Source organism: Amphiura filiformis, chromosome 13, assembly GCF_039555335.1.
Source record: "Amphiura filiformis chromosome 13, Afil_fr2py, whole genome shotgun sequence".
In the NCBI taxonomy this organism is placed as follows: domain Eukaryota; kingdom Metazoa; phylum Echinodermata; class Ophiuroidea; order Amphilepidida; family Amphiuridae; genus Amphiura; species Amphiura filiformis.
The window spans coordinates 39,966,753-40,097,934 of NC_092640.1; the positions used below are offsets into that span (position 1 = coordinate 39,966,753).

General features: G+C 37.6%; 4 protein-coding genes across 5 annotated transcripts; 2 read left to right on the plus strand and 2 right to left on the minus strand.

The window, feature by feature from the left end:
* Positions 1-6,138: 6,138 nt before the first annotated feature.
* LOC140168338 (lamin-B2.L-like) lies at positions 6,139-52,378 on the minus strand. 2 transcript variants are annotated; one of them, XM_072191709.1, is made up of 16 exons: positions 52,139-52,378; positions 49,298-49,438; positions 48,335-48,519; positions 46,951-47,139; positions 46,122-46,215; positions 42,342-42,527; positions 41,228-41,353; positions 38,621-38,841; positions 37,446-37,630; positions 36,763-36,943; positions 32,280-32,466; positions 23,296-23,415; positions 22,585-22,763; positions 19,905-20,083; positions 17,962-18,050; positions 6,139-6,878 (listed from the first exon to the last, which is right to left on the minus strand). In XM_072191709.1, exons 2-16 carry the CDS (start codon positions 49,418-49,420, stop codon positions 6,732-6,734), a joined length of 2,391 nt encoding a protein of 796 aa, XP_072047810.1. In that variant the 5' UTR covers positions 49,421-49,438; positions 52,139-52,378; the 3' UTR covers positions 6,139-6,731. The 2 variants fall into 2 exon arrangements, with proteins under 2 accessions (XP_072047810.1, XP_072047809.1); XM_072191708.1 differs by having other exon boundaries at positions 52,129-52,378.
* An 18,790-nt stretch (positions 52,379-71,168) lies between these two features.
* Positions 71,169-85,801, plus strand: LOC140168339 (uncharacterized). The gene is made up of 4 exons (XM_072191710.1): positions 71,169-71,295; positions 76,976-77,434; positions 82,422-82,567; positions 84,188-85,801. Exons 1-4 carry the CDS (start codon positions 71,235-71,237, stop codon positions 84,449-84,451), a joined length of 930 nt encoding a protein of 309 aa, XP_072047811.1. The 5' UTR covers positions 71,169-71,234; the 3' UTR covers positions 84,452-85,801.
* An 8,528-nt stretch (positions 85,802-94,329) lies between these two features.
* Positions 94,330-95,184, minus strand: LOC140167654 (uncharacterized). The gene has a single exon (XM_072190951.1). It carries the CDS (start codon positions 95,182-95,184, stop codon positions 94,330-94,332), a length of 855 nt encoding a protein of 284 aa, XP_072047052.1.
* A 3,315-nt stretch (positions 95,185-98,499) lies between these two features.
* On the plus strand, positions 98,500-115,290 carry LOC140168340 (uncharacterized). The gene is made up of 4 exons (XM_072191711.1): positions 98,500-98,731; positions 112,377-112,488; positions 113,008-113,109; positions 113,765-115,290. The coding sequence occupies exons 1-4, from the start codon at positions 98,705-98,707 to the stop codon at positions 113,848-113,850; spliced, it is 327 nt and encodes a 108-aa protein (XP_072047812.1). The 5' UTR covers positions 98,500-98,704; the 3' UTR covers positions 113,851-115,290.
* Positions 115,291-131,182: the final 15,892 nt, after the last annotated feature.

The window sequence follows — 131,182 nt, forward strand, 5'->3', positions numbered from 1 at the left end:
TTCCTGCGTACGCTACTGCTAAGACTTGAATAGCGAGGTCACCGCCGGGGGTCAGAGATCAGGCTCGAGGTTTTACTCACATTGATACGCATTGGTCACGTGTCCAGAAAATTTACCTATTAATGTTGACTGTTAAAGGCCCATTCAGTGATTTGCTCATCCAGACGATCGTAAAAATCAACTAAGGGGGGACTTGTCCTGCACCGCATTGACCAATTCAGCATCAATTCTGCGCCCCTCCAAGCGATAAAAGTCAAAATATCATTTGAAAGATCAATTTAAGACATTATATAGTGTCACAGATGCGCTAACAAAGGCTAACATAGTGGTTTTAAAAGCTGAAAGCTGTGCATGAAAATTGTAATATTTTGCACCCTAAAGGGAATCACTATTGAAAACACGAACACAATGACTTGTTTAGCCAACAATTTGGGCATGGTATTGGTGAAAAGCATAACAAAAAGTTTTGTGTGGGCAGTTAATATAGAATAAAATTCTTCGAAAAGTTGGATTAAAAAATTATTTATTGGGGCATGGAAAGCATAGTGAGCTATCATGCCTGAGTGAACTTCTGCATGACACAGCTAAATAGACACTTATTTGTGCCACAGTCAACAGCTCAATGAACCCTTATAATCCAATATGCATGGTTGAATCTATTCTATTTCAAAAGTAAAATGATCTTAATATATATACAAAATGATACTTTTTGGACTTGAGCATTACAAAAGTAAAAACAGATCTTTTATACGCAAAATGATATTTTTACAATTAGACAACAAATGAAGAGTGCATATATTATCACAATTTTGAAATTGTAATGTCTGATAATATTGACAACAAGAAAACAAACAAATAAAAAATAATTAAACTACTATCACAACATCTGTCACAATTGCCCTTAAGAATACTGTATAGTATAAATACTGAAAAATATATACGTACATAAAATAAAGATAGCATTATTAATAATACTTTAAAAGACCCACTTGCAACAGTGGGAGTTCTTCATGTAATTTTAGCCTCGATATTAGGGTTAGGGATAAATTAGGGTTAGGATTAGGGTTAAGGTTGGGGTTAGGACCCGGGGGGATCACTCACATAAATGGTCTGTACGCATGCATGACCAAAAAAACAAGTAAAAGGGGGTGTTTTTTTTAGGCAAGGCAAGTTACGCGCATGACTTGTTTAGGGTCTAAAAAACAGTGGTTTTCAAGAATAAGGGTAGTTTTCTGAAACTGGACAACTTGTTTAGGGTACCTTTTCAAATTTTTGGTAAATTATGAGTCCAAAAATGGTACATTTGTTGCATTTTCCAGTGTTGTAGTCGAGTCCTCATCATCCGAGTCTGAGTCCTAGGTGTCCGAGTCCGAGTCCAAGTCCCTGCCAATTTCTGATGTCCGAGTCGGAGTCCTCAATGTTCGAGTCCGAGTCCTTATGTATCAAATTCAAGCCCCGGGGTTTTCACCATACTTTATCAACATAGGCCTAAGCAGAATTTTAGTTCTATATTATATTCTTGTAAGTACATAATTTGCTAGTCATACCTAGCATGCCAGGTATTGTTTTGGGGCTGTGCAATAATTATGCGGAGCCCGGGGAGGGGTGAAATTACACAAAATGCTTATCCCCTCTCTGCCTGCCAAAAATCGCTTGCCCCCCTTCCCGGTCTGCCAAAAATCTTTGCACCCCCTTTGCACATGTCATTTTTGGGGATCCCAATTTACAAACTTAAATCAGACATGAGAATTTTCCTGCTTTTTTTAGGTCCAAATTTCCGTTTTTTTGGCCTTTTTACGTGCTTTTTCAAACTTTTCAGGTTTTTTCATGGATGATCATAATATATGTTGCGAGCGCAGCGAGCAGGGAAATTTGCATATGGTCATTTTCACGGTAAAGGGTGTAACTTTGGATTTTTAACATTTTGATCCGTAGTTTTCTAATAAAGCCACAGAATTTCATGATTTTTGGCCACATAAGTCATCTAGTTAGCAGCTACCTTGGGTAGCATAATCATCTTCGGGAGTTACTGCGTTCAGTTTTAGCAGGCTTAAATGTACCTAATATTGCCATTTTGAAAAACTGTAAAAAATAGTAAAATTTTTGTAAAACCCTGTGTTTTCTTCAGTTAGTTCATGGATAATTTTTCTTATCCTGAAAGTACGGTCATATGTTCAGTAAACACTGCCACATTAGATTTAATTGTGAACAGCCCTGTATTTTTGAGAACCGGACTTCGATATTTGTCGTTTCGGAGTCTTCATTTTCCGTTAACAATTGTTAACAAACTTAATGGGTATAGCTTTGGTTCATAATTCTTGGTTATTTCTTCACTTCTTCTTGATTCATAACAGTTGATATCTTAACTTGAAATGGGTAACAAAAATTAGTTGATTTGCAAGCTTTTAAAATTTTTATAAAATCTTGACTTCAAAGAGCCGATTTTCCGTTAACTTTTTTGAAGCCTCCGAAACAAACTGTTCAGCAAGCTTGGGCAAATATAAATAAGAGAGCTCATCCAATCTATTTATCAAAATGTAGCAAAGTAGATCCTCAAGTCACTTGTTTTTAAATCATGGAGATATATATCACCGTTTGAAAATGGGACCCAATACAAACTTTCCGTTAACAATTGAAGCCTCCAAACAACAGTAAGCTTAATTATCATCTATGCATATCTAAATTGATATGTTCCATATTGATATCTGCATTGTAATTGTTGCATGATATGTGCAGAATGTCATAAATTTAAAAAAAATTGATATTATGGTTAATGCTTGAAAAATATACTGATATCCAAGAAAGCCCGTTTCGGAGGCTTCACATGCAAATAACACCATACTTAACAAATGGGTGAAAAAATTACCATGTTATAAATCTACAATATCTGCCGCATAGAATCATTGATTCAATACACACAAGAAAATAACAGCTTAGATGATCCCAACAGTGTTGTTTTCAAAAAAACACTTCTGCAATGTTTAACCATTGTTAACATGAAGCAAAAAAAAAAAAAAAAATGACTTGCTGTGATAATTTAATTTTTGTCACAACTGAAATTCAATACTTAGAAGCAAAGCATGAAAATTGGTAATTGTGATATTTTTTACCTATTTTTTCATGTCAACTTCTAGTAGTTAGCCAAATATTTTACTTTTATGATCACCTGTGTTGTTAACTGAAGCCTCCGAAACACAAATCGCTTGAATTGTTTTTTCTAAAAAATAACTCCAATTTCTGTGAAACTTGGCTGGGAGGTTCCTTTCATCAAGTAGTATTTGTACATGAAGTTAGACATTTAAATTATTTTAGGAACCCAATTAAAACTTAAAAAATATGTTTAAGGTTGGGAAATTTCCATTGCAAATGACCCTTGATGTTAAAAATTTTCAAAATTGCAATTACAAACATAGCAAAACATGGTATAAAATTTAACTTATATCTGTTGACTTACTTTGGAATGGGATTTCACATGTATTCCAGCTTTCATGTCATAATTTTCTGAGCTTATGTAAAATACATTTTTTCTTAGATTTTAACCAAAATGTTATGGAAATGTCAAATTTTTTATCAGAAATCAAAAGGTTTAAGCCTTGAAACACTATTTTACTGGAATTTAAGTTGCTTCTATGCATGATTACAGTAAACAGAAACATATTTAAGTGGTTTGAAATTTTGACCCTAAAAATCAAAAGTTACACCCTTTACTGTGAAAATGACCATATGTAAGCGTTTCCGTACTGTTTTCTAAACCTTTTTAGAGCGTTTTATTTGAAAGGTGCCCCATATGTGCCAAAAATTGCTTGTTCCCCTCTCTTGGTTTGCCAAAGAATGCTTCCACCCTCCCTTTCGATCGGCCAAAAAGTTCTTACCCTCAATTTTACCTTCCCCAATGCTCATAATTTTTGCTCAGCCCCTTAGGTAGCATACCGTGGAAACAGAGTATAATCACAGACTCATAGTAACTTATTAGGCTTGTGATGCAATAACATTCAAAATATGACGTCACTACCAAACTTCAGGTGCCAAACGAAGGGGTGTTGGATCTGGCTGTAGGCCTATGCAGTATTATTCCGGGGGTGGGGGTCACTCACATGTAAGGTGGTACGGGTATGTGCGGCGGTCAAGGGTCCCCTTTTCAGGCTCTCCGGCAGTTCGTTAGGACCCACATTTGCATCATACTACAGTTCATTGAGCCTAACACTCTGAAAATTATATATAGCTCTTTAAATAGATCAAATTTGGAAACATTTTGAATTTGTTAGCTCAAAGCCTATATTTGGCCCAATTTTAGTTTACAGATCTCCACAAAAATGTTGAAATTTCAGTTCATCAAACCCCTATTTTGCTCACAAATGAGTTCTAAGTTCCCAAAGTTCGGTGCCGCACACCCAAAATTTAACTTGAGTCCCCCAGGGTATTATTATTCATGTACATTCTAGACTTGCGTCTAACAAAGCAGTCATGTCAATATGATTAAAATCCATTTAACCAATTAAAGATATAACTGAAAACAATCTTGCTTTTTGGTTATACTTTTATTTACAATTTATTTGCATGCAAAATTACTTAAATTACACAAGTTTACAATGAAGGAAAATAAAAGACCTAAATAGACCCTATTTTGCCGGACTCGAGGAGGACTCGAAGCCGAGTCCCCGAGTCCTTGGGGTCCGAGTCCGAGTCCTTAGCTTCCGAGTCCAAGTCGGCATTTTCACCAGCCAAAAACTCATTAGGGGGTAAATTCTACACTAAATTACCTTATTAAGGGGCTAAATTTGCTGGTAGGGTAAAACTCGTTTAGGGGGTGTTTGAAAAAAATTTGGTCACGCATGCGTACACTGTCATATTTGAGTGGCCCCCCTGGGGGTTAGGATTAGCTTACACAAAAATAATTACATGAAGGATCAACCTCTCTTTTGCAATTTTTGCTGCAGCTCACACTTACAACTTTCAGACCTACAACATTAGGCAAAAAAAAAAGGTTTGTCTCAAAGCTTGTGTGCGCGTTTTAAAATCGTGTGATTTGGAAAAAAAAGAAATGCTGAAATTTGTTTTATTTCAACAAAAAAAATCGCATTTCGCATTTGTTTTCAAGCAACTTGTGAGCTTTTTTTTTTTTCCTTATTAGAATAAGGCTATTCCAGTTGAAATCCATATACCCCCTGTGGAAGACATGACCTTAATATCCCACACAGGGAGTGTAAATTTCAAATGGGGTCACCTGAACTCCATTTGAAGTCTATACACCCTGTATGGAAAATTACGGTCATATCTTCCATAGTGGGTGTATGGATTTCAACTGGAATAGGCCATTGTGTCCCCATGCACATATATGCTTTTCTTTAAGCCACACATCTGAATTCACTATTTCCCAGGAAAATGGTAAAACAGTGTAAATTTCATTAAATATCAGATTATGTTGTTCAAGTCCAGAATTTTACTCACGTTTTGCGCGTTTCATCTTCCGTGCGGACGATTTCCTCCGTCATGCGCTGCTCCCGCCGCTGCGTCGCCTCTGGTCCTCCTACTCTCATCCCCAGGGTGTGTAATTGTTTGCAGTAGCTGATCAGAGGACCAGAGGTGGTGCAGCGGCTGTATCGGCGTATGATGAAATCTTCCGCACGGAAGATGAAACGTCTAAAACGTGAGTAAATTTCTGGACTTGAACAACATAATCTCATATTTAATTTAATCATATCAGTCCTGATGAACTTATTCAAAGAGTGTAAATTTCACCTTAGCACATGGATAGTCTTACAATTAGGGTCTGATTTTCGCTAGGTCACCTACGCCCTACATTAGTAGGACTACAACTGGTCAGTTGACTTCCACATGTTTTTCAAGTGATGGCTTTAAGGATGCACTGTCACTGAGTGTATAGTGTAAATAATTGTGCAGATACATACATATTTGTCTCCAATACAAGAATAATGATTCAATATAGTGGCCTTCTTAAAATGAAGTTACAGGAAATTTGATTTTTTTTTTTGTAATTTTTTTCGAATACATGTACTACATATAAAACTGCATGTTATGTGTATATACTTTGGTATATCACAAATTTGGCTTTCACAACATTCTGAAAACTCACATTATTTGGACAATAAAGCACACTGCATATATATTGTGTTATCAAAAATGTCAAATAAAGTTAAACTTTTACAAGTATATAGTAAATATCACACACATGCCATATTTTCAAATATTGTTCAGTCAGGCTTTCAAAATTTTTTCTCAAAATATATCTAAAATATGATCTGGGACAACTCACTGACGATATCATCATGACCATAGGCCAATACAGGATTTTAAAATGGGTCATCTTGGAAAGGAGAAGCTAAATTGCCTAAAATTATAGGCTGAAAATACATAAAGGTTGATTTTGAGCGATTTTGCCAATATCAGGGGGCACATGCCCAGCTTGCCCCTGGCTATATGTTTGCGAATACGGGCATAAAGCCATCCGATTGGGGTGCAGGCTGTTTCATCACATTCACAATATAATTTGTTCTATATAACTCTTGTTCTGGGGCATCACTTATTATTATCTTTTGACAGTATCCACTCTCTGGATAAAAATATGATATTAGCCAATATAGTCATGATAGTGGCACAGTTTGCTCCAAGAAATTTCCCAAGCAAAACTTATAAAAAAAAGCAAAAAAAATAGCCTTTTATGGACGGAATCAAATATGGTACCTTTTTCTCACAAATTTTGCCCATTTCTGTTACCATGATGATATGACTGGTGTCCTTGGTAACGGTGGTTGAAAGCTTACATGATGTTGAGCTGTGACTTTGTTGAGTCCAGAATAGTGTTGCTGATGAGGAGACATAAACGGACTAGGCTGTGCTCCGTAACGAATTGACCCGCCCTGCGGAGAAAACAAACAATGAAACCATGAGGAATTCAATATATCTCCCCATACAAATCACAAACAAACCATATAAACAAATCACAAATAAAATAAAATAAACCATATACATGTATATCTTCTCATTTCCCAATTGCTGCATGCTGATATACGATGTGTGGGGCATGGCCGGCAATGTGGATGCACCACCTAGTTGACTTTAGTTGTAGTTGTGACCAGGTTCCTATGGGGGTGTGTTGGATGTGGTTTTGGGCTTTTTTGGGGTGTTTTTTGTTGTTTTTCCGATAAAGATGTTTTTGGTAATAAAGTATTCAAAAAGTCAAAACAGAAAGGGCCAAATTTAGGGGGTTTAAGTTCACTTCTACAAAAACATCTGCACAAGAGAACTTTTCTTTTGGAAGACCTGCACCCCAAATAAGGGGTGTGCATGGACCTGGTTGTTACTATCTATTAGCTGAAGAGTCTCAACTATAAACTGGTGACAGTCAACTATCTACTGTGTTTTCAAAGAAAATGAGTAAAACAAGAGTGTTTTTTCATACTAATAATAGAAGTCTACCCACCTGAATATGTTGATACAAATACAAATTGCATTAATCTACCGATTATGCGAAACACAAAAACCCTCTCACACAGAGATTTTTCTGACCTGTCCCTAAGACCGACCTATCGGCGCCCTTTGAGTTGAGCGCATGCGTGCAACGATCCCTGTTCACTCCCCACCGCCCAGAGAAATAACATACCGCAAGGGGGTTAAGGGAGGCGGGATCAACATATTCAGGTGGGTAGACTTCTATTATTAGTATGAAAAAACACTCTTGTTTTACTCATACTTATACATAGAACTACCCACCTTCAATGTTGATATAAATACAAATTGCATTAACATTGACTAGCACCGCTAATAGGTGGTAGAGGTGCGGTCTGTTATTTAGACGCGAGGTCAGGAAAATCCCATTTTGCTTAAAAAGCAAGATACCAAGAAGATTGCTTAAAAGCAAAAACCCTGAAAATTGCTTGAAAAGCAAAAACAAGAATTGCTTAAAAAGCAAAACATAGACTAAAAAGACAATAGGATTTCAAGAATGTCTACAAGTAAAGTTATTCAATACACTTATGACCTGGTCATTCCTGAAAACAAATAAGGTTAGACAATCAATGATTAAGACATTAATGCTAATTGTTATCTTACCCTTATTGTCTGTTAGTCAAGTCCTCGTCAAGACTGCTTTAGCGAACTTGACCCTGGAGTCTTCCTCTCCGACATTACGCAGATATGTATCAGTAAACGAGAGGCGGTGCTCCAAGATATAGTTTCGCAAATCTCGTTCAGAGTGACCCCTTTCTGAAATGCCCACGAGCCTGAAACTGCTCTAGTAGAATGTGCCGCAGGGGCACATGTTCCTTCGAGCGCTTTAGCATCTACTATGAGCGAAACCAACCATCGTGCTAGTGTCTGTTTCGAAGCTGCCTTGTTAGGTTTAGCATGGGTTATAAAAAGTTGGTCAGTCGATCCCCTAATATTACTGGTCCTATAAATATAGTGTTCGATAGCCCGCACAGGGCACCATAGTCTATCTTCTCGTCACGGATGACTTAGTGCCAATCCTCGGAAGCAAGATGGACCCGTGTTGAAACGCTCTGGCGTTCATTTTTAGCTATGAAACCTACTTTAAAGGTCATAGAGACGCCATTGCGTGAAAAAACAAGAGTTTTGAACGATAAAGCTTGCAATTCCGACCTACTACGGCCGGTTGCTAGCGCTACCAAAAAGACCGCTTTGAGAGTGATCTCTCGTAACGTGGCAGATTTCATCGGTTCATATGGTGCTCCTTTGAGAAGCTCCAAAACTTTGCTTAGATTCCATGCAGGAACGATTCTACGTTTAGGGGGACGAGAATTGTACATGCCATTGAGGAGAAGACGGATGTAGTCATTCTTATATAGAGTTGATCCGTCCTCAAATCCCCCTATGGATCGCTGCGATAGCCGATTTATAGTTGCTAACTGTGGCTACCTGTAAGCCAGAGTCGAACACTTCCGTGAGGAAGTCGGCTATCTGAGACTGAGTTGCTCTGGCAGGAGAGCAATTTGTCTTTTCGCACCACTTGTAGTATCGACCCAGACGTCCAGAATAGATTCCGAGTGTTGAGTCTTTTCTACAGTGGGCGATGAGGTTAGCAGCTTTTTGTGAAAAGCCGCTCTCCTCAGCGTTGCCTGATAACGCCATGCAGTTAACCTCAGATGACCCAGCTGAATGGTCGGCACCACTGTCTCCAGATCCTGCTGTCTCAGGAGTTCTGGTAACTGTGGAAGAAACCGAGGTGTACCTATGAGAAGGTTCACCATGGGCCGAAACCATAGATGCCTTGGCCAAAAGGGTGCTATGAGTATTATGTTGCAATCTTCGCTGGCTATTTTCTGTATTACTCTCTGTAGCAGCGAAATTGGAGGAAATGCGTGGCCAGTCATTCCTCTCCAGTTCAAGTGTAGTCGTCTACCGCCAGTGCTCTTGGATCTCGCATCCTGGAGCAATATACTGGTAGTTGGTGGTTGCTTGCTGATGCAAACAGATCCACTGTCGGATAAAACATTACTCGGAAGATGGTTTGGACCACCTGAGGAGACAGTGCCCATTCTGTCGGGCCCGCACCTCGACCTCGAGAGAGGTCGTCCGCTAGAATGTTTGTGACCCGGCTATGTGGATAGCCTTGAGTGACATTCCTCGATGGTGACACTTCTTCAACAAGCGAAGAGTGTGCATGCACAACAGGGGAGATTTTGTACCTCCTTGTTTGTTGATGTATGCTACCACCGTCGAATTGTCCGACTGCACTATGAACTTGCAACCCATCAACTGATCTTGAACGCCTGGATCGTTCTTTCTACCGCCCAGAGTTCTAACAAGTTGATGTGAGACTTGGCTTCCGTTGGGACCACAGGCCCGGCCGTCTGATCCTGAATATGACCCCCCAGCCCATCTTCGACGCTGCGTCCGTCGTGATGGTAAGCTGAGGAGGGGGCAGGAAATCTGACCCCTATGTTCAGGTTGGCCGTCGTGGACCACCACTTGAGTTTGTCGCGGATCAGTTCCGACATTGGAACCATCCTGTAAACTGAGTGGCAACTGGGTCTGTACAACGCCAGTAGGTGCAGCTGAATTGGTCTCATATGCATACGACAATTCGGCACCAGGTCTACTAGACTGGCCATGAGTCCTAACACTCTTAGCCAAGCAGTGGCTGGGCGTGACTTTCTGCACTGAGAATCTTGGCGCATTGTATTATGTTCATAATTCTCTCCGGAGAGGGCCTGGCCAGGCCCTCCGATAAAGTGCAGACGGGCCCCAGAAACTGGGGATCTGTGTCGGGACGAAGTTTGATTTCTTCACATTTATCACAAAACCCAAACTCGTCACGGTCTCTTGAACCATTTTTATATGGTGCAGAGCCTCTACCATGACCGACTGTATATCAGCCAGTCGACGAGGTAAACGCACAGATTGACGCCCTTTCGTCTGAGATAAGCCGCCACTGTCTTTACTATACGAGTAAAGACCCGTGGGGCTGTGGAAAGACCGAATGGAAGACATCGAAACATGTATGTCTGGTCTTTCACCCTGAACTTGAGCCATTTCTGGTCGTCGGGTGGATGGGTACATGAAGGTACGCGTCTGTCAAATCTCTTGACGTTGCCCAACAATCTTTGATTGGACATGTCAGAACAGTGGCGAGAGTCTCCATCCTGAATCTTCGTGGTTTGATATATTTGTTCAATGGTTTGAGATTCAGGATGGGGCGCCAGTCTCCAGTCTTTTTGGGAGCCAGAAAGAAGCTCGACCAAAACCCCCCTTGAAAGGGGGGGAAGACTGGGACTATGGCATTTTTCTGAAGTAGATTTGAAACTTCGGAGAGCAGTACCTGCCTCTGAACTAGAGAAGCTGGTAATCTTGTCTCCCTCTGCAGGTTCTGCGGCGGAGGGGTTGTGGTAACCTCTAACTGATAACCCCTGCTCACTACCCCAAGCACCCATGAGCCCGGGCTGATGGTTTCCCATGCCCGGCGTATGTCTGTAAGCGCCGCCCACCTGTGGGGAAACCCCTGGTGGAGGGTTCACCAGTAAAGGTGAACACGCCGCCGCCGTGCCCTCAGGTGCGAGACGACTTTCCCCCATGAGCGTGCTTTGCTCTTGGAGGATTGCCGCCCGCTCCTGTGCCTGCTCTCTTCTTACCCCGAGGGGCGGAAGACGCGTCGCGGGCAGGTGCTTGAGCTTGTGGCGTCACATTGGAAGAGGCTTGTCTGGTCACCTTGACTTTGGCATGACCTCTTGACCTCCTCTTCCTAGACTTGCCTTTCTGGGTTAAAGACGAAGTCTTTTCCTGCAGAGCTCTCTCTTGGGTGAGTTTAGTTGCGAGTGTATCAACCACTGAACAAAACCCATCACCAAAGAGTGAGGCTTGTGCCACCGAGTCTCTTTCAACTTTTCTGACAAGTCTTTGTTGAAAACGAGATTCAACGAGGCACAAGCGCTTCTCCCGCTTAAGTAGGACTGCTCTCAGTCAGTAGCATAGATTCCTCCATGATAGTAGAGGAAAGCTTTGCCGCTAGCTCACAATCCCGATAAAGATCGGAATCCTCCCCACACAGCTCCTTCACTTGATGACCTACACTCGAGGTCAACAAAGAAGAAAAGGCTGAAAGTCTGGTAGATACTCTGAGAGAATTATCCACCGACTTTAATTGTTCCTCCCAATATGGGGAGAACGATTGTGGGTGGTTCTTATTCACTTGGTGAGGTAAGAACTTAGCAACGCCCCTTCTATACCTGGGCACCGGAACATTCCGTTATAGTCCTTCTCAGACACACGGAACGTTTTCCGTGAGGTCGGCCCTCTATAAGACAAGGATCCACGATGATCTCCTTTCTTATCAAGAGCCTGCCAATAGCCAAGTATTTCGGCAGGAAGAGTGACACCAGATAATGTGTGTAGTCCACTACCTACCCCCAAGCCTCCTAGAAGGACGCTTGGTGTCTCCTCGTTACCTCAGGACCATACGTCAAGTCTAAGTTACGAGCTAGACGACGTAACGTGTCCGGGTCTCCTTCGAAAACCGGGTGGTATAGAATCTACCCCACTAGACGTTGACTCACTTGCGCCCTCAGTATGGGCCGGAGGAAATGACGTCATCTCATGTGACATTCCCTCCTCGCCAGAGTCTTCCTCACCCTCACTGGTATCTGAATCCGACCCAACACCGATCTGTGATTCATACTCCTGTGTTTCAGAAGTGTTTGTCATGGTCGATCCCTCAGTGTAACCTGATAGGAGACCCGACATAACGCCAACTGAAGGGGAGGACACGCCTGCACCTTGCGATGCATTAGGTGTCACTGGGAACGAGGCTCGCTAGTTACCGTTACGGTGTCGACCGCCTACTCGGCTGCTGTCGCACTGGTACCGACCTAGGTGCTCTACGTTCCCTACCCGGCAATACCCGAGTATTCTGAACTTGAGTCTGTCCAAGTCCGAACCTCTGCGGGTTAAACCAAGGAGGAACACATCCCCACATTGCTGCCGGATTCATCCACGGCCCAGCATTGGGGAAATTCCCTTGATTAACGGGTATACCAACTCCTGGCACCCCCCATGCTTGTTGCCACCGTCCGGTCTGTGGTACAGTAGTATACAAGTTGGGATTGGGCGCGAAGTTAGCCGCGGTTGGCAACTCTCGACCTTGGGGAAAGTTGAATGACCGCTGGGTCCCTGCTGACTAGTTGATTGATAAACACTAGTATAACCTCGAGGATTATCGACCGTATTGGGAGAATCCGAGGTCAGCGCTGCTTGATTGAACACTTGATGTAGTGTACTTGGGGAGTTATTCATCATTGAATAATTCGACCCATCAAGCATGACCCTAGGTGATCGACTATCAAAAGGATGAACATCCTCTTGAGACCGCTCATGAGTAACTTGAGCAGTCGGATCAATACCTGATGATAATAACTTATCAGGAGGGGCTCCGCCCATGTCCACGCTACCCTGGATATCCCGGGTTGCATGTAACGGGGGTGCCAATGATAGGCTCGAGGTAGCACCTTCCGCATCTACCGATCCTTTCATTACTGATCTAGTCTCGCTTCACGGGGACCCCGTTACTAGAAATTGGGTCTACCACTGGCTCCGCTTTCTTCGAGAGGTTTCCCCTGTACTCCGAACTAAGCCTAGTGGGTCCCTTGTCACTTTCGGGATCGCTCCCTTACTGCGTGGCAACACTAGATCCTGGCCCCCGTGTTCAACAGAACATACTGTTTACTAGCGAGAGAACCAGTATCAGATCCTCCTATTTTCCGGGGTTATTCACCCCTGTACTAATGGGTAGATCTTTGGAACCAACTACTTTCGGGGTGACCCTGTACTCATGAGTAAGTTCGATGAACCCTGCACTTTCCTGGGGTTTCCCCTGTACTAATAACTGGGTTCATTGTATCGAGACCAGCTGTGTTCCCCGGCACTTGCGCACCTGTACTAACTGCTGGTCCCAACTCTGACATTTTCTGTGGCACTACAGTCGCACCCCTACTGTGTCTGAGCCTTTAGACCCCAATTCAGGATTCCGGGGAACCTGAACCAGAGAAAAGGGCAGGAGCCCTAGCATCGGTAGCCCCTTGCCGCCTAACTTAAGCGGTAGCGGGCCTCCTTTGCTATCACGCCGCTGCTTTCTCAACTAACTTACCCGACTTACCACCTTTTGAAGGTCTCTGCTTGGATGGTCTAATTCCCAACTGCTGACCTCGCTCCAAAGCGCCAAACTGCTCCTCTGAAATCCCTATACATATGGTACATCTGGCGGAACGCGAACACTCACGATGAACATAACAAAGTAAATGAGGGTCCCAGCCAGGAACCGTGATGGGCACTTAGCACATCGACGGGAAGACATAATATGGTGTCCTCCCGGAAATCAAACACTATATATAAACAAGACCAGTTATATAATATATAGAGGATACAGGTCACTTCAAAGTACTAGTAAGATGGTATAATCTTTATTATGGTAATTAGATTTCGATTAAATTTTATTCAATCTACACAGAGAACGGCACAAAATAGAGATTATATAGAATATATCTCTATAAAATATGACTATAAAACCCGTCACTCGACTTCGATATAGCTTCACTGATAGTAGCAATCCACCATCACACAACTTTCACCTACTGTACGCCTCTGGTATGTTGTCACTAGTCTAATTCTAACAACTGCCAAGAACAACAGGAAAACGCTATATGAGTATAACAAGTTACGGATATCATATATAGAATAAATTGTGTGATTAAACTATACAGCGGACGCCTAGCAATGCCTTCCGAAAAGCTAGGCAATCACACGGTAACAAAGGGCGTATCCTTAGGTTAGCGACCGCCATGTTTTGGGCGATCGCGGGAATCGAAAAATTCGACTAAAGGACACATCCCGATAGTTTAATGAGTTTAAAAGTTCCCCATGATACTTAACACTCTCCGCTATAACTGCTATCCTTCCGATTGCAATACACGGCTGTTTTAGTACACAAAATCGTTCACCAACAAGCACGACCGCCGGAGCTCATAAGCAACACGCCTTTCTTGGGCGGTGACAAAAATTTTGAACGGGATCGCTTGCGCATGCGCTCAACTCAAAGGGCGCCGATAGGTCGGTCTTAGGGACAGGTCAGAAAAATCTCTGTGTGAGAGGGTTTTTGTGTTTCGCATAATCGGTAGATTAATGCAATTTGTATTTGTATCAACATTGAAGGTGGGTAGTTCTATGTATAAGTATGAATAGTTTCCATCAAAATTCCAACAGTTAGTGTGTTTGGGAGTTAATGTTGCTTGCACCAGTGATCATCTATTCTTTTATCATGCCTTAATTATTTTTGTATTTTGGGCACTATATAGGTTGCCTATAACTTTTATCCAGCGTTTGACCTGGGCACCAAGGAAGAACAGATGATTAATTGTGTTTTCAACTGATTCAGTGTCATAGGTTAAAGAAGAAATAGAACAAACAAACAAAACTTGCAAATAGTCTGCATACAATAGCCATTGCAGTCACGGCTATTTGGAGCCTGCTACTCAATTATTAAAAAGCTGATCGTTGTGTTAGTCTATTTTAGTAGCTCCTAATTTATCATCCCTGCAATCTGGCCTTTTCCTCTCTGACATGACAACTAAAATCTTTTTTCTCCGGCAGCACAGTTTTTGGATTTATAGTTGTCGGGTCAGATAGGGGAAGGCCCGGTTGCAGGGATGATAAATTAGAAGGAGCTACAAACTAGACTGAAGTCATGCAACCTTACCAGGTAAAATATTAAGGAGATAACAATTGCAAAGTCGTCCATCCCACTGAGCTATCTTTTTAAACATATACATCAGGACAAATGCAAGTTTAAATTGGCTAATAGATATGAACACTCTATTTTAATTGGCTACTGGTTACATCATGCAATTAACCAATCAGAGACACTCTAAGAAAGGCAGTTATCGTCCATGGGCAGGAAAAACCTCCTATATGTGTTTTGGCCCTTGAACATGTTTAAAACAAAACTGCAAATAGGTTACATAGGAGGTTTTGTTTTAAACATATTCAGGGGCCAAAGACACATTTTTCCTGCCCATGGATGCTATGACCCATGAGGTAAGCTTGTATAATTGTCTCTATTAATAAGACTAAAAATAATTAAACTAACAATAATTCTCATTGTATTATATAAAATGTGACGCGTCATGTCAAAAGGAGACACTTTTGGGCAGGTTATCAATTTTGAGGTTTTTACATATCTTAAATATATAGAGATATTTTGCTCCACAACGCCGTTTTCTCAAAGAAATTGGACATTCCTAAGTGAAGATATTGAGTAATTAGTAAGTTATGGTATTACAAATTTGGAAATTGAGATATTGGCCTTTAAAATATTATTGACAATGTTGAGAGTAGGAATTACCTTGAAAAATGTCTCAAAAAATACAAGATGCCAGTTATATTCTGGTCTGAAACTCTCAGACAATATTTTAAACATTAATAACAGTACAAATTCACAACAAACCCAAAATATAAAAAAATCACCCTCGGGCAGATTTTTGGCTATTTCTCCATTTACGATCCTGCCCAAAAGTGTCTCCTTTTGACATGACACGTCACAAATATTTTCACATTTTGCAATTTTCATTGCAACTCATTATATATTGTTGCATGATGAATAGATCAAAATAAAAGTGATTGATTGATTGATTGATTGTTTACATTTGAATTCCATTAAAGAAAATAGAGAGCAAGATATGAATCTATTCATATCTTGAATCTATTCATATCTTGAATCTATTCATATCTTGAATCTATTCATCCGCTGTATATCTATACATTCAATCACAAATAATTTACATAACGATAACCTAAAAGTAGCTAATTGAATAAAACACTTTTGAAATAAATACAGATTCCATCTAATCTCATTGTATAACTAATTTTTTATGTTCTTATGTGATTTTTTTAAATTTAATTCTGTTAGGATGGTCAATGCTGCATGGCCTTGACTTTGATTATCTTTCTTTTATCATACAGGGTGTCCCTGAAAGAACTGTATCGTCAGAAACTTAATTGTTTGGGTATTTTAACGCCACAACTAAACATAACTAAATAATTGGTGTGGTTTAGGAATAAATCAGCTGTCACATACTTTTTGGACTTTGACAATTGACCACACTGTTCTTGAAATATAAGAATTTTACGAAAATCCCTCATTTTCACATCTTTCCACAGATTCAAATAATAGATGATATGTATTCGGAGTGCAAATCACTGCGCATCATCAGCGCATGAGGTGCTGATAGATATTTGACTCTGTGGAACGGATTGAAAATGAGGTAGTTTCATAAAATTCTAATATTTCAAAAACGAAGCGGTCAATTATCGAAATTCAAAAAGCATGTGATAGCTGATATATTCCTCAACCATATCGGTTATTTAGTTGTGTTTGGTTTATGCGTTAAAATACAAAAAGAATTCGGTTCTCGATAATAGAGTTCTTTCAGGGACACCTGTATAATATTTTGATGTGTGATTTCAATGTATTTTGCTTGTTTTTGATTAGTATGGAAAATAAAGAAAGATTCCTTTTTGATTACAAAATAAAGATTCCTTCCTCAATTTGTATAACAGCAATATACATGTAGCGTGAGAAATATTGGCGACAACTCTCTAGTCCAAAGGTTCCCTAGTCTTAAGGTTCCTTAGTCCGAAGGTTCGCTAGTCCAAACACGTAATCTATCATTCGCTTGTCCGAATTCTGAAAAAGGTTCGCAGTCCGAATATCGGGTTCTCTAGTTAAGAGGGTTCGCTAGTCCGAAAAATAAATAATAAGGTTGCCTCTTGTCTGAATACAGAATAAAGCTTTGGATTAGTGAACTTAATTTAGTTTTTGGACTAGCGACCCTTCAGACTAGAGAACCTTCAGACTAGCGACCTTTCAGACTAGAGAGAAGTCACAGAAATATTAATGTAATAACACTGATTACACCAGGGACACTCACTACAAATAGGAGACATGGATATGGGGTCAATTGGACCCCTTTTCCCAACTTCAACCCACAGAAATGAACTCTTTTTTGCCCTAATGACCCATTTAGATATATTTCTTTCACCAAATGAATCTATCTGCATTATCTGCCAGGTGCCATATTCTACATGTGTACAGTATAGAATGCAGAAATTGTAATGACTATAGGGCAGCTATTTCAGATAGGGCCTACTTTACATACTTTCTACAATTTGTCCCTGGGGTACTCAAGTTTGGTTTGGCTAGGGGTGGGCCACTAAAAATGTGACAGTCGACCCATCAATAATACCAATTTTTTCAAGAAATCTGGACATTTTTTAGAAAACATTTTGAAAATTTTGGCTACAGTAAGGCAAATTGGCTATTTTGCAAAAAAAAACCCATCTGTGTACCAAAAGGTAGAAAATACATCCCATGTTTGCATCACTTCCCCGTATGATCATTTATACTGAGTACCCCCCCCCCCGGCAAATAATGCTACTTACAGCTGATTGTGGTTTAGAAGGCATTGGTCTACGCAGTGGCGCTGAGCCAGTTCTAGATGCACTGATACCAGATCCAGCATACAAATCACCTGAAATGGGAAGAAATAAATGATGTCAATTTCATATTGAGGGTTGAGAGCCAGAAAGCTCACAATCACCTGCTCCCACAAAAGGGGTGCACCGCTCAGTCCGACACGCCGTTCGCCTGACACGCCGCTAGTCTGACACGCCGCTAGTCCGACAACACAAATTCCCTATACTTAGAGGTACGTCAGTCCGAAAATGAAAAGCATGGCGCTAGCCCGAAAAAAAGCATGCGCTAGTCCGAAAATGAAAACCACTGCAACAGTCCGACACGCTGCTAGTCCGAATCTGAAAACACAGTTTTCAATCCGACACGCCACTAGTCCGAATCCAAAATACACTGCGCTAGTCCGAATTTGGAAAACATTTCTTCAGTCCGACACTGCGCTAGTCCGAAACTGAAAACCATGGCGCTAGTCCGAAACTGAAATCTACAGCGCTAGTCCGAATCCGAAATCTACAGCGCTAGTCCGAATCTGAAACCGCTGCGCTAGTCCGAATATCAGACTAGCACAGTGTTTCCCCCAATTCAAATTCAGACTAGCGCAATGTTTTTTAGATTCGGACTAGCGCAGTGTCGGACTGAAGGAGTGTTTTCCAGATTCGGACTAGCGCAGTGGTTTTCAATTTAGGACTAGCGCAGTGGTTTTCAATTTCGGACTAGCGCAGTGGTTTTCATTTTTGGACTACTCCTAGCGCAGCCCTCGAATTAAAGATCTGAAGGGGCACGGCAACTTTTTTAGGGCAAGTTGAAAATTGCCTTGGATTTTCACTGAAAAGGCAAGGCAGCACGGCAGTTTGTAATACTTCAAGAGGGCATCATGGCAATTTTTGAAAATATGAGAAGCGCACCAAGGCAATTTCTCAAAAGTGAAGAAAACACACACAAACATAGATAGATGATTTTATAATGAAGGGGCAGGGCTGGGGCACCAACGGCAACTTCAATAGAGGGCACAGCAAGTGACTGCCTTGGGTAAAGGACATATTTTGAGGGCATTACGGCAGTGGGGATGGGCACCCACGGCAAAATGCCATGGGTGCCATGGGTTAATTCGAGGGCTGGACTAGCGGCATGTCGGACTGGCAGAGTGTATTTTAGATCTGGACTAGCGGCGTGTCGGACTGGTGCAGTGCATGTCAGATTCGGACTAGCGGTGTATCAGACTAGCAGAGTGTCGGACTAACGCCCTGTACCCCCACAAAATGAGCACAAAGTCGTCAGGGCACTATAGAAGATACAGTCCATTGATCATGACAAAATTCAATAGAAAACAAAAGACATTGTGGAGGAACTATTGATCTTTGGAGACCAAAGCTAGGAGTCAACTTTATGCTCCTTTTGTGAGACCTGGTCATAGTGAGTTACGGCTTTCTGGTTCTGAACCCTTGATATTTTAAGTGTATTTTAAAATGTGCAACTTTCAGGGGGTAGAACCAGGATTTGAAGTTGTGAACCACAGTGGGGGAGGAGGCAAAGGGGACAGCTTCAAACCAAGGATGCACAGTGCTCACGTTTACAGATAATTGCAGGGTTTATATGTGAAAAGTCTTGCGTGTGTCATCGCTTGTAGGCATACACTAAAATGTAACATACACCCCCAACACACACACCAGCGTAGCCAGCTTTCTTGGTCGGGGGGGAATAAAAAATGTTGGGAAAAAAATGAAAAAGATTCACGGTTGCATCATTTTGACCTTCCAAAAAAGGCCTTATTGCCCCTTTTCTTTTCCTTTGCCGTCCCGATTTTCTCTTTCATTTTTTGTCTCAGGGGCACTTTTCTCTTTCATTTTTTGTCAGGGGCCTCTGCCCCCCTGGCTACACTACTACCCCACATACACAACACACAAACACTTACCTCCAATGACATCAGGCACAGGCTTATTATTCTGTGATCTTGATTGACGGCATAGACTACTATTATCATTCCCCATACTCAAGACCCTAGGCTCCCCTGTACCTGGGTGTGTGCCATGACCTGTGTACTGACCATGAGGATGTCTCAGTGGTGACAGACTTGGAGGGTCTTGTTTCTCTCTGAAAATAAAATATTAAAGTAAAAGAAATGGTTAGCAACAACACCAGGATTGCCAAAGTGGGAAGTGGGGGGGCAAGACAAAGACCATGGTTTAAGTAGAGTAGAAGCGGGAGCATTAAAATTGAGGTTGGGACGGGATATTTTGTTCCGGTCTTACTGGGATTTTTTTGCACACGCAGGCCAATTTCAGACTATTTCAACCCAAATGATGGTGTGTTTTTTCTACTTAAAGGGCCAGTGTGTGAAGCACACAAAATTGAAAATTTTTACCTTATTTGGCCCTAAAACAGTGTTTTACGTGCTGAAAACAAGATTGCTTTATTTTTTTCATGATTTTTGGGTTGGATGACGTTCCTCTTAAGGTGGCTGTCTACTCTCAGACATGCATGTAGTAAAAGTGCAATAACTTTGTAATTATTCGCATAAAAACATATAAAAGTATACATTTTATGAAGGCAAGACATCAATAAATCTTAATATAAATACAGATTTGGGGTAAAAACAACAATTTTGAAGAAAATCACAAAAAGTGAGTTTTTGGCAATATTTGTTAGGTACATCATAACAAAAAAACACTCTTTCCAAAATATTTTATTTTGTTTTTAGCTCAATCTTGAGGCTCCATTCCACAAACGTTTTTTTATTTTTTGATATTGGCCTTATTTTTGAGATATTGACCATATAAGGCATCAAAATGAACTTTTAAAATTCAAAACGCCTATTTGCACAAAATGATGCCCAAAATCGGAAATAGACCAAAATATAAAAAATGAGAAAACTGTTTCTTGAGTCGATCATGCTTTTTACGATGATCATATTTGCTTACCTATAGATGCTGTATTTATTGAGTTATCGTAGTACCTAAATCGTCATTTTACCGAGAAAATGAACATTGAAATAATGGCCGTTGAAGTTTAAAGTGGTCACATTTTGCACTTTCATCGAATCTCACAGGAGAATGCGACAGTTTTCGCTTTTTGAAACTTATATTACGTGAACATCGGGTAAATCCACAGCCCCTTGAGAAGTTTGAGCGAAATCCATTCATAACTTGATATTTAAATCGGGGAAAGAACTTGAAAAACCCACATTTTATCAGCTAAAACGGAGCCATTTGACCACTACGTTTTTGTGAAATCAGTGCTTCCGTGGTGTTTCCATCAGATGCGCCGCGCATGCAGAAAAACGTCGCGCATGCGTCGCGTATATTTGTGCGTTAACAAATTGCGCGATACGCAACGCGATGAGTTGTTGCTTGCGTGTACCTTGCTGGTACAACAAAGATTTTCTTTCCTTTTCAATTTCAAACACGAGTGGAATAGTGAAATAAAATCCTTAAAATATTGCAGTTGGAGTTTACAAATCTGGATTTTCATTCCTTGTATTTATAAAAAACATAACAAGGTACAAACATATCATAAAACCTCAATTTTGAGAAATAAACAATGGCTAGAGTACACAGCCGCGTTAAGGGGGAATGTGTTCCCCCGCTTCCGCCGCCTATATGTTTAATCATAAACTTATGATTAATTAAGAACTCCATTTATTGTTAAATCCCTAACTCATAGTCTCATCATGTCAGTATCAAATGATTTCTGTATTTTTATTCTTAGGCAATAGAAACAAATTAGTTCGATCTTTCGATCGACTATCGATGCTTGGTCGATCTTTATTATTTATGAAATCAATTAATTGACCACTATTAATTATGATAACATACAAATATTTGCCTGTATTGATATTAAAAAGTAAAAATTAAGCACCAATTCCGATTAATTAGTTGTCATTTCATTAATAACAAGCATCGAAGCAGCATCGACGGTCGATCCAAAGATCGAACAAATTTGTTTCTGGTGCCTTAACAATTTCATTGAAATTTATGTTACGAAATGAGCAATGAACAACAACAGAAAATCGGATCTATTTTCTTCAGGAAAACATTCGAGACCAAGACTTTTGAGGTCCGAGACCAAGACCAAGACCTTGATATCCAAGGCCAAGACCAAGACTGAGACCTGCAAAACTAGGTCTCAAGATGGTCTTGAGAACAAGACCTACAACACTGCTTCCAACATGCTCTGCTATTCCAGTTGAAATCCATGCACCCCTTATGGAAGACATGTCCATAATCTCCTACATACGGTGTATAGATTTAAAAGGAGCCACTCATTCAGGTAATCCCATTTGAAATGCGCATTCCCTGTGTGGAAGTTTAAGGTCATGTCCTCCAATGGGGTGGTGTATGCATTTCAACTGGAATAGCCTATTTCTTTGAAGCTATGCCAGTTCTTTTCCATATTTATGTTTCACTTCCTTCCACACAGATTCCACAGGGTTTGAACTTCCTGTGGCATATGCTAAAATGGCACCAGGTTCAGATGTTAAGCCCATTGCCAGTACCTCAGGAAAATAGTTTGCCCTATTTCTCCTCTTAGAACCATGTAGTATAACCAATTTACTATTCTACCTTTCAAATGACTGACAATATTGACAAACCTACCTTTTTAAAGCCGTGACAACTTTGCCATCCATTTCTGTTTCAAATTCAGGATTTGGATTACTCATTCCATTATCTTCCTCATCTTCAGTGCCCCTAGCATTGACCTCAGTATCGGAATCATTTGCATAACTCCTAGCTGTCTTGGTGAAACGATGGGCTGCTGTTGTCCATGCTATGGCCTACACACGGGGAAAGTCAAGATTGGGTAAAAAAATAAGTAAAATGTATATGCAGGCATGAAAACTGGTCTTGAAAAAAACAAACACTGAAAACCATGGTTTTTTAACATTTTCTGTAAGTTTGATTCAGAAATAGGCTGAAAAACACTGAAAACAATAACAAAAAATGCTGAAATCAGCTAAAACGTGGAAAATTTTCATGCCTGAATATGCTTTTGACTACTTTATGGCAAATTAAAAGGACAGTTTGTAAACCAAGTGTAGCTGCAATTAGACATGCACAAACTTTTATAAGTGCTGCAGAATTGCCCTCCCTGTTTAAACTTCCAACTTTGTTTTTTAAATTGCACCAATTTTCATTCATCATTAAAATGGATTCATTGTTCACAATGCAGAATTTCCTTATCCAAATTGTTCACATATCCAGCCAATGCTTAGTCCCATTATGGCTGGATAAGAAAGATAAGACTGTTTGCCAAAATAGACTGATCGGTTATAAAAAGTGTATTTCATTTCTTGAGTTGCTTCTTACCTGTCCATTAGGTTTACATAGTATAGATGTACACTCTGGTCCAGTGCCCCATTTATTCTGCTCCTTCCATAGATAATCTGTAGGTGGGTTATGTTGAGCTAGACTTGATGCACTCCATACCTGAATAAAACAAATCACAATTACTAACGTTTACACATCTTTGCACTAAGGCATATATTCCGCTTGCCTGACTATGAGTATGCATTGTATGTCGTAACTCATGGCAAGTGGAATCCCAGATGGCAACAATCTTTGTTCCAGAATTACATCCAGTGTGTTTTGGGGGGAAATAGACAGCATGCTGAGTCAAGATCAACTATCAGCAATGGCTCAAGACCAATGTAGCTGGAGGAAACTTGTGGTTGCCTGCTCCGCAGCCGAAGAGGATGATGATGCACTATTGAGATGCCCAAGGGGCATGCAATGGGCTATTCCAAGTGAAATCCATACACCCCAATGGAAGACATGACCTTCAGGTGGTACTACACCCCCTGATAAATTTTGTGACTAATTTTGCATTTTTCTCACAAAATAACTACACACTGGTAACAAAAGTTAATATGTATATTATAGGGGCAAGGAATCCAATTACTTCACTGAAATTTCAGTGATTCAAGACAAGTGGTTCATTATATGAAATGAGGTACATTCTAGCGGTACCTCTTTTCTTATCATAAATAACGTATCGCTTGTCTTGAGTCACTGAAATTCCAGGGTAGTAACTGGATTCCTTGCCCATAATATACGTAACTTTTGTTACCGTACCAGTGTGTTATTATTTTTTGAGAAAAATGCAAAAATAGTCACAAATTTATCAAGGGTGTAGTACCTTAATTTCCCAAACAGGGGGTGTTGAATGCAAATGGAGTCACTCATTCAGGTAACCCCATTTGAAATTCATACTCCCTATGTGGAAGAATAAGGTCATGTCTTCTATAGGGGGTGTATGGATTTCAACTGGTATATCACAATATATAGAGTGCACAACTTATAAGTTCCCCCCTACATACTTTTTAGAATAAATCGTAAAATACTTGACGAAATGCAACCATGTAAAAAGGTATCGGTAGCCTTATATTTTGTTTTACACATGTGGACCAAATTATAGCGCACACATCATTATGCTCAGTCACAATGGGTTATTATGTAAAAGAAAAGACCGTTTTTAACAGTGTTAAAACCAAGGAGGTTACATATAGAAAGGAGGGGAAATAGATTACATAACGCATATTGTTCCTTTGTGCCTATTAGAGTTTCCGCCAAGCTATTCATCGAGAGGTACCTTTTGTTTGGGACAAAGTGCTTCCGCCATTAAATCGGTAACTGACCTGACAGCGTATTAACGCTATATAGGCAGGCCACTGTCATTAAGTGATCAAATGAAAGTCACGTGAAAGCGTCTACATCGACGAGAGGTACCTTTTGTTATAATACCACACAAGGGTGTGCTCGAGTTGTCACATACACCCAAAAACACACTTTACCGTCGACATAGAATTATTGACCGCCCATCTTAATTTAGGCGCCTCATTTAAATAAATTCAATAGAGTTGCTGATCGATTACCCGTAACAACGTGTCATTGCTGCCAGGTATATAGGTCTCACTTTCTATAATTAACTACTTCGCAGCTATTATATTGTTATCATGGTTATATATTTGGTTATATAGGCCTGTTCAATAAAATCAAATGGATTTCTTAATATCACGAATATCCATTTTAAAAGCCAGGTCCAATTGAATACCTGAGTGGAAGAAGGGCCCAACTCCATCAAATCTGTTTTTGAGATATTAAGAAAAAACTTAATATTTGGAAAAGTTTTATAGACAGAATGTTTTCATCTTCAGGGGACCTTTAATACATGAACATACAATATTACATACATTCAAAAGTATATATGATGTTTCCATAGCAACGGTACAGGTCTTAATACGAGTTGGAGTTGGGCCCTTCTTCCACTAATATACTGAAAGTGCCAGTTCCGTAAGCAAATGTGTTATAAATAGCTACAGAAATTTGGTAATTATCCATTAATTGCACAAGAGGAAGCATGTACATAATAGCAAGAAAGTTTATTGTAGTGAAAAGCAGATTTCATGGATGAACAAAATTCCTCTTTAATCCAATATTTGTGAAAGAAGGGCCCAACTACATGGAGTTGGGCCTTTCTTCCATGAAAACCATGATAAAGTGTACTATTTAGAGAGTGAATTTTGGCTCATCTTTCACACACAAGGAAGAACAGTCTGCTGGCAATAAAATGCTGGGTCGAACTCATTTTGGTAAAAAATTGGAGTTGGGCCCTTCTTCCACTCAGGTATTCAATTGAGGTAGTGAAGGAGGGTCGAGAGATGAAAAGAGGAGAAGCGGATGGGTGATCGAGATTGTAGGGGAGGGGCGGAAGACAAAAAAAGAAAGGAAGAGGGGGAGAAGGAGAGCGATGCAGTCACATGGCTCTAGTACATAGGCGTAGATCGGAGGAGGGGGAGTTGGGGGGGGGTAAATCCATTTTAGCGCAAAAAAAGAAAGGAAAAGGGGGAGAAGGAGAGAGAGGTAGAAGGAGAGCGATGCAATCACAGGGCTCTAAATTACATAGGCGTAGATCGGGGAGAGGGGAGGTGGGGGGGGGATAAATCCCCCCAATATTTTGCCAGGGGGGTCGATATAATCACCCCCCAATATTGACACCTGTGTATTGGTTTCTGTCAAAATTAATTCGCGCGAATTAATTCCACGTTTGTCCCATATTTCACCAGTTTAGTTTCAATAGGCCTAAGCTAAAATTTTCCCGTGCATTTGTACCATAAGGTTCATTGTACTGGGTACTTACCCCCCCCCCCATGTCAAAAATAAATCTACGCCACTGCTTAAGTGTGTGCATAGGAAAGAATAAGTGCAGAGAAAGGAAAAGAAAGGAATGAATAAGGAAAATAATAATTATTATTACAGAATCTAAGCATATAACAGCACTAGGCAGCCATTTAATGATGCCAAAACCTTAATAGATTACGTAATTAAAACACCCAGTCAGATATATTTCACATCTGGCCAAACACATGTCACCCAATTTCGATAACTGGACGTTGAATGTACACTCTCATGAATATTGATTGGCAACATTTTCCAATATGTCAGCGCTCAAATCGGACACAATAGAACAATAGACCCTTCAGTGCGTTGGTTAAAACAGTATCGGAGTCCATAGGAGTCAACTCTCAAACAATACAGTAGGCCAGGAATATTCATGTGTTTGTTTAAGAAAAACTCAATATTTGGTTTTCAAAAGCAAAGCAGTTGTTTAAATCTTTTCTTTTTAAATGATAAATGGCTGAATTAGGCAGAATATGTACTGCAGTGAGAAAAGACCATACATCGCCAGTTCATCACTTAAGAAAAGTCACATTTTAATCATGCAACGTTTGTCCGATTTCCTTCGCGGTCGAGCAATATGTTTGCTGGATAAAAATGTACCAGTGAAAGAAATTCCTCGTCGTATGGGAGGTGTGCCTAATGCAATTCGAAAATTTAAAACAAAATTTCAGGTGACAGGAGAAGTAAAAAATCAGCCGAGAGCACCTCGCTGACGTGTCACGCCTGTTCGCCAGAAGATATCAATAGTAAATCTGGCTGACCCGATCCGGACTTTCGTAGACAGCATGCGCTGACGTTGTAATGCACTTGTTAACAGTGTAGGAGGACACATTTCCTACTGCACATCTTAGACGTTAAGTTTTATTTCCATTACAAACTCATGAACAGGCCTGACATACTGTATTGTTTGAAATTTGACTCCAAATGGACTCAGGTGCAACTTTTAAAACTGCCTATTTTTTTACATAATGAACCATTGTGACCGAACGCAATCATGTGTGAAACTACAAATTGGTCCAGATTTGTAAAACAAATAAGGTTATTCATATCTTTTTACAATTTTAAATTTCGTTAAACAATTTTAGATTTATTTCAAAAAGTATTAGGGGTAACTTATAAGTTGTGCACTCTATACATAGCACTTATTCAGTAGAGGTTATGTCACATGTCTGCCATGTTGTACATACAGGCCTTTAATTGGTGCCTTCAGCTTTTTATCCTTCAGGCACAAACGCAAAACACTGTGCCATCGCACAAGAACATTATTATGTGATGCGCTGCGTTTAACGCATAGTGTCCAACACATATATGTGCAGATTGATTTGTACCCACAAACTGGCATATTCATTGACTTGGTTTTACCTTAAAATACTTTATTATATGAAGATACTTTTATTTTGTTATTTATAAAATTAAGTGGAAGAAAATGAATTTATATATGAGTTATACAAAATAAATTGAATGTTTTTATTTGTTCAATGTAAAAATCATTTTCATTCATTGAAATATAAACTGTTCCATTCAACTTGGCAAAGCTTTGTTGAATGGCACAATCCATATTTCACCTCATGCAAATATTCTCACCATAACATTCAGTATTTGCATAGTTGGCCACATCCATATTGATGGCATGATTCCAAAAATCTGATGCTCTGAAAATTCACCTTATACTATGAAAGTATATTCCTGGAAGTTTGCACCAAATGTGTTTCCGTTTCCTGCAGACGGAAACATGCAGGAACGGACATGTTTCTCAGTGTGTGTGGTTGAGTTTATTGTCTGTTTTAGTAGTAAATAATAAACATGTGTTTTTTCGAGAAATATGTTAAATTGGGCCTGAAACAATATGTAGTGCCCTGAAATTATGCAAATTTAGAATCATGCCTAATGATAGCACCCGTCAAATCAATTAATGATAATCTTTGGGCATTATTGCAAAGTCAATCATGACATTTGCTAAAGTTTGTTCAGCTTATAGTAAGCGAAAAAAATTAAGACTCATAACACTCGTGTATCGATATAGAAAGGCACACACGCAGTTGGGTGTAGCACTTAAAATGTGTGTCACTGGCGCATGTTTATGTGAATTTATGCAAGCGTAAGTTCTAACTTTATTAATGAGCGTAGTAACAAAAACTGAATACTTTTAAGCCAAACAAATGTTAATGTACAGCATACATGACAAATGAAAGTTCAGATGCAGAAACTATTCTAGATTTGAGATATAGACAAATATAACTAGTCAGAAAATTTTACAAATGATTTGTGCTACTTTTATTCATAAATTAACAAAATTATCATGGGATGTTCACTGTAGGGTTCATCAAAGCAAGCATCATTTATGGGCAGATGTGCTTTAAGGGCTGGGGTATGAACGTTTGGACAGTATTTATTGTGGGACATTAGAGCACATCAGACATATCGAACTGCATTCTGAATACGAAGAATATCATTCTGATATCAAATAATTTTGATTTTTTGAAATTTGCAATGTAATACACATTTTATTGCAAATCATTAAAAATTGATATTTTTTTCTATTTAACAGTACTCGAAGTAAACTTTATAAATCTGATGATTTATACTTAAAGTGTATGTAGGTGGGATGAAAAGCTGACGATCAATTGACAATTTTGACCTTTCGTATTGAAGATATGGGCAATTCCAAGCAAAAGTGGACATGACTCAAAAAAATGAAATTGCCAATATATATTTCTTTTAACTTTTATATTATTCCAAACAGATGTAAGGTTCAAGTTATAAACTTTTTTTTTCATTTTTCTAACATTTTGGTTTTTTTTAAAAGTTTCTTTGGAGAGTGTATTTTAAGTGAAAAACTCCTGTTCAACTTAGATATTTTCCAAGTGGGCCTATTTTATTAAACATGGGCACTTTTCTTTTAAATTTGATACATTTTATATCTCTGAAATATGTTCTTCAAGAAACATCCAACACATTTTAAATAATCCCCCACTAATTTTTTTTTTTCTTTCATTGCATTTTCATAGCACTAAATATGGCGTAGCACGAGTTACCGAAAAGATGCATTTTTTTATGTATTTTCAAAATGTTGGCAATGTAATTGATGCCACTTATTATTTTCCTTCTAATAGTAGTGCCTTGAGTAAAAATAAGAAATTAATATACAAAACACTATCCATCACATAATAATGACCCATTAAAAACTGTAGCACGAGTTACCAGTAGCACGAGTTACCGATGTAGCACGAAAGTTACCATAGCCCACTTCCCCTGTACCAGCAAAGGTAATGCAAAATCTACCACTTGGCAGCAATAGAGGATCTCCCAACTACATGAATATGCATTTATATGTGACCATGGTATTGGTAACTATTTTTTTCTTTCATTATGCTTTTCATAGCACTAAATATGGCGAGCACGAGTTACGAAAGATGCATTTTTTATATATTTTCAAAATGTTGGCAATTTAATTGATGCCACTTATTATTTTCCTTCTACTAGTAGTGCCTTGAGTAAAAATAAGAAATTAATATACAAAACACTATCCATCACATAATAATGACCCATTTAAAACTGTAGCACGAGTTACCAGTAGCACGAAAGTTACCGATGTAGTACTGAAAGTTACCATAGCCCACTTCCCCTGTACCAGCAAAGGTAATGCAAAATCTACCACTTGGCAGCGATAGAGGATCTCCCAACTACATGAATATGCATTTATATGTGACCATGATATTGGTAACAGCTTTCTAGCAGCAGTGTAGCCAGTGTGTGGGGAAGGGGCAGCCTGCCCCATGACAAACTAGAATTATGCAGTTCAGTAATTAAGGTGCCTATACACACACACACAAAAGTGTGTAAATAACAAAGGTTTGTAAATAAAAAATAATATGCAATATGCAAATAAGCTCATTAATATTCATAAATATGCAAATAACATGACACAAAATTATACAGCACATCATGCCACCATATCCAACCAAACCAAGTTTGAAGTTGATTGGTTATTGTGTTTATAATGCTGCAAAGTGGATTAATGAAAATGTAGGCAAAATTTGTAAATAAGCTCATTAATATTCATAAATATGCAAATAACATAACACAAAACTACACAGCACATCAAGCCACCATTATTCTATCACCATACCGGTACCAAGTTTGTAGTTATTGTGTTGGAGCTGTACAGTGGATTAATGAATTTGCTTCCGCCCGGAAAGACAAACAAAGAAAGAAACAAACAAACAACCAGGCAACCACACATGTGTGGGGCCAAAAATTAAAGAGAAAAGTGACCTCCTGTCGCAGGAAAATTAAAGTAAAAATATGGAAGGCAAAGATAGAGATAAGATTCAAGGAGCCAGTTTCCACCCCGATCATGTGCCAAAATAGTGTAAATTTATTTATACCAAAATTTTGCACACACCAATAAAGTCCTTTTTTTTAAAAAAAAGCTCAAAGACTTTACATTGTACAGTCTCTCTAAAAAAACATGCTATTTAGCATATATCCCACTATCAATACCTGGTCAAAATGATGCAACCAAAATTTTTAGCCCTCCACCCCTAGGATCTAGCCTAAGAACCAATCAATTAATATGGGCCTCATGGAAGAACAGAGGATACCAAAAAACATCCACTGAATGAGTAACCGAGGCAAAAGAAGAAATAAAACAAACAAACAAAATAGATACTGGAAATCCTGAGATTAACAGCCACAGTGACATTGGTGATACTGAGATGTGTGTGGTTCTGAGATTTGTATTGAAATTGGTTTGTTGTTGAGTGTAATGAGGCTCATTTTCCAGCTTAGTGAAGTGATTGAAATCGGGCAAACTAGAGTATTTGCACCAAGCAGGAAATGGTCTCAACCAAAAGATGACCAAACATTCTATAACTCAGAAAGCAATTTTAAAAAACTTACAGAGCAAATAACCATGAACATTACAAGTTTTGTGAGGGAATTTAGAGTCAAATAACATGGAAGTAAAAGTTTTATCAATTGTTGACTGTTCAATTTAACTGTTTAAATTTAAGCCCTAGAATAAAATATCCAAACAGGATCAAGCAAGGCGTATGTAAGGCTGGGATGTTTGTATGTAATGTGTGTGTACATTGTATGCTGGTACATACACTGAATAGTGTTATTTGTACATAGATGGGTTATTTGGGGGTTATTTGTACATAGATTGAGTTATTTGATCATTACACCAGTTGTTGAGGAATTGTTATCAAAAAAAAATTGACATTTAGATGAACAATACCATTTTATATATGGCCGGACAAACTGTAGCACGAGTTACCGTAGCACGAGTTACCATGTTTTTTGCCAGTCAATGTAAAACTATGAGGGGCACAACTTTTTAAGATATACCAAAACAAACCTTATTATAGCAATTACTTATCATATAATCAATAAGGCTTTAGTGTTTTTTGTTTTAGCACACAATCAAAATAAAAATGAGTGATTTTTAAGCATGTCCTCTGCTCGTAGTACGAGTTAACGAATTTTACAGCTGTCCCATACATACAAAAGTTGATATCCTGAATTAGCAATACTATGATGATCTAGCCTTGAATGTTGGGTATTAAAATACAAAAAATACAGATTCCAATCAAATCAATTTAAAAGCTGGAGCATAAAGTATGTAAAAGGACGCCATAAAGTGTAGCACGAGTTACCGTGGAATTGCCTATATAGATTTTTTTCCCAAAACACCAAAAAAAAAAAAAAAAATTAGGACTTTTTGCGAAATAAATCCATATCTTCAATATGAAAGGTCAAAATTTTCAATTGATCGTCGCCATTTGCTCCCAGCTACATACACTTTAAGAATATATCATTAGATTTATAAAATTTACTTCGAGGACTCTTATATATCAAAAATGTGAAAAATATCAAATTATAATAATTTGTCATAAAATTTGTATTATATAGTGAATTTCAAAAAATGAAAATTATTTGATATCAGAAAGACATTCTTCGTATTCAGAATGCAATTCGATATATCTGATGTGCTCTCATGTCCCACAAAAAATACTGTTGAAACGCTCATTCCACATCCCTTAACTCAAAAAGTTCGAAAATGGCGTTATCGACTTTTGCGTCTGAACTGCAAATGTTTCAGGACTTACAGTAATTGTTGAGCCGGCCCTAAACCTTGTCCTGGGTGCGAATCTATACACAGCAACTGGATGACCTCCTATATTCTGCTGAATCATGTAACCTCCGACCTCTACATCATTAGTGGAGGAAGTATTAAACAAACGTATAAACTTTCCATCTTCATTAACTTCAAGGATTTTAATGTCACCCGTGGTGCTGTAGAAAGAAAAATAACAATTGAAATTAAAATATACAGCATAAAGAAAGCAAATGTTTAAAATGCAGTTTCACAGGGTTCCTGCTCCTTGACGCCTTTAAAATTCAAGGACTGTCAAAATTATACTCTTGGTCAAATTCCAATTTTCAAGTACTTTCAAGGACCTTGTGCAAATTCAAGGACTTTCAAGGACCCTGGGAATCCTGGCAGTAGTCTGACCACATTTTCAATAAGATCCCAGGGGGGCCACTCATATATAAAAGTTGTAAGCATGCGTGTGAATGCACTTCAGAAAAGCACCCTTACCAAGGACAATCATTGTGTCTTCAAAATGACCCTTAACAAGGATAATGGTTTGTTAACCATACCCTTAACAAGGACAAAGTTACAAGTGGATTAAATCCAACCCTTAGCAAGGATGCATGATCAATTTTGAAGAAAAAAGTAAAAGACATCAACTTTCAAACGGGCTTTCAAGGTTTCTTATTTCCTTTATTATTATACTCTAATTGGATACTTCCTAACTGGATTTGGTATAGGCTTAGGCCTACTCAGTTATCATTATTCAACATAATTATCGCCTGCATTATTAGGGCAGTATATCTTATTATGACGATTGTAGGGGTAGGAATGTGATTAGATTTAACTACCCTTAGCATGGACACATGGTGTCAAAAATGACACCCTTATTTGCTATAATCAATGATTTTGAGACCCTTAACACGGGCCCGTGTTGCAGTAGAAAAAACCACCCATATTCCGCGTTTTTGTTCACATGCATGCTTACAACTTTTTATATGAGTGGCCCCCCCTGGGAATAAGATTCAACAATCAAAGTTATGACATGAGATTTTTGTTCTATTAGGGAGGGATCATTATTTACGCCAGGGGGGAATGGAGGATTTTCATATATTTTCGCAAAAATTTCGCAGCGCCGTCATATGAAGGAAAAATTTCACGTCCCCCCTCCCCTTGAATCCTCCATTCCTTGCATATAATTTCATGTCCCCCTCCCAATATTAAGGTCAAAGTTTCATGCTCAAGTCAAGTCAATCAAAAAATGTTGTGTCCTCCTAAAATAATGGCATATGGCGTAAATAATGGTACCTCCCTTATGTATAAAGTAAAGTTCTTTAAAAAATAGCTTTGTCTTGTTTGGAAAGTTTCAACATTATCAACATTTTTTTAACAAATGAAATTTATCTTGCACCACATCCACAGACAAAATGTTTATTCTGTGGGAAGTTATTTGGCAAGTACTACACTTGCTAGATTTAATTATGTGTACGTGCCTGGCATCACATTCATACTTAGGCTTTAACAAAATGTTTGATTGACGTAACCCAACCTACTCTAAACATGTTGCTGGCTCTGAATATTTTTATTTTGAGGGAGGGAAAAAAGTCATTTAAATTTAATATTTTATAATAAATGCTCTAAAATGGAACCAAGTGGCCGTTTTGAAGTTAACAAAAAATCATGCGTGTATCACCGTCTTTTAGTTCGAATACAGATCAGATTTAGTCTTTGACAAAAAAATATCAATAAATAAAATAAAACAGCCTATTTATGCCAATCAAACTATTTCTTAGGCCTTTTTAAGGACCCGCTACTAATTGGTGACAACATTTTGTAATGTAATTGGTTAAGGCTAAGCAAAAAAATTGTTATGTCTCAAAGCCCACATGCGCGTTCATTTTTCTTTGCACGTCCATGTCAGCTGAAACAGAAAATTCATTTTTTATCTCCTTTTTTTATAGAATTGCCATAAAATCATGAAATTCTGTGACAAATTTGGAAGCAAAGTTACTGGATTCGATACTTGCATTTGTTTGGGTATTAAACAAGTTAATATTTGTACTTCACTTGTGTAAATCAACCACAATTTTAAGCAGTGTCCTTTTGAACACTCGGAAAATGATATCTTAATTCAAAATTAAGTTTTAAAAAAATCTTTTAAAAAATAAAAATCTTTAAAAAAACCCTCATAATTACATTCCTTTTTAAAACTGGCATGGGCTTTGAGACATAGCATTATTTTTAGTGTGCGTATAGTTTACAGCATCATTCACTTAGTTGTTACTTTCAAATGTACATGTGTCTGAGCATTAAATACATGTATAGGAACAGTACCAACCACAGACAACAACATGTATTGTTTGGGAAATTACTGTAAAAGTAGAAATTTTTGCGCTACATTTATTTTCGCGCTTTTCGTGTTCCAAGCTGCTAGCGTGAAAATAACAATGCGCGAATATATTCCTTTTGTGTTTAGGTCAATGTAAGGAAACTTAGAATCATGAATTTAAAAACAAGGGAAACAGTTAAAAATTGGCAAAGGGCGAAAAATTAATCACACGAAAATTTCCACTTTTACAGTATTTGGTAAGTATTACCAACGGACTATTCCAGTTGAAATCCATACACCCCCTGTGGAACAAATGACCTTAATATCCCACACAGGGGTGTAAATTGCAAATGGGACTACCTGACTGGGTGACTCCATTTGAAATCTACACCCCCTGTGTGGGAGAGTATAAGTTCATGTCTTCCACAGGGGGTGGATGGATTTCAAATAGAATAGCCAAGCCACAGATAACATACATGTGCATTGTTTGGGAAGTTATTTTTACCAACAATAGACAAAATCTGTATTGTTTGGGAAGCTGTGAGTAACAACATGTTTGTTGTTTGGAGACATATTTGGTACATATCATATTTACAAGTATATCTTCCCCATCCTTAAAGCCATATTATAACATTTCTTTTTAAAATAGATTAGTATTTATTGCCCATAAAATGTTAGCTTTTACTGTCAGATATGTCCCCTTTTAATTTAACAAGTGAGGTAAAGCAAAGAAAATTGGAATTTACTATAGCGCCAATGCATGTTACTCCGCTAACTCCGGCGGTTGTAATACCGTCACGATCCTCTGACGTGTGGGTGTGTCCTACACGCCGTGTAAGCAGTACTGTGTTATGAACAACACATACGTGTTCGACTAATATTTCTATCGTATTAATAAAACGACGGTTCCATCGGTTTATTCAAAATCACAGATTTTGACTACAGCACCTAAAGTCTTGATTTTTGCAGAGAATCTTTGTTTACTAAAGTACATTACAATTGTGTAAAAACCTGAATTAAATTTTTTTTTGAGGACGTTCTTCTTAGCAAATGTTATAATATGGCTTTAAGCTAAAAAAATAACAGCAAGTATGTTCCCCGTAGGTGGTCTGAAAACCGAACTGCGGTAGGCTTATGTAGTTGTTTTTACTTTCTACAGTTTAGAGATTTATGGTAACATATTCCTCAAATCACAAATATTTAATGTCAAATCAGTGCAGAGTAGGTTAGATATGACAATTATTATGAGTTTTAGGAAAATTACAGACTGATTTGAATAGGATTTATTGATTTCATATTTACTTGTAAAACAAACTGTAAGAGAAATGTATTTTTTTCTGGGTTTCTCAAATAAAAAAATATGGCAAAATTGCTTCAAAACAATATGTGCAGCCTATATGAAACAAACTTCTTTTTTTTTTATAGCCTAACAGGCCCAGTACATAGCCCAAGGAAATTAAGTCAATTCTAACAAAGTTTGTCCCAGTCAGTGCACTTGTCGAAAAGGCCCGAATTAAATTTTCGTCATGATTTTACTTTGAAAATATATTCTGCATTGATGCTTACACACCCCTCCCTCCCTTGGCAAACACCACTGCCTATAATAAGTCAGCGAGAGATAAAGAAACTAATTTGCATCTGACATCATCTGTCAATCAAACTCAGATATGGTTTTTACGATTTGTCCTTATGATTGAATATCTCATCTGAACAAAGTGGAAAAGTGTTTTTGGTTAGTTTTCATCTTCAAATGTACAAACCGTCTGAAAAGTTTGGTTCTATTCGCCTATTGCATGGTTCCGCCAGGAGAGCCTCGAACTGGCATGACATGAAAGGAAGAATTAAAAAACTTCATGCAACTTATGACTGGTTCAATTCCCATTCATGCATGCTGCCAGATCGAGGCTCTCCTCACACATGGCAGAACCATGCAATGGGCGAATTAGGAAACTTTCTTTCCGAAGGCACCGTGTCAATAATTCCTAGAAAAGTTACTTTTTGCCTTGTAAAAGTACTAACATCTTCTGTGATTTCTTTTCTCCAAAGGCGGCACCAGATGAAAAGGAAACAAGTAGTGAGAAACTCTTGAAAGCATATCCTAAGTTTTCCCCTTAATTATACCAATTTGTCTCAATCACCTAGAGATTAATTAACTGCCAAACCATACCTTGATGTGCAGGTGGTGTAATCATGTGATGTTGATGATAACCTGGGTCCAGGAGGACTAGACTTAGGATGAAGTCTTGGGTAGATGGCAGTATGCTTCTGTAGATCGCCAAATATGGAATCAAAGTAGTCCTTCCCTTGGCCCATGGTTCCTACAGGTACAGAAGCTGGTCTCTTGGTCGCTGTACAGGGTGTATGAAAATAAAGTATATAGTTCGAAAAATGCAACTAAAAGAATGAGGCATTTGGTTAAAATGCTTTAGCTTTAGTTAATAGCTGAATCAACATCTTGGCCTCTCACAAGTGTAAAATCAGTGGCATGTGACAAAATCAGTGGCTATTTTTAAGGTTTAATAATGAAGTTACCTTAAAGAGGAGTGGTCCGATTTTTCATGCTCTGTTTTCAATCTTAGATAGAGGCCTACCACCAAAACAATAAGTTTATAAATTTTGAGTTGTATTGTTCCAGCGGTTGTGATATTTCCCTGGTGTAATGAGAAAAGTATGAGTTTTCTTCTGATTTCAAAATTTCAGTTTTGATGAAGAATAATGGGTGATGAGGCTGTCAATCGGGTCACGGACCTTTAAGTACTAGAAAGGGAACATCTTAACTGAAGATAAGTTTTGCAATTTAAGTGAAGCATCCTTTATCAACATGGCTACCGACCAGTTACATAGACTTACATAAAGGCTTAGGACTTGTCATACTGGATGATAATCCTGTTGTGTTCTCGTAAGGTCTTATAGGCGATGACATGGATGACCGTGAAGGCAGGGGACGGATTGGTGACACACTACGTCTGCTGTTAACAGGACTTGGTACAGGACTAGGAGAGCTTGGTATGGGTGGTCCTGGAATATGGACAAGTCTGAAAAACAAAGTAAAAACAAAAAACATTATCATCACCCCCGGTCATCACCCGCATAACAAAATTGCCTAATTCATTTTTACATGTTTCTCATTTGCAATTCATTAATTTTTGATGTTATACTTCATTGTATTAACACATCCAAGATGAACAATTTATTGGTTTATTACTCAACAGGGTCAAAATTCCAAAAAGTAACATGGAAAAATGTCAATTTTGTTATGAGGCTGACGATATGTTAATTCACATATCAGTTAATTGTGTGAAAATACATGCAAGTTGTAATAATTGGCAGTAGATCATGGTTACATAGACTTACACAAAGACTTTAATAGGACTTGTCATACTGTAGAGCAGAATAGCAGTAGAGCATAGACTGGTTATCATAACTAAGACTTCCGGTTCAGGTTTGCATTAACCTCAAATTGCTGCTCTCCACCCAGGTGTATAAATGGGATTGTAAAAGTTAACAGATGTGTTGAGCAGAGGGCTAGTGGACCTTATAGCACTGTTACACAAGATATATAACTAGAGGAGTATGACCCAACTGCTATTTTCAATGGGGGGGGGGGGGTTACACTTTTCACAATTAAATAGGCAACCATGAAAAAAATTGCAAAAGAGCAAATGAGAATTTAAAATCCACCAGGTTTGCCATTGCATGAGCTTTTTGCATGATCTTTTGTCTTGGTCTAAAATAAAGGGAAAGATAGATTGAAATGGCCAGTTAAAAAACAGATTTTAATAGCCTTGAAATTCCTACCCTAAATGCTGACTTGTACTTGTAGTGTGCCATATGCCTACCCTTTGTAGTAAAATGGCCCGAAATAGGGACCCTTTTACGTGAATATCTGCTTGTGTAACACATTGAGTCGGAGCACCCCCCTGGTGTATACCACAAATCTTGTTGACAATAACAGTATTCAAATTGAACACACTAACCCATATCCAATTGTTGCCAGGGGATAAACAAAATGATATAAAACTTACTTCTTTTCCTCCTCTTGCAGCATAGCCTTCATAGCTTCCAACTCAGCCCTGACTGGCTGCTTAGAGTTAACCGCATATGATATGTCCCTCATCTTCTGGACAAGACTGTCCTGCATGTCCCGCAGTTTGTCTTCCAATGCTCGTATGTGTGCAGATGTACGCTCACGTTCCTGACCGAGACTGCTTGTCAGATTGCGGTTTTGATGCTCGGATGTTGCAAGCTGAAAGTGGGAGAAAATAGTATGAAATATAAGTAAGGAGATATGCAATAATTATGAGCACTGGGGAAGGGTAATATTAGGGGGGGGGGGTTGGCAAGCCAAAAAAAGGGGGAAAGCAATTTTTGGTAGGACAAAAGAGGGGGAAAGCCATTTTTGGCACACATTCATGGGGTACCTTTTAAACAATTGATAAGATAACCCCATAACAATATTCTTTGAGGTCTGATATATAAATGATGCTTCTCAGTACCTTCAATTTGGCACATGGAAAGTGCATGACCAAAGTGCTAAAGCGCTTTGACACTGCAAGTGTCAGTTGATTTCTTATAATTTTTACGAGCCTCCCGATGACTTGAGCGTGGGTAGCATCCCTCACCTGATGAACTAACTAAATAGCAAAAAAAAACTCCCTCTAGAGCTTATTAAGGTTAAGCCCTTCATATTGAATTATATATAGAGGGCAGTATTGCATATACGTTTCTTGAAATGCAGGCAGTGGCAGCCAAGATATCCTCAATTTTGACATTGACATTGTTAGTAACACAAATACAAAACTTTTAGTAAGGACTAACAGTTAAAATACATAGCCAACTTGATCTGAGATGTTGCAATGTTGAAAGGGGTTGCCAGCTTGGCATACATTGTTTGATTAAATTAAATACCTGAGTGGAATAAGGGTACAACTCCATCAAAACTGTTTTTGAGATATTAAGAATATTTGGAAAAGTTTTATAGACAGAATGTTTTCATCTTCAGGGGACCTTTAATACATGCACATACAGTATTACATACATTTGAAATTAGATATGATGTTTCAATGGCAACGGTACAGGTCTTAATTTGAGCTGGAGTTGGGCCCTTATTCCACTACTGCAAGTGCCAGTTCCGTAAGCAGATGTGTTATAAATACAGAAATTTGGTAATTATATATTACAGTACTGACGCGAGTATAGTCCCACCCCGTTTTCGGGTGAACATTTTTCAAAATTGGGGGGTGGGACTATACTCGAATTTCCAAAAAAAAAAAAATTGAATTTGAATGCATTTTGAAATCATTAATAGAGTATGACATGAATACAAATTATCAATTTTCATATTAAAAATACAAAACATCTTGAAATTTTTTTAATTTTTTTTTTTAGGTCAACCATGAATGATCCTAGCATTTAGGTCTAGGTCCTGGGACACTCCAAAGCCGAAAAAATAAATAACTTTTTAGGTCAACCATGAATGATCCTAGCATTTAGGTCTAGGTCCTGGGACACTCCAAAGCCGAAAAAATAAATAACTTTAAAAAAAAAAAAAAAAAAATTTTTTAATTTCTGATATTTTTCGAAAATTTGGGGGTGGGACTTTACTCGAAGGTGGGACTATACTCGCGTCAGTACGGTAATTGCATGTAGAAGCATGTAATATGTTAGCAAGAAAGTTTATTGTAGTGAAAAGCAGATTTCATGGATGAACAAAATTCCTCTTTGGGTCTTGGAGTTGGGCCTTTCTTGAAAATCATGATTAAGTGTACTTGGAAGACTATTTAGAGAGTGGATTTTGGCTCATTTTTCACACACAAGGAAGAACAGTCTGCTGTCAATAAAATGCTGGGTCTAACTCATTTTTGTAAAAAAAATTGGAGTTGGGCCTTTCTTCCACTTCTAAGGTATTCAATTGCACAACATGGACCAAGTGCTGATGTGAGCTTTCAATAACTACCGTATTCGTCCGAGTATAGTCCCACCCGTTTTTTTTAATAATAATATACACTTTTTTTGGTGAAAAATTGTCAAAATTGGGGGGTGGGATTATATTCGAATTTCTTTTTTTCCCTTTTTTTTTAAGTTATTAATTTTTTCGGTTTTGGAGTGTCCCTGGACCTAGGATCATTCATGGTTGACCTAAAAAAAAATTGCATGATGTTTTGTGTTTTTAATATGAAAATTGATAATTTGTATTCATGTTATACTCTATTATTATGATATCAAAATGCATTGAATTTGAATGCAATAGTTGCTCCAAGTGTAATTGAATACCTGAGTGGAAGAAGGGCCCAACTCCATTTTACAAAAATGAGTTTATCATATTTTAAAAGACCTATACCGTTGCCATTGTAACATATATCATTTCACATGCATGTTATAATGTATGTTCTGTACCCGTACTAAAGGTCCCCTGAAGATGAAAACAGTCTGTTTCTTAAAACTTTTCCAAATATTGTGTTTTTTGTTAATATCTCAAAAAAAGTGTTGATAGAGTTGGGCCCTTCTTCCACTCAGGTATTCAATTAGTTCTTACTACAAAGCAGGGAAGCTGAGATTTCTCAACTTTCCTGCACTATAAGTATACAAAGCAGCCAGTGTAGTTAGAACCATTATGTATTGTCATCACTAACCTTTGTTTGTAAGGAATGGTTTTCTCTCTCTAAATCTTCAATAGCTGCTCCAAGCCTCTTGTTCTCATCAGAAAGTTTAGCAAAGTTAGCAGCGTCTATGTCCATCTGATTACGTAATTCTTCCAGCTAAAATAAGTTAAAAGAATGTATCATTTAATGCTCTGCGTGCTAGCCATGCGCTTCAATGGAAAAAGTTCAAGTTTTGAAATATTTTCTTAAAATATCAAGAGCTATCTTAAGAACTACTGAATCAATACTAGGCTTGTTTGTACTCATTTTAATGCATTTTTCATGCCGATTCCAAATATGGTCATGAAAATTTACATTTCTGAGATTGTTGAATTTTTAAATTTTTGTTGAAACTTGTCATCTGCAGTCGACACCCGTGTGAAGAGAGTTAAGTTAGATAAAGGTGAACCTTCATGCCTATGTCTCAGTTTGTCAGGAAAGAGTGTCCATCTTCTCTTTTGAAGTGAGTAGGGCAAGACCACGGTTGTTAGATGTATTGAATTTTCTAACAAAACATTATATAATGTTCAATTCTAAACCTCAGGAGGGAATTAAATTTTTGATCAATTCTCTTCAGGTTGTGAAATGTAATAAAATTCCATACCCATTGTAGACATGACCTTAATCTTTCACACAGGGAGTGTGGATTTCAAATGGGGTTACCTGAATGGGTAAGTCTGTTTGAAATCTACACTGCCTGTGTGGGAGATTTTAAAGGTCATGTCTTCCATACATGTAGTAGGTGTATGGATTTCAACTGGTATAGCCATTAGGCAAGTTGATCACAGAGTTGGGATGCCCAGTTTAAAAAGCAAGCATGAAATAAGGTCTAAAAAAGAAAATTGTTTGATTGGTGTAACATGAAAAAAAAAAAAATTAGGGTAGGTCGGTCGGCAATTTTTTTTTTTTTTTTTTAAATTTTTACACGCATTTTAAGCTGAAAATCACGAATTTTTTCTCTTTTTTTAAATTTTAATCTTTTTTTGATTTTTTTATTCATTTTTTGCAAAAATAAGAAAAAAAGTCTAGGGTCGGGCCTATTTTTAGGGTTGGTCGGGTTACGCCAATCAAACAATTTTTTTAGGACTAAATGTAAGACTCTTACATTATTATGATAGGCTTCCTCGGCTTCGTCTTTAAATTTCTGTAATTCGGCAGCGGCGGCTTCGCGCACATTGTTCAGCATGTCATGGAGTGTGTTGTCCGGTTTGCTCAATTCACGTATCTTGGCTTCCAACGCTAGGATGAGGTTAGTTTTGTCCTCTAAACGATTCTTGTTTTCTTTGGTTTCCTGTGTAAACAAATGCAATCAATTGAAAAAGAATAAAAGTTATAATGTAAACAATACTACACACGAACAAACAAACTGTTTTCAATTTCTACTTTTAAACTTCCCAAATCACTGTTTTCATTATTAGTATTTGTGACGTGTCATGTCAAAAGGAGACACTTTTGGGCAGGTTATGAATTTTGAGGTTTTTACATATCTTAAATATAGAGATATTTTGCTCCACAACGCCGTTTTCCAAAATGAATTTGGACATTCCTAAGCAAAGATATTGAGTTCGAAGTTATGGTATTATAAAATTGGAAATTGAGATATCGGCCTTTAAAAATATTATTGACAATGTTGAGAGTGGAATTAACTTGAAAAATGTCTCAAAAAATACAAGATGCCAGTTACATTCCGGTCTGAAACTATCAGACAATATTTTTAACATTAATAACATCACAAATTAGCAACAAACCCAAATTGTGAAAAAATCACCCACCAGCAGATTTTTGGCTATTTCTCCATTTACGATCCTGCCCAAAAGTGTCTCCTTTTGACATGACACGTCACATTTTGTGATTCTAGCATCTTCTCTTGATACTATTCTACAGATATCCATGAAAAAAGCTTATTTCCAAAATTTCATTTGATTTGGACGATTAAATTTGTGAGTTACACATAATTGTAGTGTAGGTTTGCCATGCCCCGTAGCCCACTGTGTTGTAATTTTGGGCAGTTGATAGCTTGAAAATACAAATTGGATGCAGGGGTAGCGTTAACCCCCGATCGGGGTGAATGACCCCACAAATTTAAAAAATATTAATTTTTTACCCTCTATATTGGGAATATGTGCAAGCTCGGGGGTGAACTCTGACCCTCTACTTTTGGACCTTATACCCAGTCTCCTACCCCTGACTACACTGCAAAATATTTTTCACCCCCAAGATTTAATTTTCACCCCAAGTATTTGGATTTTCTGCAAGCTCTGGAGTGAAAAACACGGGAAAACAACCCCCGACTTTCAGGCCTTAATGCTACCCCTGATTGGATGCACACAGATTATGTAGTCCTATAGGTTTCTGATGGTACATATAAAAATTTCAACTTTTTTGGAGTAGGCTGGGGAGATAAGATGGAACTTTTAATCCATTGAGTCACTAAATCTCAACATTATAATTGTATTACTAGTCAAATAACCATTTCCCTCTGATACATACACCCAGGGGTGTGAAATTTCAGCTTTTAAGCTGATTTCAGCTTTTTTTATTGCTAACATTTACATGTTTTTTTTATTTTCAGCCCATATTTGACGTTTTTACCCTGCTTTTACGCTGTTTTTCAGCTTTTTTTAGCAATTCTCAGCTTTTTTGGTCTGAGGCCTCTCACACCCCTGATACACCATATAGGATCTGCATTTATTAACAACATAAAAAAGCATGCTATGTGTCATGCTCAAATCTGAACAATTTCTCAAGCATTATCCTAGTAATTTATAGTATTTTGACATATATTCAAACCTTGTACACAATCAGATCATATTAATATAATTTACGATACTAAATAAAAACAGTAAAACCAATGTCAGTAAAAAACAAAGAGATTTACCATCTGCCTGGCAGATACAGTCAATTTATGCTGCAAAATGTTTGTGACTTAATATTTTTACTAATATTAAACCTCAGTGTATGGAATTTATTTTCATATTAAGGGCTGGGGTATGAACGTTTGGACAGTATTTATTTTGGGACATTAGAGCACATCAGACATATCGAATTGCATTCTGAATACGAAGAATGTCATTCTGATATCAAATAATTTTGATTTTTGAAATTAGCAATTTAATACACATTTTATGGCAAATCATTAAAATTGATATTTTTGATATTTAACAGTACTTGAAGTAAACTTTATAAATCTGATGATTTATACTTAAAGTGTATGTAGGTGGGATGAAAAGCCGACGATCAATTGAAAATTTTGACCTTTTCATTATTGAAGATATGGATTTTTTTCCAAAACACCCAAAAAAATTAGGTCTTTTTGGGAAAAAAATCCATATCTTCAATATGAAAGGTCAAAATTTTCAATTGACCGTCGGCTTTTCCTCCCTGCTACATACACTTTAAGAATATATCATTAGATTTATATAATTTACTTTGAGGACTGTTATATATCAAAATTTGAAAAATATCAAATTTTTATAATTTGTCATAAAATTTGTATTATATTGTGATTTTCAAAAATGAAAATTATTTGATATCAGAAAGACATGCTTCAGTATTCAGAATGCGATTCGATAGGTCTGAGGTGCTCTCATGTCCCACAAAACATGCTGTCGAAACGCAATAAATGCTCATTTTAGATCCCTTAAGCGATGAAAAAAAGAAACCTGTTTCCAAGTAGGATCAGTTGGTCAGGTCATTTTTTTGGAACAGACTAAATAACCATAAAAAAATAATTTTTTTCAAAAACATTCAGTCAGAATCAATCCACTTCAGCAACAACAAAAAATGCTTAAAGGAAATCTGTACCATAAACTAATCAATGGCTAATATAGTTATATACCCCTAAATTAAACATACCAGACGGTCTATATGAATTTCGGATTCCTAACAAAGAAAAAGCACTTTTAATCCTTCGTTTCTGCGATTCATGGAAGCCGCCATGATAGCTCCTTTCTGCCACAAGCGGTACAGTGTAACCTTTCACACAGACCCGCAGCGAGCGTGTGTTGCTATGGCATTCGCGACCCCACAGCAAATTTTGGTTTTTAGTGCTGTTTTTACTTTTCGTTCTCAAAAGACATTGTTGATCATAAATATTACTTAAAATACATTTTTTTATGTTCTTCTGTAGTTTTATGGGTAAAATTGTCGCGTTTTCTTTTGAACGAATGTTGAATCTGAACTTTGGTCGTATTCGCTTCGTGTCACCAAAGTTCACGAGCGCGAGTGCTGGTGGCACGGATTTCGCTGGTTTCAAAATCGGGGTACCGTTACAGCATAATAAAATACATCGGGTATCAATATGGCCGCCGCCATGGATTGCAAAATGACCGTTGATCGTCGTAAGGAATTAAGAATTTCTCCTTTATTTGGATGTATATAAGCTTGGGACTTTTACTGTTTGTCGTTTTTATTATTACTGCAACTATATAGCCATTGATTAGTTTATGGTACAGATTTCCTTTAATTACTTGAATACAGCTTTAAAAAAAATTCTCCAAAATTCAAAATCTTGGTTACTCTGACCCGTAGAAAAGGAGGGGGGGGTTCTTCAGGGTTCAAATTACCATGGAAACACAATGTGCTATTCCATTTAAAATCCACACTACCCCTGTGTAAGCCCGTGTGGAAGATTTATCTATCTAAAGTCTTCCACATAGGGAGTATTAGTTTTGAATAGAATAGACAATTGGGTAACTTCCATTTGAAATACTCACTCCATTTGTGGAAGAAACATGTAAAGCCATAATATAGGGGGAGTATGGGTTTTAAAATGATTAACCCTGACCAATTACATTTGAAAAGCATACTCCCTCTGTGGAAGATATTTCCAAAATCTTCCACAGGGGTAGTGTGGATTTTAAATGGAATAGCCCAGTATACTTACCTGATCATGAACCTGTTGCTGAAAGTCTGCTTTATTTTGTAATGCTTGCTTCTCATCCTGTGCCTGGTGCTTCAATGCCGTCTCTTGGTCTAACCTGAAAATGATAAAAATGTACACAATTAGTGGGGTTTTAGCGGGTTCGGCGTCGGACAAGTTTAGAACTGTCAAGCTTTCGTCAGGAGTAGCTCTGACTTCTTCAGGACAAGGTACCTAAGAATGAGACATGTAGGCTGCCCCTTGCCTACTGATGGCTCTGAAAAGAGCCGTTCACTGAAGCCTGCCCCTTGTCAACAGAGAACAAGCAGAACTTGAAAAAGCCTATCCCACAACAAATGTACACACATATTATACAAAAATTTCAACTGTCTGAAAATTGAACAATGTAGATTTCTCCCTCATAAATAACAACATTTAATTTCAGGGGTCGCAAATACAAATTGTTTTGTATCCAGCCAGCCAGTGTTTCATTGGGTGAGAATATTTTGTGTTTTTGCTTTGCACTTAAAATGTTCAATACAGCATTCCATGTTTCCAGGAAGAAAATAATATTTCTAACACCTGTTTTGTTTCTGTGCCTCTATTAATTTGTTGTACCACCGCACCAAATGTATTTGATACATTGTAAACACTAAGCTGCTCCCACAAAATGAGTATAAAGTCATCAGGGCACTATAGAAGATTCCTGAAGAAGTCAGAGCTACTCCTGACGAAAGCTTGACAGTACTATCCGACAGCGAACCCACTAAAAACTTACTAATTGTTATGAACCCCTGTCATAAAAGCCTATCCCACAGGGAAAGATGATGAAAACACTTTTAATTTTGCTAACCTTCTTTCCGTATCATCACATCTCCTCTGCAATGCAGCGCAGTCATCCTCCAAGTCTCTGACCTTCCTCTTCAGATCTTCTCCTTCCGCCTTGGCTTGTTGGAGATCACCTTCTTTCTGAGCACACATCTGCTGAAGACCGGCTACCTCATTTGTCAAACCACGATTTCGCTGATTCTCAACTGTCAATCTAGAAATTTAAAAAGCCTTATTATTATGATTATGTCAAGCTTTTAAATTGTATTATTCTTTTACAATTAGTCAAAACTGATAAAATAATATTAGCAATACTTTAGAAACGGGACTTTTAAGAATGTTTTGGTTGTACTCCTTCATGTAATTATACACAAAATTTAGTGTTAGGGTTAGGATTAGGGTGAGGGTAAGGGACTGGGGTTTAGGATTAGCAATAGGCTTTCTTACACAAAATATTACAAGAAGGATCAACCAAGTTTCTATCCATTTTATGCCAAACACTTTACAGGGTTAGGTTAGATTAGGGTTAATAATCTTGTTAGGGTCAGGATTAGCTTGGGCTTTCTTACACAAAACAAGGATCGACCAAGGTTTCTATATCCATTTTATGCCAAACACTGTACATGGTTAGTGTTAGAGTTAGGGTTACGGTTAAAGATTAGGATAAGCATTAGGATTAGGGTCAGGATTAGCTTGGGCTTTTTAGACAAAATATTACATAATGGGTCGACCAAGGTTTCTATCCATGATTTTAAGCTAAACACGGTACAGACAGAGGTGCAATTAAAGCACACAATATGGGAATCATAATTGATTCCCACAAACTCATCTCGCGAGAATAAAGGATCTTATTGCGTGCTTGATTTTCAGGAGAACAAATCTGAATCTCATAAACGAAATTGTGAAGAATATCATTGTGAAAGGCGAGAATCGATTCTCGCAGAATTCAAATCCCTGCAGCAAAAGTTAAAAAAATACTATCTGGACTATATCATCATATATGTATGGTTAATCAACACTAATCTCAACTTGTTTCAGGCAGACAACAATGTGCTTAACACTCAGCAAAGTTACTTTCAAAGCACTGTCATCATGTTTACAAAAGTGATGGGTATCGTTCAATCAGCTTTCTGTAAAAGTATAAATTTAGCTTCACAGATCATCTTCTACTCCGGGGTACTCAAGTTTGATTTTGGTTGGGACGTGCTGCTGAGAATTTGAAAGTGGACCAATAAATATACCAATTTTTCAAGAAATTTGGACCCATTGATATACCAAAAGTCTAAATTTTCGGTCAAATTTAACCCAAATTTCTTAGTTTTTACAAATTTTCCCAATTTTTTTCAGAAAATTTCACAATTTTGGCTAGATTTTGTACTAAGTACCCCCTGGGCTTCTATTACATTTACCTATCTTGTAAATCTGCAGCGAGCTGTCCATTCCTGCTTGCTTGTACCTCAGCCTGGTTCCTTACTGCTGCTATATCATCCAAATCTCTCCTCTTATTCTGTAGTTCTTTATCATAAGTATTTTTGATACTTTGGACCTCATCTTCCAAGACGTTGATGGCGTTAAGAAGCGCGGATGAGTCAATCTGGACATAATATGAATCAATTTAAGAAAAAAAAATTCATACTGATGACCTATCAGAAATTCATTCAACTTCAGAGTTTCTAAAAATCTCTCCAAGAACCTAATCCATAAAAATGCCTGAAACTGTCTCCTTGCAAAAAATCCCAATATTGCATGCATGACAGAATAAATTTGTAGGTAGCAGTGTGTTTTAACTCTTGGTTGGTAGTATAGCTCCAGTTTCCAACTCAACTGAACTCTACTTTTTTGAAAAGTATAGTTAACTTTTGCTGTTCAAAAACCTCACTATTTTTTGTCTTGTTAACCAAGCCTGTAGAGTTCCTAAATATCTCAACTGTCTCAACACAAACCCAACCTAATTCATAAACATCTATTTGCAGGGAAAAACTAATTTTGACAAAAAAATACTAGCAGTTGCCATTTTTTTTCTTATTTTCATTTTTATTTCTTTTTCTAGTACTTCGTAGGCATACAACAGGTTCTCTGCTATGCTCCAAAATGGATCTAGGTGCAGCTAGAGGTACATTGAATGTATGTATTTTGAATTTTTTGATGAAAATAATTCACACGCCAGATTGGCAAAGTAATAAAAACTAGTTGACACAGGCTCTGTGCTGGAACTCTGATCATACATGTATACCTATATTAGATGTCAATATCCCAATAATAGCTCGTTTTGCTTGAGCCATTCAAGGGGCACCCGGTTTCCGTTTTCTCGGGCTATTTCGAGGACATTACGGTTTGCAAATGGAGCTAGATAGTTCTACATTTAAACTTACATTATTGGCACCTTCTCGCACTTTGCGATTTTTGCCAATGTAATTCTGAACCCTATCTCCCAAGTGTTGAAGCTCTGCTTTCTCCTGATCCCTTGACAATGGTGGAGGAGGGTACACACTCATCTTGCCTGCTGGTGGTTGCTGAAATGACATAAAATGCACAGTAATTGGTTGAAAATATTTAAGACATTAATGAACATTTATGATGCTTGACAAAAAATCTTTGCCCCCCCCCATACATGTACATGTAATTAATTCACCACCTCGGGTACTTGCATAATTATTGCACTTATAAGGAAGAAGAAGAAAATGGATGTTCTAAAAATGTATTTTGTGGCATTTCAAAAAGCAGTACATTGCAATCACTTGAGTATAAATTCAGCTTCATACATATATACATGTATACGTGGTGTACATAAAGATATTTATGACATGGTAGACCATGTGGTGTGACACCCGGTATTTCTGTCAGTGGAAACACAACGCCAACGGTTAACAGTTGAACTTCTTTTGTACATTTTGATGTAGATATCACATCGTGACCTTGGGGTCAGGAAAATATTTTCAGTACTTCCGGTACACACCACAACCTTTATTTTAAGCATCAGTAGAAACGTGGATGGTGTTGCCTGAATCGGATTGTGGGTTACCAGGTAATACCGGGTAAAAATACAGAGTGCTCAGTGTAACAGACAGATTGAGTGCATGTCCGGTAATTACAAGAATTGCAAATTGAGTATTTTCATTTTAAAAAACGCTCAAAATCAAATCTGTCGCAAAATGAAAATGTCTGCAAGTGCAACACAATGAACATTAACATTCAGTGTTCGATTTACCACCTGCACATATGCAGACTGTGACTTTGATTCTGTGCAGGTAATTTTTCAAATGTACTCCGCACAAGTAGTTGTAGTGACTACAAATTTCGAACTTTTGAGGACTTGTTCTCAAGTTGTAGATACTCCTGTAGGGTGCCTCCAGGGTTTTATTTTGGCAAGTTTGCATTAGTATATCTAGTAAAATACTCACTTTAGAAACTTGTGTCACTGATGTATGTCATCTGTGAATGCTCAATTTATTCTATGCATCAGCTTTTGTCCAAAGTCAGAAATATTAAAAATGTGAATACCGGTATGTGACATGACAAGGGGAATGAGTCACATGTCGGCCCTGGTCGAAAATGAGTTTTACACATGTTGCTAAAGCACATTTAAAGCTTTCAGAAACTGAAAACCCCATGTTGATACGACTTTTCTTTGTGAAGTTACGTCAATTTATCAATCGCTGAAAACAATATAAAACAAAAGAATTTTAACACTTTTTTTGCCAATATCTCAAAATCAATATTAGCGACATCCGACTCATTTCCCTTGATCGTGTCACATATGGTAATGAATGCACGCTAAATCGCAGCGACACATACACATAGCTCCTTGGAACTCACGGTCGGAGCCGTGAGTTCCAATTATTGGAATGCACAAGTGCATGTAGAATTTTAGTCGAACGGTAAATTACACAGAAATCAGAAACATACAATGTGCCTCTAAATTACTAAAAATCAAAGAAGTACCGTAATAAATATTCCTTACGAAATATGACACCAATTTTTTACTTTTCATCTGTAAAAAAGATGATTAGTTTCATATGGTTAAATAAATTGTGTGCAAGTTACTTTCACTTTGTGCAGATTGATTTTCTATGTTACAAATGTATGTTACCTGCACGATTACAGCACAAATACAAGTACCGTAACTTTTATCTAATAAATCGAACACTGATCGAACACATTCAATTATATGCAGAACTGGGTAAAGATGATTAGAGCACTGATCACTGTTTTGACATGGTCTTATTATTTGGTAATATACTAAAGTAAATTTTTTGTTACTTCCGTGGTCCGAGCTGTGCGCCAAGCGTAGACAAGCATACACACAGAAGAAATAAACAATCACGCTGATTGGCTGATCAACACACTTGACAACAAGCCGGTTGAACCATTGTAGGTATCCCAGGCAAACCTTAGTTAACACATTTGCTAGTCAGCCAAATTCGCCGACAATGTCAATGCATATTTACATAGAAATTTAAAACAACTGGCGAAGAAGGAAACCTACATAAATATGTTTTCTATACTTCACTTGACCCAAATATATGATTTTTATGGTGATAAGACAATCGCACATGGAATTTTAGAGGATTTTGATAGCAGTTCCATTAAAAAAAAGCTGCTATCATAATGAGACTAAGATCTAGAAACACCACCGAAATGCCGTTTTGGGGAATTTTGATAGCTGAATCTTTTTGATGAAAGTCAATCTTTGACAAGATGTAACTTTGCTACGGAAAGTGCAAAAAAAAAAAGATTTTCAGTTTTGGCTTTGTTTACTCAAGAGCTTTAATTTGATATATAAAATGATGCAGTTTGATGGCAAAGTTGAATTCACCTAGCATACCTAACCATTGGTCGTCGGCGCGGCACGTAGTAGGCGACCTTGTCACTTCTGCGATCGCAATTCACCAGCGCTGCATCTCGGACCACTGAAGTAATAAAAATTAACTTTAACAAGTAGTACAGTAGTCAAATTATTTAAGCATGAAGCCATGCCCATGACCATGATGACTTGGTATCATCTTTACAATTGATGCTTTATTTAACATTATGACATTCAATGATTCATGGCATTATAGTAAATGTCAGTATGTTAAAGGATAGGACCGAACCGTGCAGGCAGGTCTATGAATCCATGGACGTACTTAGTACGTCCATGATGAATCTTACATGACATGATGATGTTAATTATTAATTATTATGATTTTTTAATTAAGCTTACCGATATTTACCAACTTAAAGTTGAACTTTTTGCAGTGCAGCTAGAGACTGAGCGGCTGAATGCGAGTCAATAGATTAGTACTAGTAGAAACGTCTTTAATCCTAAACTCGGGTTTTTCATTCCAAATACGTTCGCTGCCTAATAATTAGTAATAACACTGGCCCGACACTGGCATCCCGGCATTATTTCGACCACGTTCATCAGTTTGTTGGTAGGCAAGTTGTCTTCGGTTTCTAGGGTCGATCGCGGTCGATTTTGTTGACACACTTCATGACCTGTACACCGGAACAACTTCAATCAATCAATTATTTGGGTTCCCGATTTCTTCTGTATGCATGTTGTGGGCTCGTTGAGAGGAAGTGTAAACCATCCAAATGAAGCACCGTGATTGGTAGAAAGTTACAATTAGGGTAAATTGGGGGTAAATGGAGCGCTTAAAGATGAAATCCCACTTTGGTCTAAGTTTCTTTATAGTCAAGGTTAAAATGTATCCATGTAAATTCTGTTCTGTCTATCATCAAAGTAACAGGTGTAAGTCAGTTCTTCACAGAAGAACTGGCCAAGCGGGGCTTCCTCTTTAAGCAATATTTTGTGGTCGGGAGGGTATCTATCCATATATTATATTTTTTTTGTTTCACTAAGAAGATAGTATGTTTTTACAACTTGTTTGAACAGATTAACTCCCATTTTATGCTTTGTTTCTTGTACTTGGTCAAAATATATGGCGTTCCAGTTTTTAAACTGGAATACCCCAATATTGGGAACTGGAACAAGTGGCATTACTTGAAAGGAGCCTATACATTCATAGCACACATAGCGATATTTACACTGGAAAGGCGTCAAACATTTTTATTTAATATATATTTTGTTTGTGACTAAACAAAAGAATAACAACAAACCAAACTAATTAATTAGCTAATTTACATAATTTCATTATTAAAATCTGCTGGGTTTTTGTTGTTGTTGGTTTTTTTTTTGGTTTTTGTTGTTGTTTTGTTTAAAACATTTATGTTATTGTAGGTAACAAACATATTGCCAATATTGTATGACAACCATGACAACTCTCAGCACAATATAATATATTCAAATATTTAGGAATCAATACCCTTAATTAGTATTGTTCACTGAACCGTAGCACCAATTCATGGTCAGTGACAACCTTGGAGATTTCTTTCACTCCAATTAAACCCAAGTTTGGGATATGAAACAAAAGCGGAGCGTATGGCGTTGGTGTAAATGATGTTGCCCAATTTTGTTCTTGATTGAGGAAATTGTATTCTCAGCGTTCCATTTACCCCAACGTTCCATTTACCCCAATTTACCCTACATGATATTTTTGCGCAGGGAGTGTTCATAAATACTTTGGTGGGGGGTTGGAAAAGTTGGAACCTCGGACGACAACATTCTTTTGATCCCCCTAAAAAGGGTGAATTTTTTTATCCCCTTTTTATGGTCTATATATGTTTTGCCCCCCCTTCATGTCCTAAAAAGAAACCAAAAATATACATCATTATTAACAGTGGCATAGATTTATTTTTGACATTGGGGTCATTTCTTGAAGTCCAATGAATCCAGCACCTTTTGCCGACAAAATAAGTTTATGGTACAAATGCGCGCGAAGCGGGCAAACAAAATTTGCCATATTGAAGCTAAACTGGTGAAATATAGTACAAAACTGGAATTAATTTGCGCGAAGCTTAAAAAAAAGATTTTAAAATGCAAACTTGACCTTGTTTAAATGTGTCTCCAGGTCAAGTTTTAATTTAAAAATCTCTAAAGTATACCACATTTTTATGAATTGAGACACAAAAAAGGGCAAATTTTTGCCATAACAGACATGGCACACACAAAAGTGCCTGCTTCCTATCCCTTTAGGTATATTCGTCTCAGTTCATACCCATAACATTTGCGGCCCAGAAGTCAGGTCCGCAGGAAATTTGTTATGAATTACAGGCCTAACTTTCATAGATATATGCCTATTATAGCAGATCTCCCTCAAGCACCCCTTGCGTTAAAACAAAAAGGCTACACTCAGGCTGAATTGTAGGAGTTATTGAGCACAAGTATTCATTGAAAACTGTAAAAAGTATATGCTCCGAAAATAACCAATAAACATGTTGCACCAAATGGCTCCATTGGGGCCTTCACATTGAAAAAAAATTGTCTAATTTGGAGTGGTGAGGGGGCACGTCGCCCCTCAGACAACCCTAACGGCGCTGCCGCGCCGATTTCAACATTTTGAAATTTTGTTCAGTTCACCCCGGCGGCAGGGTTTTCTTTAAGCATTTTGCTGAAGGGGTATTTTCAAAAATTGTTGACCCTTTCAATTGTGAATTTTTCCTCTGAAGGAGTCAAAAACATTGCCCAAGGGGTATTTTTATAATATTATTTTTGAAGACATTTTTAACAATATGTGTGTTTTTGGAGCCATAGGCGTAGATCCGGATTGGGGTGGTGGTGGGGGGGGGCTTCTCGCGAATTTATTCCACTTTTGCACCATATTTCAACAGTTAAGCTTCAAAATGGCAAAATTTATTGTACCATAAACTTATTCTTTCTCCAAAAGGTGCTGTATTCACTATACTTTCAAGACACCCCCCCGAGTCAAAAGAAATCTACGCCACTGTTTGGAGCAGTGGCGGATCTAGAGCAGTCAGAAGGGGGTGGGAGCAATTTTAGAAGAAAATATTAATATTTAAAAATGCCCTCTGAGAAGTAAGAAACTTTTGCAAAATGAAGACCTAATTGAAGCAATTTGGTGGATCATTTTGGCAATATTAATGTGTAAAAGTTTAGTTTAAAAAAGCCGAACATTTGTGAAATGAGCAGTCCATGGAGTTTTTCGTGGACGGCAAGTTTTCACTATTATGGTAGGCCTATAAATTGTGTTAAACATAAATTGGCAAATGTCGAAAGCAGAAGTAAAAGTGGCCATTTGTTTATCAACTACGCAGGGTGATGTTCCCCCCTTAGAACTTGGAAAATTTTGCAAAATGAAGACCTAATTGAAGCGATTTGGTGGACCATTTTGGCACTATTACTGTGTAAAATCTAAATTTGAACAGTTGAAAAGCTGAAAATTGTGAATGCCGGTCCATAAAGCCTTTCGTTGTCCTACATATCGGGAGTATAGGTCCTAAATGCCAAAAGCCGAGAATAAATACACAACATCAGGTGTTTCTCTATTCAATTCTTGCAATATCTGAACGCGTACGTTTTCAAGATTTTGTACGCATTGGACTTTCGAACTTGGGATTTGAAGGAGTCAGAAAAGTGCCTGAACGCGTAAATACGCGTGTTTTGTGCGTTAAAGAAAACCCTGCCCGGCGGTCTCGGAATCTAGAAAGGCCCTGTAAATAATAACGATGATAATAATTTTAGGAAATAAAAAAGGTTTTAATGAAATAGAAAATAAAAATGTTTCTAGTTTCTTCTTGGTATTGGTTGAAATTGTTTCCATGAGTCGGGGCCTGAACAATTAATTTACTACTCCCCATATAATGTTGCAGTTCATGTATAGGCCTAATACTCCATGAAATATTAATGTAAAAGTTTTCGTGCATTCATCACCACATGTTGAGTTTTGATGTGTACGGAGAATTAAAAGTCTGCAAAATGTCGTCGAGGAAGCAAAGTTATTTTGCAGCATTTGAGCTCAAAGTTATGAAAAAGAGCAACAACAATTTTTTTTTTAAAGAATTCCCCGATTTCTAACGTTTACTATAAAGAGTGTACCCCGAGCCTGCGCTTTAATTCATGAATTGGATAGTAAAATTAGCAGGCACTCAACTTGGGCTAGCTACAACCCTGATTAGGCCTACTCGCAAAATAATTCCCGCTGCGCCGGTTCACGTTCACCAACATTTACTAATATCGTTTGCGGCTGGGTTTTGAGACTAGGGAGTATGTGATTTATGAGACGTCTCTGAATTATGATACTGTCAGGTGTCTCGGCACTGAAGAGTCTTTAATATCAGAGACGTCTTTGAATTAGCAGTGCCCCCGAACTGATATAATAGTTAGGGGCCAGGATACCTCAGTAAAGTAAAATGAGAAAGGTTTGCTATGTCAGTTCGGGTAGGCCTGGCCTAATCAGGGTTGTAGCTAGCCCAAGTTGAGTGCCTGCTAATTTTACTATCCAATTCATAAATTAAAGCGCAGGCTCGGGGTACACTCTTTATATTAAACGTGAGAAATCGGGGAATGCTAAAAGAAATTTTGTTGCTCTTTATCATAACTTTGAGCTTAAATGCTGCAGAATAACTGTGCTTCCTCGACGACATTTTGCAGACTTTCATTTCTCCGTACACATCAAAACTCAACATGTGGTGATGAATGCACCAAAACTTTTACATTAATATGTCATAGAGTATTTATACTTGAACTGCAACATTATATGGGGAGTAGTAAATTAATAGTTCAGGCCCCGACTCATGGAAACAATTTCAACCAATACCAAGAAGAAACTAGAAACATTTTTATTCACTATTTCATTAAAACATTTTTATTTCCCAAAATTATTATCATCGTTATTATTTACAGGGCGTTTCTAGATTTCGAGACCGCCGGGGGCTGAACTGAACAAAATTTCAAAATGTTGAACATCGGCGTGGCAGCGCCGCTAGGGTTGTCTGAGGGGCGATGTGCCCCCTCACCCCTCCGAATTAGACATTTTTTTCAATGTGAAGGCCCCAATGGAGCCATTTGGTGCAACATGTTTATTGGTTATTTTCGGAGCATATACTTTTTACAGATTTCCAAATAACTCCTACAATTCAGCCTAAGTGTAGCCTTTTTTTGATTTAACGCAAGGGGTGCTTGAGGGGGATCTGCTATAATAGGCCTATAGGCATATATCTATGAAAGATAGGCCTGTAATTCATAACAAATTTCCTGCGGACCTGACTTCTGGGCCGCAAATGTTATGGGTATGAACCTGCTCAATTAGGCCTATATTGATACTTGCAAGTTAGCCTTTTCTTTTTGACGGAGAAGGGTACCTGAGGGGGATGTGCTCTCTCAGAAGTTGGGGAACTTTTCAAAAAATTAATGAAAGGCACAATAAAGTCATTTTGTGTAAAAGTTTACACTTATTTATTGGTATTATTTTCGGCATAATAGATTTCAACGGACCCGAGTTGTGAGGGGGGGGGCGTATTATCCTCAAACTAAAAGCCATTTGGTGCAACATTTTGCATTAGGCCCCTATTATTATCTTATTTTTCCGACCATCATGATTAAGCATAGCCTATAGGCCATTATAATCATGTCATGCTAATGCATAATATGTATTTTAGAACGGATTTCCAGTGGATGCGATTTCCGTGTCACAAATTTCAAGCATGAACATTATGATGCGCAATAACTCAGAACGTATACTCTTCTTCTTTTCTTCCTTGTTTTCTTTCCACTTTTCTGCCTTTCTTTTGCCTAAAAATGCCCGGACATTGAAATGAGGCTGGGTGGCTGTGGCAAAACAAAATTTTCATCCCAGTTTTGCTAATATTTTGTGCCGATTTTTGTAACATTTTCGTCCCGGTATTGGTATTATTTTATATTTGTTTTCAGTTTTCGGGATATTTCTTTCTTTCAATTTTTGGGAAATTAGACCGAAAAAGTAGGCCTTTTCCTTTTCCCTCCTTCGATTTTTAGGGGCACTGTCTGTATACCTTACTGCCCCACTGGCTTTGCCCAGGCCCGTACGCAGGGGGGGGGGCGTGCAGTGTGGCAAAAGGAAAAAAATAGTTTTTTTTATGCTTTTTTAGTCAAAAAAGTCCAAATTTTTAGGTAGAAGGTCCACTTTTTACAAAATCGCACCACCCCCTGGAAAAAGGTCCACCTTTTAAAATCAACCCCCCCTAAAAGAAATAATGCGTACGGGCCTGGCTATGCCACTGCTCTGTCACTCCCCTTCCTCCCCCCCCCCCTCTCTTCACTCTCCCTTCTCTCTCTGTCTCCCTCTTTTTTAAGACCCGGGGCTGCAGGCCCCAAAGCCTCACCCCCTGGGTACGCGCCTGGTTTACCGTAATTTGTTGATCTATTTTGAGCCACCTGATCATAACATAACCCCACCCTTATTAATAAAATACAAGTGTCCATATTTTATCCAAATTCATCCCATGCATGTGTACAAGAGTAGTCAGGCCACGAGGTTAGGCCTGAACGTTTCCGTAGGGGCCTACCATTTTTCCCCAAGTAATTTTTGAACATATTTTTGAAAAGGTGCCGCCAGCATGCCGCCACAATGCGTGCCAAAAATCGCTCCCTTCCCCTCGTTGACTGGCAAACAATTCCTTGTCCCTCAAATTTTGCCTTGCCAAATTATTCACCCCCCCATGAAATGGGATTTTTTTACTTCAAAACGTTGGAATTGGGCCGTAAATGGCTCGATTTTGCAATCTAAGTATTTTCTGAGACCATTTGTCAGAATTTGCACATATAGATATGATGTTTGCACAGATAGATATTTCCTAAACATACACACTTAAAACTACGGGGTCAAAAATGACCCAAACGGGGTCATTTTTGACCCCAGCATAGTTATCAACTAAACACCATACCACTAACGGGGTCCTTTTGACCCCATTGGTCGGGGTCATTGCAATGACTACGTATTTGGGTCAAATAGTAACCCCATTGGGGTCAAAATATTACCACATTTCGGGGTCAAATGAAATGACCCCTTCAAAAGGGTTGCCTTATTGGGTTACTTAATGACCTCATTTCGGGGTCAAATGAAATGACCCATTTGAAAGGGTTGTTTTATAGGGTTACTCAATAACCACATTTAGGGGTTGTTTAGGGATTTTTTTAGTAGGCCTATGGTCATGCTGGTCCTACCAGGACATAAGTGTGTTTCTGCACAGAGAAAGCATTACATAAACAGCAAACTGCAAAATGCATCTGTGTATCACACTCACACAGTCAGTCATCGCCTATGACAGTTCACGTATTATAAGCTTACATGATATAAGCTTATAACAACTGCAGCCAAGACACCAGCCACGACAGCATGAAATTGAATGAATCTGCGTGCATAGACAAGGGTCTATGCATCCTTGCAGTCTCACTTTTCAACTAACTTTTCATATTCCATCATGCAGACAAGCACACACGACAATCCGCTGAGCTGCACAATCAGAACAAATATGGCGCTGATGTGACCACGTGAGCCGATGCACACCGTGTGTGCAAATAGTTCCGAAATGCAAGTCATTATAAAGTTGACAAATTGTGTAACTTCGGTCAAAAAATTAGTTTTATTTATTAATCAACAAACATTAATTGCAGCTCATGTTTAAACTCATTTATGAATTGAGATTTTCAAAGCGGAAGATTGAAACTGATATCAATGCGCGACGGTATCGGCAAAATGACCACTAAGTTTTTGACCACGTTCGTCGTGGCTAAAATGACCTCGTGAATGTGGTCAAATTAAAACAGTACAACCCCCTTGAAGGGTCAAAACAACCCCAAACGTGGTCAATTCAAAATGACCACGGAAAATATAACCCCGTAGTTTTTAGTGTGTAGGAAAGCATGTTCTGATACATTCACCTTCGTGCCGATGTGCTGCATCTAGCGCCGAACTGTCAAAAAAGCACGACGTATGTGATATCACAGACCCCCGTATGTGAAATCATTGACCCGTCTTTGATATCAGAGGCGTCTTTGAATTAGCAGTGCCCCCGAACTGATATAGGCTGTAACTTTTTTACCTGTCATTTTTGTTTTGCACAGGCGTTTTGTAATGTTGGTTTGCATTTTAATTCTGCACTGCAAAAGCAGCAGAGCAACACTTTAATGGCTAAGGGTTGTACAGTGAATGTATAGGGGTGTTAATTTATAAACACATAAAAAAATATAAAGATGTTTGTTTTTTAACACGAGATAGTGTTAAAGAGCACACTATTAACACTATCTTGTGTTGCCATGTTTTTATGTATACTATTACTTGCAAGTAAATTATTTTAATGATGATTGTGTAGCTTTTTTGTATAGACCTATATATAGCATTTTCTCTGTAAAATCACTACCATGCATATTCCACGTTAGCTCTTCTCATCAAAGAGTGTTTAAAGCACCCCATTTCTGTGTGAATTTTCAATTCTTGTGTCTTGCACTGGTATGCCTATACACATTTCCAATTTTGGTGCAATTGCGTGTGCTTTTTTATTTTTTATTTTCACACATCTTTGTAACTATGCAATATACATGAACATCTTTTGTTACCTTACATATACTGTAGATCTTTTTTTTTGCATTTTAAAATGTTGGCTTGTATTTTCTGTATATTGTTGCCATGCTTTTATGTATAATTTGTAACGCGCATTGAGAACATGTTTGTAATGCGCTATAGGAGATGTTACATGTGTCGGAATTTTAATCGTCATCAGCATGGCTAAATTTTGTGCACTTACATGAGTGAAATGAATCGATAAGGTTCGAAATGTGTATAGAAAATCTTAATAATAAAATAAATTTTATCAGTGAGTAAACCACGCAATTCAGTCTTTGGAGTGGTGTATGATGTATGAGAGTTGCGTGGTTTATATGACTCCGAGTCTTTTTGTCTTGAATGTTCATAACGTAATGAGAATATATTATATATTCATGAGATGACGTCACCAACTTGCATATTCATGAGATGACGTCACCAACTTGAATATTCATGAGATGACGTCACCAATTTGCATATTCATGAGATGACGTCACCAATTTGCATACTCATGAGATGACGTCATCAATTTGCATACTCATGAGATGACGTCATCAATTTGCATATTCATCAGATGACGTCACCAATTTGAATATTCATGAGATGACGTCACCAATTTGAATATTCATGAGATGACGTCACCAATTTGAATATTCATGAGATGACGTCACCAATTTAAATATTCATGAGATGACGTCACCAATTTGCATATTCCTGAGATGAAGTCATCAATTTGCATATTCAAGAGATGACGTCACCAATATGAATATTCATGAGATGACGTCACCAATTTGCATATTCATGAGATGACGTCACCAATTTTCATATTCATGAGATGACGTCAAAAATTTGCATATTTATGAGATGACGTCACAAATTTGCATATCCAATTTCCATATTCATGAGATGACGTCAAAAATTTGCATATCCATTAGATGACGTCATCAATTTGCATATTCATGAGATGACGTCACCAATTTGCATATTCATGAGATGACGTCATCAATTTGTATACTCATGAGATGACGTCAACAATTTGCATATTCATGAGATGACGTCAACAATTTGCATATTCATGAGATGACGTCATCAATTTGCATATCCATGAGATGATGTCATCAATTTGCATATTCATGAGATGACGTCAACAATTTGCATATTCATGAGATGACGTCATCAATTTTCATATTCATGAGATGACGTCATCAATTTGTATATTCATGAGATGACGTCACCAATTTGCATATTCATGAGATGACGCCACAAATTTGCATATTCATGAGATGACGTCATCAATTTGCATATTCATGAGATGACGTCATCAATTTGCATATTCATGAGATGACGTCACCAATTTGAATATTCATGAGATGACGTCACCAATTTGAATATTCATGAGATGACGTCACCAATTTGCATATTCATGAGATGAAGTCATCAATTTGCATATTCATGAGATGACGTCACCAATATGAATATTCATGAGATGACGTCACCAATTTGCATATTCATGAGATGACGTCACCAATTTCCATATTCAAAGATGACGTCAAAAATTTGCATATTTATGAGATGACGTCACAAATTTGCATATCCATTAGATGACGTCACAAATTTGCATATCCATAAGATGACGATCAATTTGCATATTCATGAGATGACGTCACCAACTTGCATATTCATGAGATGAAGTCACCAACTTGCATATTCATGAGATGACGTCACCAATTTGCATATTCATGAGATGACGTGTGCATATTCATGAGATGACGTCATTATTTTGCATATTCATGAGATGACGTCGCTAATTTGCATATTCATGAGATGACGTCAATTTGCATATTCATGAGATGACGTCATCAATTTGCATATTCATGAGATGACGTCATCAATTTGCATATTCATGAGATGACGTCACCAATTTACATATTCATGAGATGACGTCACCAATTTACATATTCATGAGATGACGTCACCAACTTGCATATTCATGAGATGACGTCACCAATTTGTATATTCATGAGATGACGTCACCAATTTGCATATTCATGAGATGACGTGTGCATATTCATGAGATGACGTCAATTTGCATATTCATGAGATGATGTCATCAATTTGCATATTCATGAGATGACGTCACCAATTTACATATTCATGAGATGACGTCACCAACTTGCATATTCATGAGATGACGTCACCAATTTGTATATTCATGAGATGACGTCACCAATTTGCATATTCATGAGATGACGTGTGCATATTCATGAGATGACGTCAATTTGCATATTCATGAGATGACGTCATCAATTTGCATATTCATGAGATGACGTCACCAATTTGCATATTCATGAGATGACGTGTGCATATTCATGAGATGACGTCAATTTGCATATTCATGAGATGACGTCATCAATTTGCATATTCATGAGATGACGTCACCAATTTACATATTCATGAGATGACGTCACCAATTTACATATTCATGAGATGACGTCACCAACTTGCATATTCATGAGATGACGTCACCAATTTGTATATTCATGAGATGACGTCACCAATTTGCATATTCATGAGATGACGTGTGCATATTCATGAGATGACGTCAATTTGCATATTCATGAGATGACGTCATCAATTTGCATATTCATGAGATGACTTCATCAATTTGCATATTCATGAGATGACGTCATCAATTTGCATATTCATAAGATGACGTCACAAATTTGCATATTCATGAGATGACGTCAATAATTTGCATATTCATGAGATGACGTCACCAAATTAAATATTCATGAGATGACGTCGCCAATTTGCATATTCATGGGATGACGTCACCAATTTGACGTCACCAATTTGCATATTCATGAGATGACGTCAACAATTTCCATATTAATGAGATGACTTGATCAATTTGCATATTCATGCGATGACGTCACAAATTTCCATATTCATAAGATGACGTCAAAAATTTGCATATTCATAAGATGACGTCAAAAATGTGCATATTCATTAGATGACTATATCAATTTGCATATTCATGAGATGACGTCAATTTATATATTCATGAGATGACGTCATCAATTTGCATATTCATGAGATGACAAATTTTCATATTAATAAGATGAAGTCAATTTGAATATTCATGAGATGACATCACAAATTTGCGCATTCATTAGAAATTTAGATGACGTCAAAAATTTGCATATTCATGAGATGACGTCATCAATGTGCATATTGACGTCACAAATTTGCATGTTCATAAGATAACGTCAAAAATGTGCATATTCATAAGATGACGTCAAACATGTGTATATTCATGAGATGACGTCATTACTTTGCATCAGACGTTGATATATGTCAAGTTGCGAACGTATTATTCAAACGTCTCTATTAAGTCCTGTCTAACGTTGTAACACGTTCACGTGATGAGATAATCACACAGACGTTGATGCCATGTTTGGCCAGACCTTGTAACAACGTTTGAATAATACGTTCAGAAGTTTCTTTACGTGAGGAGATAAGGATCCAGATCTTAATGTTATGGTTGACCAGACCTGGTAACAAGGTTTGAATAATACTTTCAAAAAACGTTACACATTGACGTATCAGCAACGTTTTCCTCACGTGAGGAGATAAGGTTTTAATCCAGACGTTGGTGCAATGTTAGACCAGACTTAAAAACGTTTGCAAAAAACGTAACGGAACTACGTATCAGAAACGTTTACCTCACTTGAGGAGATAAACTTTCAATCCAGACGGTATTCGCCGTAGAAGTGATGTAATAATCGGATTAACTATCATAGCAATATGGGTAAAACAAGATTTGAATATATCGCACTTCACTAGTACGTTCATGCGGTACCTCTAAATTGAACTATATCATACAGATCACTTGCACATGTAAGATCTATGATTGCAGACACACACAGGTGATAAGTGCAACCTGCTTGTAGTGCAGCGCGATATATTCAAAAATTGTTTTACCCTATACTATTGCTATGGTATTGATACGGCGAATATATAAAAGGACCCCTTCGGAAATAAGCCTTTTGGGCTTAAAGGGCTATCCTGTGATATCTCATTGCATTGTTGTTTATGTGTATTATAATATGTTATCTATCTTAATGCATTTTATATCTATTTACCTTGTATTGTTGTATCATTGTATGTGCAATATGGAGATACCGAATAAAATAAAATCAAAGTACTTTAATGACCCCCTTTACAAAATACCTTCATGTTTGCTGTCGGTTGTAGAATACTAGAGTTATGAACGTAGGCCTACAAAATGGTAAAGGGACTTTTGGGACACCTTGTATATTTAAAACCCATTTAGTGATTTGCTCATCCGGACGATCGTAAAAATCATCAAAATTCAGCTTTTGGTACCTTTGTCATTGTCATATAGATGTGCTAACATAGCCTGTTAGTGGTTCAGCCGAAAGCCGTGTATTTAAGACGAAATAAGGCATTTTACACAAATCTGTATAAATTTATATACTGACGGTATATAAATTAGCTATCCATATATTTGAATGGGGCTTCAACTTCGTCAATATTGCTGTTTTCTTTGTTTGTTTTTTTGCCAGATTTTTCATTTTATGATACCAAACGACAATTTGAATGACCTATCCTTCTCTTTTAAGCAATGATAAACCATTTTAATTTTTTACACTTTGTGCTGGGATCACTGAATGGGTCTTTAATCACAGACCCTGGAGTCTTTTTCTAGGGTCTGTGCATCTTCACTATCTATGGTCTGTGGTATAATTGGGTCATATATAATCAGCTTGATCAGAGAAGATGTTAGAACCGAGCATATTCAATTCTTTCAAGGTTGTCGTTATAAATTTTCTTGACATATTTTCTTTAAAATGTAAAATTATTCAAGTAAAACAACCTTCAGGTATTCTTTATTACTACCATTTTATTATCTTAAGTCGTGTTCACACAGTCGGATATAAGTGAGTTATTACCGGTAATAAGCGATTTATAACCGGTAATAGTGACCGGTATTAAGGGACTCAAGTCCGACCGTGTGAACACGACTTTAGAATGTAAAACAGCGCGGGGTTGGTTCCGCAAAACAAGTTCTTTTATGTGTTTAATGATTTTCTAGTTGACTAAATAGTTGACTAAATTATAATTCTATTCAACTGGACTTATTTAAAGCCATAATGTGTGATTTGCTTTATAGCGATGGCCTCAATTTTACTCGGATTTCTACTTTTTGCATAATTATATTGCCCAGTGGTATACTAAAATACCACGTAAAAGACTAAGCCTGAAGTGCTTTAATAACAGTAAAATGTAACATTATGTATTAAAACCGGGTTGACCCGGTTTTATTCAGAGTTCAACGATCGAGTGCTTGCTAACATGTACCGTGGATGTCAGCTTGTATGTACACACGTCGAGCGCGATGCTCCGTTCAGTTACATGTAATACGATCGACGAGCGTATAGTACACGCATGTAGGCGTTGGATGAAATCGCAATTTTCTTCGTTATATAGGCCTACACCTCATTTGTTTGGCTCGAAATTAAAAGGGGATAATGTGATCAGTGAAAACAAACATTTAAATAAGAATCTATTCTTTATGTAAATCCCACATTATTGCTTTAATGATTTTCGTTAAACCAGAAAATCCAAGGATGTCTGGATTTTCTCCAATATTTTTGTAATTACCTTAGCCAAATAGCATTTGGCTAAGGTCCTTTTTTTGTCAGATTCTTTCTATCAATCCAAATTTGGTTACTAGGACCATTAGGGGGTGTCACAAATGTCACGTGAAAATGGCTGGCGCAAAGATCATGTCAAGGTCATTATGGCCAAAAACATGTTTTTCACTAAAAATGCTTCTCCTTCCTCATATTAAATAGCAGCTGAGAAAAAAAAATACAATTTCTGAACTGCAAACTTATTTGGCGCGCGATCTGAGCTGGTCCTTTTCTGGTGGCTGTGTCTGTTACAGGCACACTCCCTCTGGAATCCAAACCAGGTTCACGCTGATTACACTTCCCTTAACAAAATGATAAAACATTTCCACAATTTCACATATTTTATAACCATGACATGGATGTACAATTACATTGCACATGAATACAAATCATTAATATATTTCCTCTGTCCTTTGATGTAGAATGGTATTATAATGAGGGGGGGGGTCAAAATAGTTTTGAACCTAATAATGAGGGGGATCAAAAATGTTTTAGGTCCATCAAGAAGGGGGGTCAAAAAGTTTTGGGTTTACGAAGAGGGGGGTTAAAAAAAATTCGACATGAAACACCTTAATTTGAGTATAAAATAGTGTAAAAATGCAAATTTTTGTGTAACCCAATGTAGGCCTACCGGTAGGCCTAGGCCTATATCAACTTTCCCGCTGCGTTTGTATAATTATATCCCAGCAAAATCGTGCCGGAATAATGCTCACTGATGGGTAATTTTGTTTTCTTTGCGCCCCCCCTCTCTCGACATAAAGTCCAGGCACGCCACTAGAAATCAACTGCAAACTGCTTCAATTGAGCCTTCATATTGAATATTTTTCAATTTTTTTCTAACTAACATTTTACCAATATTAGTGTAAAAAGTACTAGTGTCCACCAAATGCCTTCATTTGGCGCCCATTTTGTAAAATTGTCCAACGACTGAGAGGGCACATCCCCTGCGTCACGCGAGCGCGACAAGAGGCCTGCTTCGTGGTCAAATTCAACAAAATTTGTGCCCCCCTTGACACCCTTGAATAAGCCTATGATTTCTGTCATAAAATATTTTTAAAGCTTAATTTAATGTTCGCTTCACTTGCATTTTTGAATAGAGGTATAGTACTCTCATAATCCCATGGATTCGCATACCTTATAAATAAAACCCATGAAAGTAGATTAACAGAATGGTCGACTGCAGATCCGTCGGATAACGCTTTTTCAATGGGAAATGAACTTTGATGCTTGGATGATGTCACGATGAAGTTAGCCTTTATTCCGTATTGAAAAGCGTGTTCCGACGGATCTGCACTCGACCGGCCTCTTAAGGATCTAGAATGAGCGTTTATGGCGTTTCGACAGTATTTTTTGTGGGACATGAGAGCACCTCAGACGTATCGAATTGCATTCTGAATACGAAGCATGTCTTTCTGATATCAAATAATTTTCATTTTTTGAAATTCACGATATAATACAAATTTTATGACAAATTATCAAAATTTGATATTTTTCAAATTTTTGATATATAACAGTCCTCGAAGATAATTTTATAAATCTAATGATATATTCTTAAAGTGTATGTAGCTGGGAGGAAAAGCCGACGATCAATTGAAAATTTTGACCTTTTATATTGAAGATATGGATTTTTTTTTTTGTTTTGGGGAAAAATTTTCATATCTTCAATAAAAAAAATTTTCAATTGATCGTCGGCTTTTCATCCCACCTACATACACTTTAAGTATAAATCATCAGATTTATAAATTTTACTTCGAGTACTGTTAAATATCAAAATATCAATTTTAATGATTTGCCATCAAATGTGTATTACATTGCGAATTTCAAAAATCAAAATTATTTGATATCAGAAGGACATTCTTCGTATTCAGAATGCAATTCGATATGTCTGATGTGCTCTCATGTCCCACAATAAATACTGTCCAAACGTTCATACCCCTTCCCTTAAAGATGACTTGAAAATGTGAAACAGGCTATTTTTCATAACAATAGGTCAGAGGCCTAAGCATAATTTCTGTCATAATTTTTTTAAAGCTTTTATATAATGTTCGCTTCACTTGCATTTTTCACGGAATTTCAGCTTTCACCGACTGACCAAAAAAGTTTATTAAGCGTGTGATGATGTGCGCTGAATGTTTTGACTGTATTTTATAGAGACAATAAGGTGAAACAAAATAGGCAACTTTGGGTGAAACAGCGGGTCGAAATCTCTTTCTTTGAATAATGTTTGACTGGTTACCATGTTTACAGAGAGTAACACTACCTTTTTAGATATTTGGGCAGGCCGTAGGCCTACGCATGATTTTTTACTTTAGACAAATAGTGTTTGGCTAAGGTCCTTTTTCTGTCAGGTTCTTTCTTCTATCAATCGTATAATGAGCCATCGTAACCATATGCCTTTGTCAATTTTTTGTTTGGTTACTAGGACCATTGGAGGATGCCACAAATGTCACGTGAAAATGGCTGGCGCAAAGGTCATGTCAAGGTCATTATGGCTAAAATCGGGTTTTTCACTAAAAAAATGCTTCTCCTTCCTCATATTAAATAGCAGCGTGACGTCACTTGCACACATGATATGCATCGTCTATCCAGTGTCTAAAAGTTGTACACAGAATTGGGGTCAAAGGTCATTCAGAGGTTATTTCTGGTATGTAACCAAATACCTTAAATCGGCCATCGTAGCCACATGCTCTGCTGTGTTGGTCATTTGGTGGTGCCACAGATGTCACATGATCATCCACTTACGGCCAAAAACATACATTTTACTAAAATTGACTATGACCTCCCCCCCCCCCCCACATGAATAATTTACATTTGCACTGGAATCACTGAATAAAAATTTTCAAAATGAGTTTTTTTTCGGAAAATGTCGTTCTGAAATCTTCAAAATGGAACTTTGTGCAAACATTTTTTTTAAACACTAGAGTACCTGCAGCTGTGAGGGCACTGTAGCTGTACATGAGAGCACCATCAGTATGATAGGGATGCTGTCTGATCCCCCAATGACCCCATATGACCTCTGACCCTAGATGACCTTGGCTTGATGACCTCAGTTTTATTTAATACATCCGTTTGAAATTTAGAAATCATTTTCAGCTATGAATGCTGAGAAGACATTGCGATGCTCGCAGGGAGTTGTGAAACCTTCCTGTTCCCGTCATATTGAGAATTCGTTATACCATGTTTAAGTCCTCGTATCAAGGATTCCACCCACCAAGTCTGAGCCCGATCGGACAAAGTTTGAAATTTGACCCCTCCATAATGACCTTTGACCATGGTTGACCTCAATGTTATTTCGCGCATATATTCCCCTCGCAGCAAGGATTCCACCCACCAAGTTTGAGCCCGATCAGACAAAGTTTGAAATTTGACCCCTCCGTAATGACCTTTGACCTCGGTTGACCTCAATTTTATTTCGGGCATTTATTCCCCTCGTATCAAGGATTCTACCCACCAAGTTTGAAGCCGATCGCACAAAGTTTGAAATTTGACCCCTCCGTAATGACCTTTGACCTCAGTGGACCTAGATTTTATTTCGGGCATATATTCCCCTCGTATCAAGGATTCCACCCACCAAGTTTGAGCCCGATCGGACAAAGTTTGAAATTTGACCCCTCCGTAATGACCTTTGACCTCGGTTGACCTCAATTTTATTTCGGGCATATAATTATTCGCCTTATATCAAGGATTCCACCTACCAAGTTTGGGCCCGATCGGACAAAGTTGAAATTTTGACCTTTGACCTTGACCTCCGATGACCTTTCAAACTACCCCATAAACGTGGAATGCCCGATATCTATCTATATCCGAAATATCGGAGCGATGCGTCGAAGCGCGGCGAAACGCATTGTCGGACAGACAGACACACAGAGCTTATTATTTTATTAGTATAGATGTCAAAGGTTATTAATTATTGTACGGTATATCCCTTTGGGCGGACAATTGTCTACCTCAACACATCAGAGGAATTTTATCGATAAAAAATAATATTAAAAGATTTTATGTTTTAGATTTGATCATGTTAGGCCCCCCCCACCCAAAAAAAAAAAACATGTTTGTTTCCTGTAGCAGGTACAAAAAGTCAAATGCGAAATGCGTTTTTTTTCCATGTCTTGAAATGGAAAAAAATATCCTTTTCGCTGCAAATTGGAATGGGAACAGTGAGTTTCTCCGACAAAAAAAAATCATATTCAAGAATATTTATGACCCCCTTTCAACCTGCAGTAGTTTTCACTATGCTCGTTTGTTGTGTAAGGCCATATAAAATTAATATTTTGGTTCTCGTCCAGAGGATTTTCATGAATTGATGAGGGAGGGAGGTGTTTTTTTTGTTTTGTTTTTTTCAATGTAAAATCAGCATTGTCAGTAGTTTTCGGTCTTCTCCAACAGTGCTTGAGGAAACGATGAGGCACTTTTTTTTTTTCAAATGTGAGATTCTGAGGGATAAACCCCCTAGAGTACCACAAAAAGACTTGAAGTGATCCTTGTTCTCTAATAAACTTATTTATATGTATGAAAAATTCATAAATCATTCCAAAGTTTAAAATAATTGAAAAATCTAAAAAAATTAAAAAAAATCTGACAAATCCCAGAAATTGAGGAGGGAGGGGACGAGAACCAAAACATTAATTTTATACTGCCTAATGTGTAAATGTTTACTCCCGTAGTGTTTTATATTATTTTTTTTGAGATTTTCCAGGTTTTTTTTCTTTATAAGTGAAAAAATTCAAATGCGCACAATAAGCCGTCAAAAACGAAATGCGCGCTACAGGAAACAAACTTGTTTGTTGTTGTTGTTTTTTTTGGCCTTAGCTGCGAGAAGATAAGCAACGCTTGAATGCCTCGATTTTAAATAAAATACATTATGACCTTAGAGTCAATTTTCCAGTTCTTGAAAAACAACCGTTTTCCAGCAATGAGCACAATACTTAGTATGATATAAAGCATTTCATGAATAATCTGTGCACTACTTATTTTATTTTACTGTATAAAAATCCGGGATAAAAATGAATTTGAATAGCATTACAGGGTCACAATGAATTGCATGTAATTTTCATGAGCCGTGAACCGATGAATATAATTGGTTTACTCCAGAGACTCTGGACTCTCTGCTCTGGATCCTGAATTAGCGGAAAGTACTTCATTCAATCAAAGACCACAAGACTTTCAAGATGATGAGAGGTTGCATTCTGTGGGGTTGTCTTTCCCTCCTAACATTCATATTACTCATAGGTAAGTTTATCAGTAGCGTAGGAATTTGGTATTGGTGGGGCAAGCAATATTGTACCAGAGAAGATGGTTGTACTATTTAGCATTGTTTAGTGAGTGCATCGACAAAATGAACTTACCATATGGTGACTGTTTAATTGGTGAGCGAAGTGAGTGCTGAGGTCTGAGGAAGTTGTGGGTTTTTGCCTATATAGAGTCCGAAGTTTACCGTTTTCTAAAATCCATTTTCCGTGTTGTAATATTTATAAATCCATGTTTTATGAATAAAGCTTAAAATATATAAACTACGGTGTACCATGAGGGACATGAAAACTTCAATCGGGTTTTGCAAACTTCAATCAGTTTTTGCAAACTTCAATCAGGTTTTTGCAAACTTCAATCAGTTTTTGCAAACTTAAATCAGTTCTTGCAAACTTCAATCAGTTTCGGCAAACTTCAATCAGTTTTTGCAAACTTCAAACACTTTTCGCAAACTACAATTGTTTTTGCTAACTTCAATCAGTTTTTGCTAACTCCAATTGTTTTCGCTAACTTCAAACACTTTTCGCAAACTTCAATTGTTTTTGCTAACTTCAATCAGTTTTTACTAACTCCAATTGTTTTCGCTAACTTCAAACACTTTTCGATAACTTCAATTGTTTTTGGTAACTTCAATCAGTTTTTGCTATCTTCAATTGTTTTTGCTAAAATCAAACACTTTTCGCAAACTTCAATTGTTTTTGCTAACTTCAAACACTTACTTCAATTGTTTTTGCTAACTTCAAACACTTACTTCAATTGATTTTGGTAACTTCAATCAGTTTTTGCTAACTTCGAATGTTTTTGCTAACTTCAATCACTTTTACTTACTTTAAACACGTTTTGCTAACTTCAATCGCTGTCGCTAAGTTAGCACCTTTCACTAACTTCAGTTATTATTATTTTTTTTTTGGGGGGGGGGAGGTACTACATGACTCAAAAACCATAAAACCTGTAAGTATATAAGAATGGGACATTCGTGCATGTGGTGGAACTTTACACTTTATTCTAGGGGTCAATGCCTACCGATTCTTACCGGGGGGCACTCAAATCAAACTTAATTGAAGTCATCCTTGAGCAGAAAAATGCCGAAAAGAGTAGGGTTTTTGCACAAAAAAAGGGTAGCCTTTTTAGCCACTTATAAGTCGGCATTAAGGGTAGTGATTTTCATGGTATTTCCAACTGGTATTCTACATACACAGCAATAAATATTAAAGCCCGTACGGGAGCCCGAGTATTAAGTCTACTTTATTGTATCAGTGAAAAGGGTGTATATTTTGAATTGATCAGTAAAAAGGGTTCCTATTTTGCTCCAAGGACAGTAATAAGGGTACATTTTTTCACACAATAAAGGTCGGTGTTTAGGGTTGGGAATCTGAGGGTATGTGAGTGCCCCCCGGGGGTTCTCGATGGCGTAACCAGACATTTTCATGGGGGGGGCATGCAGTGGCAGGAGTCACTGACATGGATGGGGTGGAAACTACATAGTTACTTACTTCAGGGGGCATGGCTTCTGGGGGCAGTGGCGTAGGAAGGGGGCAGGGTGGTGTGGGGGAAGGCCCACAACCAGGGTGGTGGACGGACGCACCCCCCAATTGCCCCCAAAAGCCCCCTTTTTGACCCAAAAAGTCCCAGATAGGAGTTTTTTATGCCTCTTTGGTCCAAAAAAGATCAACATTTTGGAAAAAAATTCCACTTTTTCAACATCTGCCCCTATTCCAAAAAGGTCCAAATTTTGAAGAAAAAAAATGTCCACTTTTTCAAAATCAGCCCCCCCAATCAATCCTGGTTACGGATCTGGGGGAGAGCACCGTAACTTCCGTAAGGACAGAAACTTTACCTAGTTTCAGTTCGGGGTATGGCTACTGATTAGAGGATAAATACCCCCTGACCCAGCCCCCCCTACGCGCGCCACTCAGTTGCGGCGCCACGGGGGGATGCCCCCAGTCAGAACTTTTGCCCCTGTTGTCCAATAAAAACCCAAAATTACGAAAATTTGCACTTTTACTGCAATTTTGCGCAAAATTTGTTGATTTCGCCCCCCCCCCATATACCCCCCCCGAACAAAATTCATGGCGCCGCCACTGGCACCACTTACCTAGTATCATGTCAACGAAAATTCCCGGCGAAAACTTTACTGGGGTTTTATACAGAAGTTTGCATGTCCCTCGTGGTACACTGTACCGTTTGTCTCCTAAAGGGTTTGAAGTTAACAAAAACAGGGTTTGAAGTTAGCATAAACAGGGTTTGAAGTTAGCGAAAAAAGGGTTTGAAGTTTGCATAAAGTGATTGAAGTTTGCAAACACTGGTTGAAGTTTGCAAAAACTGGTTGAAGTTTGCAAAAACTGGTTGAAGTTTGCAAAAACTGATCGAAGTTTGCAAAAACTGATTTAAGTTTACAAAAACTGATAGGTCCCATGAGACATGCTGGGTAGCTTAAAGTTCTGTGGTGGCCACAAACATATACATATAAAAGTGTTTGAAGTTAGCAAAAACAATTGAAGTTTGCTAAAACTGATTGATTTGCAAAAACTGATTGAAGATGGCAAAAACTGATTGAAGTTTGCAAAAACTGATTGAAGTTTGCAAAAACTGATTGAAGTTTGCAAAAACTGATTGAAGTTTGCAAAAACTGATTGAAGTTTGCAAAAACTGATTGAAGTTTGCAAAAACTGATTGAAAAAACTGATTGAAGTTTGCAAAAACTGATTGAAGTTTGCAAAAACTGTTTGAAGTTTGCAAAAAGTGATTGAAGTTTGCAAACACTGGTTGAAGTTTGCAAAAACTGGTTGAAGTTTACAAAAAAGTTTGCAAAAACTGGTTGAAGTTTGCAAAAACTGGTTGAAGTTTGCAAAAACTGGTTGAAGTTTGCAAAAACTGGTTGAAGTTTGCAAAAACTGGTTGAAGTTTGCAAAACTGGTTGAAGTTTGCAAAACTGGTTGAAGTTTGCAAAAACTGGTTGAAGTTTGCAAAAACTGGTTGAAGTTTGCAAAAACTGGTTGAAGTTTGCAAAAACTGGTTGAAGTTTGCAAAAACTGGTTGAAGTTTGCAAAAACTGGTTGAAGTTTGCAAAAACTGGTTGAAGTTGGCAAAAACTGGTTGAAGTTGGCAAAAACTGGTTGAAGTTGGCAAAAACTGGTTGAAGTTGGCAAAAACTGGTTGAAGTTGGCAAAAACTGGTTGAAGTTGGCAAAAACTGGTTGAAGTTGGCAAAAACTGGTTGAAGTTGGCAAAAACTGGTTGAAGTTGGCAAAAACTGGTTGAAGTTGGCAAAAACTGGTTGAAGTTGGCAAAAACTGGTTGAAGTTGGCAAAAACTGGTTGAAGTTGGCAAAAACTGGTTGAAGTTGGCAAAAACTGGTTGAAGTTGGCAAAAACTGGTTGAAGTTGGCAAAAACTGGTTGAAGTTGGCAAAAACTGGTTGAAGTTTGCAAAACTGGTTGAAGTTTGCAAAACTGATTGAAGTTTACAAAAACTGATAGGTCCCATGAGACATGCTGGGTAGCTTAAAGTTCTGTGGTGGCCACAAACATATACATATAAAAGTGTTTGAAGTTAGCAAAAACAATTGAAGTTTGCCAAAACTGATTGAAGATGGCAAAAACTGATTGAAGTTTGCAAAAACTGATTGAAGATGGCAAAACTGATTGAAGATGGCAAAAACTGATTGAAGTTTGCAAAAACTGATTGAAGTTTGCAAAAACTGATTGAAGTTTGCAAAAACTGATTGAAGTTTGCAAAAACTGATTGAAGTTTGCAAAACTGATTGAAGTTTGCAAAAACTGATTGAAGTTTGCAAAAACTGATTGAAGTTTGCAAAAACTGATTGAAGTTTGCAAAAACTGATTGAAGTTTGCAAAAACTGATTGAAGTTTGCAAAAACTGGTACACCGTAATAAACAATGATTATGAATGATAATAAGGGGCTGTGCAATAATTATCAGCCCCCCTCACCCTTGAACATGCCAAATTTTGGGATCCCAAATTCCAAACTTTAAATGGTCAAGATGTATGTTGCGAGCGCAGCGAGCAGGAAAATTTGCATATTTAAGCGTTTCCGTACCGTTTTCCTAAGCCTTTTTAGAGCGTTTTATTAAAAAGGCGCCCCGTGAATGCGTGCCAAAAATCGCTTTCCCCCCCCCTCGGCTTGCCAAAAATTGCTTGCCCCCCTTTTCGGTTCGCCAAAAATGTAATGTTTGTGTGTGTACGGCCGTATCGTTAAGGGATCTAGAATGAGCGTTTATTGCGTTTCGACAGTATTTTTTGTGGGACATGAGAGCATCACAGACCTATCGAATTGCATTCTGAATACGAAGCATGTCTTTCTGATATCAAATAATTTTCATTTTTTGAAAATCACAATATAGGCTAATACAAATTTTATGACAAATTATAAAAATTTGATATTTTTCAAGTTTTTGATATATAACAGTCCTCGAAGTAAATTATATAAATCTAATGATATATTCTTAAAGTGTATGCAGCTGGGGGGAAAAGCCGACGGTCAATTGAAAATTTTGACCTTTAATATTGAAGATATGGATTTTTTTCCCAAAAAGACCTAATTTTTTTTTGGCGTTTTGGGAAAAAAAATCCATATCTCCAATACGAAAGGTCAAAATTTTCAATTGATCGTCGGCTTTTCATCCCACCTACATACACTTTAAGTATAAATCATCAGATTTGTAAAGTTTACTTCGAGTACTGTTAAATATCAAAAATATCCATTTTTAATGATTTGCCATAAAATGTGTATTATATTGCTAATTTCAAAAAATCAAAATTATTTGATATCATCAGGACATTCTTCGTATTCAGAATGCAATTCGATATGCCTGATGTGCTCTAATGTCCCAAAATAAATACTGTGCAAACGTTCATACCCCTTCCCTTAAGACGTTATGAGGCAGAAAAGGTCACAGGTCGATTTACTTGTTGTGTATGGGTCAAAAGTTGAGGCAAATTATTCCCCTAGTTTAGAGGTTTCGGAAAAAGAATAGTTTGCACTATCTGCGATGTCTAGTTAGCATGTTACACAGCAAAGAGTCAAAAGATATGTGGGATTCCATAGGATTCAATGGAATTTGTATTTATTTATCATCATCTATCTTCTGAACTTCACATCGCAGAATCCTTTGAAATTGAGGAAGAGTTTGTATCCATTTTTATGAAAATCGGAGCAACTTTATTTTTTCACCCCTGTATTCATAGATTTATATGGGTCCCGATTCATATCATGTGTTAAGGGGGCACGCAAGATCACTCAAAAGGCGGAAATTTTAAACATTATTTTGTATTGTATCTTTAAAAGTAATGATGATATAAAGAAGAAAATAAAAAATTTGAGAAAAACACTTTCTAGATTTGTGTCTTTAGAACACAGATATGCCATTTTTGTCAATTTTGATATTTAGGGTAAGTTGTTACTGCGGACCGAAAAAAAAATGGCATGGAAAATCAATTTTGGCGCTTTTCTCTATTTTTTGTGTGTAGAAATCTGCCGTGCTAGATGGATTCCTTGCATCATTTCCTTTCTGAAAATGTATACTTTTATGTACTTATCATCATTACTTTTAAAGATACAATACAAAACAATGTCTAAAATTTCCTACTTTGAGTGATCCTGCGTGCCACCTTAATGTTGTTATCAATATTAAATCATTTCAGGATCTGCACGGGGCATTAATGTTGGATTTAACCACTTTATTCTTAACGACGGTGAAATGCGGACTAGAAGTGATGTACCAATGCAGAACGAGCAAATGATACTCCAAGAAGGTGCTATAGTAGACATCACTTGCAGGTCCAAATATCCCGCAGTCTTTGGGCCTGCTAAAGGTGTTGGAGTGAAGTGGACCTTGGCCGCTACTGATGACCAAATTGGGAATTATCCTGTTGATCCTGATGTATTTCCTGCAGAAAGAAATTTGGAGAAGTATAACATCCAATATGTTATTGAACCCTGGTATGAAGCTGACGCCCAAAGGGTGATATCAACGATTCGGTACACAGCTCGTTTGGAAGACCATAACAAACAACTCGCATGCGCGGGGGTTGATCTCGATTCAAATGTAGATCCGGACGTATCTAGTTATACTGGCACTCATCTTCATCTGATTATTAGACGTAAGTACGTACATTTTACATTAAAGCCATAGGCCTACTTATTGATCGAGAAATCTATCCACGACGACACGATATTTTACTGTGTGGATATCCATCGTCGGTTTAATATCAGTGGCCTGCATTGAGGATAGACTTTTCGATTAAAAGCCATAATGTGTGATATGTTCCACATACTCAATGCGCAATCAAGCTAGTGGTGGTATGTTGTGTGTAAGAGATTGACTTGTGGAAGAGGTGGTGCATATTTTGTCGTAGCTGGAAATAGACTTCCTCGACAGTCGTTCAATATTGGGGAGATTAGCCTTGATGTTAAAGTTGACTGAGTGTCGTTTGCAGCGTAGCGGTCTACATTTTTCCTTCATAAATTAGCTCAAAACACAATAAACCAAGGAAAATGGGTCTAATATTTTCTGAAGTAAAACCAAATTTGATGAAAAGGGGTAATAAACGTAGTACTACTTTCAAATTGCGTTATAATCGTAACTGTAACTTGCAGCTCTAGAACTAAAGAATAATAACGCACTCAAATGCCCAATGGCTGTCAATCATACGGGATAAGCCCTTTAATTTCCCCTAATGAAGCAGTGCAGTACGCGTATCCGTCGTCATAGGCGTAGATCCCGGGGGGATGGAGGGGGGGGATTTATCCCCCCAATATTTTGCCAGGGGGGGGGATGATCCATACAATCATCCCCCAAATGTTGACGCCTGTATATGGGTTTCCAATCAAGTTAACCCCATATTTGGCCATTTCAACCTAAAAAGTGCTAAATTTTTCGCGCTCCGCGCGAATTTATTCCACTTTTGTACAATATTTCACCAGTTTAGCTTTTAATATTGCAAAATTTTTCGCGCGCATTTGTACCATAACCTTATTTTGTCGCCAAAAGGTGCTGACTTCAAGAAATTTTTTCTAACCCCATCCCCCCAATGGCGAAAAGAAATCTACGCCACTGTCCGTCGTGCACACGTACGTAAATTTTAGGCTAAACGCACTCACTGCCTAGCAATTGTCAATAAAACTGCCAGCGAAATAACATCACTTTTAATACAGGAATTGGATACGATTGTCACCACCGGGTACACCCGTCAGTCCGAACCCCGTCAGTCCGAACCACCGCTAGTCCGAATTTTAAGCTTACCTAACGCTAACCATAAACCTAACCCTAACCATAACCATAAACCTAACCCTAAACCTAGCCCTAACCCTAAAAATTCTGACTAGCAGTGGTTCGGACTGACGGCGTTTCGGACTGACGGGGAGACCCCGTCACCACCAGCCAGTGACATCGTTGTACTCAGTGGCGTAGATTTCTTCGACATCGAGGGGGATGGGGTTGGAAACAAATCTTAAAGTATAGATAATCCAGCACCTTTTGGCGACAGAATAAGTTCACGGTGCAAATGCGCGCAAAAAATTTGCTATTTTGAAGCTAAACTGATGAAATATGGTGCAGAAGTGGTATAAATGCGCGAAAATGTGCACTTTTGGGGCTAAAATGGGCAAATATGAGGTTAATTTGGTCGGAAACCCATATTCAGGCGTCAACATTTGGGGGGGTAATTGTATGGAGCACCCCCTGGCAAAATATTGGTGGATTTATCTCCCCCCCCCCCCCGGATCGACGCCTATGGTTGTACTATTAATTGGCGGAAGTAGCAACATTTTGAAGGTATTTGGTTATATTCATTGCAGGAAGTAGTCTCCTGACTCTCCTCCGTAGCCAGTTTGGTTACGGTCCCTCCACACAAACAGTCTGCCAATGACCACGTATACGGCGTTTCTGGTTGGCTAAGAGGGCGACAATGCAAAGTCTATTAGAATGTAATAAACGATACATCCGGGAACTGGATTGCCAGTGAGTTGAACTCCCGTGGCTGAATCATGGCGAGCAGCATGTGGTGGATGACGTCATGGGAAAAGTGTTAGCCAATCAAAAAGAACTCATTCGTTATCATTGGTAGACTGTTTGTGTGGAGGGAGTGGAACGAAAGTGGCTGCTTTGGAGACTAAGCAGGAAGTTACCCCTAAATGACCTTTACCTCAATGTTGAATAATAACTTTCAGCATGTTCAGGCTGGCTGTTGCTGATGCATGTGCAAGTGACATCCTTGTGCTATGTACATGAAACATGTGATCAGCCTTTCTTTGACATCTATGGTTCAATGCATCGGTACCGCGTGAACGTTGTAGTGCAGAGCGGTATAGTCAAAATTGAATACCTGAGTGGAAGAAGGGCCCAACTCCAATTTTTTACAAAAATGAGTTAGACCCAGCATTTTATTGCCAGCAGACTGTTCTTCCTTGGGTGTGAAAGATGAGCCAAAATTCACTCTCTAAATAGTCTTCCACGTAAACTTAATCATGATTTTCATGGAAGAAAGGCCCAACTCCATGGAGTTGGGCCCTACTTCCACAAATATTGGATTAAAGAGGAATTTTGTTCATCCATGAAATCTGCTTTTCACTACAATAAACTTTCTTGTTAACATATTACATGCTTCTACTTGTGCAATTAATGGATAATTACCTAATTTCTGTAGCTATTTATAACACATCTGCTTACGGAACTGGCACTTGCAAGTATATTAGTGGAAGAAGGGCCCAACTCCAGCTCGTATTAAGACCTGTACCGTTGCCATGGAAACATCATATATAATTTCGAATGTATGTAATATTGTATGTTCATGTATTAAAGGTCCCTTGAAGATGCAAACATTCTGTCTATAAAACTTTTCCAAATATTAAGTTTTTTCTTAATATATCAAAAACAGTTTTGATGGAGTTGGGCCCTTCTTCCACTCAGGTATTCAATTGTATTCATCTATTGCTATGGTAGTTAATCCGATTAACTACGTCACTTCTACGGCGTATACGCTGGCGAAGTTACGTAATAAATCGGATTAACTACCATGACTACCATAGCAATAGGTGAAAACAATTTTGAACATATCGCGCTGCACTACAAGCAGGTTGAACTAATCACATGTGTATGTCTGCAATCAACGCACTGAATGGTCTATTGTTCTATTGTGTCCGATTTGAGCGCTGACATATTGGAGAATGTTGCCAATCAATATTCATGAGAGTGTACATTCAACGTCCAATTTTCGAAATTGGGTGACTTGTGCTTGGCAGGTGTAAAATACATCTGACTGGGCGTTTTAAATACGTAACGCATAAAGGCATTGACATCATCGAATGGCTGCCTATAGTGCTGTTAGTGTTAGTGTATGTGTGGGGGGGGGCTATGTTTAGTTTCTATAATAATTATTATAAGGCCTACATTCATTTGTCATTCCTTTCTTTTCCTTTCTCTGTACTTATTCTTTCCTTGATAAAGTATCACTCCCTCTTCTTATCTCCCTTCCTTCTCCATCCCCTCTTACGTTTTGTCCCCTCTCATATCATTTTCCTTACCTTTCTATTTATTTACGTCTATTTATTTATTTCTCTCTATTTCTTCCTCTTTCTCTCTTCCTCCAGTCCCCTCTCATTCTTCATACCCCCTCTTCCACCCTCATCCCCTACCAAGACCTCTCACAGAAGAACTGCCCCCTTCAGTACGCCACTGTTTATGACATTCTCAGTCCTTCTTAAAATAAAATAAAATGTCAATTTGTGAAACAACTTTTATATAGGCCTATACCGGTATACTATATGTTACATGTATAGGCCTACGTAGCTATTACCATTATACAATATACAGACATGCAGACATGGCAGCTTTGATGTGTAATCATCAGCAAGCGCATTCAATTTATTTAAATGAAGCACCTTTTCAAATCGGCACAAAGTATCAGTGCAGCGCAGTATATTCAAAAATTGTTTTCACCTATTGCTATGGTAGTTAATCCGATTATTACGTAACTTCGCCAGCGTATAGCTAGTGTCAAAATAATATGATAAGGAGATTAACGCTGGGTCCCGACATAATCCATGTTGAGTGGTATCACGAGTTCATTCATGTTTACTCCAACGTAGCTCCAAATGTAGAGTCTTTTGTCTTGAAGTGGGACTAATAACCACTTGACCAAACAAAAGAGACATTTTGCCCTGCAATCAGTTACAGGCTCTTACACATGCCCTTCTTTTGAACGCCCATTGATGCACATGTCCCCAGTTTAAGCGACAAGACGCTGTTGGTGAAGTAACCAATGAGACGTTCGCGTTCCAGTAAATTTGAGCAAGAAACCCAATCGATATTTCTGAAGTGCCGTTTCAGTCGAAGCAAATTTTCAAACTTCACTTCGCAAACTCTCTATTAGTCTCTCTTCGACGAACGCATACACACATTGCATATTTTATCACGTTTGTTTGACCTCGCAGTAAAACCTCATTTTGATCTCGATATATACATGAAATCAGTGTTACTGATGCCCTATAAGCAGTGAAAGCAGTTTTGGAGGCACTTCTGTCTCGAAACTATGGCTATGAATGATTGTCGGCTCCATCAAGACTTGCATTTCTAAATTCATTTGGTAAACCTGTAAATGTTTTTTAACCAAAAATGTTGCAAGAGATTGTTTCTTTGGCCTAAAATTAACCTGTAATAATAAATTGATACATGTTTACTTGAATTGATATTCCAAAACGAACATTTTTGACACCTCATTTGTCAAAATTGGAGCATTTTGATGTTTTTGACCCCAACGAGCCAAAAAACGCCACCTTTGACCTTTTTAGTAATAACTCAAGAACGATACGTCCTAGGTAAATCAAACTATACATTTTCTGCATCCTTAAGACTAAAGGAATACATTGGAATGTAACACAATTTGAGCAAGTTTGAAAATCCGGTTTAGTTACTATCAGGCGTTTTTGTGTAGCCCCATAATGTCAATTACTTTGGTAAAAAGTGCAGCTTCCCCCCGTATCTCCCAATCCCCCGGCTTACCCACAATAAGAGCGCGTGTATTTTCTCAAGTAACATGCGATACTCGCATTTATTATTAACCTAATATAATTATTATCGTATCATTTCAGCTGCACCAGCTCCTTTGGCGTTTAAAAGCACGGTTGTACACAAATGGCGCGGTGGATTCGTAGGCAGGATCGATATACCAATCTCAGACTATTACACTTCTTGGAAGATCGTTCTCACATTCCGTCGACAGGTGTTCAAACTCGTTGTAAGTCTGTGCATGGTTTATGGTATTTAGTAGTCTCCTACGCAGCCAGTTTGGTTACGCTCCCTCCACACAAACAGTCTGCCAATGACCACGTATACGGCGTTTCTGATTAGCTAAGAGGGTGGCAATGCAAAGTCAATGAGAACCGAACAGCAGTGCTGCATCCGGGAACTTGATTGCCCGTGGGTTGAACTCCTGGCTGAATAATCAGATACGCGAGCAGCACGTGCTGGATGACGTCATGGGAAACGGCTAGCCAATCAAAAAGACCTCGTTCGTTATCATTATATTGGCAGACTGTTTGTGCGGAACCAAACTGGCTGCCGTGGAGACTAGGTATTTAGTAACCCTCCGTTTGCACCTGTGGTCAACCCGAACCCCTTTGAAAGTATATATTCCGTCTTTCTTGTTGATTCATAACCCAATTAAATTGCTCGTTAGATGACATTCCGTATGTACACAGTCTTTGTTGTTGACTGGCTGTCGAACTAGTGGAAAAATGCGTTATATTTCTTTGATTTGGGCTATTACAGTTGAAATCACAGAATTAAAAAAATCTATGGTTGAAATTCACACATCTCCCACACAGTGGGTGTAGATTTCAAATGGAGTTAACCCATTCAGTAACCCAATTTGAAATCCACACTCCTTGTGTGGAAGATATTGTTTTTGATAGGGGTGTACAAATCACTCCTGTTGCACGGGTTTTGATTTGGCAGAAAATGTACCGGGTAGGATTTGAAAAACGAACCGAAATTACAAAGCATTTTTGTTATGTTTCTGTGTTTTTTATTTTATTTTTAGAAGAAAAGTAACCAGAATATTACTAGTTTACTCGACTCACGTTTTTAGACGTTTCATCTTCCGATCGACATACTTCAGCAGTAGGCTTAATGCGATGAACCAGGAACACTCATACTCTCATCTCCTGAGGGTGTAGTTCTTTGTAATAGCTGGTCATATACATGATTAACTTTAGTGAATATGTCCCTTCATCGCGGTTGATAACTATTAAACACGGCGGAACAAAATCGCCATGCGTGGCTGTCGAAGAACTAGTGAATTCGCCCTACTGTCATAGCAATTTCTGACACGAAGATATAGGAATGATGACGCTGTGCAGGGACCTAAAGATAGGATCCACACCTTAAAAATATCCCCCTAACATAAATGGAAAAAATATTTTACGAATATAATGTAATCACACGTACATCTGGATTAATTATGTAAAACGGAAGCCGTTTTTTTTAAAGTTGCATCTGATTCCATAGGAGTCAACTCTCAAACAATTCAGTAGGCCAGGCCTATTCATGTGTTTCTTAACATGCTTAAGGAATGTCGGACTCGGGTGCAACTTTTAAAGCTTTTTAAAACGGCCTCTAAATGCGTTAGAGGGAACTAATAAGTTGTGGATCCTATAGAAATGCATTGTAAAAACAGAATTGTTGTTGTAATTGTTTTGACCTTTTCGAGGTTTTTGACGCTAATTGGACTGGCCTGTATATAAGTAAAAACTGGAGAGAAAAAACTGTCTGTCTTTAACCCACCCCTATGTGAAATTGGTATTCATACGTTATAATATCAATTGATATATACAATTCATGTTCCCTTTATATATAGGGTGGGCAATTTCAAGTGGCTAACGAACCTTGCCTGCACATCCCCGACTGTGGTGATGATAAATGGAAGAAGTGGGTTATTTACCAGACGTTCGCCAATCGCGTTCTTAACCCTGGAGATCGTCTCAACCTCATCTTCGTTGCTACTGTTTGGAAGAATATTGACCTGGGACTTGTGGCTGATGTGGACTTTTATGGATACGATCAGACTTTCCATGTTGGTCCGAGCTCATTTTCTTCTTCTTCAGATGTTCATGTGGAGTAAACCATTACATTATGTGACATGATCAAGGGGAATGAGTCGGATGTCGCTAATATTGTTTTTGAGATATTGCCAAAAACAGTCTTCAAATTCTTTTGTTTTATTGTTTCAGCCATTGATAAATTGCTCATAACCCAGTAACCCGATGTCCAATTTTGATGGGGTTTACATCAAAATGTAGCATTCGTAAACTGCCAGAAAATGATGTAAAAACTCTAATTGGAAATTGCCGACATGTGATGACCCATGCCCTTGATCACGTCACATATAGTTCACCATACTCCAATTCGCCGTAGACGTGATGATGTAACAGAATTAACTACCATGCATAGCAATAGGTGTGAACAATTTTTGAATATATCGCACTGCACTAGTACGTTCACGCGATACGATACATCTGCATTGAACCATAGATATTAAAGAACAGGGATAAAGACCTGGATCATAATTCTATAGAATATTTACAGCATACTGATCACTTGCACCTGTATTCAATCTATGATTACAGACATACACAGGTGGTGAGTGCGCGCAACTTGCTTGTAGTGCAGGGTGATACATTCCAAATATTCATCGTATTCATTGTATTTATCTACTAACCACTAACTGCTAACTACTACTACCACTACTACTACAAAAAACTACTACTACTACTATCAGCTCATAATCGGCGGGCCTTATAACATCGCGAATTGATATCAATATATTTTATTTGGAGAATTGGCCTTGTGCCATCTCGCCAGAAGTATTACAAATTATTAATTGTAGTCCTAAACTTCGTCTAATTTCTTTAACACGCAAAATGTAGTCAAGGCAGATCAACTATCACTCTTAACGTGGGCCTACTTTTCGGTGTGGTGGTAAAAGCCTAATTTCCCGCCGATTGCGAGCTGATCCAAGTGTACTACTACTACTATACTACTACTACTACTGATCAAGAGACATGTGCCTTTCAACGCAGCAAATAAGCGATGTACGCTTAATGCTCTGCATGCTAGCCATATAGGCTTCAACATAAGAAGTCCCAAGTTTGGAGATATTTTCTCAAAATATCAAGAGCTATCTTAAGAACCACTGAACCAATACTAGGCTTGTTTGTACTCATTTTAATGCATTTTTCATGCTGATTCCAAATATGGTCATGAAAATTCACATTTCTGAAATTTTTGACTTTAAAAAATAATTTCAAACTTGTCGTCTGTCGACACCCGCGTGAAGAGAGTTAAAATACGCTCTCGTCAAAGGTTTACTACAAAATATTATAGTTGGACAACTTTCACCGAGGTGGTGGGTTTGTGTGACATAGATCATAATTATGAAAATGTCAAACTTTAATAAACTTGGGAATAAAAATTTTGTTGTTTTTTATTTCATAGAAGTTGCAACTAATTACTCAGACTGCACTTTATCAGAGAAGATATCTCACACGTCCCATAATGCATTTCTCCCATTTCTATTTTCTGTACTGTACATCAAATCAACAGAACACATCCAGATCTTGCAAAAGGGGTCTCCCCATCAGTCCGAAACACCGTCAGTCCGAACCACCGCTAGTGGTTAGGCCTAGGGTTATCGTTATAGGGTTTGGGTTATGGTACGGTTAGGGTTAAGTTTAGGGCTAGGGTTAGCGTTAGGTAAACTTAAAATTCAGACTAGCGATGGTTCGGACTGACGGGGTTTCGGACTGACGGGGTGTACCCTTGCAAAATATGTTTATTTCATGACTCTCGACCTATGTTTAGCCAGTATATTTTCAACAGGAAAGGAAAGTGATGAAATGAGGTGTTAAATGTTGCAAAGGATTCTGGGATAGGTAAGATATCTCCTCATGCACTTTATACCCCTCATACAGTGTAGGCCCTACTTCGGGTATATTTGTGAATGCGCTTTTATAAATGCGCACGTGACATGGCCAGTGCCACATTTGCATTACATAATTGAAACTCGCTGTCAATCACTGAAATGACGACCATTGAGGGATTTATTACTTACTTATTATTTAATTACTTATTATTTACTTATGTACTTATTTTATAAATATTATTTGTTCCCCCTTTCGGCTGGGCGAAATCCAACCCCCTTTTTTGCACAGGCCCCTTCCGTGTAAAAATTCAACTTTATAAGCTGTTTGAACCAAACCGACTCAATATACAATATAATAATACCACGACAATATTGTGTATGACGACGATCTAACTTGCCACACTGGCCGAATAAACCATGCATCACATACGTGAAATGTACGTCAAATCGTCCTATAACGCGTGAGTGTGATGTATAGTATAGAATCTTCCCCAATATCTTCCAGCCGGGACGATTAGATCAAGTACAGTTATACACGTGTTTATACTCTAAGTTGTACATCAAAGTGTGTACAGATTACCGATTTAGCATGCGGCGACACAAAAAGGTTCTTAAAAACACGTTATGAATTTGTTTTTTGTCCATTTTGTTACTTAATTGAATATGAGCGAGCGAATGAGTAAGTTAGGGTTGTGGGGATCGGGCGGGGACAGTTAGCCTATTAGTCCGAGACCCGGGGGGGACACTTCAATTTGAAATGGATATAGGTGTAGGGCTGGCACTTTCGCACCAAGAGGCATTCGGTGAGAGCAAAATGTGAAAAATATGGGGTCATTGGGTGAGAGCATGATTTTTGGCATTCGGTGAGAGCAAAATGTAAAAAATATGGAGTCATTGGGTGAGAACATGACCTTTTTTTAAATGTGAATCTGACGAAATCCGACGAAACTCCTTCAAAAGGTATGGTGGTTATCCCCTATGTCGAAGGTCTATCTGAACAACTCCAAAATAATTTTTTTCAAAAACATAAAATCTCAACAGCCATGAGACCTACAAACACACTCAAAAGCATTCTTGTGCAACGTAAAGACAAGAAAGACATCTTAGTAACCAGTGACGCAGTATACGAAATCCCCTGCAAAGGCTGGAAGGCAATTCGGCGTCTGTCTAAAAGTACATCAAAATGACTCGCAAACGGTAAAAGACACAAAAGCGTCAACATCCGAACAACATTAGTCGGCGATCACGTCCACGGATCACGTCGCCCAAGAATAGCATGTCATCAAGTGGGAGGGGACCAGCATAATAGACAAAGACTCAAATGCTGTATCAAGAAGAATCATGCAGAGAATCAATTCAGATCTGCAAGAAGAGGGCCAAATCAATCAACCCCGACGACGGCTCTTTCTCTCTGAGTCAGGGGTGGTGCAATAATTATGTGTACCCCGGGTGGTGAATTATAGGGGGGGCAAAGATTTTTGCCAGGCCAAAAGGGGGGCAAGCATTTTTGGCAGGTCGAAAGGGGGGTCAAGCGATTTTTGGCAGGTCGAAAGGGGGCAAGCGATTTTTGGCACAGATATTTTGGGCACTGTTTCTATATTACGCCCTAAAAAGATGTAGGAAAACGTTAAGAACATGTTCAAATATGTCAAATTTCCTGCTCGCTGCGCTCGCATTATATGATAAGACAATTTAAGGTTTTAAATTCAGGTTCCCAAAAATCTTGCATGTGTAGGCCTAAGGGGGAAGATTTTTGGCACATCAAGGGGGGGGCAAAGGTTTTATGGCACGTCAAAGGGGGGCAAATATTTTTGGCACGGCCAGGGGGGGAGCAAGCGATTTTGGCAGACCATTTTGAGAATTCACCACCTCGGGGGTACACATAATTATTGCACCACCCCTCACGTATATGATCTACTTGCTAAAAGAAACTTTGATCCCGATGAGTGAAATTGCATCCAAACACCGCGGAAAATGCAGTGGACCACTTGTGATCAAGCCATCAGCCTGGATGGCGAAAGCGCAAGTCAGTGGGTATATATTTATTGGATTTGATAAACAGAAATCTAACCAATATTATCTACAATCCTACTGATGCATCTGCTTTTTAATACGGTATTACCATCTACAATATCATAACAGAATGAGATGGGGGATTCGTCAAAATCTCACTTAGTAAAAGTGAAGAGTTAAGTTTAACATTCGATTTCACAATTCCCAACAAGAAACGCACATTTTTGATACCAGTATCGACATGTCGCATTTGAGGCCTGAGGTGTATTGTTGATTAGTCATGTATGTCGTATGAACAAAGGAAAATGTATCATGTTTGGTATCCAAATAATTTTGTACTCTTTCTATGTAATAGGAAACAATATGTTTCCTATAATTCATGTGATTCTGAACAACGATATTATCTGCGGTGTTTCACAAGGGTCGATACTAGGCCCTCTACTTTTTATACTTTATGTAAATGATAGTACTAAACACTTCAAATTTTACTCGATTTTATCCTGTTTGCTGATGACACAACTATTCTGTACTCCCATCCCAACATTAAAAATCAAATCAATCTTATAAATGAAGTACTAAAACGATATTGGTTCAAAGCTAATTATCAGTTAAATGTAGCAAAACGAACTATATGATTCTTGGAACACCACATATGGCATCAAAATTGATAAATATGATATGAATGTAATTTTAGACAATACCCGTTTGGAGAGAGTTAAACATACCAAATTCCTAGGTGTTCGAATTGACGATTGCCTTGCATGATAAAAAAAATCACATTAATTGTGTCCAAAACTATTGCTAGAAATATTGGTGTGATGAATAAACTTAAACAAACAAGGGACGAGGCTTACGCATCTCCAAATGCTCGTAACCCCGGGGTGATTTTTGACAGTCCTATGTCTATGACAAAACAGGTGAACTCCATCGTTTCCTCTGTCAACGTCCAGCTTCGCAACATCAGAAGAATACTGCATCATTTGGATACGGACACTAAACATCATGTTGTCCGGGCCCTTATATAGTACTTTCGCGTTTGGACTATAATGGTAACAGCCTTCTCTATGGACTCAAGTCTCAAGATCTTCGCCGCGCCGCCTTCAATCCCTTCAACATAAAGCATCCAAGCTACTTTTCTCCGTCCCTAGACGTACTGATCCAAAACCTCTCATGAACAATCTTCATTGGCTTCCGATTAGCAACCGCATCCAATTCAAACTCTGTCTTCTGATTTATAAGTGCCTGACTGACTCTGCTCCGCGATACCTCATCGATTCAATTAGTCTTAAGCCAAAACCTTCCAGTGGCCCTGTTACAAGATCTGCCCTGGACAGAACTCTCCTAAACATTCCCATGTGCAAGTTAACCTGTGGTGATAAGTCATTTACAGCTGCTGGACCGTCCATCTGGAAGAGCCTGCCACAGAACATACGGGAAGCTTCTTCTCTCACACAATTCAAAAAGCTGCTGAAAACTCACTTGTACAAATTTTAGTATTTTTCATTTTGTCTTTACATTGACTTTTCTTGTTTTCCACTGGCTGGTTTTGTTTGTTGTTGGTAATGTAGTTTTGTGCGTTTAGATCAATGTTTTGCATAAGCGCCTTAAATCACCTTTATGTATGTATCATACACTGGAACATTTAACATTCAAACATTACAAACTAGCGTACGAGATCAAAATAATTAGTGATGCTTAAGGGATGGGGTATGAACGTTTGGACAGTATTTATATGGGACATTAGAGCACATCAGACATATCGAATTGCATTCTGAATACGAAGAATGTCCTTCTGATATCAAATAATTTTGATTTTTTGAAATTCGTAATGTTATACACATTTTATGGCAAATCATTAAAAATTGATATTTTTGATATTTAACAGTACTCGAAGTAAACTTTATAAATCTGATTATTTATACTTAAAGTGTATGTAGGTGGGAGGAAAAGCCGACGATCAATTGAAAATTTTGACCTTTCGTATTGAAGATATGAATTTTTTTTCCAAAAACACCAAAACAAAATAGGTCTTTTTGGGAAAAATCCACATCTTCAATATGAAATGTCAAAATTTTCAATTGATCGTCGGCTTTTCCTCACAGCTACACACACTTTAAGAATATATCATTAGATTTATAAAATTTACTTCGAGGACTGTTATATATGAAAAATGTGAAAAATACCAAATTTTAATAATTTGTCATAAAATTTGTATTACATCGTAAATTTCAAAAAATTAAAATTATTTGATATTAGAAAGACATTCTTCGTATTCAAAATGCAATTCGATATGTCTGATGTGCTCTCATGTCCCACAAAAAATACTGTCGAAACGCTCAAAGCGCTCATTCCAGATCCCTTAATCGTTACTCTTATTATATATATATCAATATACAGGGTAAAGAAGAATTACGCATAGCACAAGTAAACATGAATTTACAAATGGAAACATGACATGGATAGGCAGATATACCAGAGTACAAAAAAAACCCGGACATACCTGCCTGTGCTGGGACTTGAACCCCAGACCGCTCGCTTGTCGGGCGAGTGCTCTAACCACCTAGCTACTGTCCCTGATCTCAAGTCTGGTACTTATGGATATGAGCAGTCAGGGTAAACCAGCGCACTGAATGGTCTATTGTTCTATTGTGTCCGATTTGAGCGCTGACATATTGGAAAATGTTGCCAATCAATATTCATGAGAGTGTATATTCAACGTCCAATTTTCGAAATTGGGTGACTTGTGCTTGGCAGGTGTAAAATACATCTGACTGGGCGTTTTAAATACGTAACGCATAAAGGCATTGACATCATCGAATGGCCTATAGTGCTGTTAGTGTTAGGCCTATGTGGGGGGGGGGTGGCTGTGTTTAGTTTCTATAATTATAAGTCCTACATTTATTTGTCATTCCTTTCTTTTCCTTCCTATGTACTTATTCTTTCCTTGCTAAAGTATCACTCCCTCTTCTTATCTCCCTTCCCTTCTCCATCCCCTCATACTTTTTGTCCCTCTTTCTCTCTTCCTCCAGCCCCCCTCTCATTCTTCATGTCCCCTCCTCCACCTCTTCCTCCCTCATCCCCTCCCAAGACCTCTCACAAAAGAGCTGCCCCCCCTTCAGTACGCCACTGTTTATGACATTCTCCTTCTTAAAATAAAATAAAATGTCAATTTGTGAAACAACTTTTATATAGGCCTATACCGGTATACTTATTACATGTTACATGTATACGTAGCTATTACCATTATACAGTACTAGACATGCAGACATGGCAGCCTTGATGTGTAATCATTTAGCAAACGCATTCAATTTATTTAAATGAAGCACCTACAGTCAGTGGGGTGACAACGAACTGCATCAGCGGCTAATGTGTGCCTTTTGTGCTTACAGCTACTCAATCACACCCTTGGGTGGTATGACAACAAAGGGTACTTTTCGTTCCAGTAAGCGCTTTCACGCGACTTTCGTTTGATCACTTATTGACAGTAGCCTGCTAGGTAAAGCGTTAATACACTGTCGGGTCAGCTTACCGATTTAATGGCGGAAGCCCTTTGTCCCAAACAAAAGGTACCTTTCGATGAATAGCTTGTCAGATTTCAAATCAGCATAAGGGAACAATGCGTTACATAATCTATTGCCTCTCCATCTTTAATAGCTCCATGGGGTAAACAGTGCAAATAACACATTACATACCAGTGAACGAGATCAATTAATGATACTTAGGCCTACCCGCTAGCCTGATATAATCATACAAACAGGGTACCTTAGAAGAGGCTTACGCATCACTGGAATATGGAAACATTCAAACATTACAAACTAGCGCACGACAAGCTTTATCGTTATTCATAATATATACAGTAAAAAGAATTATGCATCGTACACTAGCACAATTAAACATGAATTTACAAATGGAAACATGACATGCATATGTAGATATACTAGAGTAAAAACTCCGGACATACCTGCCTGAGCGATCAACTTTACAATTTCTTCACTGAAAATAGCATTTTAAATCCTTGTCAGTCTGGCTTCAGACGTAATCACTCTACTGCTACTACTCTTATTGATGTTTCCGACTACATTTTAAATAATATGAATCATAGTGCCGTCACAGGAGCATTGTTCCTGGACCTCAAAAAAGCTTTTGATACTGTAAATCACGAAATTCTTCTTCAAAAGCTTCATAGCTATGGTGTCACTGGTTACACTTTAAATTGGTATAACTCGTACTTAAGTGGTAGAATACAATCAGTCAATGTTAACTCTACACTCTCTGATTTTAAGAATGTTAACATCGGCATTCCGCAGGGTTCGATGTTAGATCCACTGTTGTTTATAATTTATGTTAATTCTCTTCCTGAATGTATTGATTGTAAATGTTTATGTATGCTGATGATACAACTTTGCTTTTTGAATCATCAGACCCAAATGCTCTTCAGTCTCAAATGAATGATTGCTTGTTAAAAATTGCTCGGTGGTTTGAAATCAACAAGCTTACTCTTAACATTAAGAAAACTAAGTACATGCTTTTTAGAACAAATCATACTTTGAACATTTTTGATGACATTTCACTTATCTATGGTAATGAGACTATCGAAAGGGTTGATAAATTTAAATAGTTGGGGGTCATTTTTGATCCAATCTTAACTTGGAATGATCATATTGATTATATTTCTTCTGTTATCTCTAAACGTATTGGTGTCATTCGCAGAGTTAAGTTTTATCTTCCTCCAGCCACACTAAATTTAATAGCCAATGCATTGGTTTTCCCACATTTTGATTATTGCAGTCCTGTTTGGTCAAACTGCATTTCTGAGCATTGTAATTCTCTCCAAATTCTTCAAAACAAACTTGCTCGTGTTCTTTTGTCCGCGGACATTAGAACACCCATTTCTGATATGATGAATACACTTTCTTGGGACAGATTAAACAAAAGATGGGAGAAACAGCTTCTTGTAATTGTTTTTAAATGTCTTAATCATGATGCTCCATCTTACCTCTCATGGCAATTTATTTTTACTTCTTCAATTCATTCAAAATGTACCAGAAGTCAATCTTGTAATACCCTTGTCTTGCCTTCTTGGAATAATAAAACGAACTTTTTCTTACAGAGGTGCCTCAGTGTGGAACGGACTGTCTTCTGATGTCCGCAGTAATCTTACTTCAATGAATGTGAATATGTTAAAATCAATCATAAGCATAATTATAAATCATACCTTTCCACCTCTGTAGTAGTAGTGCAGTACTAAATTGCACTACCTGTATGTTATGATACATGTTTTATATTTTATCATCTTGCTTTGTAAATATTACCTTGATTTTAATTTTGTTTTTCTTTTGTATCATGTAATTAATCTCTTGATATGTAAAACATGTTAAAATCTTATATTATTCAAATACTACAATGTATTAATAATTATATCAGGGTCTCATGGGAGACCAGTTTTTGTAAACTGAATGAATTATCCTGAATAAAGATTGTTATCTATCTATCTATCTATCTATCTGTGCGGGGACTTGAACCCCAGACCTCTCGCTTGTCGGGCGAGCGCTCTAACCAGGTTGAGCTACATAGACTGTCCCTGATAAACAGGAATCATAAGCAGTCAGGGTAAACAGTAATAATAATAATAATAATACATGGGATTTATAAAGCGCCCTACGATGTAAAAACAGCCTCAAGGCGCTGCACAGAATCTTAAAACTACATACACTAATACAAAATCAACTAGGGCCTACATGTTGAACAAAATAGTATACATGAAAAATAATCATGATAAAGCTCATTAAACACACCTTAATATACTAAAACATAAAATAATGTACACGTTACACAATCAATAAAATACCGTAAGCTTGACCAGCAAACTACCGGTATAAATTTAGTCTAAACTCTGGAGACATATGTTTAAAAAGTAGCAAAATGAATAAGATTAAAAACGCTTTAAAAAGGCAGTATTTGCACAAACCACATGCCACCTTATTTCACACTTCTAAAAACAATATAATTCAAGACCTTGCAGAAAATGAAATTGCACAACTGAAATGAGATGACGATCATATTGTCTAACAAGATGCATTGAATAGATGAGTTTTGAGTCCTTTTTTGAAAGAGTTTATGTTTGAAATTGAACGAAGCTTGAAAGGCAAGTTATTCCACACCTTTGGTGCAGCTGCGGCAAATGATCTTTCGCCGTAGAACTTGGTTTTACAGTTCTTTGGTGCTCGTGTACAAAGGAGAGCTTGTGAAGCCGATCGTAGAGTCCGCTGTGGCTTATACTCCTCAATAAGATCGCTAATATATCTAGGAGCCAACCCGTGCAGTGCCTTATAGGTAAGCAATGCGATCTTGTACACAATCCGCTGTTGCACGGGAAGCCAATGGAGGACTCTAAGAACAGGCTTCATGTGCTCATCCTTTCTGCACTTGGTAACGAGGCGCGCCGCGGTGTTCTGCACTCTCTGTAACTTCGCGATTTCATTGTCTTGAAGTCCGTACAAAACAGCATTACATGAGTCTAAACGCGAGGATACAAATGCATGTACCAACCTCTCCACAGATGACTTGTCAAGATAGCGACGCAGCTTTCCAATACGGTAGATTGCAAAAGAGGCTGCACGGACAACACTCTTAACATGGTCTTTCATGTCCATAGATGAATCGAAGATGACGCCGAGATTCCTTGCGACCCGTGATACCTCAATTTCAGATGTATCAATGGTGATTTTGGGAAAGGATGGAGTTTTCACAAATTTTGAACTTATGTGAACAACCTCAGTTTTTGAGTCATTCAAGACAAGCCTGTTTCTGATTGACCATGCTTTGATGTCGCGAAGACAGAGTTCTAGTCTCGGGATGGCGAAATTGCGTTCACTTGGGTGAAGAAGCATGTACAGCTGCGTATCATCAGCATATGTCATGAAGTTGATGTTATGGGCGTTGATAACATCACCGATGGGGGCTGAGAACAGAGTAAACAAAGGGGACCATTGACCGAGCCTTGAGGGACCCCGTCATTAAGGTCGAGACTGTCCGATAATTCTCCGTTGATGACAACCGACTGAGATCTGTTTTGAAGATATGACTCATACCATTTCAGTGCCGTTCCTGTTATACAAACAACACCTTACATACCAGTGTACGAGATCAATTAATGATGCTTACCCGTCAGCCTAATATAATTATACAAACAAGGGGCTTACGCATCGTATACACTGGAACATGGACACATTCGAACATTGCAAACTAGCGTACGAGATCAAATTAATGATGCTTAATCGTTATTCATAATTAATATTCATAATTAATTAATAAAGACTGCACAAAAAGTAACGCAGCTGATACGTCTATAGCTTCAGAACTAACAATTGTGTTCATAATATTTCAACATAGAAAGAAGGATGATATATTTACGTGCATTTTGACACCCCATTTGTCCAATTTCGTTTAATATTGACAACACAGCACTGTTTTTAAAGAAAAATGCCCGAATTTAAAAGTTGCAGCTATTTGTATTGATTTGAAGTCAGCGCGAAGATAATGGAGGCTTTTACGTGCACTGCTTGCGTAATAACCATTGATTGCTGAAAACTGCAAATTTTAAATTCGGGTATTTTTCTTTAAAAGCACTACTGTGTTGTTAATATTAAACGAGATTTGACAAATGGGGTATTAAAATGCGCGTAAATAAATCAGCATTCTTTCTATGTAGAAATTTTGTGGAAACATTTATTAGTTCCGAAGCTATATGCGTATTTGTAGCAGCTGCGTTACTCTTTGTACAGACTTTATATCAATATAGGCCTACAGGGGACAGAAGAATTACGCATCGCGCACTAGCACATTTCAGTAGTATACGGTAATAAATAACCACTTGGTGGCGTTCCGACTAGATAGGAGTAGAGGCAAACATGCCTCACACGTCTATGGCGTGCGATCGCTGCCATAAATATACACAGCACTGCGTCCACGCAAGATAAAGAATTATTTTGTATAGGCATCAAAGCACGTGTCCTTATAAACTGCTCACCGAGTTGAGAGTAACTTCTATTACAAAATGAGCTTATACTTGTACTCCGCGCTCAGCGAGCATGCAATTGGTTGAAAACCAAGCATTGGCTAAACACCAATCGCTAATAGCTCAGCGATGTAATTATGATTCAGCTATGAGTTTTCTTTCAAAATAAACAGGCTAAATCTATAGTAAACTCGGGGACAATAAGATCACATTCCTCTGTTGCATATTGAGATGAATTGATTTTATTCCTATAATGACAATAGACTACATGTTGTGATATGATAGTGTAGATTCTTTTGAAGTGATTATATTCTCAAACCTTTTAATATATACCGTTATTTTTGCTTTTTGTACAAAACATTTGTAAGACTTGCAGTTAAATATATGTGTTGGAAGAATATGATAAATGGCATTAGTAATTGGGAAGAAGCGTGTATTTTTATGGTAACCGGTGGTGTACTTAGACTGAGTCGATCGGCCTATCTCGAACAAACTCGCCATTTCGTGACTGTTGAAGAAATAGTGGATTCACCCTACTATCATGGCAATTTTTGACTGGAAGATATCTGGATGATGACGCTGTGTACAGTCGATTTCTTAAACAGAATTGACTGAGCGCAAGCCCAATGGCGTGGCCATCACTTTGTCAGAGGGTAGACAGAGGGAGGCATCTTTCAAGGGGGGGGGGGGCAAACTTTGACCAAAATGGTCAAAATGGACTAAAAAGTACAGAAAATGCCATCAAACCTTAAACCTCCGGCGGTCATCATCCCACGTGGGGAGGGCAGCTTCACCCTTAAACCCTGGCTACCAACTGAGTAAGTCAATTTCCATAAAACCAACACAATGGAGTGGACATATGTCTATTATTCAAAACCTGTGTCGAGCGACGTCAATTTAGAAATCGACATCTGTTCGATCATTCTTTTGAAATGAAAGCCGTGTTGACTTGAGGAAATACAGCCATGGAAAGAGGCAAATTATGACAAAACACGTTGGTAAAACTATATAGTAGTTACCAGGTTTTCCTTTCATTAAAAAAAATATTGAAAACAAATAGCAAATATATGAAGTTTAAAATTCAAATTCTTCCCTAAATTTTAATCCTGGCATAGGCTAGACTATAGGCCATAGTCGATTTGTGATAAATTCAAAAATATGTTATTAGGTCTTAATCATGATGAACTCGAAATTATACAGATGTTTATCACAAGTGTATAGTAGGCCCCTATCTAGTATTCAATAAATGATCACAGAAACGGTAATTAGGTCAAAAAAATGTTTGATTGGCGGGTACTTAAAAAAAGAAGATAAAAAAAGCACATCCACATTGAATCCCCCGGCCACCAAGTTGATTTAGATGATGTCAAAATCCTCGACCGGGACGCTAGATACTTTGAAAGGGGTGTGAAGGAGTCAATTTACATCAGAGTCAACCAACCATCTCTCAACCGCTACGGGGGCCGATACAAGTTACCCAGAGTGTACGACCGGGTTTTGGGGTCAAGTGTCCAAAAGGTCACTGATCCCAAACTTGGGTTGCCAGTCTCCAGATGAAGGTCAAAGTTGTGACCGAAAATTTGAGGTACGTCTTAATTTTGTGTTGAGATCATAAATTTAAATTTCCAATTATAAAAAAAGAAATTAAACAAAAAAGTTCCACCGCCTTTATCATACGCAATTTACAGCTTAAAATGTGTAAAATAAAATACCGACCGACCTACCCTAATATTTTTGATACTCCATTTATAATAAATTTATGTTAATTTTAAACGAAGGGAATTGTATTTATTTTAATCAGAAGAGCGAAAATGTTCCACCACCAATCGATACTTCTAACTTCGACTGCAGCTTCGTAAATAATGTACAATTATTTCCTTCATCAACAAATGTCGGCAAAATCAAATATTTACAATTTTCGCGGCAATTTCGCGGCAATTTCACCAATTTCATGATTTCCAATCACCCGAAATTCACCCCCCCCCCCTTTCTGGAAATCTGGTGCCCCCACTGGTCAGTTTAATGGAAACAAGCTTATACTTAGGGCCTACAGGCAAATTAGGAATTGGATGGAATTGGATGGAATTGCCATAAATAAATTATGTTGATTTCGATATCAGAAATCGATTATGTCGGTTTCTTCATTTATGGCAGCGATCGCACGTACTCCTGTTGCACTACTGGTATAGGAACCTGTTTGGTATAGGCAAGAGGACAGACCTACATTCAACACAGCAGGATTTGGCAGATATGCGGCAACAATTTTTGTCATTCCAAATTATCAGAAGATGAGTTTGACATTGTCAGCAATTGGATAACCAGCGGTTCGATATAACTGGTATAAAATTTCAGCATATACATTTTTCTCGGACGTAATTTTGTGAATACTATTTTGATAGCATATCGTTTCCAGTAATATTATAATGGCTGAGTTAGAAAGCGTTACAAAGGTAAGGGCATTTAGTTTACTGTATCATTTACCATGCTTGCTTAACATGCTTAAGGGTGTTGTGCTCCTTTCTTGTTTTTCCAAATGTGTGTTTTGTTTTGTTTGAGTATAAAAATAAAACGACCACGTCTGCCTGATAACTTCGTTCAATTGTTGCAGAACATAACGGTAATTATTATAATGTGCAATTATTTATGACTACGGCAGGAGTATTTCGTGATTCCAGCATGCTTTTCATGTTTCACTAGTATATCCACGAAAAAAGCGTATTCCCAAAATGTCAAAGTTGTTTCCTATTTTGCTTTGCGTGTTATGCATTATGTTGTCATAAGTTCCATAGGCCACCCCAGCAAACACAAAAACGTTTTTAATAAGTTATATTTTGGCTTTTGGTTTACATAAAAACGTTTTAATAACATTAAAATGTCGGGTTATATACAGGTCATGAAAAGGTCATGAAAACGTTTTGTATGAAAACACACTACAACAATATTTTTAAAATGTTTTCAAAAATGTTATTGTAAACTATTTTTGCAAACATTTTTTGCCAAATATTTTGTCAAAACATAAAAAACATTATGTTAAAATATTTGCACTCAGCAAACACAGAAATGTTCTTAAAATGTTTTTTCAAAACGTTTTAATAACATTTAAATGTCGGGTTATATAACGGTCATGAAAACGTTTTTAAAACGTTATTGCAAATATTTTGGGCAAACATTTTTCGCAAAATATTTTTTCAATCCCAAAATAACATTCTGTTTAGAATGTTTTGTACCAAGTTTTCAAAAATGTTTTTGGAATGTTATTAAAACGTTTTATACCCTGTATATAACCCGACATTTAAACGTTTTCTCTAAAACATTTTTTGTTTGATGAGCAGTAGATTATCAAAAAATGTATGGAAAAAAGTGAGTTTTTTTCTTGGAATTATACTATGAAAAACTTTGAAATGTTTTTTAATGTTATGAAAACGTTTTAAACCCTTAATATACCCTTTATATAACCCGACATTTAAACGTTTTCTGACAACCTTTTATAACCTTTTGCGAATGATGTCGAAAACGTTTTGTGTTTGCTGGGACTGTGTTGTATTTTCTCTGTAAATAATAGTAGAACATAAATATAGGGGCCTAAATTTGACGATTATTTTTGGCAAGCAAATTTTTTAGAAAGTGGACCTATCGGATGAGGCTGTGGATCACAAAACGCTCCTTTAACTATCTTCTAACATGATAAGGAACTTTTCTATAACTTTCCTTAGCATGCTAAGTACTAAACTAATTCCTTATAAAACATTTATATTGAGATATAGCGCACATAGATTCTTGAATTCTTGAACAAAATATCAAAATTTCAATAACAAAAAATAGAAAAATAACGAATTTAACATGCGTATCTTGTTTTTAGAAAAATAATATTGCAATTTCAATCTGCTAAAAACGTTATACTAGTAGTTTAATATACTGAAATAGGGCAATTTAATGTCCTATTTTAGAGGTTAAAAAACTGCAACTTTTGAGCTTAAAAGCTGAGTTTCAGAGTTGACAATGACATTGCGTATTTCAATAATTATATTATCAAATAGCCTCAAATCAGTCTTTTAGCAGGCGTGTAAGGGGCTATGCAATAATTATGTGTACGGGGCTGATTTTTTTCAAAAATGTCAGCCAAAACGATCGATTGCTCACCCCACCCTGATGTCGATTTTCCAAAAGCTCCTTGACTCGCATCAAAAAAATCCCCTCCCCAACCTGTCAAAAATGCTGACCGACCGACCGTTCGATCATTTGGTGGTGTATAAACATAGGCCTATAATAATAAGCTATAATAGTTCAGTTATGACCCCTGACTCTGTATGTATAACATACTCGACGGTGTTTGAATAGTAGGCCTATCCTAGACATATAGGCAAATATTATACCCTATTATATATTACTAAATATTATGTAATTACTAAAGGAATTTTGTTTGAGAAAAAATAGGAGGACTAATATTATGGCTAATGATATGCTTAATATATCAGCCGATTTTTTTTTCATTTGCTTGTTTAAATACAAATACTGACTTTATATAAATTTATCTTCCCATTTGAAAACCATCTGCATCCAGATACAGACTGATATTTGAACCCACGGTTTGAAAACGACGTAGTATTTCGTAAAATTCTTATTTCACAGAACGGAGTGGTCAATTAATTGTCAAAATTCAAAATGTATAATAGCTGTTTTATGCCTCATCCTCAACTACATCAACCATTTAGTTCTGTTTGGTTCGAGCATCAAAATATATATATTTAAAACCCAAAAAGTTTCCGACGAAACAGTTCTTATAGGGACACAATGCTGATAGACCATTTCTACAATTGGCACTTTCATGCAGTTGCTGGGATGAACATCAATATCAGTATCATAAAATAACTATTAATGATGTTCACCAATCGCTGACTGACTGGAAAGTGTCAATTATATTATAGGAATGGTATAGGCCTAAGCATGATAAGTGCACTGACAACTTTGAAAATTTTAAGAAGAATTTCAAGACCAATTATCATGATTATGATGACAGTTGATGTCGTCACGTATTTAAAGTAATTGTTGTGAGAATGTAAGGTTCAATAGAGTCATCAATCGCCATGCCAATTCCAAGAGCACTTTAACCCGTCCTTAAGGGATCTAAAATGAGCGTTTATTGCGTTTCGACAGTATTTTTTGTGGGACATGAGAGCACCTCAGACCTATCGGATTGCATTCTGAATACGAAGCATGTCTTTCTGATATCAAATAATTTTCATTTTTTGAAAATCACAATATAATACAAATTTTATGACAAATTATAAAAATGTGATATTTTTCAAATTTTTGATATATAACAGTCCTCGAAGTAAATTATATAAATCTAATGTTATATTCTTAAAATGTATGTAGCAGAGAGGAAAAGCCGACGGTCAATTGAAAATTTTGACCTTTCATATTGAAGATATGGATTTTTTCCCCAAAGACCTAATTTTTTTTGGTGTTTTGGGAAAAAAATCCATATCTTCAATACGAAAGGTCAAAATTTTCAATTGATCGTCGGCTTTTCATCCCACCTACATACACTTTAAGTATAAATCATCAGATTTCTAAAGTTTACTTCAAGTACTGTTAAATATCAAAAATATCAATTTTTAATGATTTGCCATAAATGTGTATTAAATTGCGAATTTCAAAAATCAAAATTATTTGATATCAGAATGACATTCTTCGTATTCAGAATGCAATTCGATATGTCTGATAATGCTCTGATGTCCCAAAATAAATACTGTCCAAACGTTCATACCCCAGCCCTTAACAGTTCCTTTTGTTATCATCAGGTTTTGTTATGGTTATTTAGGAATCTAGAAAATCAGAAATATTTTTACAATTTTGCCTCAAACGATTACGATTTTAGACCTTTTCCCAGACTAATTTAAAGTTCAGTTATCATAGTTATCTTGTTTATTTACATTGCGCGTTAGGACGAAATTGGCTGGCATTTAATTTCAACAATTTTTGACCTAGGCCCCAAGTTCAACCAAACTTTGTTTTTGAAGCTTTAATAAAATATTGGGCCAGGTAAAGTCAACGTTTTCTACAAACATGATATAGCATGACAATGAACTCTGCGCTTCTATTAATCATTTTCTTTTTAGTAAAATTCATCTCTTATTTTTTGACTAAAACTTGCTGATTTATTGACCTGGTATGCTATGGAACTTTTCCCATTTCACGGTCATTGGTATAAATGATGCGCTCAAATTGTATCAAATGCTGTGCTTCAGAACAGAACCGGCATACAGTTTACCAATCTTGATGTTATGTATTGCGTGCGTTTTACAGGCAAAACGCCAATAAGGGACCGTTCAATATTTGCTCCATGGTGGAATCCAAAAGAAATGGGGGGGGTAGGGGGGGTTGACCCGGGTTTTGAGGGGAATCTATTTTTTAAATGTGAATCATGAGGAGGAATGTTAAGTTTTAAATTGAGAAAATAGGGAAAACAAAGGGAAGCTGAAAACTTTGAGTTGACGCGAGGGGGAACGCATTTTCTTAAATTTCTTAAAAATGTCTTTAATTAAAAAATAAAATTAAATATTGGCGGTTCCCAACCAAAAAAGTATGAAAAACATATAAAATAGGCCTGGCAGTGTTCATGATATTTAGCGCAGGCCTACACTGTTAGAAATATTCCGTAATATGTTAATGTAAAATACCTGGCAGTTCTATTATCAACCTTTTCCTGTAAAACCGATGATATTTTAACGTAAAATTATTATATTTACGATATATTGCCGTAAAATATACGGCAGAATGCCCGTAATTTTTACGGTATAGGCTACCCGATTTTCCCGGGTTCTATAGTATTACCAATGGTTTTTTAGTTAAAATTACAGTAGCGCCGTAAATATACACGATAAATTATATGAAGTAGTCTTTAAACACAATCTGTCAAGACAAATACGGCTATTTCATATTTGAAAAATGTGAACGATACAACACATTACAAAACAATCAAATTTAACGATACTATAGGCTATAAGTAACATGCCTATTTGTAGAGAAATAGTAATTCAGTTTACGGTAATACCGTAAATTTTTACGGTTTGTGCATGCAGTAAATGATAAAAAAAACACGGTGATAAAGTGTATACACTACTTGTGCTATGTGCGAGTAGGGTATAGGCCTAATATAGAACAAATTTTTAATCACAAAAAAACATAATTATTGTTGTCTTGTAAACATATAATGAATATAATTATGTCGATTATATTCCTGGTTTATTTATATGCCCTATTTGATTATTATGACATCATTTTATTCAACATGTGAAATTATATTGGCCTAGGCTTCTATGCGCAACATTTTGAGGTATCTTCCACATGCATGGCACAAGAGGTGCTCCTGGAGCATAGCTTGTTTACCATTAAGCCTCTACATGTATACCGGATCATAACATTTTGAAGAAATATTAATTTTGCCTGACATATGCATATATTATAGGCCTACTGTTATTCCAAAAACTACGTTTCACCATAGATAGTGGTGACACTATGGCTTCTCATAATGTTGATGATTAAATATGAATTAAAAATTGCCTGACAATAAAAAAGATCATAAAACTCAGTTTTATATCGCCCTTTTTATATCCCGATGCTGTCGATGCACCCGGCAATTGCACACAGCGCAACACAATTTATTATATTGCTATGACAGTCTATAATGTGCTATTCCAGAAATTAATTGCTAAAGAAGACATGTAAGTTTGTATTTTGTACCATAATTGTTTTAGAATTCCCATAACAAAATTTAACCCCCCCCCCACCCAAAAAATAAAATGAGAATTCCCATTTTGACAAATAAATGATTAAAAAATTGCCAAAAGTTTTGGGAATTCCTAAAATAAAAAGGTGTCTTTTTCTTCGGAATTCCCATGTCTCTTTTAGGGTTGTGAAACTATTGACATTTTTTTTTTTTTTTGGAGGGGGGGGGGCGGGGATTCTCAGAGCAAAAATGGTGGAAAATTTTTTGAATCCCATGTCTTCTTTGGGGGGTGCCTTTAATTTCTGGAATAGCCCAATCATCATTGGATGCCGGGATTGGACATAGAAAATAATAATATATAATAATATTATAAACCTCAACTATAGTACTATTAGCAGTTATTAGCTATATAGGAGCCCTACATGTATATAGGCAAACCTAGTACAATAGCTTACAATGGCCACTGAACTCGATTTACAAACGAAAATGTGATCTTGAACTTGATCATTTTAATCCAGTATAGGGTCATGTTATGTTAACCCTATACTCCGTCAACATCTATAGGCTTAAGATTCCTTACATTTTTAAAATTGTATAGCTTTAAGGGACTGTTCAATATTTACACGGGGGATCGGAAAACTTTGGGGGTCTTATGGGGGAATCCGAAATTCCGAATTGTTTATTGGTACCGATTTTTAATTTTTGTTTGTTTAAAATTGAACATTTTTTTATTTGGTGCAAATTTCTTAAAGTTGGTCAAAATTAAAATTAAATGAAAAAAAAAGCGGTCGTATATAGTTTTTAAAAATTAATAAGAAATTTTTTGTTACGTTGACCGAAAAAAATCAGGGCAAATTTTTTTTAATTGTCTCCAAAATGAGCATTTTGGCCCAAATTTGACCTTACAGATGAATTCATCAAGTCTTTGCCATTCTAAAAATGTATACTTTTATATTCTTTAGACCAACAATTTAGCAGTTATGAGGCCCTAAAGTTTCTATAATTCTAGAGTTAAGACCACCCTTAAGGGCTGGGGTATGAACGTTTGGACAGTATTTATTGTGGGATATTAGAGCACATCAGACATATCGAATTGCATTCTGAATACGAAGAATGTCATTCTGATATCAAATAATTTTGATTTTTTGAAATTCGCAATTCAATACACATTTTATGGCAAATCATTAAAAATTGATATTTTTGATATTTAACAGTACTTGAAGTAAACTTTATAAATCTGATGATTTATACTTAAAGTGTATGTAGGTGGGATGAAAAGCCGACGATCAATTGAAAATTTTGACCTTTCGTATTGAAGATATGGATTTTTTTCCCAAACACGAAAAAAAATTAAGTCTTTTTGGGAAAAAAATCCATATCTTCAATATGAAAGGTCAAAATTTTCAATTGACCGTCGGCTTTTCCTCCCTACTACACTTTAAGAATATGTCATTAGATTTATATAATTTACTTCGAGGACTGTTATATATCAAAAATTTGAAAAATATCAAATTTTTATAATTTGTCATAAAATTTGTATTATATTGTGATTTTCAAAAATGAAAATTATTTGATATCAGAAAGACATGCTTCGTATTCAGAATGCAATTCGATAGGTCTGAGGTGCTCTAATGTCCCAAAAAAAATACTGTCGAAACCCAATAAACGCTCATTTTAGATCCCTTAAGTTTTAAATGGAGACAATTGGGAAAGCAGGAGGTATAAATCCGAAAATTGTGAGCGGGCTCAAGTAAGGGGAGAACACGATTTTTGTGTCAATTTTTGTTTTCATTTGTCACATCCCCTAGAGTAAATATTGAGCAGTCCGGAAGTACTGCCGAATCAGGCAGCATGTTGCCGAGTCAGGCAACACGGGCTTTGGTTACCCTTCCAAATTTGACAGACTAAGGACTAAATTGTTCATGGTGATTTTATAAAAGATTGGTGGAAATTTTACTTTGACACACATGTAAGTTGACAATTTTTCACCGGGCGAAAAAAAACCCACCGGGGAAAATAATTTGAATAACAAAACAATTTCTAACGGTTTTTTAAAAATTTGATTCAAATATGCAAATTAACTTTATTTTAACTAAAATTGATGAAAAAATACTACTAATTGTACATCCATTGATAATTTTATATATTTTACCTACTTCTTTATTCTAAACCAAGAAATAACGGTATATTTGAAATAGAGCATTGCATTGTGGGATACCATGCTGCCTGACTCGGCAACATGCTGCCTGATTCGACAGTATTTCCTGATCAGGCAGTGGGCGCATTGTATAATAGGCTTTACATGCGACATTATTCAGCTAAATTTCCCGAGTTTTTACTCGATAAAAAAAATCCTTTTAAAAGGAACGGGCGTACAATGGTAGGGTTGTTCATAAAATTTTGAAGTTCAATATTTTTAGCTGAAAGTTCTTTCATTTGAAAGAGAATTAAATTACCTAAACAATAAGGGGTCAGTCATGTTTCTAGTGCATATACTTTTGAAGTTACAGACAAAAATAGTGTCATCAAATTGCCCAAAATTTTGTGTGTGAAATTGTGACAGCAGGCACATGTACAATGTACACTACTGTATGTGACTCCAGATGACCTCCTATTCTTTACTGTAAGAAAGCTGTTTTGGATGGTCTTGATTTACACACAAATTGCTTTTGAGCTAAATCGAGTGTCCACTTGGTGGAACATGGATTGCACTATGTGATAGTTTATGAATCCAGTATCATGCCAGTTTCTACATAAGTCAACATCACTTAGGTTTTGGTTGTCAAAATTAATTTTTAGTGATTTTCTCCATTGAGCCCCACAGTAAAGCCATTTTTGGACCGTACATGCACATTCCACTTCCCTATGGACGAATAGCGCCACCTATAGTGTGTGATATGAGCTAGCCTAACAATGGGAACTTTGATGTGATGTGCTGAAATAACAAGTTGAAATGTAACCGTTTGGGTAACACTTACTTCTTTAAAACAATTGTAACATTAGCATAGTAAACAAAGAAAGTTTATGAAACGCAAGGCATAAATCTATGGTCATATAGTGAGCACGCGGGTGGCTTTGAAGTATTAATACGAAGTGTTTTGTTTCAGGCAACAAGTTACTTCAATTAATTAAGTATAACATCAACAATTTTTTTGAGTGTATGCATACAATGACACAAGACCTGTTATACTACCACAATTTTCAAACAAGAAGATTGAAGTTTCTGATCCACAGCTTATTCACGGTTTCAGGAGCAATCGCATTCAGGAGCAATCGCATTTCTTTTTCGTTTTCGTTTTCTTTTTTTTTAGTCAAGCAAAATATGATGATAATTTTTTTCATTTTTCAAAGATTATTTTCTCATATATGTTATTTACAAGCAATAGTAACATTATATATGAAACACGATCTTTATCCGTCGCATTGTCTTTTTTAAAGACAGTTTTTGTTTAACCTAATTTTTTCACTTGTATACTTCTTCCTCTGTACAAGCAAAATGATCTATGGTACAAGAATCTTTAAAGGTTTCACCTGTATGCCCATAGGCTGTCAGTAAATAAGACAAACATTGAATTGGACCTATATAGTTCCATCAGGTGGGAATTACTCTTCAGGTGGCAGAAAATATTGGTCCTAAAATGTTTCTGTTTCTTGAAAAATAAACATGATAAGAAAGAATAATGCGACAGTAAAATTGCTTTAACATAAATATTCAAAATAGTTCTCGTTCAGGCTAGAGGATTTATTGGAGTAGGAGCATTATAAATTGCGCACCGTTTTCGCGAACTTATTTTCATTGTTCAAATTATCACAAAAGTTTGAGGAATTATTGGTTATTTATTCAAACTTTCACAATCTTGTCATGCTGGTAAAGATCAAGAATTTAGTGGATTTGAAAACAAAGATGACATCTGACATTTTATGAAAGGGTTCACAAGAAAGGTTAAACTTTATAATATAAGGGGTTTGAGGAGATAAAGCCGGGCCAAAGATATCACACCACACCTAAAACTGTCGATTGCATGCCTTTGAATCGGGAAATGCGGGTATGATGCAACGTATTGGGGTAGGCCTATTTATACTAAATTTACTTCGTCCACACCATTTTCATGATTTTACTTCGTCCATTTTTATTTGTTCCTTTTTGTCCGTATAATTGAGTGCAATTGCCATTTGGGCCAAATTCCGCTCTAAATTTTCCGATTCCCCTTTTTCTCCATTTAACACTTAACATTCCTCCCTCACGGTTCAAGTAATAAATTTTCCCCTTCAGTAAAAACTTGCTACTTTCTTTACGTTATCAACATTTTTTGGTGGATGATGACTTAATAGGTTTACTCTTATTTTAAATATTTGCGGGGTAGACCTACTTAATACCCTAAAAATTTACCAAATTTTACCAAAAAAGAGTCCCAATTAAGAATCTGCACTTTTCATGACAATTGTGAAAAACACCTCATCTCTGAAGCAGTTTTCTGAATATTATACGACCTAAAGTTATACCAAAAAAAAGGCATCCCATCTCTCACTGCCCCACATCCCCGTACCCCCGGGGGCACTCAACTTTAGAAGTAACGGTATGTGCCTGTCAATATTCCGCCCCTAGCCTTATGACCCCTTTTTTTTCAAAATGTCATACCTGATGACCCCTTTTTTAGGTGCGACTACCCAATGACCCCCTCTTTTTCTAGAATTGTGTGTCTATTTTAATCCAAGCTAAATCCATACTAAGATTAAAAAGTCAATCTTATGCCCGGGATCTTACGGATTTTAATTTCAATCTATAAGATTAGTAAATGGTAATCTTTTTTACCAAAACTAATTACAAGACCTCTTCTACATTGAGGCTGGCTTTCCCTTTTAAAGGGAATTTTTATTATAGATTAGTTCAATTTTAATCTTTAATATACAAACTTGGATTTGTCCCTCATCGCAATCGAATAGATTAACTTTTTAATCTTAGGAATTTAAAGAGCTAGGCCTAGTAAAGTAGTCTCTGAGAAAGCGAAGGTCCTATTTAAGGGACAGATCGTTATTTACGGCGGGGGGGGGGGGGTAATGGGCGTTTTGGAAAAAATATCGACACAAATTTTTGCGTTCCCCCTTGCGTCCGCTCAAACTTTTCGCGTTCCCCCTTGTTTTCCAAATTTTGTCCATTTAAAACTTAACAACCCCCCCTGGTTCAACTAAGTTCCAGGTTTCCCCTCAAGACCCCCCAAAAATTTCGTGTTCCCCCATAAAATTTACCATACCCCCAGCCATAAATAACGATCGCTCCCTAAACGGGATAAGTAAAAATCCCGCGCGTGTCATGTATTCTCAGCGGCAGCTGAAAATAGAAACATAACAGTTGGAACTCGACCTTTCAAACGAGATGTTTATAATTTGTTCATGTTCAAATCGTAACTGTGTTGGGACTTATGTGCAAATGAAGCATAAAAACAAAACAAAAAAACAAAACAAAACAAAAAAACCCTGTAGCCTAAATCCCTAGCTCTAACACTAACTATAACACTTTCTAAACACGTTAAGGGATCTAAAATGAGCGTTTATTGCGTTTCGACAGTATTTTTTGTGGGACATGAGAGCACCTCAGACCTATCGAATTGCATTCTGAATACGAAGCATGTCTTTTTGATATCAAATAATTTTCATTTTTTGAAAATCACAATATAATACAAATTTTATGACAAATTATAAAAATTTGATATTTTTCAAATTTTTGATATATAACAGTCCTCGAAGTAAATTATATAAATCTAATGATATATTCTTAAAGTGTATGTAGCAGGCAGGAAAAGCCGACGGTCAATTGAAAATTTTGACCTTTCATATTGAAGATATGGATTTTTTCCCCAAAAGACCTAATTTTTTTGGTGTTTTGGGAAAAAAATCCATATCTTCAATACGAAAGGTCAAAATTTTCAATTGATCGTCGGCTTTTCATCCCACCTACATACACTTTAAGTATAAATCATGAGATTTATAAAGTTTACTTCAAGTACTGTAAAATATTAAAAATATCAATTTTTTATTATTTGCCATAAAATGTGTATTAAATTGCGAATTTTAAAAATCAAAATTATTTGATATCAGAATGACATTCTTCGTATTCAGAATGCAATTCGATATGTCTGATGTGCTCTAATGTCCCAAAATAAATACTGTCCAAACGTTCATACCCCAGCCCTTAAGCGTGTAGCCAAATTGTTGTTATTTTCTACATGTACCTTTTCAGAAAAAATTAATGTTTCATATTTTAAAACCTATTCTTTTACACTTCTCAAATCTAAAATAAAATCAACACCGTTCGTTTGGTTTTAAAGTTATCGCATTTGGAATTTGTATCTAAACGCGGAACGCATCCTAAACACTTATACCTCGTCCTAAACACTCTTATTGCTACCGTTTTGCTAAGGGTTGTGTTTAAATATTAAATATCAACCTCAGGCTAAACACCATGGGGTGATTTTAAGGGTCCCCGTTTTTGGGGCCCCCGTTTTAGGGTCCCCGTTTTATACAGCTGTAGCGTTTTTTAAACATATAAACACGTTTCAAACATATTAAAGTGTTTAGGAATAACTGAAAATATTTGTTTTTCATAGTTTTAGGAAACGATTGCTATTTTGAGAACTACTCCTAAACATCACAAATCAAAAATAAAAACCTGACAATATCATTCTGAGTTTTGAAATAATCACACTGTGAAGTTACGACTTAGTAGATGGCAAATATTATGTTTAATGCTATCTTCAGTAGATGACAAATATTAAGTTTAATGCTATCTTCAGTAGATAGCAAGGACCCTTTTTTTTCTCTCTATCTTATTATAAAGACCGATGAGTGTCCAAATCTCGCCAATATATTCACCATGGCGTCATGATTACATCAATTTTAGCTTCTTATATAATTGTCCAACATACAAAACGTTGGTGTTCTGTTCCCGTTTTTCGGGTTCCCGTTTTACAGATTACCCTGTGTCAATTTTTAAAACGGGGATCCCAAAAACGGTAACCCCCTAGAAATTTGTTAGTAGCTTTGTGGGGTAATTTTAAGGGGTCACCGTTTTGGGGGTCCCAGGTTTACAGATTACTCAGGTCAATCTGTAAAACGGGGACCCCCTAGAAATTTGTGAGTAGCTTTATGGGGTAATTTTAAGGGGTCCCCGTTTTGGGGTCCCCGTTTTCGGGATCCCCGTTTTCTAGAACGTAAACACAAAAGTGTATAAACCAAAATGGTTCCTTTTCAGTGGTATAACCTTCAATCATAGCGCCAAATTTGACCTCAAGTTGAAAAGCATGAGTTTGTGTACCCAACATACTCAAAGGTCATTCTATGCATTTACAAGCGATTGGGGTTAGTTAACTGTGTCCTTGAAGGTGATGCTAGAGATCCTATAATCTAATCCAGCTCCAGTGACACCTCATTAATTTCTCAGGACCTTGGATGTACTGAAATAGGTATTAGCATTTTACTTTTTGAAAATCAATAATAACAGGGCTGTACAGTAGTGCGTGCTCCTCCATAAACATAGACCTAATCCTACCCAGGACAATATACATGGTGTGTCACTGGAATTGGAACAGATAATAGTGATCATGGTGATATTGCAATCAGTTCCAAAGTATCTTGATTATCCCAATTATTCGGAAGCAATTATTATTGGAGGGATAATAATACATGATATAAGCCGACTCAGCAAGCCTTACCGTCGAAATGTCATCGCATGTTAAACATCGGCTTCATTTACGATAATGTTAACTTAGCTCTTAGGGGCTGTGCAATAATTATGTGTACCCCTGGGGATGATCTGCAAATCGCTTGCCCGTCTCCCCTCCCGTTGGCCAAAAAAATCTTTGCCCCCCCCCCCTTGACACATACCATATTTTTGGGAAACCAAATTCTAAACTTTAAAATTTGTCTTATCTGAACTGTGATGCGAGCATCTAGCTAGCAGTCAATTTTCCGCATCTGAACGTTTTCCTATAACGTTTTCTTCTACACCTTTTTAGTGCGTATAGGCCTACAGCCTGTCTCAAAAAAAAGTTGTGCAAGTGAAAAGCGCCCAATTAGAAAATACCGTTGTGACATGATGCATACATCAACGTCAAGTGCGTAGTTTTAGCTCTCAAATGCCGTTTGTTCTGTTCAATTTGCTGTGATATTACCCTTTCGTTGTTAATTAAACATATCTCGAGATTAAAACAAGCGTAATTTTAGTTTCCAGAATTTTGCCTTAAAACTTGGTTAAAGTCATGAGAGTGTTTGTAACGTGTTCGTGTAATATCTTGGCTAGCCGTCATCTAATTTGCATAGTTGCATAATTCATGAGCTAATGTGATATTATTCTTTATCCCATACAGACGGACGAAGGGAATGGAAGTGGTCTGTCACCTGCAGTATCAGAAGGAGACGTTAATTTAAACAAATCACGTGATCCAATTGTAGTAGAAGTACAACAACATAAAAGAAAAGGTACACAAACACCCCACTTACGTGTATGACCGGGGACAAAAAATCGGTAAAAGAGGACAGACATTTTTAATATCAAATCGTGGACCCAATCGGTCTCGGTTTGCAAGAAAGGAAAAAACAAACAAAAACAACAAGAAGACATTTTTGCGTGACAAAACCAAGTGAATTTTTACTCACTACAATATTTCGTCCTTCACTTCGAAGGACTTCATCAGGTATGACATGTGGATCAGATGACCATATCGGTCATACCTGATGAAGTCCTCCGAAGTGAAGGACGAAATATTGTAGTGAGTAAAAATTCACTTGGTTTTGTCACGCAAAAATGTCTTCTTGTTTATTTAATCAACAAACCTGATGAACTTATTCAACGAAACAAAAACAAATTCCCAACAAACAAGCATAGACCAAGATAGTACTATAGCAAGAGAGGAACAACACTACCAAAAGTCCCCGCTTGCAAAATAATTACTGTTTTCAGTTTATAATCTTGTAATGATCAAATCCTTTATGTTGCAGGTATTGAAAGGACGCCATGTGACTGCCAGTCTGTCTCTCTTATAGTTGGAATTGTACTAGTAGCTCTTGTGACCATCTCAGTAATAGCCGTTATCTTAATATGTAAGTTATTCACAGCTGATTCAGATCTCTTTATACAAATCACGAAGTATATGACGGATAACTACTTCGCATCAGTTTTTAAATCCAGAAACGAAAAACGTACTTTTTCCTTTGTGCATTATTTCCCATTATAAATCAATACATACATCACTTATTGATATAAAATATAGCTCATTTTGACATAAAGTGCAGTATGCCTAGGCCCTATTGTAGGCTAATTGGAGATTCAAACATTGTTTTGTCAATAGGGCCTACACTTTCAAAAATGTGAAAAAAAACACCCCACAGCATTTATATTAATTATGGGTCGTAAAATAATAGTGATCCCAAAACCCTGTCCGAACCTTATGACATTGTGAGAAATATTTCGGCTCACTGGGTAATAATATTAATGTTCTATAAAGATAATTCGATGCAAATGTAGAGAAATCGCTATTAGGAATTACAGGGGCTACTCTAGGACAGAATTAGTGTTGCCAAATATTCCTACGGTTAACGGTTGTTACAAGTTCCATGTTTAAATTATTTCTATTTTATTTTCAAAGCATAAAAATATCCGCCAACAAAAACATAAACCGATTAAAGTGTATTATCTTTATTACCATAAAATTATAGCATATTTAATATCATTTTGATATCATTTTCCAACACGCAGATCTTGACGATTCAAGTTCCCCCGAAGTCTCGGGTATCGAAGTCGGTGGGACAACTCTTCCTGATACTGCGCATGACCAACCTTAAACTCTAAGGCGGTGATGCACAGCCGATGCCATCCTTCCTAGTTATCGGACCTACCTCTTTTTAATAACAAGAAGGACCTTTGCCAAAGTGTACTCTCAGACTGGCAACCAAGACTATTTTAGCATGGATCATAATAGACTTGCTGCAGATAATATAAAACTGTAGATGATGGAGGACCTAATAATGACGGCCACAAGCCCGATTTCAAGGGCCTCCTTGTCATGGCATCGGAATGCAGATGTCAACCTATAACAAGAAGGTCAGGGCAAGAAGGAAACTTGACACAGTGTTAATATACAAACGTCTTTGATTCTTTGAAACATTACAAAGTCTTTTTCACATTTGATTTTATTCTTTCATACTTGACTCATAAGTCTTTGATTTTCAATTCTTATACACATTCTTTGATTAATTTTTATTCAGAATGGCAACTAAATACGAGGGAAGGTCAAGACCTAGATTCGGCCTCAGATCAGAAAGGCCATGGAGGCATGGCCACATGGATTTAACCCTAGAACTTGTACCACCCCCAAGATATTTTACTCGTCATAAAAAAACGCACGCATTTACGCCCAAACGACCAAAGCTGATCGTATATCCATCCTTTGCGCTCAATTTATAAGATTTTTACTCCAGCACCTTACCTGGGACAGGACCGGCCATCAAAGATGGCCATAGAAGGGGAGAGGGGAGGTTCAGGTGAGGCACGCCATTTGTTTCTACAGAAAAATCAATGCTTTTTATTTCGGAGTCACATTTTAGTCAAGTTTTAGCCATTTAACTGAAAAAAAACCCCTTGCAGTGTAGCCTGCTTTTCTTAAGAGCTAGTGAATTTTTACTTGTTAGTTAGGCTAGGTTGAAATTGTCATTTCCTTTTATATTGAAGAGAAAATTGGATGAAATTTTGCCGAAATCAATTTTTGCCTTATATTATTGTACATAGCCAGAATTTCCCCAATTTTGTGGAGAATGTTTGTACTTATTTTGGTATCACTGGATAGAGGAGACCCATAGCTATACACTGGTAACAAATATAACGGTATATGACGTTTATAATTAAAAATTAGGGGTGCACCCGGCACCCCCCTTCGTAGTCCGTGTTAAAAAATACGGTATGGCTAAGAAGTTCTAGGGTTAAAATTATACAAAACTACATGTAGGCCTACCTATAAATATGGTCAGTTTATTAGGATTGAAAGACAGTGATGAACTCTGTTGCATTAAGCTTACGTTTAGACCTATTTAGGTCTATTTTTACTTTGAAGCTAATGAGGGGGCTATAGTCTCTCCGTGAGGAAAGAGGCCTTGAACACATTAGTTATAGACGAATCCAACGAGCCAAGTGATGGTCAGAATTGTGTTGGCCATGACTGGGTCCCCGGAGCACCAACCTGGTGTTGTGACTGCCCAATTGGGTTGATTAAAGCCGCTTAAAATATGTGTTATGTTGTATTGTGTTGTAAACTTTCATGATTCTATTGTCTACGTGTAACACGGGTGATGAAATGCAGTTTAAAATCCCCGCCGAGGACGCATCATTTCATATTTTAGATGGGATATATCCGACGGAACCCAGCTATGGCTGGCATTGAGGTGTAGGAATGCGTGAAATTGGATTCGTCTATAGGGACACCGTCTCATGTCTTATTCATATCTTAATTTGTATAACTTTTGTGACATCAAGAAATGAATGGCACATTTTATAAAATGTCCAATTTTAAATAGTGTTTCTCCGTTTTAAAACGCAAAATTCAGTGAAAAAATAAACGTTCTGTAAAAAAAAGTTTTGCCCTTTTTTGTTTGGAAAAAAAAAAATATGTTTCTCCATTTTAAGGGCAATTTTGTGAAAAGTTTGGGAAAAAAACCCCAAGAAAAATTCAGTTATTCATGCTGTAAAAAGACAGGAGCGTCCAGCAATTTGCTGAAAGGAAATATTTCAAACAGCGTACCAATAGATAAGAGTTAGACCAAAAGAGTGAGTACTTGTGTACTCCAAAACGGGTGCAAATCACTCCTAAAAGAGTAAATTTTACTCCCAAAGAGTGAAATTTCATTCTTTCAAGTTACCATTTAAAGGACCCCCTCCCCCTAAAAAGAGTTGTCCCTTATGATGGGTCCTGAAACATGTTAAAGAGTGGACATTTTACTCTTTTGGAGGGAAATTCACTCTTTGGGAGTAAAATTCACTTCATTGGAGGAAATTCACTCTTTTGGAGCGACTGAATTCACTCATTTTTTAACATTTAGCATGTTAACATGGTTAACATGGTTAAGGGAATGCAGTCCGTAAATAAGATCACTTCAAACGTTTCTCTCAAATAAACACAAATTCATAAAAACTAAGATCATGCGCGTATTTTTTTGGGGGGGCTTTCGGGCGGCAAGGGGCGGCAAGAAGAATTATTAATGAAAAAGGACGGAATTTATGGAAAACTAATGTAACTATACCTTTTTGGTCGCCAGCAAATATGTGGTGCAATACCTCTAATTCTGTGATATTAAAAAATGTTGAGAAATTTTTATCCAACCCCCCAAAAAAAAACCCAAAACAAACCCAAATCCCACCCCACCCCACTTTTTAGATTCTTGAGGTCATCCTGGATGGAAACACATTGGGTCAACCTTTTCGAGCTGTTGCTGCAGGGGATGGCACAATTTACATTTTCTATAGCCCCGGGGGTAGGAGCTGCCACGATACGCCAGATGTTTATACATTCAAATACCTATTATAGTTTTGATTATTATATTCTTTGTAGAAGTGATGAAATAGTGAAGTGATGAACTACCATAGTTTCAAACACTTTTGGAATATGGCGCCCTGCACTAGTACATTCATGCGGTACCTCTGCATTGAACCATAAATGTTAAAAAGCAGGGATAAATACCTGGATCGTAATTCTATAGAACATTCATATCATGTTGATCACTCGCACCTGTAAGATTAGTATCTTTAAAAAACCGGTATTGTATTCAATCTATGATTGCAGACATACACATGTGATGAGTGCAACCTGTTTGTAGTGCAGCGCGATATATTCAAAAATTGTTTGAACCTATTGCTACACTCTTAAATTTATTTTACGCAGTGTGGGGAGTAAAGCGTGTTGAGTAATAAGTTGAGTAAAGATTAAGACAAAGTGCAAAACACGAATTTCCGTATAACCTCTCGTCCGAGCAAAGGCGTGAAAATCATGTTGAGTTAACCCGATTATTACATCACTTCTACAGCGAATATCGTCGGTAGAACTCAACACTGCACTGACGTAAGTGCACTTTATAGCATAACTTTACAGGAGAAACAAATATCTGTTTTACTAATTTATTTCTATTCTGAAAATCACTTGAATTAAAAAAGATATTTTACTTTAATAATAAAAGTAAGGTAAGGTAAAGGAGACGACCTGTATAAACAGTGATCGGAATGCCCATCTCTCTTTCATTGGCGATTGGACCAGACTCCTCCATGTAATATTGCTATATGGGGATTGCTACACCTCCTCCATAGCGAGTCTGTTTCCTTCCCAGCATTTAAGAATGCCGGTACCCATTTATACACCTGGGTGGAGTGGAGTATAAATCGAGATAAAGTGCCTTACTCAAGGGCACAACACGATGGCGTCGCTGGGGCTCGAACCAGCAACCTTTCGATTATGAGTCGGAGCCCGTTCCGCTCGGCCACCGTGCTCCACTTCAATAATACTAATCATGTAAATGCTGTTTAATGTTGTAATTAAATAAATAACTTACTAATTTGAATGTCATAAGTGCATTGGCCATTCTTGAAACAATGCAACGCTGATGTATGGGCACTACATCAGTGTTGCATTCTACACTGATCTGCCAAACATAAGGATAGAATGCAACACTTGATTGAACATCAGATTCATCAGGATCGGTATAGTAAACTGGTTAACAAAGTTCTTTGTAACGGTGTCCGCTAAATACCAACAAAGCCAAGGAGATCATCAAACGCGCGGAAAAAGGACTTATCAGAGAGAGAATTCGTGTGGTAAATTATAAAATCAAGAACTTAAAAGCCAAGAAAGATCAGTTGAAAGAAGATGTAAACAACATAATTCCCGCGAAATCGGAGTTTGGACAAAGGATTGAGCGTCACCTAACGACCGTCGCTGAGACTACTTATCAGGATACTAAACGACGTCACCTACAGAAGTTAGAGATTCTGAGTGAGAAAGCCGCCGCGAGAAACAAAAAGTCCCTGGCTTCTAACATCGATTTGTCGGGTTCTCAACTCAAAAAATGGGTCATCAATCTCTCGAAATACAAATTAAATCCGGCACAAACCAGTGTGTTGTCAAAAGGTCTCAATTTTGCTATTTCACCCCCAGAAATATGCGCGGAGAAATTTGTGTTAGCAACCGAATTGGCGTGCACCCACCTACCGCAGGACGATAGAATCCAACTTCGAGGTAAAATAGCAAGCACGTTGAAATCATCGAAAGTACCAGAACAAAACATCACAAAAGACGAAAGGAAAGCTATTAAAGACTTGAAGAAAGTGGAGGATATCATAATACTACCTGCAGATAAAGGCAAATCGACCGTTGTATAAGCTGAATATGAAGAGAAAGTTACTACCATGCTTGGAGACAGAAAGACGTACGAGGAACTACTGGTAGACCCGACACAGAGGTACAAACGGTAATTGGTTACCAAGTCGACAGGTCTCAAGAAGGAAGGTAAGATCACCGAATTGAAGTACAAACAGTTTAAAATGTGCCCAGATTATATTGTACGCCGAAAATCCATAAGCTTAACACCCCCTTGCGTCCAATTGTTGACTATATACTTCGAGATGGCTCGCCGATATTTTAGGTGCCTTGGTTGGCAATACTCAACACCATGATAAGCAATTGTCGGAAGATCTTGCGAAAGTGGTTATAGATGAGGAAGATATTCTCAACTCCCATGATGTGGTGAGTTTATTCACCAACACACCCATCGACCAAGTGTTAGACATTGTTCAAAGTAGACTGGAGACTACAAAGAGACAGGGTTTAAGTTAACAAGTGAGGATGTGGTAGAACTTCTTGAGTTCATACTAACTACCACATATTTTACCTTTAGAGGTAAAATTTACCACCAGCTGTTTGGTACTGCGATGGGCAGCCCGGTATCTCCGATTGCAGCTGACATATTCATGGAAGCTTTTGAACAGGAGGCGATCGCTACGGCACCCTTAGATTATAGACCAAAGCTATGGTTGCGTTATGTTAATATTGTTAACGTTATGTTATTAACCACAAACCTAGCCGCTCTGCGCTGCACCATTTCTATTTTTTGATATCAGATGTTGTATATGGATCCCATACAGCGCAGGCAAATTCTAAATGAGGACGAACAAGAGCTATGTACATTTGTTGTTTGATGGACTTGGGACAACGGTGTAAATTTCTACGTATAAACCATAGGGCTCTGTTCGCCTTGGCGACAATATTATTTATATGCAGTGACCATTTTAAATTATGAGATATTTCGACGCCCAAGTATGCATGATGCGTCACACCTTCAAGAATTTCATTTCCCATACTATAAGTACATACAATTGGATGACGCTTTGTGGTGACTCTAAGTGTTTTACATTTGGAGATATTGAAACTCATTTGCCATTTGTTTGACCATTTGTACAGTGATGTAAGGTCAGTTTGCAGGATGTCGTTATCATTAGGTGTTCTGATAACCCTATAAAGGAGGCAATCATCTGCAAAAAGACGAATACGGGTTGAACTGTCTATGTGGGAGGCAATGTCATTTATGTAAACCAAAAACATCAAAGGGCCTAACACCGTACCCTGCGGGACACCAGAGAGAACTTGGGCCGGTTGGGCTGATTCGCCATCAACGACAACTTTCTGCGTTCTATTCATTAACCAATTTTGTATCCATTTCCAGATTGAACCCCTTATACCATAATGGTCTAGCTTCTTAAGCAGTCGTTGATGCGGGACGGTGTCGAAGGCCTTTTGAAAATCGAGAATTTGTAGATCTGTTTGCAAGCTATTATCAAGATTTCGTGCAAGGTCTTCTATGGTAATTATCAATTGAGATTCACAGCTATGGTTTGATCTAAATCCATGTTGAAAGTCAGAAAGAATATTGTATTTTTCTAAATGAGACATTATATGACGAAAGAGAATGTGCTCCATGATTTTGCATGTGACTGACGTGAGGGACACTGGCCTGTAATTGGCCGGATTGTTTTTCGGCCCTTTTTAAAAATTGCCGTAATATAGTTCCTGATTGAACTCTTTCAGTATATATGAAGATACTCCATCAGGTCCGGAGGCTTTCTTTGGATTTATGTCCTCAAGGAGTTTTCTCACTCCTTCTGTATCTATTGTCAAATTATTGATAGTGGGGAAAGGATCACCTTCCATTTTGGGTATTTCCGTGGTGTCTTCAATTGTAAAGACACTCGAATACTGGTAACTGAGGGCTTCTGCCTTACTTTTGCTGCTGGATATTTCAACTCCATCCACATTAAGTGTTGCAACTCCACAACTCTCACGCCGGATTGTTTTGACGTGGGACCAGAATCTTTTCCCAACAGTTGTACTCCTGTGTTGGGCGATTCATCTATCAGACCCCTCAGATAATCATTTTTGGATTTGGTCATTTCTCTATGAACAGTTTTTCTAATTTTTCTGAAATGTTCCCATAGAACATCAGACTTGTATTTCTTAAATGCATTATAAACCCGTTGTTTTTTACGGATGAGCCTTTTTATTTCGGGCGATAGCCAGGGTACATCCCAACGCTCCCTGATATTTTTTGAGGGACATGCTTCTCTACCATCCCACCGATTTCATTGGTGAAGTGCGACCAGTTTTCACTGGTAGAACGCTCATTGCTCGTAAGAAATACTTTTTGGAAAGCAAGCGCATCATTCTTAAAACCTTCCTTGTTCATTTTCGTGTAAACAAACACTTTACGTGGAGGTTTTGTAATACGCTTAGCTTTAACATTGATCACAGCAATTACTATCCTATGATCGCTCATTCCAGGGCAAACATCGACCTGCTCCACCAGATCTGGGTTGGTGGTTAATAAGAGGTCTAGGATGTTATTCAAGCGGTTGGTTCCTTTACTTGTTGGATTAAACCATGTTCTTCAACGGTATCCAATAAAGCTCTGTTGACTTTGTAGCCATACTGAGGATTTGGCTTAATGGTGTTGGTTACCCATTCGACATCTGGACAATTAAAATCACCACCCAGGATGACATTAGGTAACGTACCATTCTGTGTTATCTTGCTTAAGGAAATATTTAATTGTTGGATAGGTTCAGCTTTGTTATCAGTGGGTCTATAAAACGATCCTATGTGTAGAGGTTTGGTACCTGCAATTTCAATCTTGCACCACACTATTTCAGATTGAGTGTCTAGGGAATATTCAGTGGTGGATACATACCTCTTTGTTACAGCTACAAATACACCACCGCCATGAATGTTCCTGTCCTTACGAGAAATGTTATACTCGGACGGAATACCTCTGTCGTTGCAAAGGAGTTATCAAGATGTGATTCTTGACCACAGATGATGTCAGGTTTATGGGTTTCTTTCAAGTCTAAAAGATCATGTTGCTTCCTGTCACTCTTGAGACCACGGCAGTTAACTTTGATGTTTTGGGGTCTCTTTTTTGAGGGTATAACATTCTCATCCCTATTACCTTGGTTACTAGTTGGTTTGGGACTGGATGTTATAACATCATCCATGTTAGCCATAAATGCAAATGAGTCATCTAGTATGTCTAGAGACTCCAACATGGAGAATTCATTGGATATTTCAAGATCAGAGGCAGAAAATAGGGAATTACATACATTTGGTAAACAGCAACTGGGACATTCCCAGAAAATCCATTTGCCAAAACCAGGTAATTGCTCGTTTGGGTTCTCACAATTATTATGAGACCATCTGTCACACTCACTACACCTAAGGGATGGATGGTTGGAGTTGATCTCATAATCACAGATTGTGCATATCGGTGTATTTGGACCAGGATGACTGTGGATATCACCACTAAGGATTAGTAGTAAAAGGAAGAGGGCTCTCTTTGCTGAGCTTTTGGTGTTACAGGGTCCTACTTCCCAATTAACCTTCAACTTAGCGTTTACCCTTGGTATAGCAAAGGATGCCACACATAAAGAGGGTTTGCTTTTGATCCACGGTGGACTGAACATGTTCCAGTCTTGTAATTTTGATGGTAGAAGGGAATGATTTACTGAGAAATTTGCATGTAGGCATAGGCCTATTGTGTAATACTTAATTTCCCTCATACAGTTTTGAGAGCAGGGAAAGTTATTGATGTATGGTTCATGATTTTCGTTATGTGAGTCCAGTTTATTATAGTCATCTTCAATTCCGTTAAGTTCGCTGTTTTCACTTGAGTTATTTGAAGTTACTAGATGTTTATCCATCAGCATCATCAGCAGCTATCAGCAGTATCAATGCAATGCTTGAGTAGTGTACCAACTTCATGATCCCGCCCATGATTGTTTACGTAAAGAAAGAATTGAAACTAGTGGCAAATGGTGGTCATAGACCACAAACCTAGCCGGGGGCGTGTTGGTATTTTGGAGCTATACGCCCCAATGTCAGGTATTACTTCCGCAAGGTACGACCCGGTCGGAGTAACTTTAATTATTTGACCTGACCTGATGACTTTGGATGACCATTATGGTCTCATACTCCCCAAGCGTCAGGGATCGTTGTCTGCAAGTTACGGCCCAGTTGGAGCAACTTTAAATTTCTCCTGACCTTTGACCTTGGATGATCTTTACAGTTTTATACTCCCCAAGTGTCAGGGAACCTTGTCTGGGAGTTACAGCCTGGTTGGAGCAACTTTAAATTTGTTCTGACCTTTGACCTCTGATGACATTTGCGGTTCCATACTCACCAAGGGTCAAGGATCATTTTCCACCAGTTAGTCCAATCGGAACAATTTTAAATTTAACCTCCAATGACCTTTGCGGTTTCATACTCCCGAAGTGCCAGGATTGTTTTCCCCAAATTACAGCACAGTTGGAGTAACTTACAATTTGATCTGACCTTTGACCTTGAATGACCTTTGCGGTTTCATATTTCCCAAGTGTCAAGGATCATTTTCACTGAGTTACAGCCCAATCGGAGAAACTTTGAATTTGACCTGACCTTTGACATCAGATGACCTTTGCAGTTTCATACTCCCCATATGTCAGGGATCATTTTCCAAAAGTTACAGCCCAGTCCGAGCAACTTTAAATTTGACCTGACCTTCGACCTCGGATGACCTTTATGGTTTAATACTCCCCTAGTGTCAGGGATCATTGTCTGCAAGTTACAATCTGGTTGGAGCAACTTTAAATTTGTTCTGACCTTTGACCTCTGATGACCTTTTGTGACATAGAGAGATACATGCGCTATCTCAAAACAAAGAATGCGTTGACACTATTAAAAAATACATTAGCACTATTAATGACCAATACACTAGAAGTTTGCAAAATTTGAAGTTAATTTGATCTCATGGAAAATCTAACTACTTCCAGTATAGTGTTCAAATGAAAAGTAATAAAAACAAACTAACATTACAGACTGACTTCGATTATTTTAACAAAACTAAAGAAACTGTAATATTGTTTTGATTTAGAATTTGGTTTATTGAACCTCAAGATTATGTTTCAAAGAAACAAGGAAACAAGTGTATAATTGCAAACAAGAAATCATGAATGAAACTATAAGCAACATTTAGGCTATCAATATTGCCTATACAAATAAACTGGAAAATTAAAGAATATACATGTGAAATATGTGAAATTCAAGTTATGTTACTCAAAAGTGAGTATTTGATTGAAACGTATATGCTTATTTCATTGTAAGACAGAATAGCTTATGGGTGAAGAAAGTAATTCTGAAACCATGTCGCTTTACGTATATAAAGGCATGAGATGACATGCATAAAAACAGAGACAATTATGTATCTGATTTGAACAAGATACCTTTACTTTAAGCTCCAGTTCTCTCTAAATGTACACCGAGTGGAAAGAGTGGAAAATGAGTGAAATGGAGGACAACCCCTTGAGTGCAAAAATTCACTCTAAAAGGATTGAAAAAGTAGTCTATATGCTCTCAAAATTGTGAATATTGCCTAAAGAAAATGTACTTTATTTAATTTTAGAGTGTTTTCCACTCACATGCTCAAAAATGGGTTGTCCTTCATTCAACTCCTTGAAAGAGTGGAAATTCACTCTTTTTACATTTAGAGAGTAAGAACTGCTGACTTTAATACCATTACCTGAACTATTATGTGTATGCTGCTTTTAAAATATGACTGCTTAATTACTTCATGTCCTCGGAATCTCAGCAAGCAAAACCAGAGCACAACATGAACTATATATCCAGTGATATTCCATACTATATCTTACACTCAAGTCGAAAATCCTGTCATACAATAACTGTTACAATCACTTTGTACACCAAGGGCAAAGGTTACTAAGAACATTTCTTCGTTGTTAGGGCAACACATATGAATTATAACTTTTCCAATGATATAATAATTGTGTTTGAAATAAGAGCTGACTATCGCTACACTTCACCAGGGACCATATCCAACTTCCTTAAAGATTGCAGTGAGAACTACAGCTGAAGCTGATTTGTAAATTTTAGGAAGAAGATGCTGAACATTGCTTCCAGCACCCTAAGTTCCAGGGTAGAAGAACTTTCATCTTTTCCAGAACTTTGTACCAGTGGAAAATGATGAGTTGAACAAAAACAAGACAACTTTAAAGGTCCGTTCATACTACCACCGCATTTGCACTTACTAGTATATTGATATGTTCATCAATAATATATTGACATTGATATACTGTTATTATGCATGTTTAATCTTTCAAAGAATTGAGATCTATACTATGTCACAGACATGCCTTATGGAAACAATGTCAGTCCATTCTTACAGGAGGGGGCATGTGAAGTGTCATGTTTCATTTCCCCCGAGTTACAGCCCCATTGGAGCAAGCTTGAATTTGACCTGACCTTTTACCTCAGATGACCTTCATTGGCTTCATACTACCAAGCAGGGTCATCACCCCCCCCCCCACCACCACCACCACCACACCACCACCAACTTATTTTTCCGTATTCATATTATAATGGGAAACAGATCATTATATCTTTTTTGCCAAAGAAACATATAAATATATCGATGTGGCCAAAAAATGTACTACCTGTGTATCCAGAAATGAATTATTACCCACTCACCGACACCCAATCCAATCATGTTCAGACAGGATAGAATCCTTGAGAATTGTGATTCCTTATTCCTATGTCCACAGTACTAGGGGGGCCTACATGTAGAAATCCTCAAATTTTGCCCCAGTCAGCTTTGGAATTGCAAAGGGAAGCTAAATATGTCCAGACATGCACAAACTCAACATTCATCACAAGTTTACCCCAACTGGGCACTCTACTCAAGGTAAATAGGCCTGCCCATTTGCTCGAGTTGAATACTATACCCCATGTCTGAACACACCTTAAATTGCACTTTGTGGCTGTGATTACCCAAGTATACAGGTGTCAGGGATGATCTCCAGCAATAGCCAGCTGTGCTTCATATCTACAAGGTGTCCTGAGGTGTCTAAATGTTAGCAAAAAATGGCTTAATTACTTCAAATATGCACTTTAACGAGTGGCTATTAAAAAAATTAACATTTCTCCCCAAACACTGGTCAATGGGCCATGCATCAGTGCAAATGACATCAACGTACTATGCTGCATGTAGCAGATATAAATTTTTGAAGCTTTTTTAGACTTGTACCGGAAATGACCCCTTAATGAACTTTAACCCCAATTCTGTGTGCAACCTTTAGACACTGGGTTTAGCCGATGCTATATGTGGAAGTAATATATTGTACTATGTAATTTGTGGCACAAGAAGCATTTTACAGGTATTTGGTTTTATACCGGTAACGCCCCCTTAATGACCTTTGACCCCAATTTTGTGTGCACCCTATAAACAGTGGATATAGCAGATGCTTATGTGCAAGTGACATCATTGTAGGATGTTGCATGTAGGAGGAAAAGCACTTTTAGCTCAAATCACATTTATGGCCTATTTGACCCCTCTGTAACCTTTAACCCATTCAAAGTCACGTGACATGTATGGTCGTGGTCAATGATGGTTGTGACCAGGTTAGGTCAAAATCGGTCGAAGCATGTCTGAGCTGGAGCAAAAAATGTATATTTTGTTGCCAGAATTTGGTGACCGATTAGGAAAACAAACCCTAGCCGGGAGAGACCCGGCTAGGTAACGATCTCACCTTAGAAATCTGACGAATATCGTGCTTTTGTTAGGACCCAGCCTAAAGATGTATTTTCTTCATCCCATCTGTTTCCATTAAATGGATTGTGTATTGTATAGATTCACACGTTGACCGGTCACCAGTACAGGGTCACAACGCTTGGTAGTTTCAACACGTATGCTGTCGTTGAATAGTTCTATACTGCATGCAGGTGATGATCAATGTTCAGTGTTGCACTATGCATGTATACGTGTCGTGCACACACCTTCAGTTTAAATGCCCCGCCACTTGTGTATACGACTCCACTCATCGGCGATACACTTTGGTGGTCAAAATTTCATAGGATACACATGAAATTTAGTCCTTAAAACGTTCCAGATGATGCCAGTAATCCAATAGTGATCCTGATGTGGATTACCACACATTAAAATCAAATTTTGCGTATGTTATTCCCATATTTGTGGGAGCTCGATGTTACCGTGTCCTCATTCATCGGACGCCATTTTTCTGATTGGACCTTATTGAGATACAAAGGGTCTTTTTATCTCTTCAGTTTCCGTAAGTCTTTTGTTCAGATACGAAAACGCAAGGGATTCAGTAAGTTACTGTAAGCTGACTTCATTGTTAACTCTGAAGTACCAATCAGCTTATTTCAATAGAGGTGATTGCTTATGTCAATAAAATCGGGAGAGAACAGATTATGTTAACACCAGTGTTTTTAATGGCCTAGCGCCCTCTCGTCTTTAACATTGGTAAATCTATATTAATTTGACAAAATGCATGCCAATCCGAATGACAAAGTCCACTTTTTTCTGTAAAAACGTTGCAAATAAGCCCTAAAATCACAAAAGGTCCGCTTATGAGCCTGTCGAACCCCAAAGCACGTGTGCATGGCCACAGTGGCGCCCTTCCATCAATGTCTATCTCCCTATTTTGCTTCCTCTTGCCCCCCCCCCCATGATCAGTCTCCCACCTCCCTCCCCAGTCCCTACTCTCTTCTCTCGAGTTCTTCTCTTTCTAGTCTTTCAGTCTCTCACTCTCCTCTCTTTCTTCCTCACCCCTCCCACTATCACTTGTTCAGTCTCAAGTATTTCCCTCTCTCCCTCCCTCCCTCTCCGTCCCTTGCGAAATTTATCAGTATGATCCATGACTGAAAATAAGCTCTGCAAAAATAAACATTTAAAATAAACCCGAGCCTTGCATATAGACCCAACCAATTATCAGATTAGCTTGCCAGTGGTACGAATGAATAGAATACATTATCTTTGCTCCAATGCAATTCTTTTGTTGTATTTCAATATAAAACATGATTACCAAATGACCACTTGTACGCGCCTCATTGGGAGATATTTGACTATTTTAGACGCTCGTTTCATCGCCAATATGAAAAACTTTTGCTTATAACTTGGCAAATGGTTAGTATATATTTCAATGCAAGACAATTTTTACGAGCCACTTAGGGGTGGTGCAATAATTATGTGTACCCCCCATACTGCAGTTACTGTCCGTTTTCCTATACACAATACACAGTGCTCTTTCCCATTGACGCGTGACCTTTACAAATAGCCCTACGTTAACAGTATGGGGATATGACTAGTTAACGTCGCTGTGTGAAAAATAACCGGCCAATATTAAAAGTACTCTTCTAAAGTTCTAGAAAATATAGTTTTTAACATGTCCTAAATTTTAGCTAATTTAGATGTTTGGAAATATTCGTACTTTGGTGTTTTAGTTAATGTTATAGGTAATAGTACATTGCCTAGTTAACGTCGCTGTGTGAAAAATAACCGGCCAATATTAAAAGTACTCTTCTAAAATTCTAGACAATATAGTTTTGTAACATGTCCTAAATTTTTAGCTAATTTAGGTGTTTGGAGAGGGTCGTACTTTTGTGTTTTAGGAAGGACATGTAAACGACAGATAACACCAAAAATATGAAGAAATTATTTCTAAACCGTGTTAAGTCAAAAATCATTATGTTGCTCATTTTCAAGAATGCTGGTTTACAAAAAGCACGACATTGTCTGATTTCGTGAACAAAGCCACACATAACATTGTTTCCTTTCGTTTCTTTTATATTCGGTTACCCAACTGAAGCTATGAATACCAGCTTTATTGCGATATCGCACATGAAAACAGTCACTTGTGCACAACCAGAGAAGATCCGATTTAATCAGTTGAGCTGTTTCAATGAGTGTTATCTTGGTTTAATAGCTTTTAATGGGGTTAAGTCCTGCAAAGGTCGAGATGAATTCTACTGTAGACATGACTGCATCATGCGGGGGGTGAATTCTCAAAATGGTCTGCCAAAAATCGCTTGCCCCCCCCTTTGGCCGTGCCAAAAAATCTTTGCCCCCCCCCCTTTCGACGTGAAAATTCGCAGGAAATTTTGCATATTTGAACGTGTTTCTAACGTTTTCCTACGCCTTTTTTATAGGGCGTAATATAGAAATGGTGCCCAAAATATCTGTGCCCCCCTTTGGCCTGCCAAAAATCTTTGCCCCCCCTATAATTCACCCCGGGGTACACATAATTATTGCACCACCCCTTACGTCTAGGCGTAAGTGCATATACACCCAACACAAGTCAATTGAAGCCGTACAATTTACCGCGAATTTAGGACCGTAAAATTTAGACTCTTCTTTTGTCTAGATTAGCACCCAACCGCACATCTCAAGGTTTTATGTAAAAAATCTATATAACTTACCAAAACGAAAATATATGGCTGCATGAGACAATGTGGTGTCCTTAGGGACCATGTTCTTCGTGAGGTTGGCATGTTCTGATTTAAATGAAAGATGCTATAAACCTATTAATGACTACAATAGATATGAAATTATACAAATCGATTTCACAAGAAAAGTAGGCCCTGTCCAAATTACTGCTAACGGAAGAAGTTTTAATGCTAGTTTTGGCGTTGAAATAGCGGCGTCGCTTTTCAACATTTTTAATAAAAACTGAACCTGTAAAGTTCCCCAAAATTGAAGCTTAAATGAAATTTCAGTCCTTAATTAATACAGGGATGACGTTAAAAAGTGAAAAATATTGTCACGCCTAGTAGAAAACGACGTGCTTTTCAATGGAGAAGTTATTTGGTGGTTTACGCCCTTATCTCTTCGCATCGACTATGACCTTTAGTCCCCGACATTGCCCTTATGAACACAATAGAACAACTAGACATTGTGCTCACTTAATTAATACAGGGATGACGTTAAAAAGTGAAAAATATTGTCACGCCTAGTAGAAAACGCCGTTTAAAAAAGGTGATTTTTACGTGCTTTTCAATGGAGAAGTTATTTGGTGGTTTACGCCCTTATCTCTTCGCATCGACTATGACCTTTAGTCCCCGACATTGCCCTTATGAACACAATAGAACAACTAGACATTGTGCTCACAGAGCACGGCCCTTAGCCAGTGAAGTTGATATCTTTATGACCTATATATATGTGACCGTACAGCACGAATGAGCCGTAAATGTCCTCAATTGTATTCTGAGTTACAGTGTAAAATGGGCATGAAGGTCATATTCATAGGTATTTCAATTTGGTGCTACGTGTATCTCATTAAATGAGGTACACGTAGCACCCAATTGAGGTACCTATGAATACGACCTTCATGCCCATTTTACACTGTAACTCAGAATACAATTGAGGACATTTACGGCTCATTCGTGCTGTACGGTCACATATAATAAGTTGTTCATGTGATATTTGTACCATCAGCCTATGATTCATCATGTTCATGGTGATGACAACATTGTACTATGTAATTTGCGGGAGCAGCAGCATTTTAAATGTATTTGGTTACATACCAGAAATGACCCCAAAGTGACCTTTTGACACCAAAGAATATGTTTGTATGTGTTTGTACATAGCTCCAAGGCTATTCTATTGTTACACTGGATGAGGATACAACATTACTTTCCATTGAGAAGGTTTTTCAACTGACAATTGTAATAACTGACCACTGACTCACTAAACAGAATGATATACTATAATAATCATGAGCTCTGTCTGTCTGTCTGTCTGTCTATCCGGCTATGCGTTTCGCCGCGCTTCCACGCATCGAGCCGAAATTTTGGATATGGATAGGTAACGGGAAAAGCATGTTGACCGAAGAGCCACCTCGAGGTCAAAGGTCATCTAGGGGGATAGTAAAAACATAGATATAGAACATGTAGAAAATAACCCCTAAATGACCTTTGACCCCAATTCTGTGTACAACTTTTAGACACTGGCTATAGACGATGCATGTGTGCAGGTGACGTCACACTGCTATATAATATGAGGAAGGAGAAGCATTTTAAGTGCAAAACACGTTTTTGGCCATAATGACCTTGACATGCATATGACCTTTACGCCAGTCATTTTCACGTGACATTTGTGGCACCCCCCCCCCCCCAATGGTCTTAATAACCAAATTTGGCAAAGGCACATAGTGCACTTACGTCCACGGCGAATTCACCGTGACCTTTCCAGCCATAAACCCGCTTATTGAAGATTAAACCGATATATGCAGTACTAAACCATTATATAGTAATCTATTGTCTAATGCAAATGTATTACCACCTGATAATATTGATCCAATGAGCGACCGAATTGTCCGATACCGACGACTAATCCAATCGATAATGACTCTATTGACATGTACGAACGGAGCCCCACTGATCGAGTTTTGGGATATTTTTCACTGGTTTGCAGCTATTTGCTGTCATTTACTCATCAAGGCGGAGTACCGTTATTATAAGGACTATGCCAATTATTTAAAGATTGACATAGAATAAGCTATTATTGATTGACAGAAAGTACTACATTTGTACCTATGACGGTTTTATGACGCCAATATTCAAAATACGATCAAAAAATGGCTGCCCGGTGAAGTAAAATGTGCATTGGAATAACACGGCGAGTTTGGATAGATGGTAGGATTTCGTTTTAATAAAAATGTATGTTCCCCCGTTATTAAAGCTTGTACCGGGTTGAAGATTCAGATATTTGGAAAAAAATAAGTATTTGAAACAGATAAAAAGTAATAATA

Excerpts from the sequence above, each read along its gene's own strand:
- LOC140168340 (XM_072191711.1), top strand. The coding sequence starts at position 98,705 with ATGGCTGAGTTAGAAAGCGTTACAAAG. Across the intron at positions 98,732-112,376 it reads AGTTAGAAAGCGTTACAAAG|ACGGACGAAGGGAATGGAAG; the intron begins GTAAGGGCATTT and ends TATCCCATACAG. Across the intron at positions 112,489-113,007 it reads ACAACAACATAAAAGAAAAG|GTATTGAAAGGACGCCATGT; the intron begins GTACACAAACAC and ends TTTATGTTGCAG.
- LOC140168339 (XM_072191710.1), top strand. The coding sequence starts at position 71,235 with ATGATGAGAGGTTGCATTCTGTGGGGTTGTCTTTCCCTCCTAACATTC. Across the intron at positions 71,296-76,975 it reads AACATTCATATTACTCATAG|GATCTGCACGGGGCATTAAT; the intron begins GTAAGTTTATCA and ends AAATCATTTCAG. Across the intron at positions 82,568-84,187 it reads GACAGGTGTTCAAACTCGTT|GGTGGGCAATTTCAAGTGGC; the intron begins GTAAGTCTGTGC and ends CTTTATATATAG.
- LOC140168338 (XM_072191709.1), bottom strand. The coding sequence starts at position 49,420 with ATGAGTGTGTACCCTCCTCCACCATTGTCAAGGGATCAGGAGAAAGCA. Across the intron at positions 42,528-46,121 it reads AGCAACAGGTTCATGATCAG|GAAACCAAAGAAAACAAGAA; the intron begins GTAAGTATACTG and ends TTGTTTACACAG. Across the intron at positions 38,842-41,227 it reads ACCATTCCTTACAAACAAAG|CTTGCAACATCCGAGCATCA; the intron begins GTTAGTGATGAC and ends TCCCACTTTCAG.
- LOC140167654 (XM_072190951.1), bottom strand. The coding sequence starts at position 95,184 with ATGACATATGCTGATGATACGCAGCTGTACATGCTTCTTCACCCAAGT.